The 139,681-nt window shown below is 40.5% G+C and overlaps 5 protein-coding genes across 8 annotated transcripts; 1 reads left to right on the top strand and 4 right to left on the bottom strand.

Moving 5' to 3' along the window:
- Positions 1 to 63,548: 63,548 nt before the first annotated feature.
- Positions 63,549 to 69,927, top strand: cilp (cartilage intermediate layer protein, nucleotide pyrophosphohydrolase). The gene is made up of 9 exons (XM_085343960.1): positions 63,549 to 63,646; positions 64,415 to 64,546; positions 65,522 to 65,575; positions 65,725 to 65,994; positions 66,138 to 66,320; positions 66,427 to 66,729; positions 66,848 to 66,956; positions 67,040 to 67,188; positions 67,288 to 69,927. The coding sequence occupies exons 2-9, from the start codon at positions 64,483 to 64,485 to the stop codon at positions 69,648 to 69,650; spliced, it is 3,495 nt and encodes a 1,164-aa protein (XP_085200086.1). The 5' UTR covers positions 63,549 to 63,646; positions 64,415 to 64,482; the 3' UTR covers positions 69,651 to 69,927.
- A 141-nt stretch (positions 69,928 to 70,068) lies between these two features.
- Positions 70,069 to 75,207, bottom strand: eif3jb (eukaryotic translation initiation factor 3, subunit Jb). The gene is made up of 8 exons (XM_085344084.1): positions 75,143 to 75,207; positions 74,907 to 74,995; positions 72,670 to 72,727; positions 72,476 to 72,576; positions 72,291 to 72,387; positions 71,615 to 71,785; positions 71,434 to 71,507; positions 70,069 to 71,248 (listed from the first exon to the last, which is right to left on the bottom strand). The coding sequence occupies exons 1-8, from the start codon at positions 75,153 to 75,155 to the stop codon at positions 71,120 to 71,122; spliced, it is 732 nt and encodes a 243-aa protein (XP_085200210.1). The 5' UTR covers positions 75,156 to 75,207; the 3' UTR covers positions 70,069 to 71,119.
- A 1,971-nt stretch (positions 75,208 to 77,178) lies between these two features.
- strc1 (stereocilin 1) lies at positions 77,179 to 112,330 on the bottom strand. The gene is made up of 29 exons (XM_085355316.1): positions 112,288 to 112,330; positions 110,021 to 110,707; positions 109,876 to 109,900; positions 108,147 to 109,476; positions 106,996 to 107,820; positions 105,357 to 105,425; positions 105,160 to 105,270; positions 104,876 to 105,030; positions 102,623 to 102,809; positions 101,790 to 101,905; positions 100,282 to 100,411; positions 100,001 to 100,183; positions 99,432 to 99,470; positions 99,135 to 99,329; positions 98,028 to 98,168; positions 97,514 to 97,575; positions 97,219 to 97,354; positions 97,031 to 97,119; positions 96,725 to 96,860; positions 95,601 to 95,797; positions 94,013 to 94,103; positions 93,543 to 93,714; positions 92,031 to 92,206; positions 91,728 to 91,883; positions 91,432 to 91,574; positions 91,182 to 91,330; positions 90,889 to 90,986; positions 90,256 to 90,406; positions 77,179 to 77,273 (listed from the first exon to the last, which is right to left on the bottom strand). The coding sequence occupies exons 1-29, from the start codon at positions 112,328 to 112,330 to the stop codon at positions 77,179 to 77,181; spliced, it is 6,087 nt and encodes a 2,028-aa protein (XP_085211442.1).
- A 4,874-nt stretch (positions 112,331 to 117,204) lies between these two features.
- ctdspl2b (CTD (carboxy-terminal domain, RNA polymerase II, polypeptide A) small phosphatase like 2b) lies at positions 117,205 to 126,513 on the bottom strand. Of its 2 annotated transcripts, none has more exons than XM_085355305.1 (13): positions 126,335 to 126,513; positions 122,634 to 122,821; positions 121,388 to 121,526; positions 121,148 to 121,297; positions 120,658 to 120,906; positions 120,438 to 120,534; positions 119,858 to 119,969; positions 119,681 to 119,767; positions 119,464 to 119,526; positions 119,290 to 119,369; positions 118,998 to 119,124; positions 117,999 to 118,094; positions 117,205 to 117,887 (listed from the first exon to the last, which is right to left on the bottom strand). In XM_085355305.1, the coding sequence occupies exons 2-13, from the start codon at positions 122,796 to 122,798 to the stop codon at positions 117,822 to 117,824; spliced, it is 1,431 nt and encodes a 476-aa protein (XP_085211431.1). In that variant the 5' UTR covers positions 122,799 to 122,821; positions 126,335 to 126,513; the 3' UTR covers positions 117,205 to 117,821. The 2 variants fall into 2 exon arrangements, with proteins under 2 accessions (XP_085211431.1, XP_085211423.1); XM_085355297.1 differs by lacking the exon at positions 126,335 to 126,513 and adding an exon at positions 125,566 to 125,679.
- Positions 126,514 to 126,803: 290 nt separating this feature from the next.
- Positions 126,804 to 139,040, bottom strand: golm2 (golgi membrane protein 2). Of its 3 annotated transcripts, none has more exons than XM_085355264.1 (10): positions 138,004 to 139,040; positions 135,208 to 135,262; positions 133,535 to 133,637; positions 132,333 to 132,423; positions 131,987 to 132,113; positions 131,685 to 131,768; positions 130,551 to 130,829; positions 130,074 to 130,211; positions 128,822 to 128,989; positions 126,804 to 127,744 (listed from the first exon to the last, which is right to left on the bottom strand). In XM_085355264.1, exons 1-10 carry the CDS (start codon positions 138,328 to 138,330, stop codon positions 127,665 to 127,667), a joined length of 1,452 nt encoding a protein of 483 aa, XP_085211390.1. In that variant the 5' UTR covers positions 138,331 to 139,040; the 3' UTR covers positions 126,804 to 127,664. The 3 variants fall into 3 exon arrangements, with proteins under 3 accessions (XP_085211390.1, XP_085211400.1, XP_085211410.1); XM_085355274.1 differs by having other exon boundaries at positions 128,903 to 128,989; XM_085355284.1 differs by lacking the exon at positions 128,822 to 128,989.
- Positions 139,041 to 139,681: the final 641 nt, after the last annotated feature.

Raw genomic sequence — 139,681 nt, 5'->3', positions numbered from 1 at the left:
CCCAGGTGGATTTTTCAACTGGTACGCCCCCCTTATAGATATCACCTTTATCTACAGGCATTGTTTCCTAAGGGACCAAATGTTTCCCCCAATATGTCAAAAGATCAATAAATTCACACGACTGTATAATATAAATACATAAAAAATTGCAATTGGCAAAATATGCTGGACAGACAGAGTCAATAGAAACAGACACAATAGGAGGGGGAACATTTTAGGACCTTTATGTTGAGCACTAATTATTTAAGCAGTTCAAGTTCATGCTTAATTTGTAGTGATTGTTACTTTTATTACTAGCACATCAATTTTTTTCGGTAGTGATTTACTTTATGTCTTCTCTAGACATAAATAAGTTTAACTGAATCAAAAGTGGGTGGCACGTACAACTCGACATCATGTACACACAAAAAAAAACACTTTCAGACCTCTTTGGTGCATCCAGGTATGGGATACTGTAAACAGTAAAATGCTGACACTAGCACTTTTTTTATGAAAATGAGCTTGTCATGTCTCTGCTGCCCTAAGTAACTAACATTAGTGTAAGATGAGTGCATTTAATATCAGCAAACACCTTTGATTGAATCCATGGTGTTGAATGCAAAATGCTTCCTGGTGCTACTCCTCAGGCAGCTTTGTGTTATCCATTCATCAGCCTTAATAGTAAGAAGCATATTAACAGCTTCATTTCTGACAGGTGGCAGGGCATGCAATGGTTTAAAGGTCACAGCATTTTTGAGTCCAGTGGAGCCAACTAATGCAAAATGACCTGTGTTCTACTTATGCATCATACATACAGTGTAGGAGTACTTTTGAAAAGCATGCACCGTCTGGTCCTCCACCACATCCAAACTGAGAGCTGTACGTGTCCCCACAAAAACAGTAACTCACCTGTCATTTTATTGTGTTATGCAAACCAGCATTAGAGTCAATCTCACTTTAGTGATCATCCTAGGTACTATGTTTTATGCCTTTTTAATTTGTTTGCATATGCGTATTTCTTTGCATTTCTCTGGTATCTATTTCCTGCATTTAATTGTACACTATGTTGTTGATATCATAACCAGCGCTGGGGGAAAAAAGAAATGGCAACTGTCAAAACAGTAGAACAAATGCTTGACCTAAATGTCTCCTCTGTGTATATTCACTAACTGCAGATTAGTTTCTCTCCGGGGCTCCTGCAGCTTTAATCAGTGTTTTCACCTCTGTGGAGAGAACTTTCACAAAGGACACAATGGGTATTTTTTTCCTCCTTACTTTGTTCCTCAGTCCCTTGGTGTCATTTAAGGTTAATGTCCTCTTGCAGGAAATTGTACACCACTGTGGATTTGACAGGCGTTAGTGTCATACGGACGTTTAACCTGATTCACCGTGGATGCGGTGCGGTGATCATCATGTTTACTTGATTAGACTTTGATAGGTCAGGTTGTCATATAGCTGTATAATATTAGAACCTGTGTGATTTATTGGGGTGCTTAAAGCTGTACTCACTGACTGACTGGTGCTGTAATCCATCAGCTGTGGGGAGCAGATGATTCCTTTGCTGATATGGTTAGTCAAACTGAGGCCTTTGTCTTACATATTCTGCAGTTTTGAGAAGTGTTTCATCACTAAACGCTGCTCTTGTCAATGAGACAGCCTCCTTTGTTCCTTGTTCAAGAATCCTGACCTTTGGTCAGGGAGGGCGTGTGCTCAGGGACTCTCTGATCCTGTGTTATATGCATCTCAGCCGGCCATACAGTTGGCCTACTGAACTTGAATTTCCTCAATTTCTGCTTTGTGCCCAGTTCAGACAGATTTGCTGCAAGGAATGCCATCGTTGTCTGTCATTAAAACTGGAATTGTTATGCTTTTACTGCTTTCTGTGATATGAATGGCTGTCGCAATGGTCATGACCAAAGATTCAAACAGTGGTTTCAAAATATCTGCAAGTAAGCCCAAAATCTCAGGCTCTGCTCTAATTTCTCAATTTCAGACAGATCGTTCTACTCTAAAAAGAAGAGAAAAAAAAGAGGGATATACCTGGTATGGTCACTTCAGGTACCATACCAGGTCTCTCCGGCTATGTTTAAACGTCGTGTTTGCAAAGGGCAGCCAATCAGAAGAAAGTTGGTAATTGAAGTTTGTACTACTTGTTTCAGACAAGATAAAATTAAGAGCTTCATCAAAGCCCAGCATAAGATAGGTAAGGTTTACTCTGAACTGTGAATCGTACAAAGCTATCCTCATCAAACATATTCAATTATAAATGAGCATAATAGGTCCACAGGTGTTGGCAGGATAATGGTTATTTAACTGTCATTTTGCCTTTGTTTGGCTCCTCTGATAGGAAAGGGAACATTTGTCATAAAACAGTTCATCCGCCTCTTAAGCGTACTGAGGGGTGATGAAAACAGGGAGGCACATTAGCATCATGTTACAATTTCGGCAGAAGAAATCATGTGACAACAGTAACATTCACAAGGACAATCTAGATTTTTATAAGAATATGCTGCTTTTCTTTACTTTGTATATTAAATGGATTAATTTGGGGGTTCGACTCTGGGTCAGGCAAGAAAAAACAAAAATACAAAAAACATTTTAAATAAGTTAACTGAGCTTTAGAAAAATTAGTAAAAGCACCATTATCTTAAATTTAGATGGACCAAATATTTGATCAAATTGACTAAGAAAGTGTTTAGAACAAAAAAAACCTGTCATTTCTTCATACTTATACCCTCAGGTTCTTAAAAATAAAACATCCTGGACTGGGAATGTGCAGGGTTTCTTTCACATATGGTGCCAATATGACTCCAACTCTTCATGCTCTTATAATACATTGACTAAACACAGGTAACCAGATCAAGTCAGGGGGGTAAGATAGGCTTAGTCTGGCTAGATTGGCACTGTATTGTTCTATGATGTCTGTTATGAGTGTTAGTGACTCTGTGGTTGATCTCAGTGACAAAGACGTTTAGCAGACCCGAAATATTAACTTTTTTCTTTTTCTAATTAAACTTTGCCCTTTTTTAAAAGTCCTTTACATTATGTGGTACTGATTGTTGTGGCACCAAATGACTATCTGAGCTGACTGTAAATTGATTACATTTCCAGTACATTTATCTCTATGGTGTTTTGCTCTGATACACTGATGACTGTATGTGTCAAATAATGCTGAGTTTCAGGATTTTCTGAGTGATTTATACTGTTGTCAAATGGTGGTTTATTGTAACTGTACTTTAATGTTTGATATCAGTATTATATTTTACACGCTCCTGTTGAGAAAGCAGATTGAATTCAGTATGTTTAAAAGTAGAAGGCAGAAAAAAACCCTACAGTGAGTCTGCATGAGAAACAAAAAGCTGATGTGTTTTTTTTAGCCCTAATTGAAAAGTTTTAGTTAATCCTTATTGGCAACACTGTGATATTTAGCCAAATCATGACAAAAAAATACAAAAAAAAATCTTGTATTCTCAATATGGTACTATTGATTGTCAGTCTGTTTTGCTGGTGTATATTGATGAAATAGGCTGAGTGACCTTTTTTTCTGTTGACAAATCTAAGTCTCTCTTGTCCTCGCTGATGCCTGATGATCACCTCATTCTCATCCTGTTCCCACCAGTCATCCTCACATGAGTGACTCAGGCTGAGGTCCTGCCAGTGCTGTCACAGTTAAAGTGAAAAAGGTGTCTTTGTTTTCCTTCACAAAGCATCTGCGGTTGAGGACAATGTGTGTTTTATATTGATGTTGTCAGCATGAGCTAAAGCCGCTCAGTCATCATTTAATCAGCTGCTTAAATGGAAAAAAGAGCTCCTGAGTAGGATCTACACTGCAGGTGTAAACCCCAGTGCCAAGCACTGTAGTGAGCAACAGCTTCGTACGAGAGATGCATTGCTAAATTTCCACATGCACAGCAACTTCAACTTGCAGCACTGCAGGCAAAACGAAATTTAGAAAGTTATGTCAATATGATGTTGACATACTAAACCATGTAGGCGTATGAATGTGTGACCTGTTCTTACCCAGAGTTTCTGGTTTCACCAAGAATTTTGTATAAAAGTAGAAAAAAATGCTGATGGGATTATTTTTAATCATTAAACCTCTTAAATGAACTATGTTTCCACGCCAAGGATTTAAACCTCCCACACCTTGTCACCACCTCCAGAGCTGAGAAGTGATTGCAGAGCTCGAGACTGCTCCATCGGTGAAGTTTAATTACTGGGTTTAAAGCCCACGAAACACATTTCCTTAGTACATTAAATATTCACGAATAAATAAGAAGCAAACAGTTCAGAAAAGAAACCTCCCTGATTATTCAGTTTTAATCTGCTTCATCCAAAAACATTCAATTTGCTGTCTGGTAAAAATGCATCTTCTTTTACATGCTGATATATTGTCAATATATTGCGTCAAACATTGACTTGGGGCTCACTGTAATCTCTAATCAGAGGAGGCATTACTTTTAAGCACATTTGGCTCATGATGCTTTTTTTAAATCAACATCTTTTAAGAAATGCATCATTATATAAATGTCTTATTATATTTTAATGTTGGTTCTAAAAGCAGTGTCTTTATGGTCCAAGTCTGAACTACGATAAAGGGCACCGTAGGAAAAATCTGCCCTGTAGATTTGTTTCTACTGGCTTTACATGCTGTATTAAAATGTGCAAAATTTCTGTTCTATTCTATAACCATTTATTCCCAGCAGGGTTCAAATGAGGTGCCAGAAGTTTAAAAAGAGCAACTATATGGTGTAGCCTGTGTTACTCAGATTTTGTTAAAGAAAAAAAAGTTGCAAAGGAATAAAGGAGCACAATATTTTACATTTAGCTCATGATCATGCATAATCATGTCTGTCTGTCCGTCTGTCTGCTGAGGTCACTGCCGATATCTGCTTCTCTCCCACAGTTTACTTCAGGTCAACACTAGATAGTTTTAAAAGTGTTCTCAGAGAGCTGTCATGGATCACTGCTGTATAAAAAGGTTTTGTTTCTATGCTCTCTCTAGAGACCATGTTGGTGCAACTATAAATTGTAATCTGCATACATATCCACATATAGTGTATATACTGTATGTGTGTATGTATATGCTTTAAAGGAAAAATAGACCATTTTTAGTGGTTTGTATTGTTTTAGGGTTCATTGTGCAACACTGATAGGAGAAAAAAAAACAATAACAGTGATAATAAACTAGCTCTAGTGATAATGAATCCAGAGTCTGTCTTTATTCTGTGTGTGTGTGTGTGTGAGTGTGCATGAGTGAGTGTGTGCACCTGGTGCAAAATAGTGTAATTTACAGCACAGTCGTGAGTTTGCTCGCTTGCTTCCTGCAGTCCGCTGAGATGCAGCAGATCAATCTGGTGCAGGCTGCTTCTCTCCCTCCCCACATCACCATCCTGTTCTCGTGTTCAGCACATTAACTCATGGCCTCCGTGGCCAGACAAAGAGTATTGAGCACCAGGCCCAGAGCTCCTGGTCAATGAAGGGTGGTGCCGGACTTCTAATCACTGTAAATCCCAGTGCATGACTGCAGACAAAGGAAGAGTCCAATATGAATCAACGTCCTCTCTCTTTCTCACTCTCTCTTTAATATGATTCCATTTTTTTTTTGTCTGCTTGTTTTTGCTGCTTTTTTTTTTCCTAGCATACCTGTTGGTAGTAATATTGTTATATATTGTACTCATGGATGCATCGTGAATTCAGCAACATAATAATAAATAAGTCCTGCAGAGCAACGTGGAAAGCTTACACGGGACGTTTATTATTAAATTCTAGAAGACTGATTATTCAATCTGAATTTCTGAGCAGTCAAAGGACATTTTATGCATTTTTGCATCCAATTCTCATTTTTTAAGTTTGCTCTTGACCTTGGTTCAATTACAGTTTTTGCCCGTTGCTTGAACACATTTGGCAAAACGTCGCTCATTGTGCCAAAACTCTAAACACAAGTAAACACGACACAACACTGGGAAATATACCATACACATCTGTGCCAAAATGAAACTCCACTCCCAAAACCTAAACTCTGCTGTCAAAACCTAACATTCCTCTGTCAAAATGTAACTCTGTTGACAAAATGAGACATACTTGCATCATATGCAAACACTTACAGATCAGGGGGAACACACTAGTCTTCTTTACATAAAACACTGCAGTCCTTGATTTCCATTGTGTATTCAGAAGGCACATTTACAGGAGACACATTTCCAAACAACCAAAAACGCAAATAGACCTACTCAATAGTGTACATCGCAGTACCATGAATTCAGATAAAGCAAAAAAAAAAAAAACCACAACACAATAATACTGCAATAGAAAAAACACTATACTGTAAACACAAAAAACCATGACAATTGTGCATAAGTGGGCTCATGGATCCCGCCGTCTGTTGGGGTCTGGCCACAGGACCTCATCAACATCGCAAGCAGTGTCCTCTCCCGCTGGGCACCGGGGAAAATATCCTCTTGCATGTCGAAACCATCCATGGATTGCTGTCACCTGAATGTCGCCGCAGGCCTGTTCCATTGCCTGCAGAAGAGGCATGCGGGCATGTGGTTGGCGGTCATATACACGTCATCTCCAAGCCTAAAAAAACCCTCAATAGGGTTTAAAAATGGTGAGTAAGGGGGCAAGTATACCACTTCAAATTGATTGTGGTTGGAGAACCAGGCCTGGACCAGAGCAGCCCGATGGAAACTGACATGATCCCATATCACCACAAACCTGGGCTGATCTGCTCTGTTCTGTACAACTATATCATGGAGAGCATCTAGAAATGTGAGTATGTGTTGGCTATTGTATGGACCTAGTATTGCATGATGGTGCAGAAGCCCTCGAAGGCATATGGCGGCACATAATGTGATGTTTCCCCCGCGCTGCCCTGGGACGTGCACAATTGCCCTTTGGCCAATTACATTACGACCCCGTCGTCTTGTTTTGCTCAGGTCGAATCCAGCTTCATCAATGAAAATGTATTCATGAGGCTGTGCAGCTCCATCCATGGCCGAGATTCTCTGAAAAAAAGGGGAACATGTCACTGTACTACAGTGCTACACATACGGCACCCTCACCCCATCACACAGGTACCTGTGTAGCTCTCAGAATAGATCCATGTGGTACTGATATGGTACATATTCAGCTGCTACTGGACTTCACCAATACTCTATTGTAAATGTAAGGGACAGTTACACGTACCCGTACATATTCAGCTCGAAGTCCTTTGACCCTGTCACTGTTCCTCTCGAATGGGACTCTGTAGAGCTGCTTCATGGTGATGCTGAGTTTACCCAAGATGCGTCTGATGGTGGTGATGCTCACATGGTTTATGTTGCTGAACACTCGCCTGTCTGCAAGTATTTTCCGTCGTAGCTGGTGGAGACGGATGGCATTGTCTGCCCTCACTAGGTCCACAACGGCAAGTTCCTGCTGTTGTGTGAACAGGCGTTGCCGTCCTCCCCCAGAAGGTCTTCGGGTCATTCTGGAGGAATACAACCACATATTGTCATCGGTTTGCTTATTTTTCTTACAGTACTTTACTGTATGTACTGTGTCATCCACTGTACAACACTGTACTTCAATATAAGGAATCAGCCACTTTGGCTGCAAAAGGAGCATTAGCACCCCGTACACTTGATATGGTAATGTGATATACTGTAGAACAGTGCTATGAAACCATCTGAGTAGAGCAGAAGGTATGGAGGTGAAGACATACCTGTTTTCTAGTCGGAATGTTCGTATTACAGATGCCACTGTGAAGCGGCTTAGATGTGGGTGGACTCTCTGCCCAGCTTCCCTCATAGTCAGGCCATGGTTGATGACATGGTCCACCAAAGTTGCTCTTATTTCATCAGAAATATGGGTCCGTGCATGGCCTCTTCGGCCTTCTCCTCCTCTTCCTCCTCCTCCTCTACCTCTTCCTCTTCCTCTTGCTCTCCCTCCATCCATGCTTGCAAAGTTCTTGAAATGGCTACGCTGAGGGCTTTTTGTAGTTGGCTAAATTGGTGTTCGGTTTTGCAAGTACGTGCCTTCAGGTGTGTATTTGAGTGGTTGCAATTATCCGATGCGTTTTGTATTTTGGATACATGTGTTTTCCGAATGGCACCCTGACATTTCATTTTGTGAGCGAAGTGTCTTATGTATGAAATAGAGTGTAGCATGCAGGACCATGTGTGTTGCATAAAGGGGTAGGTGTGTTGCATAAAGGAGTAGGAGTGTTGCATAATTGGTACTGGGGTGCAAAGCAGCGCTTTTGTTTAAGGTATGGGTACATGTGTTTGAGGTATGGTAACAAAAGCTTCACGTTGTGTTACTTTAGTCTGAGCATGGGTTTATAGTGTTCAAGCAACGGGCAAAAACTGTAATTCCTCAGCTATATTTGACCTATTGTGTTTACAGTCCTGCTGTCTTTTCTGTTTTTTGTTTTGTTTTGTTTTGTTTTGTTTTGGGTTTTTTTTTTGGGGGGGGGGGGGAGGGGGGGGGGGTGCTCACTTTTCAGTTTTACATTCCACTTAAGTCAACATAAAATGACCCTTTTATAACTGCCAAGGATTTCTATTTAGCTTTCCTGATCCCAGCAAATCATTTAAATAAATCACCTGAGATAATGAATAGGAGTGATGGTGAAATTCTCAGAAAATTAATCATTGCACATTCTGAGTCATTTGAAGACGGATGAATAGCTGTATAACTATTCAATCTACTTTTTACCATGGTTGCAGCACACAAACACAAGACACCCACGCAGGAACTTAAAAAGACAGCCACATTTCACTACTCTTTGTAATTCAATTCACCTCTATACCAGCCCTAACTATATGCTTACCAAAAAGGAAAGTTTTAAGCCTAATCTTTAAAGAAGAGAGGGTGTCTGTCTCTCAAATCCAAACTGGGAGCTGGTTGTACAGAAGAGAGGCCCGAAAGCTGAAGGTAAGTATTGGCATGATACAATACTATGAATTCTTACATTGCTTTATAGGTAAAATTTCAGCACTAAGGGCACCATATCTACCGGCAGTTAACCAAACCCCAGTTTCTGAATGCGCTATGGTTTTTCAAAAGTTTGAGCCTGTATCTTTTTCAACTCTGAAAGAAATAATTAATCATACGCTGCATGACATTCTTCCTTCCCACATTATTTAGGAAGCTCTGACTACTATTGGTCCCTCTATCTTACTTCTAATGAACTCTTCACAGTCATCAGGCTGTGTTCCGACTACCTTCAAACACGCAGCCGTACAACCTGTAATCAAGAAAAGCAATGCTGACCCCAACACCCCTTCAAACTACAGGCCAATCTCTAAACTTCCTTTCATGTCTAAAATTTTTAGAAAAAAATGGTTCACCAGCAACTTCAGTCCTTCTTAGAGACATGTGGTGTCAGTGACAAATTGGATTCAAACCCCGTCATAGTACCGAGACAGCCTTATTGAGTTTTTTAATTATCTCTGGGCACCCTGTGGCTCTAGTCTTATTAGATCAAACTTCTGCTTTCGATACGATAGACCATAATATTCTCCTAACAAGGCTAGAACATGTAGTTGGCCTTAAAGGTAATGTTTTTTCATGGTTTAAATCGTATCTATCAGACAGATCCTTCTCTGTCACCTTTGGGAAATACTCTTCCTCTTCTGCCCCTGTTAATTGTGGTGTGCCTCAGGGGTCCGTATTAAGCCTCACGCTGTTCTCCCTGTACATGCTGCCCTTGGGACTCATCTTTAAAAAACATAACATCTGCTATCACAAATTTGGATGCCTTGTCCCCACTCTCGCCTTTGTTCGAATGTCTGCAGGAGGTTAAAGACTGGCTATCCCAGAACTCGCTTATCTTAAATGAAAGCAAAACAGAAATTATCGTTTTTGATAGCCACGTTCCCCTGGGCCAGCTAACTGATACAATGGGACTTTGGCCAACCACCTTTCTCATTCTGCCAGAAACCTCGGAGTGCTCATCGATAGTTCTTTTAAATTAAACAAGAAAGTATCCACTGTGCTAAAAAACAGCTTTTATCAATTACACCAAATTTCCAAAGCTAAGCCTTATTTACCACATAAAGAATGCGAAAAATGTATCCATGCTTTCATCACTTCTAGATTGGACTATTGCAACTCTCTTTACCTGGGCCTCCAACTCTCCCTCCTTCAGCGCCTGCAATTAGTCCAAAATGCAGCAGCACGCCTCTTAACCAGAACTAGAATAAACTTTGAACTTGAACTAGAAGGCATGAGCACACCACCCCTGTCCTCGCCAACCTACACTGGTTTCCCATCAAATATCACATTGATTTCAAAATTCTAAATAACCTGGCCCCTAGCTACTTAACTGATCTCCTCTATCCGTACAACCCAAAGAGATCACTAAGATCCTCCAGCCAACTGCTCCTAATGCAACCAAGATTTCGTTTAAAAACCAGAGGTGACGGTGCATTTGCCTTTGCTGCTCCTAGACACTTGAATAATCTCCCAGTCGAAATCCGTACTTCGGAATCAGTTCAATCGTTCAAATCCTGTTTAAAAACACACTTGTTTAACTTAGCTTTTGTCGGCCTGCACTACACCATGTAAATTCAATTTTAAGTATAATTGTACTATTTGTTCTTTGTTCTGCCCGCTCTGCAGTTTTATTGTGAAGCACTTTGATGTACACTAGTCTTTTAAATGTGCCATATAAATAAACTTTGACTTGACTTGACTTGAAGTCTTTAAATACAAGGTCTAATTATTCAAGTATGTGAGGAGAAAATTTGATTCTGGATTTTAACAGGGAGCCAAGGAAGAGACACTAATATGGGACAGATATGTTCTTTCTTTTTAGTCCCTGTCAGCACTCTCGCTACAGCATTTTGGATCAAGTGAAGTCTTTGCAGGGAGTTTTTGATGTAATAACGAATTACAGGAATCCAGCCTAAAAGTAATGAACTAGTTTTTCAGCTTCATTCTGAGACTGGATGTTTCCTATTTTAAGGTTATTGCACAAATACAAAGAAGTAATCCTACATAGTCGTATATATCTGCTTAATACACACATTGAAGGACATATTCAAATAAAATGCGACTCCAAGATTCCCCACAGTGTTACTGGAGTTTGAAATGCCATCCAGACTAAGCACCTGGTTAAACACCATATTTCTAAGATTTTTAGGGACACATACAATAACCTCAGTTTTACAAATAGGAAATCAGAGGTCACCCAGGCCTTAATTCATGTTTGGCTGTTAAACCTGGAGATTCAAGCATTTCTTTTGTTTTATTGTATATCAACAATTTAACAATTTAAAGTGAGCATACAGTTACTGGATTTAATTTAAATCATTGTCTCTCTGCATACATGAGCTGCAGCATGTGTGGATGTGAATAGATTTTTAATAGCTGTGTGGAAGATTGCCATGTGAGAAAGAGAGGATGTTTTTAATCACAGTAGCGAGTTTCTTTTCTCCTTTTATAGAGAGATAACAGTAGAGTAGTTTTCCACAAGTAGCCTCTCTTTCTGTTTCTGTAATGTACACACACACACACACACACACACACACACACACGCACACACACACACACACACACAGTCCAGACTGGCCATGTAAAGCAGTGAAACTTTATCCGTGGCTGGACCACCTCAACTGGGCCCCGGCTGCTCCTGACCCCACTGCATTTAAAACGCGTTGAGAAAGAGGACCTCGGTTTCCCAGAGAGAGCTGGGTGGGGGCGCAGCTGTCTTCTGGCTACTCACACCGCACGCCTTTTAGCGACTCAAAGGGAGTAGTCGAGAGAGAGGGAGGCCAAAGGTCACACCAGCCAACTTTTACACCCGCCTACTTCTGATGTTACCAGGGTTTTTTTCTCCTGTTTTTCCCTCTTCTTTTTTTACTGTGTCCAGATTTCCCAGCCGTAACACACTTCCCAGGTGACATCCCTCCTCTCAAGTCACAAATAATCAAAACCATCTTGTCAGCTCCTGTTTCGTTTTAAAACGCTATCCTCCGTGTTTGTCACTCTGTGTGTGTGTGTGTGTGTGCGTGTGTGTGCGTGAGTGTGTGTATTTAACAGGCTCTCATTTTTTGTGTGTGTGCCCTTTAGTTAAATTGCTCCAATAAAAAATGAATGTTTCACACTCAAAGCGAAGCTAAGCATCACAATTAAACTTTATAGCAAAGACAATTAAATTATAACTATTTTACTTTTACTTTCATAACATTGTGTTTTCATATTAATGCATTATTAATGGATTCATTTCCAGAATAATACAAAACAATCTAAACAAAACAACAAAGGGAGACCACAGTTAATCATGAGTTCAATATAACCTGATCAAATTTCATCAGTGACAGTCTTTGGCTCTCGGAGGAGGCGGACGCACTTTTTCTCCTCTCCCTTATCTTCCCTGCTTATGTCCTTGTCTAGTCTTGTGGGGGGTTTTTTTGTATTTTCCCTGGAACACTCTCTCACAGTCTGTTCTCTAAAACCTAAAAGAGGAATTATGGATTGGATCAACTGGTCCCTAAATGCAATTGACACCCCTTTCTCAACGGGAAGTTTGGGCTTGGGTGAGCCTGAGTGCTGAAGATATCTACCTATTCGGAACCATGGTAACAGGGTTCTGGCTGATCGGAGCTGGCTTGGCCCTGACTTATCGAAGAATTAAGAAAGCGGAACCGGCTGTTCAAACCCCCACAAGGCTGCCCGCTGGGATTGGAGCGATGGGAGAGGCGTGAGTTTCTCAAAATGGGCCCATTGAGTCAGCACGGATAAGATCTTGGAGAGGCTACGGCTGCTGTGAATACTCAGAATAAGATCTCTGACTGCAGACTGGATACATCTCGGAAGGGCTAGCCTGGAATAACATCTCTGGGCACAAAATTGGATGACATCTCGGGGAGGCACACTGCCGTGAGTTCTCAGAAATTGGCTCCTTGAGCACAAGAAATGATAACATCACAGAACGAAAGTATGGCGAAGCTCACGGCTCTCCAACGGGAGATTGAGAGACCAGTGTTGGACTGTAGAACTGCTTTGAAATTCATATGAGCTGTTCGCACTAAAGTAAAAAATAACATCACTTATGCGGATACCCCTTCGGGGCCAGCTGATGGAGCTGAACAAAACACCCTGATAACGACTGTGTTGAGTCTGTTCCTTCCCATTCCATGCAAGGCCACCTGGGTTGGCTGGAAGACTGTTTACTTAGCCTGGCAGGGCGAAGGACACTGTCTCAGCTGAACTATGGACACGCACACACATACATATACTGATACTCACTGACGCGTCACCCTCCCTACCCCAGATCCAACGCCACCTCCAACGCTTACCTCCCCTCTGATGTGGACATCGGGTCAGTTGGAGGCGCAGTCGAAGATTGCAGCAGTCCCAGATCAGATGTACACACTGGAACACTTTCCCATGTTGCTTGTCTGTGTTTATTGTGCTATGGTGTGTTGATATCTGTGTATTCCTGTAGTATCCTTTTGTGTTACACATTTCAATGTTTTCTTCCTTGCTACCTAGCCTGACCTGTCTCCCCAATGTGATGTTTGTGTATTGTATGTACGGTCGGCAAGGTCTGTCACCTCGGTTGTGGGCAAAAGACCTGCAACTGACAAATAAAGGCTATCTCATCTCTCATCATCTCATCAGACTTTCAGGTACAGAGTAGTCAGAGTCGGCACTTTGAGCATTTTTTTTTTTTACCCGTATGTCACTAATGATCTAAAAATCCACTTTAATGTCAAACCTTTAGCTTTTAACCTCCTTATTGTGGCACAAGTCTGGTTATTTTTCATATTTATAGGCTTTTTTTCCAGTTTTCTTAACTTTTATAGTTATAGAGGTGATGGCGCTTACTTAAACTGTCATAGAGCAAGTTGAAGTGTACACCACGGCTACATTCACATACATGGGTATTTTTCCGCTTTTGTTTAGAAGAACATCTCGGTCAACACGAAAATGCATAAAACATTGTTTAATGCTATCATGAGCATGCTCAAACAACCGATGCTCATATACACCTTACTGTATAGAAATGTTGGCCAATCAGAAGCCTAATAGTCCAACCTCAAAAAAGAAGATAGAGGTTCGCACTGCTGATGTTGCAAGACAAAATCTCTGGTTTCCGCCCCCACATGCAAATGCAGAAACTGAGTTTAGGAAATACTTCACCTTGAAGGGAGTTTTTCAAAACCTCAATTTACAGTGACCAAAAATGCCACTTAGTTATAGTTATCAAGGAAAGGCAAATTGCAAAATACCTGTGTAGATGGCCTGATAAACTGGGATGGGAATGATAAGAATTTAGTGATTCCCATTACATTATCGTTATTCCTTATCGATTCCCTTATCTGTGGCACAAAGAGGGTTTAAAGCGATCGCCACGGTAATTCTACTTTTGAAACATACTTTTGAATATGTAGAAATGGAGGCTGCAGCCTGACTGCTTTTGTTACCTGTTGAAGTTCAGGGTCTGGCTGCTGGGCTGGATTCAACATTCACTCAGTTAACGTCACTGTGGGTTCTTGGCTTGCGCTATCATGCTGTCTGTACAGATGCTTGCAAAGAGCCAAAGTTGTGATAGCAGTGTAATGTAGCCGTTTCTGTCCTAGATACAAATTGTACTTTACCATCTCGCTGTCGTCCTTCGGTGCAATCAAAGTAAAAGTAATGTCCATATCCACGCTGCAGACAGTGCCACTGTTTTGGTTCTCCGGCACATGAACTGAAATCAGCAGATTGTAACGCAAGTTGAAGTGGAACCGATAAGAGTCATCGATAGGCAAGCAGACTAACAATTCCAATTGGGTGAAAAAATGCTAATGCAAAATAGGACACCCTCCCCACTTGGAAGTAGACGTAAAAGCAGAAAGCAGCCACTGTGATGTCACCAGTGTGAGGCCAATTTTTAAACATCAACACAGGTTTAAAGCACTTGTCTTTACTTTTCAGATACAAAATTCACATCCACTCTTTGAATACGGTCTATGTTTTAGACCATTTCAAAATGAAATATTTTAGTATGCATAAGTGGTACTTTTATGCCACCAGCAGTGTAAATGAGGGAAAGATTGTTAAGTGCTAAAACTGTGATAATAATGGAGATATTCATGTATGGAACATCTGCAGATAAATCGCCTGCTGTAAATGTTTGTGTGGGTGTGCTTCGGCAAAGGATTGTGTGCTTGAAAGAGAGGATATAATTTTTGCCACTTCTCCCCACGCTGTTGCCTGTGGCTCCGGTTTGAGATGGAGTGCCATGTGGTGGATGGTGAGTGATGGAGAATGTGGGCATTAACGTGCTGAGGCCACAGGAGACGTGGCACTGAAAGCATTAATGGAGTGACTGGTTCTGAGAGACGGTGGGCTGATGTGATTGCAATGTGTGCAGGGGGAATTGTTCTGCAGAGTGACCATGCAGACCTTACTCCTGACCTCATAACACATTGAGATGTGTTTGAGAAACAAATTTTGAGGCCTTTTCTTTTGGCAGTAAGTGTAGGGCTCACATACAGACGTAGGCACTCATCATCTAAGAAAGATTTTGCTTCATTTATCACTCAAACACACATCCATGCACACACTAAGGGCTTGAATGACTACTCACCGGTTAACGGGTACAGTGCACCCAAGCGCCCTCAAGAAAGGCAAAGGAGGGAGGTGGGTAAAGTGTGGGGGAGGGGAAGTGGCAGAGATATCACATCCCCTGTGTGCACAGTGGCAGTGAAGAGCAGGACAAAGAAAGGATGGAGGGTGGGACAAAGCAAGCAAGGGATGGAGGTGTGAGGTGGCTCTAAGAAAGAAGATTAAATGATTCTGGAGGTGGCAATAGGTGTGAGGATGCAAAGCCGTGAAGGGAAAAGAAGATGGCATATACCGCTTTAACATGCAAATCACAAAATGTGAATTTTGCAAGCTTTAGTTGCATCTAGTGGTGCACATAAATGTGTGGATTTGATATTTTAGCCACTATTCATTGCTCAGAGATTGCAGGCATAATATGAGTTTCTCCTGCCATCATTTGCAACATTAGAACACCCTGAATTGTCGATATTCCCTCGGGAATGTTTGATGCATTGAACACTTAGGGAAAGTGTAAAGAAATGCCCCAAAGAGGCTTGAGAGAGCCTTGAAGCACTTTTCAGTGTAACAGTCCCGAACAGCCTGTGTAGAGGCAGTTCCCATGAAAAACTGGTCAGTCTGCAGCAGCCTGTGGTTTATCCACCTTAACAGTAACACTGTTTCTATGAGCACATGCTGAGTACATTTTTAGTGAAATGTGAACAAGTGGAAAGAGTTCAGTGAATTTTTTTATGGCATTCATTGTCCTTTTCACCTACTGAAGCTGACATTTGTGGTTTTGTGTGAAATCTAAGACTGGCCACAAATCATCCCCACTACTAATGCGTTTAAACACTGGACATCCATCTAAAATATTTGTCAGACACACCTATTCTTAATGCAGCCATTTATACCAGTGGTGTAATTTCATTAGATGAAACTGGGGCATTTAGTTTTTGTTTTTTTTTTCAAACCAAGCCAAATTTTTCAGATCTGACCAATCAGACCACTGCATTTGGCAACGAGTGCGCTCGTAACTCAAATCACACACTGGTACTAAATACAAATACGATAAAAATAATTAAATACTAATTTACTTCAGACACACAGCTACAGTAGATGCTGTTTCAGGTCAACTGGCTCTCTAAAATGATTTCTTTGCCTGCTGAGACGTGGTCCGAACTCTGCTAACACAAATTCAAACTGCCTCACAGACATCCTGAAATACATACGAAAGCGGTTATGATACAGCTTCAACTCCTGGATCAAACCATGAAATTCACTCTGCAGCTGCCTTCTCATGAGAACTGGATCAACTCAGAATCTCCATTTCTTCCTTTTCTTGTTTATAATCATCAGGACCAGCTCATCATCCCTTCATCTACACTTTTTACAGTGTGTTTTTTGAGGATGAATTTTCAGCAAAAACGCTGAACGGTGTATGTTACACAACAAGTTCAGATCAGAAAATTTGAAATATCGTGTCATTTTTTCTGCAACCCATTCAGTTTGTAAAGGCCTGTAGTTATGTACTACACATTAGTCATTATTGCATGCAAATGCATGCATTTGTTTCACTGCTTGTGTTACTGTGTAAATGGACCTGAAGCGCACTGTCACATTGTAGGGTGGCTGTGCCTCAGGAGTTGGAGCAGGGTATCTACTAATCAGAAGATTGGTGGGTTGATCCCAGGCTGCTCCAATTTGAAACCTGGGGCAAGATACTGGCTGTTTCTCAATACCTGAGTATGTAAGTCTGTTCTTGAAAACTCTTGCACTTTCTTCCGAAATTAAAATTTTTTTAATGTCAGTTTTAATTCAGGATTATTGGTTAAAATAAGTATAGTGCATTTAATTTATCCCCAAATATACTCACGGCTCTACATTGACACACTAAAATTAAATGAAACAATCCAGGTATGAAGCTCATCTTTAATGTCAGTCAAACGAATTTGCTCAGGAACAAATTAAACCCTGAAATATACCAAATATTAACTGTTAGAAACCATTTAAGTGAATTATTTCTCGTGTTTAACTCCAGTGAGTGGCAAAAGCCAGTTGGTGTTTTGAAAACGATAGTGATCGTGAGCCTCGACCTCCCGGTCAGCTGACAGCTGGTGGGGCGAGCTGGCTGTTAGACCAGCGGGAACGGGCATCTCCGAAAACTTTGAAGACCTTTTGAAAATTGACTTGATCAACTGGGCAGATGTTTGAAGTTTACACATTCTCACCTAAAAACATCATAAAAGTTTATTTTGTGTCTTATTTCATTTATTGCATTTTTCACGTACTTGACTCGATGCATACATTATTTGGGTTGCAACTGATGACGTTACACAAGAACACGCAAGTATGCGTACTGAGAAATGGCCACTGAGTTGCTCCTGATGCGTTCATCAGACTGTTAGTGTCACACAGAGAGCACTTAGACGTAGAAAAAAGAACTTGTGCAAATCTGTGAGTGTGAATGGGAGTATGGCACATGTTGTATAAAGTGCTATGAGTGCTTAAGAAGAGTAGAATAGTGCTATATAAGAATCACTCCATACTTGATTTGAAGCTACCGTCCCACACACCAACACAGATCCCGATCCTAATGAGGGCAACATAAAATGTTTCTTTTAGGTTTTACAGATAAAACCTACAACCTGAAGCAAAGATGAAACTCAGTCCAAAGAAACTTTTAAAGCGATTCTACACTACAAGCCTGCAAACCTGACTGCTCATCACTGCCTTTGCTACCTATTCACCCCTGGAGGCAGTTTGCTCTTCACCATCACGCTTGTCGTTTCATGCAGCAACAGTGAAAGTAATGTCCACAACTCCTTTCCTAACCAGCTGTAGATCACTCCACCAATTCATTTCCCAGTTGCTGACATTTCCTGACATTAGTGAGTTATTGAATGTGTTGTTTTAACTTGATTACGGTAACATATTACTTTGGAAGTGTTACACCCCGCCCTGGCACTGAGACACTACCAAGATGGCTGTCGGCGAGGGATGACACTTGTGTTTCATCTCTCCACTCTCAGTTCTTCTCAGTCAGTCTCTTGCAGTGTTTTCATTTTCTGCTCTTCTACACGGTAACCTACTGACTCTCACCCAGCCTGTCTCTGTCCATCACCATCAGCCCTCTCCTGGTACCTAATGCATACATACCCACTGAAGATTTGCTTTGTTCCAGCACTTATATCTGACCTTCGAAGTGTGTTGTTTCACAGCAAAGGAAATGAAAAAAGGTACCTTTCAAAGATTTTGCAAATAGATTTTTTCAGCATTTATTTATGCTGTTTTCTGCCAAGGCTGGCTTCCTGTTTCGTTGCCACTGGCAGCAGAAACAACTAACACAGCATTACGTCCATATCAGTGATGGAAATATGGAAGAGTGGACCCCATCTGCATCATCTCCTGTGTTTCTCCCCTTTTTTCTCCCGTCCTTCTCCTATCTGTTTAATCACACAGAGCCATATGGATGCACAGTATGTTGTATTAATTAGACTCCAGGGCGTGGCCACACACTGGGGACATGAGGGACTCCAGCAGTTGCAAATCTGAGAGAAGGAATCATCATCCCAACATAAACTAGGAGAATTGCAACCTGGTTGAGTAGAGTGTGTCAGGTGCACCAAAATATTTCTCTAGTATCTCAAATACACAAATCAGAAAGAGCAACAGCTTTAGCATCCATCCATCCCCCCATCCAACCAACAGTAATATTAAACAAAGAGAATCACATCTTGTATTTTCAGCCACATGTTCTGATCTGCTTTTACGTACATGTACATTAAATACATCACTTACTTACATAAAACTATCCTAGACATTCGGTCTGTCTGGTCCAGAAATGCCAAGATTTCTTTTGTTTAGAATGAGAGTTGAACTTGTTGTACTGTGTCGATTATATAAGGCTGGCAGCCTGAGACTTGGAGGAGTTGAGGAGTGAACTCACCAGGGAACAAATAAGCAGTGGGTTGTTCAGTGTGTGTGTGTGTGTGTGTGTGTGCGTGGTGTGTGTGTGGAGGAGGAAAAAAATAGAATGGTTCACTCATTCCTCATTGAGCAACTAACAGTTTCTATGTGAGGATATGTAGAACGAAAGAAAGAAAGCAGTGTGTGGTTAGCTGCTGTTGTCTAAAGGCGCTGACCCTGCTCCTTGTGTGAAACGACCTTCTGTATTTGCAGAAGGTCTGTGTTTGAGTCTTGCTCATCGCTCCTACTAAGGGACCCCAGACCTGGGTGGGCATCAGGGCGAGTTGCTTGGCTGCTGAGGCGGCCTGCTTGAACTAAAGGTCCAAAGGGGGGGCCATTTGGGGAGCTGCTGAGGGTGAGGTCATCTCAAGGGGTTGTAGCGAAAGGGGCAGATGGGGGTCAGTGTTTGCCCAGCTGTCCTCTTGTTGTAAAGAAGGTTACTGGATAGAAACAGCTGGGTCAGAGGAGATGTTGGATGTCACGTGCCATTCGGGACTATTATTTATCTGAGGGCGATGTGCGTGTTTGTTTAGTCTTTGTTTTGCTTTTGAGTTGGGGCCATGGGTGGGGGCATTAGCATACTAATATCTTTAAGTATTAGTATAGGATCTTTAGTATCTTTAAGTACTGAGTTTATATCTATGGAATTAAAGATCAGCCATGTAAATATTCATTTTAAGTTCTTATAATTATTTTTTTAAAAAGATTTGTCATATAAAAAGATCATGTTTGTTGTATTTTTCATTTTTTTTCTTGGAATTGTTGGATTGTCAGGGAGAACATAGTGACCACAATAACTGCTGAGGACTGAAGCACAGCTGTGGTATACTTCCCTTAATTAAGGAGGACTGACTGTCTCTCTTACAGAAAAAACACAATGCAATCTCTGCCCGTATTAGACCTCAGACCTTCAGTCTGATGCGCTGATCAATAACCAGGACTAATTGGTCTGACATTTTAAGCTTAAATCAGATGATGTAGTAAACAAAGTTAAATGAGTTCACACTGGCATGTGTGGGGAGCTCATTTTTTGTTCACTTTCATGGTTAGAAAGACAGATTCTACGTTTAGAAAGCAACAGTTCAACTTTTAATAAATATTTATGCTTAGTAGTAAGAATATAAATAAAAACAATGAGAAAACAGATATAAATAGCTGCTGTTGTGCATCTGTCTGCTCCACTTGGTGCCGTGGTTGAGTTCTCTGTTTTACAAAGATGATAAAGAAAACTCAGCTGCTACTTTTTTTTTTTATCTGATTGAAGCAGTGATGAATCACTAATGAGTTGATTTATAATTTACACACCAGCCTGGGTTTACCCCAGATCATTATCATGCATGAAGATGCAGGAATATAGACTGCAGATTTAGTAGCAAGGTGCAGCCAGTCATTTTGTTTAGGTTATTTAATAAAAAAAAAAAGAATGCTATACAGTGGTCCCTCGCTAATTCGCGGGGTTTTTTTTCTGTACAATTTTGCATGCTTTTTTTTTTTTTTTACAGTGCACTGGTTCTGTGTCCTGATTGGCTGTAGACCATTGTCAATCAATCTAATGCCGTGTCTCCTGTACAGTACAGAATGCATTCAGCTTGTCAAATTTACATAAATCTTCTATCGCTAGCAGTGTGACTCTGAAGTGCTGTACTGTATGTTTGTAAGTTTTCTCCCCAACAAACACAACAATGTCGATGAAACGTTTTGCACCGTCAAAGCCAGCTGTGGTAGCATCCAAGAGGAAGATGCTAACCATCGCACAAAAAGTTGGATTTCTGGACATGCTGAAGTTACAGTATTTTTCGGATTATAAGGCGCATTAAGCGAAACAAAACAGTCTGATAAGTCAAACTTTGCTCAGATCATTCTTCTAGCCTCCTCTCTGTCCGATTGATTCATTAATGTTGAATTCTCTCGCAGCTGCTCTATTCATTCTATGATACTGGACTTGTTTGTTTGAACTTTGAGAGTTTAAACAAGAGAGAAAAGTGTGAAAATGTTCATGCCTGTCTGAGAAAAGTGCATAAAGTGTGTAGTGACGGGTTTTACAGCCTTAAAACATCTATAATAACTGTAAAAAATAAAGTTGGCTACCTCGTGGATTTCACCTATCGCAGGTTATTTTTAGAACATAACTCGATAAACGAGGGACCACTGTACTTATAAATATATATTAGGGTGTTACATCTTCCAGCTGTTTGGTGTATTCTTGTAAATTTGGAATTAATCCATTAAAAACACATAGGAGCAGACACAGATGTGTGGAAGCCACCATGTTCCTCCGCCATCTTGAAAACAGTGGCTGAGATGGACATCGCTGTTTCGCTTCATTGTGTTTTACGTATGTGGCTAGAGTACTTAGCAAAGCATCATAAGCAAAGAAGAGACTTTATAGGCGTCCGCATGCTGTTGAGGCGATTTTTAATTGTGTCTGCACCTTTGGAGTCAAGATCAAATGAAGGATGAAGGATCACACCTTTGTTTGAGCAGCGTTCCCTTCACAGGAGAACTGAAAACAAGAAGAGGCAACATGACGGCGTCGGGATAAAATGAGAGTAAATAACGGCACGGTTCCCAGATGGAAGGGATGATGCAGAAGTCACCTGCTCTCTGCTCAGCAGGTTATTTATGGAGCTAAATCAGGATCAAAAGTTTTATTCATTTGAAAAGTGATTTAAAACTGAAATTCTAACTTTTGATATTAAAAAAGGAATTTTTACTTGAAAATATTTTTTTTAATGCAAATATTTTTTTTACAGCTTAAATTTATTTTTCAGCTTCAAATCTCATTTTTTTAGGTTCAGACTTTTGACCCCGATTTTGCATGTGGTCATGTATCAAAGGATGAGACACGATTCAAATGGTAGAATTTCAGTTTCAAATCACTTTTTCAAATTAAGAAAACATTTAGCTCCATAGTAATTCAACCTAGCAGTGTAAATTTAATCTTCTTGTTTCGTTGCTGACAGTAATGGGAATAATTTTACACCTAGTTTTACACCAGATACATAAAATCTATGCAAATATTTTCTGCTGTAAAACTATTTTTCGGACTCTGTTATTCTTAATGCAGCCGTTTACAATGTCCATTTAATTCACTGGACAAATTTATTGTATTTATTTTTCAAACCAAGTTTGATTTTTGGATCAGAGTAAACAGATCTGACTTTATATGCTTTATATTGCACGGTAAAGCCCGTACAGTAACACAGAGAAAACCCCAACAATCAAACCACTTCCTTTAAGAAAGCACTTGGTGACAGTGGAAAGGAAACAGGAAGAAACCTCAGGCAGAACCAGGCTCAGCGAGGGGCAGCCTTTTGTTGTGACCATTTGAGAGTGATGGGATCCCTTTCCTGAAATATGTAAGACAGCATTTGTGATACAGCTTTAAATCCTGGATCATACCATTAAATTCTCCCTGCTGCTGCCTTCTCCTGAGAACCCAGAATTTCTTTTTCTTCTTTTTCTTGTCTAGAAGCATCAGGATCAGCTCGTCATCACTTCATGTTGACTTCACTTCTTTCACAGTTTGTTTTCTGAGGACGAATTCTGCAAAAATGCAACGCGTTTGGTGTTTGTACACAAGAACTTTGGATCCAAAAATGTTGAATTTCACGTTGTTTTTTCGCAACACATCTACTGACATCTATAACAGTGAGATTTTCCACACTGTACCTTTAAAGTTTCTGTCCATGCATTGTAGAGAGTTTAATAGTTGACACATTTAGCTGCAGTTAATGGATTCTTTGCTGTTTGTTGTATATTTTATTTTTAGTTACCAGTGGTAGAATAATCTTAACAAGCCAGGTGCTGCTTATCACTTATGCCTCGGCTTCCTCTGATGTTCGTCTCGCAAACATTTGCACTCACATCCTTATACGCTGAACTCCATTATTCACCTGGCCTCTCTGCTGCTCAGTAGTCCCACGAGAATTTATTTCCTCTGCCTTTCCAAATCCTTTGAAATGCGCATGTAACATGCAAATCCATAATCCGGTACAAAACAGACCCATTTAATAGATTTGTGAGATTTTCGAGCAAACGGGCGACATATACCATCAACAGCTTCAAACTTCCTTTTTATATATGCTTGTATAGTATCCACTATTGAACTGTGGAGCAGTGTCTGAACTCATTATTCTTTTTAATCCTCCTCCTTCAAGGTTCATTCATGAGAGAAACAGTAGGCAAACAACAATAACATTTCATGTATACAAGGTCTTTGATTAAAGCTTTAGGACAACAAATGTAATATGAAGCTGCTGAGCTTGTCTTATTGACAGCACAAACATATAAACACAAGGACTAGCCCGAGGGTCCACTTTAATCCTATGCTTCACCAAGACAGAATCACGTGCAATGACTGCATTGCTCTCATATTGCATCACTGCCCGCAGGAGTAAAGATGGTCATAATAATGGATGTATTGAAACACGGGACCCATTGCCAAGCTTTGTGTGATCAAGAGTGAGGTTAAGGTGGAGAGATGAGTGGATGAATGATCACAGGTGGAGGTCACTGTGGCTGCTGGTTTGTTTTTATCAAATCTGTGGGCTGGTGTGGAGGCAAGGTGAAGGTCAGGGTGGCTGCTGCTTCTATCCCAACCCCCCTCCGGCCACTAACACCACCTCCACGGTCCTCTGGCCAGTGTCCTTCTTTACCATCGACAGCTCACTCAATAACCATTACTCTCAGCTGGACAAGAAGTGGGTGGAGTCTGCAGGGCCATTAATCCCAGATCAATACTTGACCATAACATACCAGTGAGCTCACCTGAGGGATCTATTTGTTTAAAGAGTGGAAGACTCATTAATCACAGCAGTATAATCATATTAAGACAGGAGAATAAGATGAGATTCAGATGTACTTTATGATCATTTTCAAGCAAAACGTACCAAGACTAAAACTTCAGAATCGTTTTCTGGCTCAGTCTCACAGGAAAACATCGCATTTGACTCGATTTGTCTTGTTATTATAACCATCACAGAGACTGGGCTTTCCTTTGTTGTTTCAGCCTATAGACACTGCATGCTTGGTAATGTATGGATGGCAACACAATAAAGCTCAATAAGAAAGGTCTAAGAATGCAAAGCAAAGAAAAGCATTGCCACCTGATGGGCAGAGGGAGTAACTACAGCTTAAAGCTACCCATGCATGTACTCAAACCCTGATCAGTTTAAGTTCAAGTTTATGCACGCACACACACACACACACATAAATAAAATACTGTTACATAGTCGGTTTGACATGACAGTGGAACGAAGCAGTTCAGAGGTGCTTCAAATAAGCATCACCACATTCAGGAGGGTTTGATTTAATAGGCATTTGCTTTATTTAGCTGCAGCCGCATTCATTTGTTTCATTATAGGGCATCTAAATTCTTAACAAACTTACAGACTGACTATTTAAGCATTTAATAAGTAGAAAAAGTAGAATACTGTGTTTCCTGTGTGTATTATTATATAAGCTTTCACACTGCTTCACTCTTGGTGGGTGTACAGTTGTTGACCTAAAGGAACTAAAGGGGATGCAATGTCAAGTGTGAAGCTGTTTCGATAGGTAGTCATCATACTTATGGCTAGACGTTGCCTCCCCTGGGCGAAAACAACATGTTATCTGTGATGACATCATCAGTGGACCTGTGACAGTGTGCACAAGAGATCACAGACTCTGTGAATGCAGCACATTATAAACTCAAACCTATTACAGCTCAATGTCGAGTTGTTATGGATTATCATAACCATACTTACTAGTGTTGTAATAACCCTTCAATGACAAAATTATTTAATATTAAAAATTTTCCTTATAAACAGGATTTAGAGCTGGTAACATGTTAGATAAGCCACATGAATTTGCATTTTTCAGGTAAATTCATACGTTGATGTGGACGGTGAGTTAGTGGAGCTTGCAGCTGAAACTGACAGTGAGTGGTGAGAGTGATTTGAAGCAATAAATCTTTGGTCTGGAAAATTCAGTTCAACTCAGTTTTATTTATATAGCGCCAAATCACAACAACAGCCACCTCATGGGACTACAACAATAATACAAAGAAACACCAACAATGACATGACCCCTGTGAGCAAACGCTTGATGACAGCGGCTGCAAATTTCAGCTCACAAGTGACCAACAGTAATTCATTGTAAAGATATATAAACATAAGTTAAACTCCAAGACTGTTTCCACAATCAGAGAATTAGTTTGGAAATATTTATTGTTCCTTTTTGTGTTCGGGGTTTTTTTTGGTAGCATTTAACTGAAAAAATAAAGAAATTCTTCACACTGTCAAACATGTGATCATCTGGGTGCAGCGTGTATGTCAGAGTGTGTCTCCATTCATGTGCATGTTTTGCACCCCAGAGAACGGGAGCATCCAGGTCGTCGGTTCAGTGATTGACTGTCCTGCTGAGTATTGCTGACGAGGGTGCAGTTACTTTGCTATGTCAATACAAGCAGACCCGCATCTCTCTCTTTCTCTGAAGCACACACACACACGCATGCACAACGTGCCTCTGCAACAACCATAAACCCTTGCAGGGCAATCAGTCATCCAGTGCTGGATATTGCTATGTACAGTAAACCAAGTAGCAATAAGACTGTCAGGGAGATACAGTCTTTCTCTTGGCAGTGCATATGTCTTTGTCACATTTACTACCTTTCCAGCGTCGTCTTCTACATGTACTTTCTGGTTTCTCACCTGGGCTTTGAGGGGATCAGTTTGGACATACGTGTCCAGAAGCTCCTGCATCCAATCAATATCTGGGGATTTGTCAACACTCCCATGAGAAGTTGCCTGGCATCACCCTCCCCCCCAAACCCGCATACACATCTGCATCAGCTGACTTCACACTTGTGCCTGGCACGCCTCTTCAGAGCTACCTCATAAATCCATCGCACGCTGTTATCGATTCGGTGCAAATGCAGTTTAGAAAAGTACTGTAACATTACTTTGGTGTGGTGGTTTTCAGTGCTTTAATTAAAGTAACACAAAGAGATTTCAACTTGGGATTTACTGCCTTGCATTTGATATGTGTCTTTTTGTGAAATGAGCCAAGTGACAGAAAAAAATATGTTTTTAATTCATTTTGCTCATGAATTACTAGTAATAAATATTTTCAGCCTCGCAGGCTTCTCTTATTGATGAATGTCATCAATTATATAATGGTTTTTCATTTTTGTTCCCCATTTAGCAGCTTTATAGTTATTGAAATCATCTCTTTTCACTCAGCAGGGACTGAGTTATATGTTTTGCCAGATTGCCTGAGCTCATATCAGATGAAAAAAAATTGAATATTGTTTGCTTTCATAGCACGTAACCTTGTCTCTTAGAAATTATGTCACGCTCTCCTTCATTAACATGCTTTAATTATGTTTTCACAATAGCTTACAACAATATCCAGACAACCACAGAAATAAAAGAAGTATATTTTAGTTGTAGTATTTTGGACGGAAGACCCTGGATGACCCCAACTCACCCTGTAACGTCTTTTCTCACAAAGGGGTCACAGTGCGCCTCGAAACATAATTTATTAAGATTGCATTGAAACAGAATCTGAACTACTTAGACACAGATTTTAAAAAGACTAATTCAAAGTGAAGCTTGAGGCAGAGATGAGGAGCTCTAATAGACTGTATGAAATGTTTTCACGTAAGCAATTTTCAGACCGAAAAGTTTTCGGCTCTACTTGTGGGTAAATGCCCACTGGGGAGCCCCCTGGGAACTACATAGGATCTAAGTCTTTTTTCCTGTTTGCAGTTGCAGCACTAATCTGAACTCTCAAATGATGTAAAAGAAGGCCATTCATTAGTAATACAGCATCAGCTTCTTCCCGCAGCCCATTATTTCCTTGTAATCCTGTTTAAGCCTCTTCATTTTCACACACAACTTGCTTTACTGTATGGTGGATGCCTTACACACAGCCCAGAGGAACTGGTGGAAAGACTTTTATAGTTTGCAAGTTAATGAATGTTATGCATTGTGTGCAAGATACTGAGCAAAACTGTTGACCCGCCCCTCATTTCTCTGGATTTTTTTTTCAAAGGAGCCAGACTTTTTTGTAGCCATCTTGAGTAACAGTTCTCTAAGGCTTTTACAAAACAGTCTTTCAAAGTACTTTTTTTTTCAGGAGAAGGTTTCTTGGTTTCTAAGGCTACTTAACAGTGACCTTTGAAATATTATGTAAATAACATAAAAGGTGCCTAACTCAAGGGATGAACCAGTGTTGTGTTGTGACACTTAAGCAAACAACCAATTTAAACTGTATCCTTAGACATGGAGACAAAATAACACAAACTTCAACAAAAACATATCATATGTTCTCATGTTTTTAGTTGAATTTGTGAAAATCACCAGGAAGGTGATTCCCAAAAAGCCAAAACCTTGGTTTATCTTGGCATGGTGTGCCATGTGTGTCGAGACCAAAAGTAGAATTCGTAGTCTGAAAAACTATCTATAGGAGATAAACAGTATCTGAAAGTCATATCGTAAAAAATATTTAAAAAAATAATCCACCAAAGACCTGACCCTTAAGCTGATCCATCTGCTGTTCACTCAAGCCTCATCAGAAATGGTGGAAGGTAGGAAATAGGGAGAAATGGTTGCCAGATAATACAAGAACTGGACTCAAAATCAGTGGCAACAGCTCTTATGAAGTGATGAATTCAAATTTGACAGTTTTGATTTAAATTTTGGCAGCACGGTGGCACGGTGGTTAGCACTGTTGCCGCACAGCAAGAAGGTCCTGAGTTCACTTCCACCATCAGGCCGGGGTCTTTCTGTGTTCTCCCCGTGTTTGCGTGGGTTCCCTCCGGCTTCCTCCCACCATCCAAAGACATGTAGTTAGTGGGGATAGGTTAACTGGTTAAACCAAATTGCCCATAGGTGTGAACGCAGGAGTGAATGCGAGCGCGAATGGTTGTCTGTCCCTGTGTGTTAGCCCTGCGATAGACTGGCAACCTGTCCAGGGTGTACCCCGCCTCTCGCCCTATGACAGCTGGGATAGGCTCCCTGCGACCCTGAAAAGGATAAGCGGAAGCGAATGGATGGATGATTCAAATTGTCGTCAATATGAGGGGACGGAGAGAGGTACAACAGTATCTGAAGCCATCTGTAAAACGTGGTGGAGGCTCTGTCATGGCTTGGAGCTGTGTTGTGTTGGGGATCTTGTTGAAATTCATGAAATTATGAACATAGAAAACTACCATTTGATTTTAAACCACCATGCAATAATATATAGAAAGCAAAGGCTTAATTTCAGCATGGCAATGATCCCAGACACACTACCAATGCAGTGAAAGCATACTTGGATTGATAAACACAGAGTGGATCACTAGAAAATGAAGAAAAAAAAATTGTAATACCAAATATTCACTTTCAAGCTTGTTATAAATGTGCAAAAATTTGTTTTTGTGGCTATACATTTATGGCTGTGCATGTTTCAATAAATCCCTGCAACTATTTGGCATTTTCAAGACTTTTGTAGAGTATGTTACAGTATATGTGCATTTTGCTAAAAGGCCATGAGAATATTTTAGGCAAGAATCAGTAGCAAATCTATAAATGGTTTAGCAATCTACTCTTATTTCACATTTAAATATATGTACGTGTTTGTATTATCAGTAGCTGAAGCTTAATAGCAACCATGAGGCCAAAATGTCAATATTTTAACAAAGTAAAACTGTCTCTCATGGAGAAAGAGATAAATAAAATGTGGAAGGATATATATGTTTTAATCCGTTAGCCTTTGCCCCGTCTCCGCCCTAGTTAGCACTCACTGTGGGGCACATTAAGGTCAGCATATGTGTCACAATAACAAGCAGCCTTTTCCACACACACACATTTGCCTCCTCTTTCTGTCACTCAGTTCTGTTTAACATCACAGTCACACAAGATGCCTCCTCAGTTCTTCTGTTGGCACTGAAAAATTCATCCGTAATGACTAAATGATTCGCGGCATAAACAAATATTTATGCGAGAACGCAATTAAGTATGCATGCGTGCTGTTTATAGGGTTGATATGTGCATTGAAAAAAGTAGATGTCAATAATGAGCAAATCAATACACTGAACTGTACCAAGGTAAAGCTTTTGTGAGTTTCCTCACATCACTTTCAATCAGACTGAAGCCTCACCTTTATTCAATTATTGTAACTATCTCCAATAATTTACATACATACACAAACACAAGGCAAATCTTGAATAATTCATTATGCATCACACTGGCAGCCAGTTCATATGGAGATGGGAAGGAAGCAAAAAAGGAATTCAAAGGTAGCCAAATCTACTTGTTAATTCTCAGCGTGAATCGCAGATGCTTTTGCAACAAAGAACAAAGAGCAGAAGTTCACAAATTCACATTCAAATTCCCTGAGATTTCTATGAATATATAGTGAGTGACTGAAGCCATCTGAACACAAAAAACAGGACTTCAAACAGTATATGGATACTGCAATTACCTTAAATGCTCTTTTTTCCCTTTGCCTCATCTCTCGTGCTCATTTTCATTTTCATTAAATGCAGTCAATGAAAATACAAAGTAAATTCTGATGGAAGCAAGCATGCAGTGTGCAGTAGCATATGGCTTTTAGAGCCACTACAGAAATGGGTTTGCTCTCCGTTGTTTTAAATCACATCTCTCCTCCTCAGGGCTGAGCACAGTTAGACACTAAACAGCCCACCAGCCTTCCAGCTCTAATATGAGAATATGTTGATGTTTGACACCCCTGTTGTGTTTTTCACATTTGCATTTCAATAGCTGGTGAGCCACATGTAGTTTTGGTAGCGATAATGCCTGTCAAGCACATGGCAATAACACTGAACGGGGGATTCTTCTTCTTCTTGTTTTTTTCCACCCAGGTTGTTAAAAGAGTCGTTTGACTACCAGAGAAGATTCTGCAGCTGGAGACACATTCGTGGATTGCCTGCTGCTGCTCAGTATGTATGAGGATTCATAATTATAAAGTCATCAATTTGTCACTAATGCTTCACGGTCGGCTTGAACAATGACATGAATATGCCCTGGGAACAAAACAAGCATGTGTGTGCTTTGAAGAGAATTCCCCTGTTTTCTTTCAGGTGCTCTTTTGTTTCATTCCTGCATCCTAAATCTCCATCTTTGACAGCGAGGCATACATTCTCCTGGAAATTATGTTTATGCACAGCTAATTTGTCTTGCCTGATAGGAAACACAAGCGAAGCATAAATGTGATTGCTGTACTGTTGGAAATGGAAATGTTTTGCTACCTTTTTTAAATGCTTATTTTTATAGTTTTCCAAACATTTCAACAATGTGACAAAGATCTGCAAGGCACTGCTAGGGTCTGAGTAAATTTCATGATCAGAGGAGGTATACAACAAAACGAAAAACAAACATAAAAATGCAGTTCCTCAAATGGCCACTTGAGGCTGTTACCAACGTGAGTCAATCCTGCTTTGTTCCCATGTTAAAATGACTAAATTTACGACAAAATAAGATATGTTTACATCCTTCTTAGGCTTAAAACGAGCAAGGGACGGATTTAACTGACCTGTTTGCTCACTTATGACTGACAAGTCATCAGTCAGTAAGCATTGCCTGGAATTTCCTTCTTTCTAAAAAAAGAGTATTACTGAAATTATTAAATTAACTTATAGGTGCAGTTGTTTGTTTGTTTGAGATTTAATAGCAAAAAGAATATTATACTCATAAATATACACTGATTACTGTGTAATTATGTCTTCAGACAATATGATGCACTCTCATACACTTGAGGAAACCACCACATTGATCTGCCATCTTGAATACAGTGATGGAGCCCAGCCACATACTGTACGTAGTACACCAATAAGTCTGTGTCCAAACAGTGTACTGTTGTTTGCATGTACTTAGCATTAATTAGCATATTGAAAAAAATGACATCAATATCCATAAACAGAGGGTGAGTGAATGAATAATCTGGAAAAGCCCATAAAGTTGTTAAGAGATGTGACAATAATACAATATACAATTTTGTCATATAATCATAGTAAGGTGGTCAGGCCACCAGCTGTAGCAGCGATAGTGAAGTATAAACACAACACAGATACAGATGGCGCCGGTGAGGTCGGCTGCCGTCACGACTGCTCCGACCACTTTTTCTTTGTCTTTGTTTTTTAAGTTAGTTTTCAGCGTTTCTAAATCGGCAAAATCATCACCATTGGGTACATTAGGTATGACAGTGACACTCTTGTTTCTATTGGTATACAATGTACTCACAATTCGAAGTTTTTAACTCCGGATCCGAGCTGGCCGAGTGAGATCTCGAGGGAGAACAAAGGGAAGCGGCGGCGGTCTAGAGGGAAGCGAGCCGGCGTCAGGAACAGGCTGAGAGCTCGTGCACACCGCACACCTCTGCCTAGCATCCTGCTCGCCAACGTCCAGTCACTGGAGAACAAGCTTGACGACCTCAGGGCCAGGATAAAGTTCCAGAGAGACATTCGGGACTGCAATCTCCTCTGCTTCACCGAGACATGGCTGAACCCAGCGGTGCCGGACCACGCCATCCAGCCGGCCGAGTTCTTCTCAGTTCACCGCATGGACAGGACACGGGACTCGGGGAAGTCAAGGGGAGGCGGCGTGTGTTTAATGGTGAACAACAACTGGTGCAACAGTGCGAACGTTGTTCCTCTCACACGCTCCTGCACACCAAATCTGGAACTACTGTCCATCATGTGTCGTCCTTTTTATCTACCTCGGGAATTTACATCGGTCATTGTAAGTGCCGTTTATATTCCACCACAAGCGGACACGGTCACCGCCTTATGCGAGCTGCATGAGGCACTCACACAGCACCAGACACAACACCGGGACGCTGCGCTTATTGTGACGGGGGACTTTAATAGCGCCAACCTCAAACGCGTAGCGCCGAACTTTTATCAACACATCACCTGCCCCACCAGGGGTGAAAGGACACTGGACCACTGCTACACTATGGTCAAGGACGGCTACAAGGCACAATCCCGCCCCCCGTTTGGCAAATCTGATCACGCCGCCATCTTCCTCATGCCAAAATACAAACAAAGGCTAAAACAGGAAGTTCCGGTTCAGAGGAAGGTCGCGCGCTGGACGGATCAATCGGTGGCCACGTTACAGGACGCACTCGATGACGCAGACTGGGGCATGTTCAGAAACAGCTCCGACGATGACGTCAATGTGTTTACGGAAGCGGTTGTGGGATTCATCGGGAAACTAGCGGATGATACCGTGGAGACAAAGACTATCACAACGTTTCCCAACCAGAAGCCGTGGGTGGATAAAACCATCCGCAACGCTCTGAGATCCCGCACCGCTGCCTACAACACGGGACTCATGACGGGGGACATGGACCCGTACAAAGCCGCGTCATATAACGTGCGGAGGGCGGTGAAAGAGGCGAAGCAGCGCTACGGGAGGAAACTAGAGTCACAACTCCAACAGAGTGACTCTAGGAGCCTGTGGCGGGGACTAAGGACAATAACGGACTATAAAGCACCAACAACCGGTATGACGAACGCGGCCGTGACTCTGGCAGACGAGCTGAACACTTTCTATGCTCGCTTCGAGGCTGCAGCTAAGGTCTCCAACAATGCTAGTGTTAGCGGCGCTAACGGCTGCAGACAGGAAGATACTGCCAGCACCGGAAACGTGCTCGTCATCTCCGAGCATGAAGTAAGGAGAGCCTTCAAGAGAGTGAACACCAGGAAAGCAGCAGGACCAGACGGCATCCCAGGTCGTATCCTAAGAGACTGCGCATACCAGCTAGCTCCTGTGTTCACTGAGATATTCAACATCTCTTTATCTCAGTCGGTGATCCCCACATGCTTCAAAGAGTCCATCATTGTTCCTGTCCCGAAGAAACCCCACCCTGCTTCTCTCAATGACTATCGCCCTGTAGCCCTCACCTCAGTAGTGATGAAGTGCTTTGAACGCCTGGTCAGAGACTTCATCATTTCTTCACTACCAGACACACTGGACCCACTACAGTTCGCTTACCGTCCAAATCGTTCCACAGACGATGCCATCTCTCATCTCCTCCACACATCACTCACTCACTTGGACACTAGAAGGGGGAATTATGTTAAAATGCTCTTCATAGACTACAGCTCTGCATTTAACACCATAATTCCCTCCACACTCACCACCAAGCTGGAGCATCTGGGACTCAGCTCATCTATGTGTCAGTGGATCTCCAACTTCCTAACTGGCAGACCACAGGCAGTAAGGATGGGCGGACATGTCTCAGCCTCCACCACTCTCAGCACTGGAGCCCCCCAGGGGTGTGTTCTGAGCCCCCTGCTGTACTCTTTGTACACATATGACTGTGTGGCCACTACCAGCTCCACCACCATCATCAAGTTTGCTGACGACACCGTCGTGGTGGGCCTGATCTCTGATAACAACGAGACGGCCTACCTGAAGGAGATTAGGAATCTGGAGAACTGGTGCCAGAGGAACAACCTCCTTCTAAACGTCAGTAAGACAAAGGAGCTGATAGTGGACTTCAGCACTAAGCAGGAGAGGAACTACCAGACCCCCGTCATCAACGAGTGCCCAGTGGAGAGAGTGGACAGCTTCAAATACCTCGGAGTTCACATCACGCAGGACCTGTCATGGTCCTGTCACATCAACACCGTGGTGAAAAAGGCCCGACAGCGTCTCTACCACCTCAGACGCTTGAGAGACTTCCAACTGCCCTCCAAGGTGCTCAGGAACTTTTACTCGTGCACCATAGAGAGCATCCTGGCGGGAAACATCTTAACCTGGTTCGGGAACAGCACCATGCAGGACAGACGAGCTCTACAGAGGGTTGTGCGGTCAGCTGAGCGCACCATCCGCTCCGAGCTCCCTGACCTGCACTCAATCTACAGCAGGCGGTGCTGGACCAAGGCCAGGAAGATCGTGAAGGACCTCAGCCATCCCAACAACAGACTGTTCTCTCTGTTGAGGTCAGGAAAGCGATTCCGCTCCCTGAAGACCAACACAGAGAGACTGAGGAGGAGCTTCTTCCCGCAGGCGATACGGTCTCTCAATCACACCACCACACAGTACTGACCCACACATATGGTTCTTACACACACACTGGACTTTCTGGACTTTGGTTTTGCACAACACTGGTCACTATATTCTTCATTTCCGGTTAATACTTGTACAGCTGCTGTTATTGTGTATATATTTATTTATATTTAGATTTCTTCATACATTCTTATATAGTTCTATATTGTGTATTGTGTATTTTGTTGTACAGTTATTTTATTTTCAACTTTAATTTATATATTTATCTTTATCTTATTCTTCCCAGTTAAATTTACCCTTCATTCTAATTTGTGTTGTACAGTTATTTCATTTTTAACCTTAATTTATATTTTATTCCTTCCTAGTTAAATTTACCCTTTTTAATTTTTCATATTTATTTCCTTTCTTATTCATAGCCTTTTCCTTTTTTGTTTTCTTTAGGTCACGAGCAGTTGTCCAAGCATTTCACTACATATCGTACTGTGTATGACTGTGTACGTGACAAATAAAAATTTGAATTTGAATTTTAAAGCTTCTTGTTGGAGCGGGATTAAAATAGCTATTCCCTTGTTACCATTAGATACTATGCAAAACTTACTGCCTGGGGAGTTGGGTTCATACTCAGCACAAACACACAAGAACAATAGATTTTCTTTTCCTCCACCACCCAAAGAATAAATAAGCATGCTTTCCACAGTTTTGAACTTAAAAAAAAACAAAACAGTAAGATGAAAATATGGCTGTTGCAAACTACACGACAAAAAAAAAAAAAAAATCACAGGAAAATGTTTTCATCAGAGCAAAGCCTCAAGTCAGTTAAACTTGGATATTGATCCGATCAGTTGAGCAGAGGGGTTTGTTAATCAGGTTCACCTTCTTTTTGAAAATGAAATTGACAGCAGGTGCACTAGAGGGGCAACATCCACCTGGGTTTTACAGGTGGAGGTCACTTAAATTTTTTCCCTCCTATATTCTTTTGTGACTGTTTTTTCATTAGTTTCACATTTGGCTGTGGTCAGTGTCACTGCTACTAATGCGAAGCACAGTATCAAGAGGATGAAGGAGATTCCAGGAGACCAGCAGTTACATTAGGAGAGCTAGATGCTGGAAACATACAGCATAAAGGGTGGCTTGAGGGCCTCTAGTGAGCCCTGTGCTCACTGCCCAGCACATTGGAGTCAGACTGGAATTTGCCATTGAATACCAGAATTGACAAGTTTACCACTGGTGCCCTGTGCCAGGTGTTAGGCCCCAAGTTGCACCTGAGACTCTTCAGGAGTTAAGCGTTGCTCTGGTCCAGATCTGCGAGATCCCCCCACGAAACCATCCATAGTCTTCCCAATGTTGACAGGCTTGTATACTCGCACGTGGTGGCCATACAAACTACTGAATACCACTTTGAGTTGCTGCAGTGAAATTTCAGCAAATCTTATTTGATTTTCCCTCTGTAAGTTGGTCATTTTCATTTCCATCAAACAATGTACCATCCTTTTGCTCCTAACACACATTAAATATTGGTATAGATTTCAAGCATGATTTTTTTGTCCCCCATTGAGATTTTATGTCTTTCTAAGTTTTTTTGTGAGCAGTATATGAGTACATGAATGCAGGTTGCAGGAAACAGGGATCCCATACAAGGCGTACGCAGACAGAAAGTGGCAGTTATTTGTACATTCTCACAAGGTCAAAAATAAGTGTTTGTCAAGGCTCAAGATGTGAATAAAGCAACAGTCAAGCACACTTTGTTGTAAGAGCAGGGAGGCGTAGCAGTCACATTATTATTGTCTGTGGATGATGTGCTCAAGGTCATCTCCAGACTTAGCAACAGATCTGTTCTACTGCGTTCTCCCTTTCCATCTTTCCCAACTCAGAGTGATGCCATTCGGTCTGCCGCGTCCCTGCCGGCGGACTAGCTGTCACCCTCTGACTTCCACGAAATGGGCAAGTCACCGCCTATGAACCGGACACCACTTGGATCAATTCACCTTCTGCCCTTCATCTGAACCACTTAGACACCAATCAAAGAAGGGGAGGAGCCCCATCATCAAGCACTGTACACAATCTGGTATATTTATGAGGCGCTCAGCTCACCAAGTGCTATTATTGAATAAAAGTACTGCAGAATGTAATTTGACTTCTCAATATAGGAAACACAAATATCGCAGCCCCTCTTTAATGAGGTGTCAATAATAGTCTTTAATGAATGCGCCACCATTGGCGCACTGAGACCAATTATGCTTTAACTGTCACAACTAGAGATGGACCGATCCGATATTACGTATCGGTATCGGTCCGATACTGACCTAAATTACTGGATCGGATATCGGAGAAAAATAAAAAATGTAATCCGATCCATTAAATATCACGAAAGCACCTCACAAAACTTGCAACACGCCGTAACTCACCTCAGAACGTTAGCACGTCGGAGCAGTATGCATCACGTGATAGAGCGGCTGTGGCATGCGGGACCTGTCGGTGGTCTGGATAGCATGTGGAGCTTCGCTAGCAACCCGGCATTTCATCTCCGACAAAGTTATCCCCGAGAGAAGTAAAGCAAGTGTGTAAGTCCATCTCTGAATGTTTGTAAAGCATTCCTGCGTTAAGCTTAACAAGCGACTGCCTCTCCTGCTGCTACTTCAATCATGAAACTGCTTAATGATCAGCTGATCGGCTTTTCTGTCGCGAGTCCGTATCTCTGGTTTGTTTTTGGCCCACTTTGCACCAGAAAGAGGAAACCAGCGGCTGAACAACAGCAGCACGTTTAAGCTTGATCAGCTGTTGTTAGAATTTATTTATTATTACTTTCTACTCGAGGATCTTTTTCTACGCAGCTGACGGCTGTAACTGTGCAGGGGCGGATCTAGCAAAGTTTAGCCAGGGGGGCCGATAGGGCATTAACAGGGAAAAGGGGGCACAAAGACATACTTTTCTTTCTTATTCTCATTTAAAATGTCGAGCTTTTAATAAATAATTATCCGAATCTTTCACCCAAAGTTTTAATTTGATGTAAAATGAATAGAAGTCAATTACTGTATATAGTAACTATTAAGTCTAATATATATACCCTAGTAAGCTATAGTACTTTTTCCTTTGAGAAGGTACCATCTGTGCAGTCTGCAATTTTGTTGAAGAAAGATGTTGAATCTATTTAATATTTCTTGAAAAATAATTGATTGTGCATTTTTTTTTCACACTGCATCAAATTAAGGTTGATTACGTTGATTAAGCATCATGAGGTGGAGCGTGAGGGGTGGTTCCCTATTTTTTATTTATTTTTGTTGTTGCTGGGAGTTGGAACCCTATTAGTTAGGTTGCTTAATATTTATGCTAAGTACTCTTTAAAATACCAGAATAGGGAGGATGGTGTAGGTTTAAGTTTATTAGATTGATCAGTATTGCTGAACTATGAAATATTTTTTTTTTTGCATATAGGTATAACAGAATAGCTTTAGTGTAGTTGTTGTTTTAAACTTGAGTATGAACTTATACAAAATGCAGCAAGATATTTTAAAAAAAAACAGTTTTGTTGATTAAAAAACACTATATCGGATTCATATCGGTATCGGCAGATATCCAAATTTATGATATCGGTATCGGACATAAAAAAGTGGTATCGTGCCATCTCTAGTCACAACCAATCAGTCAGTCATTATTTTTCAGTCGCATCAAATTTGCTGTTACTCTCGCAGGATCTCAATAAAAATGGCTATCAGTGTCATTTTACAGTCTCATCCATTTTCCAGTAAAATCTTTTAATCAATAAAACTGATAAAACTCATAGTGTGCTTTTATTTAATAGTCCCCACTGCATATGTACAGTGAAAAAAGAAATCATTAGTCTAGATGGTGTCTTCAAGGCCAGCAAAGGTTACTCTATTAGTCCCAAAGGTAATAAAGGTGGATCTTACAAACTCTGGCCTCTGAAAATTGGAAATCTATCATGATTAATTGATCAGGATGGTCCAGGGAATATAGTAGAAACGCTGCCATAAAATCATTTGCAAAGGACAAGAATTGAGCAACTAATTTTGGCTCCTCGTCAGCTGAGTAGTGAAACCTGCTGAAAATCAATTAGAAAAATTAAAAGCCAAAAAAACAGAGGCAAAGATTTATCTCGCTTTTAATTTGCATAACTGTCTATAATGACAGGTTGGCTGGGACGCTCTTTAAGTAATCATGGTACTTGACTGCTTGACACATGCACCTGTGATGACTGACTGATTCATCCACCAACACAGCTGGAGGGAATACTTAATGTGCTTCATGAAAGGTGGACCCATCTGAGGTGCCCTGCTGATGGATGGACAGATGGTCCAGCTAATGGGGGCAAAAGGATTAGGAAAGGAAAGGAATTGAAAGGAAAGGAACAATTTGCTGACCTTATAGGCCGTGTTTGCATACAAATACACAAAATTTACAGTAAATAAAATGTCTTAACTGCAGTTCCAACGAGAAAAAACTGTAGATCGGTGGCAATCAGATAATATTAAAGCAAACAGACATAATCAACAGATTCACTGCTGTTCTACTTACAGCTGACAACCAATTTAATAAGGAAAAACTGCAAACGTTGACACCCACTGCCTGACAGTCAAAAGACCATTGCCAGGTGAATATAATAAGAAGAGACATTTACATTATGCAAGGCAATTTTATCTGTAGCCCATTTCATTACTGGAACCTTAATGTGTCGTACATTAAAATGCACTCAGCCCTGTGTACAGAGGCACAGGAACACGATTATATATTATAAGACTGAGAAAACAGAAAGCACTTAAGGTGTCACCGTTTGAAGCCTTGTGTTGTGTTCCCTGTTTTGTTTTCCCCTGCCTCTTTGTGCCTCCCTTTTACACCCCACTCACTCACCAGATGTCCTCGAACTTTCTGTTGTCAGTTATCCGTCCGCCACACCCATCTCACCTGTCCTCGGCTCCCCATGTTATTTATCCCTCTCTTGACAGACTGTTAAACTCTGTCTGCCGTCTCAGTTTCGTCTTTACTAATTTTCTGCCAATCACAATGCTTATCCGCCAACCATCCACCCTGCAGGCTTGATTTTGCTTTTGTAAACAAACCACTCACACCGCCTGCCAATCCCACTCTGTTACCACAAACTGTGAGTATCACAGATCACCCACAACAGATGGAAACACAAACACCTATATCAGTATCGCTAATTACTGGTAACTGGTGTTGCTGTTAGAAGTGGGTTTTTGGATCAGCACAGAACCCTTTCTGGTGTCGAGCATTTCCCACAAATATAGGTTAGGCTGAAGCTTGAAATGTGGGTTTGCAGTGAGAACCAGAGAACCAACTAGATCAACAGTGAAGAGACTGCTTTCAGTGTACTAAACCAGTGAAAATAGAAACGCACAAAAAGAAGTGTGTTTCCTGATGGTCCAAATAGTCTTTCATTGGACTGGTGCTGCAGAGGGCATGATTTTGCAACAGGGAGATGCTTTTATGCACAGAAATAGCATTAACAGGTACCTCTGTTAGCTAGCTGGGGATTCTTTACTAGAATGTTTCCAAACTCCATTCAGTTCAATTCAATTCAGTTTGAATTATATAGTGCTAAATCACAAGTTGCTTCAAGTTGCTTTATATTGCAAGGTAAAGACCCTCCACAGAGTCAGACGCTTAGCTGCTATCTTATTAACATTATGTACGATTAACTTTTTGAACTTTGAAGGATCTTTGTAAGGTTACATCTGAAAAGGCCTGCAAACTGAACCTCTTTTTGGAACATGATGGCTTGACCCTGTACCTGACGTCAAGGCTTCCAATCAGAAGTCTCCCTGAGCGATATGAAGACTTGCAAGGGCCTCTTTTATTATGCAATTTCGGTTGAGACCTCGCAGTTATATTTCAGAATAAAAGGGAAAGAGATGATCACTTTATCAGGTAAAAATACAGCAGTGAGATTTTTCATTTAGATTAAAGTTTGAAAAAACAGTTGAGGTTACAAAAACAATCTGAGAATAAGCCGAATAAAGCTTTAAAAATAATAAATGTTGTATATCAATATTTTTTACAATAAAATTTATTCTGTATATGTGACATGAAATGTACATGAACAAAAACATTACAGTAATCTGTGACTGCAAAATGTGAGAGCAGAATAACATCAGTGTCTGCCATGAAGCATTAGAGAAGTATTGATGTGACTCTAAATAAGCCCATGGGCTAAAGCCGACAGAAAGTCCAATCCAGCCAACTTTGCAAAGTGTAATTACTGCAGGGAGGAAGGCCACAATACAGCAATTTTAAACTGAAGGCATGCCTCGGGCTGCTGGATGGCTGACCATTTTCGAATTCTGAATGAGGAGACCCCTATTAACTACTTCCCCCTTTTACTCATGGTTCTAATTATATCACCAAGCATACAACACAACAATTAATATTCTACAACTAACTTTCTTTAATTATGGGCTGGACTGAGTGGTCTCTCCACTTGAGAACAAATTGGGCTGTATGCGGTCCATGAGCTAAAATGAGTTTGACATCCCCACTCTAAGCAACAATTAATGGGCCCATTGAGGCATTAATGAGGCAGTAACTCTAGTTTTTCTTTACAGAAACAGCTTTTTCCTCTTTCTGAACAGTGATCTGAAAGCTTTTGACTTCTAATGAATGCTGTTTGTTAAAAAAGGAGCCAAAGGGTAACAGCAGTGTGAGGAGGTGAACACAGGAAAGAAGAAGCATCTGTAAAAGAGCTGAAGTGAGGACAGGATGGAGGCCAGAGGAGTGACAGTGAGTGAGAGTTAGACGGTGTCCATTGTCCACACTGAGCCCGATGTCCACGCCTGCATTCAGGCCAAACCTGTGGCCGCAGGGCACTCAATCAGTCCCAGTAGTGCCTGGCCGATCCACGGGCACAAGGACAAAACGAAAAGCTTTGAAAGTAATCTCCAAGATAATAGACTTCTGCTCCATCCAGAAGTGAATCAATGCTGTGCTGAAGTGGGCAGGCCAAAAGAGAGACATTTTCCTTCTTCATCTGCTAGAGATGAGGCCACTTTCAACTTAACCTCATTTATTATCAAGACCAGCACACGGCAGTCCAGAGGACTTCAATCTCTGTCTCTGTGATGTTACTGCCAGTCTGCACTTCATCCTTTTTCTTTACTCCACACTGCTTCTCTCTGTCACACAGCAAAGATAGATGGGAACAGTATGAAAGAGGGTCACCCACTCCCTCATGTGAGTTCATTATCTTACACAGGGAGGGAGGAAAAGACACAGAGAGGTGTTCACTGGGGATCCCGTACACAGTGGGGAATTTCTCAGAGCTCTAAAGAGGGGCAGGAGGGATGCTGGTCTAAAAAAATGCAGGTCAAGAGTGTCAGACACAAAACACAACATGGCATTCATTGCGCATAGACATCTCCACAATGCCAGAGAGGAAAGAGAAGTGTACTTTATTGTACCAGCAACTGTTCCAATGTTATGGAAATGCATGATTAAAAAGGTGAATTGTAGGTTTTGTGTCACTCGTGGTGGCGCTTTGTTATCCTTCCTGACATTCACTTAAACTAAGCAGGAACAAAGCTGATCTTTCTCTCAGTGTGTGTGTGTGTAACTGCTAGGAAATAGTGTGTCGGGGAATGCGTGCGGACCACAGTTTGTCCCCTATCGGTGTGCCACCAATTGTCAGACTGGAAGCTGCTCATTCAAATCAGCAACAAAAGGCTCTTTCCCAAATGTTCCCTCTCTGCAGATACACTGCTTTCCTCTTGAATGAAGCAAAGCCAGTAGTGCAGAGACAAAGCATGGATAAACGAGGGAGCACAAAAAAGGATTTATCAACTCATGTAAGCAGAACTATCTCAAGAGGTGTTAAGAAAGAGTGAGATCCAGAGAGGGGTAGGGGGTGTATGGGAAGAAAGACCACGACTGTAAGGAGAGAGGGGAAATGTTCCCATAGCTGCTGTCATTATTCTTCTCACCCGGGCGGTTATTATGGTTTGGAGAGGAGTTCTGGCTGCGTCCCGTGTGGTCGCTGCTACAGTGTGACTCAGTCCAGATGGCCTCTTCTCTTTCCCTTCTGTGTGTGCAGCACACTACTGGGACAGTAACAGACGTGCACAGCGCAGCTAACGGCCCACAGGGAGGATAGAAAGACAGTCAAGAGAGGTTTCACACCAACAAACAGAAACTGACACATTTACAGATGACTGACGACTGAACAAATAAGAGGAGAAACATGACTATTGCCGATCTGTTCGCGGACGACAAGAGCGAATGACCTGAGGACAAAAATGATGTGAGTCACGCTATGGTCTTCAAACTCACCAGACGTCAACCTAACTTAAAACCTGCAGAGATTTTTAGACAAATATGCTAAACCACACAAAAAAGTTTTTCACATTCAGACATTTCACCTATATCAAGGACGACTGACTTCACATGAATTCACTTTTATACATTTGTTTTATGTCTTCTCTCAGTGAGAACAAATCCAGAAGTCCACTGGATCTGTTGCCTCTATGTCGTTTACGCAGTGTTTTATCTAAACTAAGTGCCCGTAACAACAAATAATCACCGTATCACCTCGTGTTTTTGGGACCGCATTATCACTTTTCCCACGTTTCCTCTCTACATCTTGCCTTCACCAACTAGTCAGATCACAGTTTACATCTATATTTGTCCACAACAGCAACTGTCTGCTATAAAAGAACACTGTAGCTTCAGTAGTAACAAAACTGTAACATCTACACAACCATAACAGATACAATAAACACAATTCCCTTAAATTTAGGTCCCGGGGGTATGATGTAAGAGCACATGTAGCCAAACCCAACACATCACAATATGTACTGAAGTATTTCAATGAATTTAAAAGATGAGCACCAAAGTGTAGCATTAACCGTTCAGTATCTGATCAAATGTCAAATATACCCACAATTTCCCCTTCTGTTCATGTGTATGGCCAAAAACATTATGGCCATACAGGTGCTTTGAGAGGTCACAGTGACCTTTGACTTCTGACAGCCCAGTGATTATAAGTCTGTCATTGTTTTTGTCAAATTCCATCAAATAGTCCAAAGGACATAGCATTCCCGAGAATGATAGCTAGGTCAAAGGCCAAAGCAAAGGTGCGAGACTTTTGGTTTATGGTTTAAAAAGTTATTGTCAATGATATGTAACAGAGGCAGGGAAGGTTCATGCTAAAAGTTGCATGGTTTATGTGAAGCACACATATTAGTAAAATAAAGAAGCAATAAAGAACTGCAGCCAATTCTATGGTTGTCAAAAAATCAGTACTCGGATTATAATTAACACTAAAATCACTATTGGATTAGATACTCGTTTGCGAGATTTGACGTCATACAGAAGCTGATGTTCACAAACCTGAGCAACACTTTGAGGCATTTCATGAGTTTAGTAAAGCTCCTGGAGTGTTGTTAATGATAACCAGAGCTACACACATGCTAACGAGCCATTTAACTGGTATTCCATAGCCACACTAGCATCATTAGTGTAGGGGCTATGGCAAAAAATAAAACTAACAATGCTGGAGCTACACAGCAAACTGCACCAGTCCTGCCTGTCTGTACTGTTAATAGACAGTGTTAAATTAACAGGCTAGGACAATTACTTGTGTCTGGACAGAAAACATTGCAGCCTACCTTAATAACTTTATTTGATTATAAATGAAAATTACCAGAACAGCCAAACCTCAGATAACTTAAAAAGGGAAAATTAAAAAATGTAGCTTATATACACCTTACCATTATTCTAAAGTAGGTTTGTTTTTTCTCCACATGGCATAAGACAAATTTAATTTAATTGCATTGGCACTGTTGTTATTATTTGTATTGTTCCAATCTTTATTTTTTTAATGAAACAAATAATTCCTCTTAATTTCGGATCATTTTTTCCCCCTGTGGCATTGAAAATGAAAATGAGTATTTTCCTGGGTATTAGCATCAAGCTTGCAATTCTAGTACTGTGACAACCCTCAGCCATTACTGCATAGCTGTATAAACTGTTGCAAACACTAGAACATTAGCTCAAAAGCAACATCCGTTCCACCTATGGCACTTAAAATCAATAGGCATTTAATTTTAAATGTTTAAAATGTGGCATCAATATGTTGTTAAAGAGCATTCAGAGGCATGGTGTTTATGCCTTACGGGATTAGGACTCTGGCCAAAATAACATCTCTGATGGACAGAGTCTCCCACCCCATGCATGTAAATGTTGCTGAACTGCAGAGCTCCTTCAGTGACAGACTGCTGCATCCTAGATAAATGGTAAAAGGCCTGTATTTATATAGCGCTTTACTAGTCCCTAAGGACCCCAAAGCGCTTTACATATCCAGTCATCCACCCATTCACACACTGGTGATGGCAGTTACATTGTAGCCACAGCCACCCTGGGGCGCACTAACAGAGGCGAGGCTGCCGGACACTGGCGCCACCGGGCCCTCTGACCACCACCAGTAGGCAACGGGTGAAGTGTCTCGCCCAAGGACACAACGACCGAGACTGTCCAAGCCGGGGCTCGAACCGGCAACCTTCTGATTACAAGGCGAACACCCAACTCTTGAGGCACGATCGCCCCAAGCTGCATGAAGGAGCGTTTCCGCAGGACCTTCCTCCCTGCAGCTGTCAGACTGTACAATAAAAAACTGCTCCCAACAAACATAGATGTTTACATCTGCGCTGTAACTGCAATAATTTAATCAACCGAGCCGCACTACAACCTGGTTTGCCTCTTATCTGTAGTTATTTTTATTTAATTTAATAACTGTACAGTACTCTGTTTATAGTAACCATTGTCCATATGTAAATATGTAAGAAAAATTGTGTATTTTCTGTTCTGTGTCCTGTGTACTGTTTGTTTGTATATGTGTCTTTCTGGCTGCTGTTACAAGTAAATTTCCCCTTGTGGGACAATTAAGGATTATTCTATTCTATTCTATTAATTTCTGTAGAATCAATGGAAAGTGGAGCCAAGTGTAATTTGTTGCCTTAAAAAATGAAACAAACCCAAATGATCAAACATGTCTGGATGTGCGACAATTAAGGGCTAATTATACCGGTTACCACCCGCAGCTCCTTCATTAGCTGATTTGTCTGCACTGTGGTTAACACCCAAATCTCGCCGTTGCTCGAATCATCAAACTAACACACGGAGCTTCATCATAACAGTCCCTTATCGACTGGCCTAGAGCTGCTGTCTGCCACCTGCTCCCTTTCTCACAGCTCCGCCAGTGTACCCATCTGTGTAACCACCTTGCCCCTGCCGCAGACCAACCTGTGAGTCCCAGCTCATCTATTATCACTGACAGACAAGCACCACACTTCAGTTCAACACCTGTAACAAGTTCTCAACAACATATGGGTCCTCAGTTCCTCTGACAGCCTCGTGCTCTGACGTCACCTTTAAAGTCAAGCTTTACCATGTGAGTATGCAGTACTCCCCATTCTACCACTACTGTGTGTATATGAGCTGATCATGGTAAGACATTAACAGTTAAAGCTATGTGAGCCTTAGTAAATGGATCTGTAGTACTCATATTTTTCTACAGCCTTTAAACGGATTTCCCTGCTAAGCTCCTTCCTGTCTTCAGTCTCTACCGGTGTTGACTGCTGCCACATGTCATCTTTTATCTGCAGCTTCCACAGCAGTGACAGTCCGTTAGCAGCTTAGCAACACTGTGTCTGATATTAAAGCAGCTTTGATCAGTGTTTTTATCACAGCAGTATATCAAAGGCAACATGAAGACTCTGTGAAACAGGGTGCAGGTAGTTATAAATATATAGAAAATTATCAAATGCCTCTACAACAGTCAGCTGTGTTCAGTGAAAAACCTCTGATCAGTAAAGTATCTGTTTGTCTTTTTGTCTATCTCCAGCTTTTTTTTTTATCTAATGTATATATAATGTTTGAAGATGGCATTTTATATTTTGTCTAGGCAAACTAGCTTAGGCTGTAAAATACTTCAGTGAATGATATTCGTCTATGCTACATGAGTCATGGTAAAACAAAAGTACACCCTTTGTGAATTCTGAGGTTTTGCATATCAAGATCTAGTTTTTACCAAGTTCTAAATTTAGGTAAATCCAACCTGAGATGAATTACAATGAGATATTACACACTGTTGTTATTTATTTAACAGAAACTGACCCAAAATGCAGAAGCAGCGTATGGAAAAATTAGGAACATTATTTCATTTTGGCCTACGCTACAAAACTACTTTACAAGAATGCTTCAGTTCATTTGCAGGTATTAGTTTATGCAAGTCCCCACCACAGCATTTCAGTCAGGTTAAGTTCTGGACCTTCATTCTTTTCTTGTCTTTTTTCAGTCATTCTGTCATAGATTTGCTATAACAAACCCAAATCATCCCAACCACCATGTTTGACAGTTGGTATGAGGTGTTTGTGCTGATAGTCACCAAACGTTTTGGCTGAAAATCTCCACTTTGGTGTCGTCTTTCCAAAGCACAGACCTGTAGAGTCTGAGCTGTAGCTCTTTTTTGCAGTTTGCATGGTCCGACCTTGGGGTGAATTTGTTAGGATGTACACTCCTTGCGCTCCTTGAATGTTTTTCAATAATGAATAATTATTTCCAATGAATCTGTCTCACTGCAGAGTGATGGATTTCACATTGTTTGGAAATGTTTGTTTAACCCTTCCCAGATCAAAAGGCAGCAACAATTTCTTCTGTAAGATCATTGCTGATGTTTTTCCTCCGTGGCATAGAGAATCTTCCAGATGAGCAAACTCACAAAACTTATTGGTGATCAACAAATGAAGTGCAATAATTCTTATGGAAGCAGAAAACCTTCACTTAGTTTTTCATTCACTGTTTCTGCATTTCTGCAGTTCATCTGAGGTTGTGTTTACCAAATTTTAACCCCCACCTGTCTGACATAAATTCTCACTTCTTAGTGTACAGACAACCTTTTAATCTATATTGCATTGCTTTCTTGTCTGAACAGATGTAAGAAAACCTTTACTGAACCCACATAACATGTTGGCTTGTGTTCTGCACAATTTTGCTGCTGTTTTCTTGATTCTGTGCTGTTAAAAAATAAATCCTGTAACTTCATGCCATCCAGCTAAAACAGAAGATTATAAAGAAAAACAAATCTGCTGCATAAGCTTTAATTGGGTAATTTAGAAAAAGGAGATCAGAGATTTAGCTTCCCAGCTGGGAGGGGAATTGCCCATTACCCAGTGATTTTCTCGAGCATGACTATTACTTATGCTATGTAAAGGCTCAATGCTACCATGCCCAGTTAATTACATCCATTACTCAGGATTGGGTGGCAACTTCACACCTGGGGAAACACACACACAGAAGAACACGCTGTCACGTTCCTACTCACCTGAACACACACATAATCTAGATGTGTTTAGACTAAAAGCTGTGGCTGCTCTGGGTTGTTTCTCATTTTCCAGAGCTTAAAGCCCATTTTAGAAAAGGAAGATTGATTCCACGAGCTCACAGAGAAACACCGTCTTGTTGAAATTTTAAAGAAGCGCCTACTTCTTTCTCAGAAAACATTCTTATTGATAGGTTATGCCAGTTTTGACCTTTAAAGCCATCTGCGCTAACCTTTAAAAGCCATCATGTTTAATGTGAATCATAACAGAACAGCTGGCTGGCCGTGTGCATTCACTCACCACAACCTTTTGTTTTCACCACAGCTCCATATTCGGGGTCTGCTGGGAGTGAATTTTCTCGGAGTGATGGATCTCATGCTGAATTTGTCATATGTCATATCCTGTAGTATTGCTGTGATAGTGCGAGTCTTCTGGTGAAAATCAGCTGCCAAATAGTGGCACCTGCTGGGAGAAGAAAGCGTGTACACTGACAGTTCTGAATGACCTTGGTCGAAACAATATTTAGATCAGGATTCCTTCCTTCTTACCATTTTTATCACATTTACCACAAGTTAAAGATATATTTACCACCTAATATGATCCCCTTTTAATTTTTATGCAAACTTAAAGTAAATCAACCTCACAGATGCTGTAGCCAAACTGATAATTTAGAAATCCATAAATATAGACTTATTTAGTTAAACAACTTTAATGTATTACAAAAACAAACAATCAAACAAAAATCAATAGACTGAGCTCCTGACATGCTAAGTTATACTCACAGGCTACTTCTTTTGGGATGCCTTGCTAGCACTGGGTTGGATGCACTTTTACCTTTGGAACTAACAGTACATTCATTCTTCATGGCACAGATTTAACACGGTAAAATTATGATAGCATCACATGGATGCTGCAGATTCGTTGGTTGAACATCTATGATGTGACTCTCCCATCCCAACAACAACACCCCAAACACGCTGTATAGGATTGAGATTTAGTGACTACGGAGGTTATTTGAGAACAGTGAACTCACTGTCATGACCAAGAAACCAGTTTGGTGATTTGAGCTTTGTGACGTGGTCTGTTAGCCTGCTTGAAGCAGAACATGGATAAACGGATGAGCATAGTCAACAATACTCAGATGGGCTGTGGCATTCACAATGCTTAATTCGTGTCAAGATTCAAAAACTGAGCCACAAATATATCCTCAACTAAAACAGCCTCAGCTGGTGATGCAAGGCAGATTGGATCCATGCTGTAACCTATGTGCTTTAAGGGTTGACGTGCTGTGTGTTCAGAGATGCTCTTCTGCTTACTTCGATTCTAACAATCTAGCAATTCTTCTCTGACCTCTAACATCAACAGAAAACTGCCACTCACTGGTTATTTTCTCTTTTTCAGACTATTCTCTGTAAGGCCTACAGGCTGTGTGGGAAAATCCCAGTAGATCAGCAGCTTCTGAGACACAGGGATGCCTTTCTGGGACTAACAACCATGCTGGGTTCAGTCACTTAAATCGCCTTTTTTCTGATGTTCAGCTTGAACCTAAGCAGGTTGTCTTGACTAAAGTCTGCATGCCTAAATGCTTGGAGTTGCTGCCATGTGATTGGCTGATTGAGCAGTTGAATACATGAGTGTAGAAATTGATTATGCTCTCTAATTTCAAAAGCAATAATTCCCACCTTTCAGGTTGCTAAATTCCTCGGTGAAGAAAGGTCAACACCAGTGTTCACTCTCTTGTTATCACAGAGTAAATGAGCATCAATAATGTCTCATTAGTTCTTGATTTCTTCTCAGAGGTTTTTGGCAGGCGGTGATAAAAACCAACACTAGAGAGCAGCACTGTGATATATGACCTTGAAGAAAACCTTCAGACAGTATGGCATCCAGATTATATTTGGACAAAAATTGTGGGGAAAAGAGAAAACCAGGAAAGATCTGGCTTTCCAAGGAAAAGAAGCTTCCTGAAGACAAGCACTTACGGTGACCTTGGCTAATTCGTTTTGTTAGTGGACCAAGACATACCGTCTGAGGTTGTTGATGTCAGGTAAAGGGTTTAATTTAAGAGAGGCTGATTTAAATTTAGGTTTACATAGGGTAAGTCGCTGCAACATGAATGTAAGTAAATGAAATGCCCTCTGCAGTGATGGGAACACAATCACATCTGTCTTGGAGCAGTTTAGGCTTGATGTCTTTCCCAGCATGAAGGTTTCCTGTTTGCAGATTATAAATGGCTCTAAAGGGAAACTTTATTTATTTTTTATTTATTTTTGCTCTGTTTGGCTCCAGACAAACATGTCTTTAACTTTATGACTTATGAAAGTTCAAATTATAAACAAGAAGACATGGATGGATGAGTCTCTACTGTAAGTGTATTTCACATGAACATCAACCCTCACTGCTGTCTGACAGCCATCTAAACATTAGGGACTTTGACTGAAGATTGCTTTAAAAATTAAAAACACTATAATTTGAATCGATTTCAATTTTGAATCGTTTCAATTTAAAGTAAACATAGCTGACTGAGAACAAAGTTGTATTTCATACCTTAAGGAATGAATGAACACTTAGAAATTGTATTTGTATGAATAAATGAATAAGTGGAGTTGAAAAGACTAAAAAAATTAAAATCATGTGTTTGAGTTTTGGGTCAATGATGAGATCCTAGGAGGGAAGGAGGGAAGTGAGTGATGAAAATTACTACAGCTCATTGCATTAGATGTCAAACACCTGCAGATGACAGAATAATTACACTATCAAGTTTAGGTTTAAGCACTTGTGGGCTTTATGAACATCTGGCAAATGTTTACATATTTCTTCCCTAAACTCAAAGACATGGCATATAAACTTTATTCATGTCACACTTTGTTAGAACAGTTCCTGTCTGAATAAACACACACACACACACACACACTCCCGATTAAGTAGCTAAGATTAGAAACAGATGTTGATTCAAAGAAGACATAACAATAGACTGTATCTCTACAGCCTGATGTTTTAGCTTGATCATCAGGACCACAGTATGGATAATCCTTCATGTATAGTCACGCAGACCAGCGTGCCAATATTATAGCCTACAATTTTCCAAAGTACCTTAATTCAAGGCCGGTTTCACACAGTAATCATGAGCCAAATAATCATGTGACATAGCTGTTTTATCAGAACAAAATATGCCCTGACTTCCACAAATGAAAGCCAGGCGCTTGACTTAAACATTGCCAGGACTGGACATCTCAAGCTTAGGTTTGAGAACTCCAGCACCCGAGACTGAGCTCCTGTTTGTATTGTGAGCGTGAATATTAAACACAGCCTAACGGTAGATATCAGTTTTCCGCTGTGACTGTGGCTGGTTTGATAAGTCAGATGAAGGAAGGAACTGAAGGAGCTCCTAGACGGTGATGTCATACGTTTTAGAAAAAACATCAGCACCAGAAGGCGACTGGACAGACTTGTTCCCACTGATGTCGCTGAGAGCTCTGTGTGGCACTGGCAGCTTATTTTCTTGCAAACAAGTTTTAATTTCGTGGCTATATAATAATGATCTTCCACAATGATTAACATTTACCTTCACATTTGCATATACTAATTTACTTTTAATATATTATTACTTCTCATCACCCTTCAGTGAGTTCCAGTATTTACAGAATGAACTAAAGCTACAATTATTGGCTCTTCCCTTTATCATCAGCTGTTTGATAAGTGAGTAATTTTCAACACTGCTTGCTTGTCGGTTAACCTTCCAGTCAGTTTATGAAATAAATCAGTAAATCCAGCCACCTGAACCTTAATATCAGTTGTGATTTTTCTACAATTACTTTGGTACATTTCATAAAAAAAGTAAAATTTTACCATCATACTATGAAAACTGTGCGTCGCAGCCTCTTGAAGTGCATAATGTTGTTATTTTTCCAACATTTTTCACCACTCATAACAGGACATTTTCAGGGCTGACAACACATACTTAAAGTGTGTTAAAACTTAAACCAACTCAAGTGTCACAATCTAAAGCTCAAATCCCCCTTTGTTAAAATTATTTTTTCTATGACCAACGTTGTGCATCATTAAGTCTAATGCTGATGACATAAAATGAAAGTAACAATCATTTATACCCTGGATGTTTTATCTCTTTTCTGCTAATAATTTAGAGAAAATTTGTTGTCTTTAAGTTTTAAATTTAAAAAATGTTTTATGCCACGTGTTGTATTTTGTCACGGTTCCACTCCTGGAACTCCACTCCACGCCTCATAGCCTGTTCTCCACACCTGTTGACTGTTCAGCTGGCTTTATTTAAGACCGGTGTTCTGTAGTTTATGCACCTTTCTGCTGTCACACAATAATTCCAGCATAAATTTAAATAAGTAGGACGGTTTGCCCCTTAATTTTGCCCGTTAGAGTATGCTTCTAGCTCAGGGGTGTCCAACTCCAGAAACAACGGGTAGGATGCTATCTTCTGCTGACCCTATACCTCTAGGGCCATTCACTCACCTTGTGCAGTTTCTCGCCTACCTTTTTCATCGCTGGTCACTACACCACTCAGATTACCTGCTGCACCTGCCTTCCCTCCTGCCATCATCTCTGGTTTGGAACTCTGGACTCTCTGGATCACAGCCAAACGATTATTCACCGGAAACCCGTCGGCAGTCTTCTCCCCCACGCTTCCTCCGACCTGCTCTCAAAGCTTCTGACCCCAGCACCTCGTATCCTGATCCCTTTCCTGCGCTGTGCCTTAGTTATCACCACTTGTATCACGTACAGCTACATCTCGTAGTTTCAAGTTTTGTGTATTATTTATAAACATTCTCCTTTTTGGGAAAGTCACTAAACCCCCGTCTGTGTCTGAAGTTTGAGTCCAGCCTGTGTGACACTATCACCACGTGGTATAGGTGAAGATTTCCTTTACTGTGGGGAAAAAATATATATAGCAATTTAAAAAGCATCAAATTACTTTTACAGCCAAATTACTTTTATACAGTCATTAAATGTAACTAAAACAGTTTTCCCAATAATAAAATTATGCATGGATTCTTTAGATATGTTAGATGTGTTTATTGTACAAAAAGAGCACCAGCTGATTCTGAGAACTTTTCTCATATTTGACTCCAAGAGAAACAGATTCAGAGGTTGGCAGTCATTGGCAGTGATTAATGAAGTGGTCCACCAACCTGCTCCAGAGCTAAATGTATGTGTGAGTTGACTGTTTTTATAAAGGTTGTCACACCATATTTGAACCATGTAGTTCAAATACATGGTCCTTATTTGTGCTTATGGTGTTTCGACTTCCAAGACATTTTTGCTGTTTGAGTAGTGTTGGTACATGGACATAAAATGAGGCACCACTGAATTTTAGCTCTGAATGAAGTACCATGACCAGGAAAGTTTTTCCCCATCTTCTGTTGTTCTTGGCCGGAAGGTGAACAAACTTTTTTTTCTCTCCCTGCAACAGTTTTCCACATCATGCAACACTAAAGTCCTGTCCAGTACAGTTATTGTTTGCAAGATGATAAACTGTGACTCCTGCACTCTTAAGCTGTTGTTTGTTTGGGGAAACTTGTCTTAAAATCCCTGAGGGAATTTACATTAACCCAAAACAACCGCTTGTCATGATTTTGTGCTTTTTACATATCAGAAAGGGATTGTAAAAGAACAAAGTTTTTTAAGTAAAGTTTAAAGGGCTAAATTTGCCTTTTCATGAGCTAATGATAAGTTTCATTGTCAGTGTTAGAATTAAATCTTAACCGACACATAATTCAATTCAATTCATTTTTTATAGCTCCAAATCACAACAACATTACATAACGGTGTGTTTGTTATGTTATAAAGTCAAGATTCTACAATGATACAAAGAAAACCCCACAATGGAAAAAAAACCCTGTGAGCAAGCACTTTAGTGACAGTGGGAAGAAAAAACTGCATTTCCTGTCTCTTCACGTCTTACAGACAGACTATACCCAAGTGTATCAAAAAGATGTATCCGTGATGATAGACAGCAATTCACAAAGAAAACTGGTTAGAAAATAAAGATCCAAAGTGTAGTTATGTTTAAAGTTTTCACATTGTGAGTCAGGTTTCACAGGGACCATTTTCTACCTCTTCTTCTTTCTTTTTTTGCCTGGATGGGATCCTAAAAGTGAGTCATGTGACTGGGGAATAGCCTCTTGTCCAAGTGTGGTCTGGTTTTGTACCATTTCCTTTTTTCTGTGAAATTGAATGAAGCCAGATTTTGAATTACTTTAACCTCCTGAAAACTCGTGATCTTATGTGATTCACACAGCTGTGTGAGTTTCCTGTCTTTCACTCTTGTTGGGAGAAAAAAAGCACGAATAAATGAGGAACCTTCATATAAATGTCTTTCTTCATGGACAGGAGCAAAGTTTATAATCCTCTTCTATTGATAATAAGTTGTATAAATACACCACCTGGCCAAAAGTACTGGGTCACTGACACATTACATCTACAGGAGATGCCTGTCTATAGAGACCTATGCCATGAAGCTCTGAGCTGATGTTAATGCCAGTGGAGGTTTAGAGCTCTGCAATCATTGAGTGTCGGTGACTTTTACACCTCTGTTACTTTGTGTTCCTCAATGCTTCAGCTTTGCAATAATAACACTTGATCATAGACTATCTAGAAGCGAAGGAATTCAGTTCAGTTCAGTCAGCTATTTAAAACGAGACATTCTTTCACAAATCTTTATCAAGTCAGACTACAAGGCTGGTCACATTACTTTATACAGCTGAGGCCATAAGACTGAAAACACCTAAATTCACAGGCTAAGAAGTGTAACCCAATATTTTTGTCCATATAGTGTGTCAAACATCTGCAACAGCACTCTTTGTAGGATACTCCAAGTAATAAAATACAATATGAACACTTCAAGAAGAGCAACATAAAACGTGGAAGAGCTGAACAAATGTCTGCGTGGATATGTGGCATCTTAGAGGCTTCTGAAGCCAGCGGTGTCATGTTGGACTGACCAGGATTCAGTTTCTCAAATGTTAAAGATTCTCCTAACATCTTCTTCCATCTCATAATCTTTCCCAAAGACTGACTCACCTTCCTGTTTATTTTACTGACCAAATTCTGTGGCAGACTCTTTCAATATCTACTAGTATTTTATCTATACTGCAATGTCAGACTGCATCACACCGTTGTTCCAATAAAAAGCCACGACATTTACACTTTTCTTACAGTTTTATTTTTTATTTATGGCCTACGATGTTGGTGAGTCCTTCTTTTGATTTTAAATGTCTATTACCAAACCAGACCAGAGCGCTAAGACAGAAATTACAACAATGTGCAATTTTCAGTCTAGATAGTTTTTGAAAAGAGTAGCATTGGTTTGGAGATAAAAAATAAATAAATAAAAAAAAACTAAGATGCTATTAAATACAACAAGAACTACAATAAGATGAAGACAAAAAAAAGTGTAGTTTTGTTTTATTTTGTTTTCTCCTGCTAAGCCAGATATCCCCATCTCCTCAGACCTTTAGCACTGAGGATCCCCAGGGGTCTCCAAACTCTGGTTGAAGAGGTAAATGGATGACCTTGTTGAGCACATATCATCTGTCTTCCAAGTCAGTGGCCACATGTTTCTAATCTACCCCTTATTTCTGCATGTCTTCATGCTTTAAGTGAGCTAGAGCCAGAAAACATGAAGTCGATGCTTGAACATTTACTTGTGTTCTCTATAACGTGGCAGGGAGAAAACCATATGTCCTCTCCCTTTGCTTGTTTCCAGGTTAAAATGTCTTTACAGTCATTTAAGAGGAAATGCGTTTGCGCTTTGGTCATGTGCAGTAATGGATTGGTCCTAACATCTCGCAGATGTTCGCTCTCCACTTCAGTGACTGGGTGTCATTAAGCTAAGAACATCGGCGATATGTTAGACAAACAGTGTTTACATTCTTGTACAAATGCCAAGTTAGTTGTTTGTAATATAAACATGCTTTCTCCATTTAAAACACTGATGTAAGTGTGTCATTAGTGAGGGTAAAGAGTAGCATGAAGCAGATTTCATAAACATGCACAGTATCAGGTTTCTAATATTAGCACCTTTCAACTTGTCTGACATATTTATTAGATATATCGATTAGATATATTTTTCTTGGATAACTTTGTTTTTTTTAAAATGATGAACATTGCTGTATGATTTATTGTAACATGTCATCATTTTGCGTGTAAATTAAAGCTGCATAATGCTTATAAATTATCTGGTAACTGGCCTGGTGACCTGAATGCTCAATGACCTCAGTGTTGCATTTTATGTCCCAGAACACCAGTATGGCTCCAGAGAGCACCATGTGGCCCTTATATGTTTATTTCTGGCTTTAAATGTAGCTGCAGCTTGTTGTTGAAAACAGGAACTGAAGAAAATAGGAAGCTAACTCTTTACCCCTCAGGCTGATTATAAGTTAGCATGCTAGTTTGTAGTTTTTACTTATGACCCTCTCTTCCTTCAGATATGCCGTTTAAAGATCACCTTGCTAAACTAACAATTAAATGTACCGTACTTAACAAACCGCTACCTAATGTGAGGTTTATGTCTCAGTTGCCATAAATTTATAGGGTTCAGACATACATGTCTTTTTTTTTTTTTTTGAAATTGTATTTTTTATGCTAAAATATAACTATTGTTGTTATCCATAAATTTTCAAATGTACCGTTTTGCAGGAAAAGGCAGAAATTATTGCTATTTAATGGCATTCATGAATAGAAGAATTCGTTTCAGTGACTGGATGTGATGCTTGATTCATTTCTGACTTCTCAGTGTGAATCCACATGTTGGAACCAGATCCGGGTATAACAATGTGGACCCAGTTTGAAACAAGTGTTTCCCAGATTTCTAAATATTTGTGTTTTCTTGTTTTTATGACAGGTGGTCTAATTAACTTGTTAACACATTTACAGAACAGCATGAAAGCTTCCCGGTTCAATCACAGAAAGAGACACAAATCCCTTTGGGTTTCCATCATGAAAGGTTATGAAAGGCATCTGGCATGAAAACTGCCAGATCAAACATACAGAGCTACCTACTGTGGTGAGTCAGGGCCAGCGTGGTGGTGCAGTGGTGAGAACAGCAAAAAGGTCCTGGGTTCAAATCCACTCCCAGCTGGGGCCCTTCTGTGTGGAGTAACATGTTTTCCCTGTGCCTGTGTGGGTTCTCTCGTGGTGCTTTGGCTTTCACCCACAATCCAAAGAGAACGATAGGTTAATTGGTGGTTCTAATTTGCCAGAGGTATGAATGTGAGTGGTTGTCTGTCTCTCTGTGTTAGCCCTGAAATAGGCAGGTGACTCATGCAGGGTGTCTCCTGCCTCTCACCCGATCACACCTCGGATAGTGTCCAGCTCCTGACTCCCCTGAATTGGATAAGCAGAAAAGAATGGATGGATGAATATATATCTTGCTATTAACAACAATCAGTAGTTACAGCCTTATAATATAATACAATAAGTATCAAAATATTAACTAAATATTCTTAAATGTCCTTATTTTCTCAGTAACTCATTACACACACTGTGATCCATGATAATCAATAGGTTTTCAGTGTTCAGTGCTGTAAAACAGCATTTTACCTTTAGTCACAACGTTTTAAAAAATTTGCAAAAAAACTGTTTAATTGATCTCTGATGATAGTTTCTATTTTTCTTGCTTCAAGGAGAAAAAAACAATCCTTCTTCGATAAAACAGCCTGAATTAATGTAATCATAAGATGTGAAGGAGAGGTCTGCCAGCCTTCAGTCTGTTCGTGCTGCTGACTTCCTTTGTGGTTTATTTACTCATACTTAAATAAGCACCTCTTTCACGGCACATTTTCAATAACATTTCCACTGCTGAGACTAACACAGCCAATTTTATTTTATTGCTTTCCTGACCGTGAGTTATGTGGGCCAATCCAACAGTAATACATTACAACTAAACCTATTGTGTGTGGTAGGCTACATTCTGCAACTTACGACTTACTGTGATCCAGGCCACACCGTTTTAGTGCAGATGTTGTAAGTTTGACACAATCATTAAAGGAAGATGACACACCAGAGCTGTTGTCACAGAGGTACGTGTGAGAAAACAAATGCGGACATAAAACGGTCTTTAACTTCCAAGATCACTAGTAGAATATCTGTGTGTTGTCCAGTTGAACCAGTGTGAGAATAATGCAGTTAATAGGTAAATGCATGGAAGCTGCACATTCTGCTCAGGCAGCAGTATTTCCAGATGTATTAATGCATCTGTTGTGTCTTACAGATAAAGAAGCTGCAGCTTGAAACAATAAAACTAGAGTTCACGTGTCATTATGGCTTAAGAAAACACAAAGTCTTCTGTGATGATGTAATATGATTGTATTTCTATAAACAGCAATAAAATCACACATCATTTCTGTCGCTTGCTCACTTCAGTTTCTTTAGCTGCCACAGTTTATCTCTCACTTTTGGACTGTTTTTTGAGCCAAAGAATGTGTTTGATGGCACACACACTGTAAATTATATCATTTTAATTAAGAGATAATTGCCAGATTATGCGATAATCTAAACAAGTCAGTTTTCCACCATATTTCCTCCCATTCTTATCTTACAATATAGTCTTCATGTATCCGTGTGCTGTAGTTGCACCTTCTGTCCGAATTCTGTTTGCAGCTGCTCTGCAAGAGATGAGAGACAAACTCCACAATCACCATGCAAAGTGTTGTTTAACTTTCGTAAAGCAAGATCTGTGCATTCTGTGTGAATAACTGTATTCCAAGGGCAAACAGGCATGTGAGTATTGTTTCAGGACTTTCCTTTAATCCGCAGAGCGGTGAGTAATTTAGTGTACTGAAACAGAAGAGACTTGTATGTCTTGTAGACAGACTGTACGTTACGAAAGCAGACAGGACAGCAAGGAAACAGAGGTTAAGCAGAGAGCACTGGGGGGAGGGGGTGGCTACTGGTCCCTTTAATGACTCTACCAGTGAAAATATGCAGAGCAGCTTCTGCTTCTGTCATTAGGGGCCCGGCATCACACAGAGGGAGAGAGAGCCCACTCTACTTCCTTCTGGGGGAAAAAGTGGTTGAAACTCAAGAAAATCAAGATTTTAAAACCTTTAGAAGATACATTTGACTTTGGAGAAAGCTCAGCATCATCAGAGAGCACAAAAACTACATCTCTGATGAAAACCAATAATTCCTGATAGAATGATTTAGGGGTTTCTCACAAAAGATGGTTTTGTGTTTTGGGATTAGATTAAAATAACTGATGCCTTCATTCATCATTTACTGAATATAGCACCAGGTTTAAAGCCCAGAGTAACTAAAGTTTCAGCGTTGATGGAGAAGGAAGGTCTTCAGTCTTTATATTCCATCACAGGTCAAGGATTCAAAATGATGTGTGGATGTTAATGCTGTGCCATTATTAACCAATCACATCACCTAGATTATTTTTTATCTTATCTTGCTTCTGAAATTTAACCAATTCTTTAGTGAATAAATTAGAGTGTGGCTGAAGAAGGAAACAATAGGAAAATCTGTGCATTGTGTAGAACGATATAAACTATTTTATTGATCTGTAATTGATGCATCAGTGTGGGCTTCACTTTGATAATAATTGCATTTACCTCTTCCTATACAAATGCTACATTTTACTTCACCTGGTTATTTTCCACCACTAGTGGAATTTTCCAGACATAAACTTTATTTAACCCAACACTGGGGAAATTCGCTTGTTACAGCAGCACAGGAGACAGGAGGAATTAGAGATGCATTAGAAAACAATAAAAAAGGGACGGGGGCAGACTGGTAATAATAATAATAATAAATAATCAATTTTTTTAAAAGCCAAATGTTCAGATGGTTAATATATTCAGTAAATAACACCAAGGTTTTCCTTTTTATATGTACATAAAGTGCAGTAGGAATTATAATAATATATATACATATTAATATTATTTTCATGTCCTGATGATGCCTGATCATCAAATTGTTAGTAATGTTAAATTTTACACTTAAATTTTGCAGGTGAATCAGCATCTAAATTGAAGACTTTAAACTGAAACTTATCTGACCTGTGAGCGCTTTGGGGTTCTATAGCTCCAGTTGCAGCGCAAATTTGTTGCGATCACGTATTTTGACTGTAGAGGAAGGAGTTTAGTGTTGTTCTCTCTATATTTCTGGCTTTACAACCCTATCTCCTGAGACTTCAGTCCTGTAATTGATGGTGTGTCAGTTCAGGATGTTCTAAGGTTGTATAACAATGGTGTAGAGCTGCCAGTAAGAACCTACATATTTATTATCAGGAAAGAATGCAACCCGCCTCCCACCATTTGGATGATTGGCATGTATCCCACGGGGGCTAAAACAGTCTATTAACCACAAACAATGCAGGAATTTATGCTGCTGTAGTATCCACTGCTACACTAATACCTCTGGTATCAAATGTCAAATGCTTTGACTGCTTACCATTTGGGATTTATTTATCTTATGTGTAAAAATGCAATTTAAAATTAATCCAGTGACTATAGTTGTCTGATGTGAAGGTATCCATTTCATATATATACTTATATATGAAATGGATATAGTTAAGTAAAGTGCTTCAATCTGTTTTCCATCACAGACCAAAGACAAACGATGAGTCACCAATAAAAGACCAAAATTAAACCAATGATGATCACAGAATAAAAGTGCAGTTTTTTCAGTCATGTGAAAAAGAAAGTTGTCACAGTCAAGTACAGCCTGTGATTCAGTAGCTTATAGAATCAAATTTAGCAGCATTAACTTGAGATAATAGTTTTCCGTATGACTTTTCTATACCACTGTTATAGATTTGATGCTTGCTTTACTTGTGATCCTTGTCCTGTTACGTAACCCCAGTTTGGTTTATTTTTTGGACAGATGACCTTATATTTGACTCTAGAATACTCTGATATACGGAGGAGTCCACAGTGGACTCAATGACTACAAGGTGCCCGTGTCCTGTGGTTGCAAAACGAACCCAAATCATCTCCCCTCCATCACCATGCTTGATGAGGCGATGAGGTGATTGTGCTGATGTGCTGTAATGTTTTGTTATCCCTAAACATGTGGTTCCAGAAGTCTTGTGGGTTCTTCAGATCCAACTTTGCAAACACATGCTGTCCTACCATGTTGCTTTTTTAAGAGGCTTTCTCACAGCAAAACTTTTTTAAGAGTGTGTTTTAGCTTCAGTGTAGAGTCTGAGATGTAGCTCCTGGCTTTCTTTGCAGTTTCTCTGAACATTGCACAGTCTGACCTGGGGGTGATTTTTCTGGGATGCTGATCCTGGGAAGAGTGTGCCTTTGTGGTAACCCACAGCTGAATCCTCCAGACCAACCACTAAAACTTTTGCTTTTGTAGAGGTGCTCAGACTTGCTGATGAAAGTGCATTTGGGTAGCAGCTGCTACATACTCTCTTAATTCCTAACAAAAGGTTTTTCTCACAGTATTGCACAAACTTTCGTTTTCACATGACTTTAAATAATTACTAAAACGACTGGCGGATAAAACAAATTTCCATTTGTTTGCTAAATGTAAACTGTAACAGATATTTAATGGCCTGTTGATGGGAGATCTTGCCAGAGGCTGAGTTAATGCCATCCTGATGGTAAACAACCGTCTGCCTTGGCACAGTGCAGCTTGAATAAAGTGTGATGAGGATCAGCCTCATCCTCACTTCATAAAAACAACCTGTCTCATTTGATGTAATTCCACAAACTCTGCCCAACAAGATGTTTCTGTTGCCTGGAAACCTGACTTTGTGTGTTTGCTTATTCAGTCACTTTTCCTCCCATGAAGTCATTACTCGCCTCTTCTGTCCTTTCATTTATAAAGACACAAAGTTCATTTGTCATAAAGTGCCATAAAGTTGTCTTCACTAAAAACCTCTTTAGTGAAAGTGGTGGCTGGTGTCTAAGTTTCTGGCGAATATGTGATTGATATTTATTACGCTTAACCAGAGTATAAATTTGTTTTAGTGAAAAGTATTGCAAATACAGCCTCGTTACATCAATTTCAGATTTTCACGCTCACTCGACCGTGTCGATGAATACGCTATTTTTCCATGAGTGCCTTTTCTACACGTAAACAAAGGCAGAGCATTGCTTTGGCCCTTTATCTGCCTCCAAACTTGACCACACTGACGCTTATTTTCTCTCCCCAAACCAAAGCACCTCTGCAAAGGAAAGTCAGTAATTGGTGGAAACTAAACATGAAGCTTCAAGGTTGTTGAACCTGATTGTGTTGGGTTTTTCACCTCCGGAGAACCCTGTGCTCACAGACATGCGACTGTATGTGTTTTATGTAATAAGCAGTTGACCAAACTTTGCCACTGGCATTTGTCCTTTTACCTGGCCTGAGGCCTGTGGTGCAGGACCCGGTTAAATTCTTCCGCTGCAGGTTGTTCTTTGCCTTGTAATTGACAAAAAGACGTCAGCTAATAAATGTTCTGTGGAAAAACAACAGATACTGACAATTTTACAGGATTTCTAACAGACATGACAGACTTTGCTCCTCTAGCTCGCTCTGTGACTCTGTGCCTCTTTGTCTGGTTTAACATCACTGAGGGGAAAAAAAAACACTTGCGTAAATCTATGTTTTTAATAACATAGATTTACGCAGCAGAGATGAGCTGGAGATAACAATTCAGCGTTATCTCTAGCTCATCTCTGCAGAGCTTTTTTGTTGTTTCAACCTGCAGCTGTTTTCTCTTTTGTCTGGAAAAGCTCTAAATACCAAACACCAGACAAAGGTAGCAGCTATCTGGTGAACATAGTGGAGCATTTAGCAGTTAAAGAGCTAGACTTGTCCCTCAGGACTTTGTAGAGACCAAAATCGGGCCCCCAGACTGTACTTTCACTAGGTCAGGAAATAAATGAATGGTAAAATGTTGCTGCTTCCTGGGTACGTGTGTCTATAAGCAGCTGTTTGGTTGCTGAGTCATAAGACGTTTTTTAAAAAATGTGCATTTCTAAATGTTATTATTATCATCTTGTACAAAATAACCAAATCTTCAGTTAGTAGTACGCAATCCATACAGACAAGTAATCCAAGCCTGCATTTGACAGCACCTGTTTAGGTTTCATTTGGTTTCCTCTGCCACCAAAAACTTTCGGGCATAATTCTCCTCTCACTGTGTCCTTGATCTAGCAGCTGGTCCAGGGGCACTGCACAGAGGTTGCTCACTGATTACACAACAAAATGGAGATAAATGCACATGCAAACAATTAATTCGCTCAAATCTGCTTCACATCTGAGAGTAAAAAGAAAGAAAAAAGTATAACTGAAGATTTTGTCTTCTTCGAATGGTCAAAATCTGAATTTCTAATTGCTACAAATGCTTTTTTTTTATTTCTTGTGCCTATCACAAGATTATAAAGTTGATGTGGAATATCTGAATCCCCAGCTCTTCCAGCTTAAGAAGGAAGCATGCAGACTGAGAGCAGAGCAGAGGACAAATGCCCAGATTGACCCTGACAGCACTGATCTTGGGCACGGGGATCGATTTTATTAACACCAGCATGTGTTGGTCAGAACCTCTGAATTTCCCATCTTATATATGTAAGACTATATAATAGCTGTTGTGCGTCATGGCTTTTATAAGAAATGTGATGAATTATAAAGATATTAGTGCAAAGATACTGTGGCACGCTGCCACAGAGGGAGGGGAGGGGGTGTTGGCTGAGGCAAAGAGGGAAGAGGTATAAAGGAGACATGAAGGAGTGTGTTGAACCAGAGGAGGGAAGAACTGAAGAGGAGGAAAGAAATGTGAAACAGAAGTATAACGGGAGAGAAAAGAAGGACATTCTAAGAGAGAAACAAAAACTAAGCTCAGAACAGAGAAAGGTAAGTAAAAATCAGTTTACTGGGCTACACAAATTCATGTGTCACAAGTCTGTTACTAACTGCTGAGACTACACAGAGATGTGGCAACACTACATCAAAGTGAGCAGCTGTACTTATGGCCGATGTTGGTTGATTATGTTACAGAAAGTGGAGGGTTTATTCAAATTCCAGAGCTTGGAATTTAACTAGTGCCATTTGTGACTGGAATCAGGTGTCTTACCTGTAGCCTTATTCCGGGTTAGTCTTGCTGATACGAGTTTTACTATTAGTCTTTTTTTCTTCATTTCCTTCAACCCATCCATCTCAAGCCTAACTAACGTGTTGTTTCATTAACACTTTCTCTGTTCTTTCATCTTACAAGCAAAGGTGACAAATTAGTCTGCAGTGTACAATTTTTAAAGTGTGCTAATCTGAACCTTCTGTGTGGAGATTTGGACGGTGAGGCCAGTGTTTCAACAGTGGATGCACAAATGTTTGAGTGTTCCCCTGACAAATACTGATGACTAACACAGATGTGTAATCTGAGGGGGAAGGGGGGCTCTGTCCAGCCATGTTTGGGGGGGGGGGTGTTTCATCCCAAAAGCTAAAAAGATCAAATGTATAATAGTGAATATACTTAAGGACAAATTTTCAATCTAAACATGAACTATTATTTTATTACTTTTGGCAGCTAATGCAATAAGTCAGTTTGAGTGTCAATACATATTTTAAAATTTGGATGGTTTTATCAAACGCTGCTAACATGAAACACTTTTTTCTCCACTGAAGTTCCTTGTGAGAAGCACACATACCAGGGGTGAAAGTTCAAGTGTCAAACGTGGCAGAAGAGTGTGAAAATGTCGCTGAGGTGTCTGTTCATTTTCTTGGGAATCACTGCAGCCACTGTTGTTACAGCTCAAGGTGGGTCTCTCACAAAAAGCTCCTTTTGTCATCATTTGAGTAAAAAGATGATTAAAGAAAAGTTACAAAGCATCACAGCCAGCACGCATTCGCGCATCGTAATGCCGTGTAAAGAGTATAGAGTGCAGTGATTTGCAAACCATTTGATTAGCATGATTGATGACAATGTATCAAATCGTAAATGTTTTTCAAAGTTTTGTGCGGGAAAAAAACATTGATGAAAGCGAAATGCTTGTTAAAAGGATGTGACTGCCAAGTTCAGTAATGCTAAAAACATGTGGTGTGTAGTTTAAACTGCAACTGGTCAGTGATTGGGTACTAAAAAAAAAAAAAAAAACTAGAGGCAGAGTCTTTCACAACTAAAGATGGGGGGCCGGAAGGCTTGACAACTCTGTGAAAGACTGCATGTTCAGAATAACGTTTCTCAACATAAAATTACAAAGAATTTGGGTGTTTCATCTGGAGTCTGTAAGAACATTGACAGAATGTGGAGAAATCTCTGGCCAAAACCACTGCTCAAATGTCTGTGATGTTTAGTATTTCAACAGGCACTGTACTAAACGCAAAACTGATTCCGCAGTAAAAATCACTGCATGGTCTCTTACTCTGGCACCAACATCCACACTCAAACTCACTTAAATAATCTTTCTTTCCCATTCTTATGGGCTGTTTAATAAAGTTTTAAATTTTTTAAATACATTTTAATTCAGTTAATAATTAAGTTTTAACTTAAACTTCAGTTTTCCACTTAAGTGGAAATGAAACATTACATGTATAAAGGCAAATTGACACTACTGAGCCCTGCTCTCAAAAACTGACATAGATGTAACTCTATGTCTGTAAAGCTAGATTTAATGCATAAAAGCTCAAGTTTTTCAAATATGTTTAGCGCCATCTTCTGTCAATATGGAACATTACATCGCCATGACAAACGTGACATGAGCTAATCAAATGTTTGTGATATGTCCTTTGCAGGATCATGGAGACAAAGTGGCAAAGAGTCTAGTTCTGCTGTCTACCAAACAGAAGGTAACTTTTGTTTCTTAAAAATCCAATAAATTTTCTGACTGATATAAAGTGTTCTTTCTATCGTCTTAAGTTTTATGAGATATGTTGAACACTGTAACAATGAGGTGCTATTAGGACCATATTTATTTCCGCACTCTCTTTGCACATAGATAACTATCAGTGGTCGACATGGTTCAATGTTGATCATCCTGGAGGCCGTGGAGATTATGAACAGCTGGATGCCATTCGTTTCTATTACCGTACCCGTGTATGCGAAACTCCAAAGGCAATCGAAGCCAGAACCACTGAATGGATCCCCGCGCGTGAAACTGGGGAGACGGTCCATGCAGACCCGACTGTGGGCTTCTGGTGCCTGAATGAAGAGCAAGGTCCCCAGCTCAACTGCTCCAACTATGCAGTCCGTTTCCTATGTCCAAAAGGTTTGGCCATGAACATTTTTTTTCTGTTTGCCTCTGTGCAGTAAAAAAGATCTATTTTTTTTTTGTTTGTTAAAGTTTTTTTTTTCATAATCTAAGTAAAATTACTTTTCAGAGTACTTCTATTTTTTTTTTCTTTCCCCCAGCACATAACAGTATTAACATTCAGGGAACCTGGGGACCATGGTCAGACTGGAGCCCATGTCCTGCCCTCTGTGGCCAAGTGGGGGTGCAACTTCGCCATCGAAATTGTCAATCTGACTCGCTGCTGTGCAGTGGGCCAAAATTAGATGGGAAAGCATGTAATGGACCTGAGTGCCCAAAGACAGGTGAAAAAAAGGCTTAATTAGGCTACACAGATAATAACATAGCACATATATGCAATTACAAATTTGTTACTAATAAACTTTTTCTTGTTTTTATGTTACTCCTTAGCTTGTTCCCTGCAGTGTGTGATGGGGCAAGCAAACTCTGACTGTGAATGCATGTGTGAAGAACACACAATGTTGGGTTCTGTACGCAGCGCTGGTGGTCTCGTCGCCAAAGGGGCCGCCATCCTTCGCTCTGGCAAATTCCTTACCCTTACAGACCACAATGGACATTTCCGCATACCCAATATCTGCCCTGATGGCAACACAACCCTGACTGTCAGGCTCAAGGGCCATGCCCCCCTTGATGTTGTTGTGCCCAAGAGCAGTGAGCGTACCTCTGTCCTCAGCGTCCAGCTAAAAAGAGCCGGTAGATGTCTATAGAATTACTTGTGGATCCAAATATGAAAGAATAATTCTGACCTGCATATTTACTAAAGTACAATCTGTTTAACATGTAGAGGTAATATTTTATTTCTGTTTTTTAGAGAAACTTCATGTGTTGAGCAATCCTGAAAGCAAGGTCAGGAGGGCAGGACAAAGTGCTGCCTTCTGCTGCAAAGTTGCAGGAACGCCACAGCCGGATGCATACCAATGGTAGGACTAATTATATTGGAATTTTAGATAGTAGACATGTTGAACTCCTATTGAATTATTTCATTTGTTTTGTCAACCAACAGGTTTCACAATAACACTCTCATGGAGAAGGAGTCAGAAAGCACCTTGGTCATAAGAGATCTGCATCCAGAGCAGTCTGGAGAATACTACTGCAGAGCAAGTGGTCCAACTGGAGCCATTAAGACTAAAACAGCTACTCTCAGGATCTTAGGTGCAGTATTAATTAAGTGAAAACACGTGCTGAATACACAGAAGTGAGAATTTTAGTATACGCAAACTAAATCATTTTAATTTCTTCATCTAAACACAGGCAGAGATGAGCATTCATGCAACCCTAAACCTGAATCCCACCTCATCCGCCTTCCACACGACTGCTTCCAAAACAGTACCAACTCATTCTACTACGATGTGGGCAAGTGTCCCCCAAGTAGATGTGCTGAACAGCTCGACAATGGTATCAGGTGCAAAGACAAAGTGGCTTATTGCTGCGGTGTGGCAAAAATGGAGGAAAGACAGCTAACATGTCAGGGCTACCAACTGCCCACCATGGTGGTGACCAAGTGTGGCTGCCAGAAATGTGTGGACACTAAGGCCATTGTGCATGGTAGGGCCATTGCTGCAGACAATGGAGAACCAATGCGGTTTGGTCATATTTTTATGAATGGAGTCAGAATTAGTCGTACAGGCTACAAAGGAACCTTCTCTATCCAAATCCCCCAAGATACAGAGAGGCTAGTATTAACCTTCATGGACAACATGCAGAAATTTGTCAACACCACAAAAGTGCTTCCATTTAACACCAAAGGTGGGGCTGTTTACCATGAGATAAAACTTCTCAGAAAAAAAGCCCCTGTGACAATCAGCTCCACAGAAACCAATACTCTTGAGCTTGGGGAGGTAGAGAGCCAGGAGCCAATGGTTCAAATCCAGATTCCTCCCTATTCCTTCTACAAGGAAAATGGCGAAGTCTTCACGGGTAACGTCAGTGCTAGTGTAACATTTCTCGACCCCAGAGACATCTCCACAGCTGCCGCAGCTCAAAGTGATCTAAATTTTATCGGAGATGAAGGTGATACCATGCCACTGAGGACCTATGGCATGTTTTCAGTTGACTTTAGAGGTGAAGAAAACAACGAGCCACTGAATGCAGGTGAAGTAAAAGTTTCACTGGACTCTGCTCAGGTTCAGATGTCAGAGCACCTCAACACCATGAAGCTGTGGTCACTGAACCCTGAAACTGGTCTGTGGGAGGAGGAGGGGAGTCTGCAGGTGGAGAAGAAGAAAAGAGGCAAAAGGGAGGAGAGAACATTTTTGATTGGTAACATGGAGATCAGAGAAAGGCGACTGTTTAACTTGGATGTCCCAGAGAACCGTAGGTGTTATGTGAAAGTTCGGGCTTTCCGCAGTGAACGGTTCATGCCCAGCGAGCAGGTGGAAGGAGTTGTGATCAGTCTCATAAATATGGAGCCCAAAGCTGGCTACTCCACCAATCCCCGTGCCTGGGGCCGATTTGATAGTGTGGTCACTGGTCCCAATGGAGCTTGTCTTCCTGCTTTCTGCGATGAACAGAAAGCTGACGCCTATACCGCCTATATCATGGCCAACCTCGGTGGAGAGGAACTGGAGGCTGTCCCGTCTGCTCCCAAATTCAATCCCAACCTCATTGGAGTGCCTCAGCCTTACCTTGGTAAACTAAACTACATGCGATCTGACCACGAGGACCCCAGAGTGAAGAAGACAGCATTCAGCATCAATGTAGCAAAACCAAGCCCCAACACAGCCGAGGAAGGTAACGGACCAGTGTACCCATTTGAGAACTTGAAAGAATGTGAGGAGGCCCCATTTAGTGCAGCACACTTCCGGTTCTCAAGAGTCGAAGGAGATCGCTACGATTACAACACAGTGCCCTTTAATGAAGATGACCCCATGAGCTGGACGGAGGATTACCTAAGTTGGTGGCCCAAGCCTATGGAATACCGGGCCTGCTACATCAAGGTCAAAATCAACAGCCCGCATGAGATCAATGTGCGGTCCCACAACATGGGCGGTACCCATCCCAAGACCGTAGGCCAGTTGTACGGCCTTCGAGACACTCGCAGCATTCGCGACATGGACCAGACATCTGTTTCAGCAGTGTGTCTGGAATTCAAGTGCAGTGGGATGCTGTACGATCAGGAACGTGTAGATCGTACACTGGTGAAGGTGATCCCACAAGGAAGCTGCAAGAGAGATCATGTCAACTCAATGCTTCAGGAGTATTTAGTCAACCACCTGCCCCTAGCTGTCAACAATGACACCAATGAGTTCACCATGCTGGCGCCTCTTGACCCTCTGGGCCATAACTACGGAATTTATACGGTGACAGACCAGGATCCCCGCACAGCCAAAGAAATTGCACTTGGCCGCTGCTTTGACGGTACTTCTGACGGCACATCTCGGGTCATGAAAACCAATGAGGGCATAGCGCTAACGTTTACCTGCGGAGACCGTGAGGTTACACGCCAGAACGTCTTTCAAACAATGCAGCGCTCTCAAGGTCAGACAGTAGGAACAAACATCGTGAGAGGGGAAAGCAGGCAGAACCGGCGCCGGCAGAGGGCAAACGCACCACGCAGCAGTCGTAGACGTAGCACCAGAAACCCTGAGGGAAAACGTACAAAAGCCAGAAACTAGACAAGAGGAGACCTAGGAACATCATGAAGACCAGACGATGACTTGCTAAAATGAAACCAGATGGTGTTAACATGTTTTTGTTTATACATCCATAAATATCCCCCACCCCCACTTGAAGAGTAACTAAACTGTTATGCTAATTTCTTGCATCTTCATCTCAAGGAATATGTAATGTTTCTTCCTCTCACTTTACATTACTGTGGCAAATATTTACTTGAAAATGTAAATAGAGTATTTATTACACAAGTATTATCATCTTTCCAACTGTACTATAAACAAGGACAAAAACAATATTTTTTTGACCAGTGATTTATTAAATTAGATGCTTATAAAACACTGCAGATGCTGTATCTTCCACATTGTATGTATCCAATTATCCATGTAACATTTAAACTGGTCAACTGCTTAAAAAGAAAAAGAAAAAAAAAAAAAAAAAAGACAGGAGAAAAACTCTCCTTTCAGCCAACTGTAGCCCATATGAAGACATGGTGGGGTGAAGCCCATAAGCCCCCGCTCCTCATCACACTTGATACAAGCCTGCAGAAGCAACAATTAGGAGACCAGTTGTAGCAAGTTAATCCACTTGCCTGATCCATACTTTTTTTGCATTAGTAGAAATCAATTAGTAATTTTCTGTCATGCACAAAAAACAAAACAAACAAACAAACAAAAAAAAAAAAAAAACTAAGTACTGTTTGCTCCATATTTTCAAGGATATTCCAGAGATATCAAGAGAATGGCTGTGAGGTTTTAAAGTCACATTTATTATACTTCTCTATCCCTTTTATCTTACAGTGAATGTTGTGTGCTCTCTGCAAGCTTACAACTACTACGTTCATATTGCGTCAGTCTCCCACAATGCAACCTTTCCAGAAATAAAGATGAATAATGGACTGAATAATTGTCTGCATTTGGCAACTGAAGTTATAGATACTATATACACTTGCCTGTAAGAAAATCATCCACAGGTAAGTGAGACCTATAATATATACATGACATTCTGTTTAAAGGATTTGCATAGAACCATGTGTTTCTATGTCACTAGACTTATAACTGCAATACTGTATCTGACATTTTGACAGGAGCAACATTTAATTTAAAAAGAAACAAAAAAAAACAAAACAAAAAACAAGCCCTGCAAAACTCAGATAACAGCAGTTATGGTAGTATTCTCCGTTGTAGCTGGGTCGAGCAACAGATTCCGCGTGATTTGTTTGTGAGTTGAGGCTGAATGAGAGAGAAAAGGCAATTCCATTTGCATGGAAGGAGAAAAGAAGAAGAAGAAAAAAAAAAACCGTGAGTGGCGAGACTGGATGCTCCCTGGTATAGTCCCTCTGGTCACTGAAGCAAAATGAAGGGGGCAAGACACAGTTCAGATTTTCCAGGATGGCACTGGACAGCATGAGAAGGTACAGCTGCATTTCTGACAGTCGGGAGAAGGGGAAAGGGCAGTAGTGATGAAGCCAGTGTCACATGAAGTCCTCATAGTCTTGGGCGTAGCCTCCATCAAACGCTGCATAGTCAAGGTCATCTTTGAGCTGTGCTTTCAAACCACCTCCAGCTATGATCCCCTTCTTCTTCTTTTTTCCTTTGTTTTGCTGTAGAAGGCAAATAAAAGCGACTTAAACTAAATACATATATATTTGAAAACGACTATATAACTACAAACTTTTGCCAGAGTTTACTTTTTATGATTGGACATCGAGTAAGTATTGGGTGAGTAGCACCCCCTGCTGAATAGAAACTTAATTAACTTAATAAATGCAAGCATGCAGTCACTTACTTTTTCTTGTTTCTGTTTTTCACTAAGTAGGACTGACAGGGAATTACTGATTTTCTTCAAGTCATCTACTTCCACTGTAAGAGGAAGAAAAATAAGTAGTTATTGGACAAGCCCAGTGCATTTTTAATTTAAGACAAGTGTAATAAAAAATGTTCAGTAAAAGCAGGAAAAAAAGACTTACATGAAATACAAAGTTCCCGAAACAATGACTCCAAGAAACTTGAATAATGCACAGATTTTTCAAACTGGGTTATCTTTTCTTTTAGCATTTTTTCAAACTCTGTGAAGTCTTCTTTGGAAGATGGACACATGGCATCAATTCCAGTGACACTGTTTGAAGTGCTGCCAACACCTGAAAAATATTTAAAGGTCACCATTACATACATTAATCACAACAAGATGAACAATATCAGGTCTCAAAAATCCCATATCTGTAGTATATACTTTTGTTAGACATGCGGCAGTTTAAAAAACACAGAGTCTACAGCATCAGGACCACAAAACACAAATATTTTCCTCAAATCACAGCTTTCCCAAAGCATGTGTAAAGATCTTACTTAAAGCTTCAGCTTTTAGAGTCCACTCTAAACATTTTACAGATAATAGAATGGTGCATTGTTCCTTTGGAGGTGAGGTATAGTATGTGGCATCTACAGCAGGATTACTGGGACATCTGTGTAAAATGTAAAACCCAAACAAGTATTTAAGCCTTTTAAGTCTTAGTTAAATGTTAACTACAAGCAACAGCGACTAATGTATTGCAAACTAAATGTATTGCATCAGTTATACAACCTGATTTTGTGGAAGACCTCATATTCTTGATAAAAAAAAAGTTTCTACACCTGATCCGGTCTTACCAAAAGCATCTTTTGCTAGCTCCAAGTCTGCGTCTTCCTGTAATTTCTTCACTCTTAATTTTTCTGCCAGCTGTTCTTCAGGAGTGAGCTCGTCTTCCTGTAAATAAAAATGTAAGAGTTAAGATATTATTAGAGATAAACGAGCATAGAGTCAGAAGGTTTACAGATGAGAAAGTGGGACTTACTTCTTGCTGTTCCACTGCCTCCTGTTGTTTCTTCTTCATCATCCGGTTTTCTTTCTCTTTTATCTTTTCACTAAGCTTTTTCTTTTCAGAAACCTTTGGTTCTGCAAATTAAAATAATGACATAAGAAACATAAAATCATTCAGTAATCAAGTATAATCCATTAGTGAAAGGCAAGCGGTACTGGAGTACAAACCTGGTTTCTTCACATCTGTTTTTTTCTCTTCATCTTCTTCATCATCGTCCCAGTTGTCCTGTGAACACAGAACGTAATGTGTGTAATTGTTGCCTTTTTATTAATATCTATGCTAGAAGTTATAAATATATAGCCAAAGATGTACAATATAACCAAAAATAAACAAAACAAAAAAACAAACAATAACAATTTTTTTCTGAGCAACATCTTAACACCTACAGAGTTAGACAACTTTACGAATGTAAGTTAGTTCAAAGGCTGCAATCAGTCAGAATTTTTATTTTAAAATAACAAAAAATCTAAACTTTTTAAAACTAAAATGATCAGTTATCGACATGCAACAGCTGCCACTTCATTTTCTGAAGATGAATAACTTTTGTTCTACCTCTTGTTCAAATTATTCTAGTCCTGATTACACTGGTGCAGATGTATATAAGCTGGATCGATCAATGTTACTGATCCAACAAGGGTAATAACTGTGTTACAGTACCAGGATAAAGAATAAAAATAGTACAGTCTACAGTCAACTTAAAGTACCACATGCACACAGTGAGTGCTTAATACTGTGTGATAATGCAGAACTTGTATATATTAAACAGTGGTTAAGAATCAAAAAAATATAACAACATTAAAGCTTAAGATTCTGTAATTCCTGACAATGAGTTACGAGTTATGACATCAGTGTTAATTTATTAATTTTATCCTTTTTGGCTGCTACCTCAAAGCACACTGTGCGCTGTCGATCTTACGTGCTGCACAATAATGTATAATATTTAGTATTTACTGTTATATTCACATAGATCATTGTGATGATGTCGTTTATTATATTGCTCTCTTTTTCTTTACTTGTTTTCTCTTTTTTCTTTCTCAACAGGTGATCCAGGTGATTGATATATGCATTTGTCTGTTTGTTTTGTTGGTTTTTGCCCCTTATCACCATCCCTCTTCCCCGCCCGTTCCCCTATAAATTATTAATTTATAGGTGATGACTCTTCAGACATCACTTGGGTTGTGATCCTGTAGATTGCTGTCTTATATTAAGATCCACCTTAAGTGTCACTACAAATAAATGTAATCCTATCCAAGAAGACACTAATTTCTAACTGAAATATCCAATACTTTAAACTGTGAATTACTACACAATAAACATTTGACAACCGGCCTGTTGCATTTCCAGCAGGTTATGAACAACAACAACAACAGCAGCAGCAGGATGAAAGTCGCCTGGGAATAAATGTAATTATCTTGAGTAAAAATTAACTTTGTGCTATTGTCTTATTTCCACAAAAATCTTAACCCTTCTTCCTAAACAATGACCATTTTGTACTACAGTGGACATAAAACCACCAGGCTCTTCAGTCTGGACGCCATATGCGACAGAAAACGGGAGAACTGAAGAGGCCTCTGCCAGCACTTTCCACAGGATCAATTATCTGAGGCTTCTGGACAGAGACCGTGTAGCAGCCACCTGTATTACGGTATCAGCTGAACAGCGGCTTCCTACTGCCTGCTGTAAAGTCGGAAAGTTCCAGGCCTAGTTCTTGGCTGAGTTGAGTCATCAACCCAATGGATGATTTCATCTGAATGGGGCTAAAGTTGGTTAGCACGCTAACGCCGCCTCATACTCAACGTGACTCAAGCTGTGGGTTTGCCAGAGTAGACATAATTATGCTAATCTCCAATAATCGTTTAATGTAACTAAATCTGTGTAATAATGGGATGGACCTGTATATTAGGAACACATGACCAAATCACTCAATACTGAGGTTACCCAACATTAAAGCTTATTTACAGACGCAACAATACACGAGAGCTAGCAGACTAGCTAGCTCAAGTGGCCCGTCCGGTGAGAGATTTGCTTCAAGCACCGCTATCAAAATTCATGACACCAAGAGAAGTAGAAAACACTACTAACGTCCAAAATTTGATTAAACCCATAAGTATGAACTGGCACGCCATTATTCAGTTTGTTAACAATACGTTTGAATGACTGAAACTCGAATACCAGCATACCGTTAGCTGAGCTAGAGTTTCCAGAGGCTGCCTGTTGGAGCCACATGAGTTAGCATAAAGCTAACAGGGGTTCGGAGGTTCGGACTGACAGGCGACGAGAAACCACGACGAAGCGTGGCATTACATCCTATCGCTTTCTCGGTCAGCTAACAGCTCGCAAACAACCGGTGGCCGATTTTAAAAAGCGGCTCAGACTGTACCGAGTGTTCGTCACGATATTGTACCTTAACATCTTCATCTTCGTCCTCGCCTTCCCATTTGTCCAGCGCTGCCGCCTTTTTAATCGGTTCCTCCGGCTCGAAGTTGTCAGCGTCTGTAAAAACAACAACATGAGAGTCGTTAGGTCAGTCCACATCTGACACCCGGAGTTAACAATGAGAGGTGTATTAGGCCCTTAAAACACCGAGTGCGACAAGTAAATGTTGTACAAATAGCCATCCTTCCCAACTTAGTTTCTCACCCCAGTCCGCCATGTTGGCTGTGTTGCTTGTGTTTGACAGGCTCGCTGTACAGTCAGTGCAGCAGCCCGTTGGCCACGTTCAGAAACAGCTCCCACCTTCTGGGCGGCACTCCGGCCTTATCTAATGTCCACGGAGCACTTTCAGCACAACGACCCCGATATAACTAATCTCATCACGCCTTTATTTATTTCAATTGTAAACATGAGACGCTACAAGCTAGCTGAAGCCAAGTTCCACACATTTTTAAGTCGAGCATTGTAAAATAAATGTGTTAAAAGTACATTTTACATAATTCTTACATAAAGAGTCAAAACCTATTCTTAATCTCTTTTGGATACATTTGGATACACTACATATTATTTTAATCGAAGAAAAATAATTAATAATAAGCCTTAATTTTAACTGAATCTCATAAGGGAGTATAATAAAGTATATACATTAAAAATAGTTTTTAATCATTCTTGTGGAGAAAGCGCAGTGCCTCAGATGTATGATATTGATGGGAATTGAAATGGAAATGGTGATCAATAATTCCTCAGTGATATATTAAAATAAATAATATTTTTGAAGGAGCAAGGTTGAGCTGGAAAGGATGTGCAGCAGGTTAGGGTGATTGAGATAGAGATGGAAATGTAGTAATGAATAAAGTTTGCTGAGAAAGTGGAAAGGCTACTTTGAGGAGCTCATGAATGACGAAAATGAGAGAAAGTTGAGGATAGATGGAGGACAGTGAATGAGGAAGTGCAGAGGATTAGTAAAGAGGAAGCAAGGAAAACTATAAATAGGATGAAGAGTGAAAAGGCAGTTGGTCCAGATGACATAACTGTGGAGGAGACATCCAGGAGAGGGGGCAGTGGACCAGATTAGAGTGTGAGAGGATGCCTAGGGGATGGAGAAGAATTGTACTAGCACCCATTTTTAAAAATAAGAGTGATGTACGACCCCTAAATGAAGCAACTGAAAGAAGATTAATAATCCAATTACCTATTGCAAAAAATCTAGTTTCATACACTCTTTCTGTTTCATCATCAGTGATCATGATTTTGACTTCATTCCTTATTTGTCTGTTACTAAATATGATAAGCTTTGTTTTGATCTGATTTATTGCTAATTTCAACTGTATTCAGAAGCTATTCCAAACTTTTTCTACGGTATAAACAGTTTAGAGCCCTCCTTGTTGAACCTCACAATGAAACCGGAGTTATTATTTATTTGCACACAGTGGTATCTATCAATGTGGTAGCTATTTAACCAATGTGCCATCCCGTTGATACCGTTATCTCCGGTTTTATCTTTAGTAATCTGTCATCTCTAGTGTCAAATGCTTTTTGAATGGTGAACAGAACTGTGGGTAAGACTCAGCTCTGTTAACAAGCAATAAAGCAATAAAAAGAGTCAATCAGAGGTAGATTGGTTCAGTTTATTGATCATTTAGATTCATTTTAATCACACCACCAATTGTGCACAACAGTACAAAACTCACAGCAACAACAGATCAAAGTTGATCAATACTAATACAATCAGGCCCTACTAAGTATTGTTTTGTAATCAAGATAACTCAAAATAGACAGATATATAGAAAGTGTTATCACTATTACTCACATAAACCTATAGTTCCCCAAAAATAAATAACTTTGTACAACAGATTTCTCTCATAATAACTGCACAACAATTATATTCTAACCTTTATCATTTTTAAGTATTATTTCTAGGTATGGCATCCCTGAGAAGGATATATATGGGACAGTGTTTAGATAGGTTTGTACAAAAATAAATAAATAGTCTAGGATCTGTGGGTATTAGATAGACTTGCTGATTAAAACAAACAGCTCCTACTCTCTCAAACTGTTAACTTTGTTCTTTCAGTGCTAAATGTTGATGGTAAAGTAATAGTTATGCAAGATCAATTACAGTGTTGGTAAAAAGAGTACGGAAAGCTTTAAATGCTGTTTATTTCAAAGAAATACAGCATTGCGCAGAAAGACAATCATCATGTGGATGAGGGGGTCTCCTGATTCGGCTGGGGTGAACGAGGTCATGTGTCAGGGCAGAGCAGGACGGTCAGCAGCATCAGCAGTCCCAATAAGAGACACAGGGGGCTGTGGCTCAACGCCAACCCCAGTGACCTCCCTACAGGAAATCAGCAAAAGCATTACAAATGTAGAGCTATGCAAAAATATAGTTCAGGCAGATTATCTGACTTAGAATATCATTAACAAAAAAAATAATCACAGTGAAAAATGACAATCACATCACTGTAGGCACTCTCTTCACACCTAGAGTATCCATGCATAGCATATCCAGCAAGGCATAATGTTCATAATCTCAGTTAGAAAAGAAAGCACACTGGAAACATCTAGAAGTACAATGAGAACAAAGTGCTGAAACCAGCAAGCAAACAACAGCAGCTATTGTCAGCCTTGATTATGGGAGTCAAATTACAGTAATAATTTATACACTCACAGGTCACTTTATTAGGTATAGCTTGCTAGTACTGGTTTGGTCCCCTTTTGCCTTCAGAACTGCCTTAATTCTTAATTCCTCACAGATTTTGGTCTATACTGACGTGATAGCATCACACAGTTGATGCAGATTTGTTAGCTGCACATCCATAACGCGACTCTCCAGTTTTACCACATCTCACTGGTGTTCTACTGGATTGAGAGCTGGTGAACTCCTCCTACTGGAAACTGCCATCAGAAGATTGTACACTGTGGTCATAATGGGATGGATGTAATGAGCAACAGTACTCAGTCAGACTGTGGTGTTTAAATGATGCTCACATGGTACTAAGCGGCTCAAAGTGTGTGGAAAAAATGGGCAACAGGAGCAGAAAACAACTCTTGTCAGCTAGGAACAGAAAACCGACGCTAAATTTCACACTGGGTCATCCAAAATTGGACAAACAGATTGGAGGGTCACAATTTGGCTTAAAAAGCATGGAAACACAAAAACGATTGTTGGTTCACTGTGTTCAAAGTTCAGGCTGCTGGTGGTGGTGTAATGGTGTGATAGATATATTTCCGTAGCACACTTTGGGCAGGTTAGTACCAGCTAAGCATTGTTTTAACAACACACGCCTACCTGAGTATTGTTGTTGATGTGTCATGTTCATCCCATTATGACCACAGTGTAATGCACTATGTCACAAAGCTGAAATCATCTCAAACTGGTTTCTTGAGCATGACAATGAGCTCACTGCACTAAGAAACCCTCCACAGACACTAGATCTCAATCCAATTGAGCACCATAGCTGGACCGGCCATCGGGCATACCGGGCATTTGCCCGGTGGGCCGCTGGCGATTTTTTGGATTTTTTTAGGAAGGGTATATATAATGAAAGGTGTTGGATTGGCCAATTGGTCATGATCGACTCTGGGCTGGACCAATTACAGCCGAGGAGGCCGGATGCACCCTCTCCCTTGTTTAGCGATCACGTGATTTTCGCGCATTGCATGCCGGGAACTCGTGGCAAAACAATCCAAGTACCGCATCAAATGCAAGCATTTGCAGCACCGCAAAACGTTCATTCTCCGGTTCCAATGCCTTCTTGTTTTTTCTTTGACGCACAAAAAGGAATGTACAAAAACAAAAGGAGAACAATGCCGGTCCGTACAAAGACAGACTCGACGAAAGGACAAAGAAAAGATACGAGGAAAAAATCAAAGGAGTGAAAGGGTTAGACCCTTACGAGCACACAGAGTGGACAAAAGACGTTAGCGTGCTGCCCAACTTTCACCACGCTCATATTTATAATTATACGGTTCTTGGAATGAGTGCATACACTCATGAAGTTTAGTAACTTCAGGTCACTGCAACAAGCCCAGGTACAGTTTACCGACGGATGGGTACAGGACCTTGAAATGCACCGTGTAGAACGAAAGACCATCGTACGAACAAAGGTAAGTTTACCAGTCTCACAAATCGTCTCATAGATACACATTCGTTAACCGTTTATTAGCATAACCTTTGAGCTCAACGGTAATTAATTAGTAGTGGAAATAATTTCTGTTAGCATTACAGAAATGTAGCAGTGACAATAATATTGTATGCTGTAATCGCACTGGACAATTAGTGATACAAAACAACTGTTTTATCCTGTGAATAAAAGTATATATTTTTGTCAATGTACCATGGTAATAACAGAAGCGAAACGCAATATTGTGTCAGGACAATTCACTATTTATGCACAATAAACACAATAAACAAAGGAGCATAGCGCAACAATTTCTGTTCAGCGCCAGACTTGCTTGTAACCTATATCACCAATTATGTTAAGAAAAATGACGTATTAACTACTACAAAACTCTGACCTTTGTGGGAATGCTTGGAGCAGACTAACATGTGAGCTGGAGTGTTGTGAGACGTTATTATTTGGTATATCCAGACCATCCACCGCGGTAAAGTGAGCCGTCATTTGTGAGCCGCGGTCAAGCCAGCTGCCTCCTATCCGCCGCATAAATTTCCTTGCGCTTTTACACCAGTCTTTACGGTAGCGCCTTTTCGCTTTATGTGCCGATTGAAAGACTATACCCGCGCGCGCACAAATTACAATGTAGCAGCCCGATACAGTCAATACAATTATGGAAATGTCAGAAATTCATTAAAAATCATCCTGAGTAGTTGAGGTCCAACTTTCAACACATCCCCCCTCTGGGACACCTACTGTACCTGTGTGCCAGGTTTCACCCAGATTTACTGTAGAATTCCTCAGAAATTAAAGGGTACTTGTATTCAATGCAATACAGCCAATACACTATAATTATGTCAATTTTCAAAAATTCATTAAAAATCATCCTGAGTAGTTGATGTCCAACTTTCAACAGATTCCTTCTCTGGGACACCTACTGTACCTGTGTGCCAAGTTTCATCCAGATTTACTGTAGAATTCCTCAGAAATTAAAGGGTACTTGTATTCAATGCAATACAGCCAATACACTATAATTATGTCAATTTTCAAAAATTCATTAAAAATCATCCTGAGTAGTTGATGTCCAACTTTCAACACATCCCCCCTCTGGGACACCTACTGTACCTGTGTGCCAAGTTTCATCCAGATTTACTGTAGAATTCCTCAGAAATTAATGGAGACATTTATTCAATCTAATACAGTCAGTACAATAGAATTATGTCATTTTTCAAAAATTCATTAAAAATCATCCTGAGTAGTTGATGTCCAACTTTCAACAGATTCCTTCTCTGGGACACCTACTGTACCTGTGTGCCAGGTTTCAGCCAGATTTACTGTAGAATTCCTCAGAAATTAAAGGGTACTTGTATTCAATGCAATACAGCCAATACACTATAATTATGTCAATTTTCAAAAATTCATTAAAAATCATCCTGAGTAGTTGATGTCCAACTTTCAACACATCCCCCCTCTGGGACACCTACTGTACCTGTGTGCCAAGTTTCAGCCAGATTCACTGTAAAATTACTCAGAAATTAATGGACATTTATATGCAATTCAATACAGCCAATACACTACAATTATGGAAATTTCAGAAATTCATTAAAAATCATCCTGAGTAGTTGAGGTTCAACTTTCAACACATCCCTCCTCCGGGAAACCTGCTGTACGTCTGGGCCAAGTTTCAGCCAGATTTACTGTAATATTCTTCAGAAATTGCAGGGAACTTATGTTCAGTGCAAGAAAGGCTGAAAGACGACCACCACTGAACAAGACACACAAGCTGAAATGTCAAGACTGGGCCAAGAAATATCTCAAGACTGGTTTTTCTAAGGTTTTATGGACTGATGAAATGAGAGTGAGTCTTGATGGGCCAGATGGATGGGCCCGTGGCTGGATTGGTAAAGGGCAGATAGCTCCAGTCTGACTCAGACGCCAGCAAGGTGGAGGTGGAGTACTGGTTTGGGCTGGTATCATTAAAGATGAGCTTGTGGGGCCTTTTCGGGTTGAGGATGGAGTCAAGCTCAACTCCCAGTCCTACTGCCAGTTTCTCGAAGACACCTTCTTCAAGCAGTGGTACAGGAAGAAGTCTGCATCCTTCAAGAAAAACATGATTTTCATGCAGGACAATGCTCCATCACACGCGTCCAAGTACTCCACAGCGTGGCTGGCAAGAAAGGGTATAAAAGAAGAAAAACTAATGACATGGCCTCCTTGTTCACCTGATCTGAACCCCATTGAGAACCTGTGGTCCATCATCAAATGTGAGATTTACAAGGAGGGAAAACAGTACACCTCTCTGAACAGTGTCTGGGAGGCTGTGGTTGCTGCTGCACGCAATGTTGATGGTGAACAGATCAAAACACTGACAGAATCCATGGATGGCAGGCTTTTGAGTGTCCTTGCAAAGAAAGGTGGCTATATTGGTCACTGATTTGTTGTTGTTGTTTTTTTTGAATGTCGGCGAGGATTCCGCACGGCACTCCCCTCCATTCACCTCGCGAATCTCCGCTCTCTTCCAAACAAAGTCGACGAATTACTGCTCTTAAACCGGACTAACAAGGACTTTGCACGCTCTGCTGCCCTCTGCTTCACTGAAACCTGGCTCAGTGAGCGAGTCCCAGATGCTGTCTTAAATCTGCCGGGCTTCCAACTTCACCGGGCGGACCGCGAAACAGAGCTCTCAGGGAAAACAAAGGGTGGTGGAGTCTGCTTCTACATTAATGAAGGTTGGTGTACTGATGTCACAGTGTTACAGAAACACTGCAGCCCACACTTGGAAAGTTTTCTCATCAACTGTAAACCTTTTTATTCACCGCGGGAGTTTTCTTCCTTCATGCTGGTCGGAGTTTACATCCCTCCACAGGCCAACGCGAACAACGCACTGTGCGAGCTGGCTGACCAGATTACTACCCTGGAGAGGAAATTCCCGGATTCCTTTACAATTATTCTTGGGGATTTTAACAGAGCAAACCTAAACTACGAACTCCCTAAATACAGACAGCATATAGACTGCCCCACCAGGGACAACATCATACTGGATCACTGCTACACCACTCTAAAAGATGCCTATCGCTCTGTGCCTCGGGTAGCTTTGGGACATTCTGATCACTGCATGGTCCATCTTATTCCAGTTTATAGGCAAAAACTCAAACGTGCCAAGCCTGTAGTCAAAACTGTGAAAAAGTGGACTAACGCAGCAAAGCAGGAACTGCAGGACTGTTTTGACTCCACTGATTGGACTGTTTTTGAAGCTGCATCTGAGAACCTAGATGAGCTCACGGACACTGTGACATCATACATCAGTTTCTGTGAAGAGGTGTGTGTGCCAACAAAGACCTTTTGCACATACAACAACAATAAACCATGGTTCACTCCTAAACTCCAACATCTTCGCAAGGCCAAGGAGGACGCCTACAGAAGTGGTGACAGGGTCCTGTACAAGCAAGCCAGGAACACACTGACCAAGGAGATCAAAGCAGCTAAAAGGATCTACTCCCAGAAGCTGGAAGAACGGCTCTCAGCCAACGACCCTGCATCAGTGTGGAGGGGCCTGCAGGAAATCACCAGCTACAGATGCCCCCCACCCACTATTGAAGCAAACAAAGACCTGGCCAACGAGTTAAACACTTTCTATTGCAGGTTTGAGACGGACAGACTCCCACGCCCCACCCTCCCCTCCCCAGGGACATTGCTTCAGACATTGACCCCCAACACACCTTCCACCTCTCCCCCCTTCACCCTGCCCCTCCCCAATCAAGACTCAACGACCACCCCCACCCTCCCCAATCCAGACTCAACGACCACCACCACCCTCTCCATCCCAGACTCAACGACCTCCACCACACCTCTCACCCCCCTTTCCTCCTCCCTGAAACTAAGAATACACACTCAGGATGTGAGCCGACTATTCCAGAAACAGAAGCCCAGGAAAGCCCCCGGACCAGATGGCGTCTCACCCTCCTGCCTCAAAACCTGTGCTGAACAGCTGGCTCCCATCTTTACTCGCATCTTCAACAGATCCCTGGAGCTGTGTGAAGTTCCCTCCTGCTTCAAACGCTCCACCATCATCCCTGTTCCCAAGAAACCCACCATCACAGGACTGGATGACTACAGACCTGTCGCCTTGACGTCTGTGGTCATGAAATCCTTCGAACGACTGGTGTTAGCCCATCTGAAAGACATTACAGGCCACCAGCTGGACCCTCTGCAGTTTGCCTACCGGGCAAACAGGTCAGTGGATGATGCAGTGAACATGGGGCTGCATTACATCCTGCAACACCTTGACCGCCCGGGAACTTATGCCAGGGTCCTGTTTGTGGACTTTAGTTCGGCTTTTAACACCATTGTGCCTGAACTTCTTTCCTCCAAACTCTCCCAGCTCCCAGCTCTCACAGCTACCTGTCAGTGGATCACCAGCTTCCTGACAGACAGAAAGCAACAAGTGAGGCTGGGGGAGATCACCTCTGAAACCCGGTCCCTCAGTATTGGTGCCCCTCAAGGATGTGTCCTCTCACCACTACTGTTCTCCCTCTACACTAACGACTGCACCTCCAATAACTCTGCTGTCAAACTCCTAAAGTTTGCAGATGACACCACTGTCATTGGCCTCATTCAAGATGGTGATGAGTCTGCATACTGGCAGGAAGTTGAGCGGCTGGTACTCTGGTGCAGTCAGCACAATCTGGAGCTGAACACTCTTAAGACTGTAGAGATGACAGTGGACTTCAGGAGACATCCCTCAACTCTGCTCCCCCTCACCATATCAGACAGCCCTGTGTCGACTGTGAAGATCTTCAAGTTCCTGGGTACAACCATCTCCCAGGACCTGAAGTGGGAGACCAACATCAACTCCATCCTCAAAAAGACCCAGCAGAGGATGTACTTCCTGAGACAACTGGGGAAGTACAGTCTTCCACAGGAGCTGCTGATCCAGTTCTACACTGCGGTCATTGAGTCTGTCCTGTGCTCCTCCATCACAGTCTGGTATGGAGCAGCCACTAAACAGGACAGGAGCAGACTGCAGCGGACTGTACGGGCAGCAGAAAGGATCATCAGCGCCCCCCTGCCCTCCATCCAGGATCTGTACCTCTCAAGAACCAGGAAACGGGCAGGGAAAATCATCGCAGACCCCTCACACCCTGCACACAGACTTTTTGATCTGCTGCCCTCTGGCAGACGGTACAGAAGCCTGCAGACCAGGACCACCCGACACAGGAACAGTTTCTTTCCCCTCGCCATCTCCCTTCTTAACAGTTGACCTGTCACACTGCTCCCACTGCCAGACTGCAACTGCACCTTATGTACATTTTGTAGTATTCATTCCACCTCATTCATTTCTGTATTTTATGTATATAAGTTTAGATTCGTTATTTATAGTTGGTTTACATAGCTTTGTGTATGTATGTGTAATGTGTATATATAGACACTTGTGTGTGTGTGTGTGTGTGTGTGTGTGTGTGTGTGTGTGTGTGTGTGTGTGTGTGTGTGTGTGTGAGATTTACATTGCTGTGCTTGAGAGCCACCATCTACCAGAACCAAATTCCCTGTATGTGTCTGCACATATACTTGGCCAATAAACACGATTCTGATTCTGATTCTGATTCTGAGATGTATATTTGTGAAAGTGGAGATGTTATATTGGTTTCACTGGTAAAAAATAAATAATTGAAATGGGTATATATTTGTTTTTTGTTAAGTTGCCTAATAATTATGCACAGTAATAGTCACCTGCACACACAGATATCCCCCTAAAATAACTAAAACTAAAAACAAACTAAAAACTACTTCCAAAAACATTCAGCTTTGATATTAATGAGTTTTTTGGGTTCATTGAGAACATGGTTGTTGTTCAATAATAAAATTATTCCTCAAAAATACAACTTGCCTAATAATTCTGCACTCCCTGTAGGTCTGTTGACAGAGCTCTGTACAGGTCTGCTCGAGCTGACCTGAAAAGGGGTCCCACCTGTCCAGCAACAACACATGGCATGGAATAATAGACATCATAAACCACAGAGGCAGAACTGTGAAAACAGAAAACCTGAGTGTGCAGCTAGCAGAGGACATAAACAGCTTCTTTGCCCGCTTTGAAACACCACAACAGCAGCATTCATCTGCCTCAGCCCTGCTCCCATCCTCATCCTCACCTGGTTCCTGCACCGCTCCATTCACTGTAACGGAGCACGATGTCAGATGAGTGTTCCTAGCAGTGAACCCCAGGAAGGCGTCCAGACGGAATAAGTGGTAAAGTGCTAAGACCATGTGCCCACCAGCTCACCCTCATCTCCACCAGAATCTTCAACCTCTCACTGGATGAAGCAGCCATCCCATCCTGTCTAAAATCAGCCACAATCATCCCAGTACCAAAGAAGTCTCCCATCACCAGCCTGAACTATTATTGCCCTGTGGCCCTCACACCGGTAATCATGAAATGCTTTGAGAGACTAGTCCTTCAGCACACCAAGGATTACCTCCCCCCAGAATTCGACACCCACCAGTTTGCATACCGTGCAAACAGATTCACAGAAGATGCCATCACCCTCCACTCGGTGCTGAGTCACCTAGAACAGCGGCAGAGCTACGCCAGAATGCTCTTTGTGGACTACAGCTCACCCTTCCACCACTCGCCCATTGAGAGCCTACTAACTTACTGCATCACAGTATGGTACAGAAGCTGCACTAAGGTGGAATAGAGCCACCCTCCCAGCATGTTTGCAATGAGTAGGAGATGCTCTGTATCTCACTGTACAACTGTATAGTGACAAAGGTATTGGGTTCTTTTCTAAAAATTGCTATAAACAGAGGAACCCAAACTGATGAAAAGTGGCGAATATTTTTTTTCAAATGACTATTTTTAGTGGATTTTTGATATAGAAGCAGAATGACAGAATGTTAAAAGAAGTTACTTTTAGTCATTCTAAGCTGGGCATTGCGTTCTCTGGCTGTTCAAAGCCATGGAACTTTAGACTTTCCAAGCAAATAATGATGGCCATACTGATGTTCTTTTCAGTACATTTTACTTTATGTTCATTTTCATTTTTATGATGTTTCTATTTTTACATAATTCCTCCCACATAGCAAAATTGGTATGGCCTGGATCTGTCCCACACAATGTGCTTACACATGGCCTGCGTACCGCAAAGAATGACGGCCCTATGGTGGCCCAGATCTGGTTTACCAGAGGTGGCCCACACATGAGCCAGCACAAGGCCAGTTGCAGACACACTGCTGGCCCTGTGCTGGCCCAGAACAGTTTCAGCTCTGGCCCCAGATGTCAGCCTAATGTGTACCTTAGCCATGTAAGCCATGTAATAACAACATGTGCTGGAACATAATAGTGCAAAAGTAACATGACGAAACTCTGTTCAGACAGTGAATGGACTGATTCTTATACAGCACTTTTTTACTCACCCATATTACTCAAAGTGCTCTATACAACATGTCACATTCACCCAATCAGGCCAAATGTGGCATGCCATCACATAAACAGTGCCATCTTACCATGCCAGAAGTCAGCCAGCAGTGCCGGCTTGACACCAGATCCAGGCAAGACCCGTCTGCTATGTGGGATGACTTGTTCTTTTGGCATTTTAGTTGTGGATTATGTTTGGACTGTGTCTCTTGCCCTTTCAGTATTGTTTCCTTGTGCTTCTAAGTGTCCCTTTGTTTCTTTTTAGGTTATGTAGTATGGGTTAGAGATATTTTGTATGTTGTTTTTGTTTAATAAATCCGCCTTTTGGATTATTCCCTGATGTGCCTGAGTTCTGTTATTTAGTGTCACTTTGAAAGGACACACATCCAGCATTGACATATAATTGTTCTTTCAATTTTTGATAAAGATTACAGTGAATTGAGATGTAACTTGGCCCAGAGGTACAGTAGGACGCCCAGAGTAAGAAAGTGTTGAAAGTTGGACCTCAACTATTATGGATGATTTTTAATGAATTTTTGAAATTTCCATAATTGTAGTGTATTGGCTGTATTGAATTGCATATAAATGTCCTTTAATTTCTGAGGAATTTTACAGTGAATCTGGATGAAACTTGGCACACAGGTACAGTAGGTGTCCCTGAGGAGGAATGTGTTGAAAGTTGGACATCAACTACTCAGGATGATTTTTAATGAATTTTTGAAAATTGACACAATTGTAGTGTATTGGCTGTATTAGATTGAATAAATGTTTCCATTAATTTCTGAGGAATTCTACAGTAAATCTGGCTGAAACTTGGCACACAGGTACAGTAGGTGTCCCAGAGGGGGGATGTGTTGAAAGTTGGACATCAACTACTCAGGATGATTTTTAATGAATTTTTGAAAATTGACATAATTCTATTGTATTGACTGTATTGAATTGAATAAAGTACCCTTTAATTTCTGAGGAATTCTACAGTAAATCTGGCTGAAACTTGGCACACAGGTACAGTAGGTGTCCTAGAGGAGGGATGTGTTGAAAGTTGGACATCAACTACTCAGGATGATTTTTAAGGAATTTTTGAAAATTGACACAATTGTAGTGCATTGGCTGTATTAGATTGAATAAATGTTTCCATTAATTTCTGAGGAATTCTACAGTAAATCTGGATGAAACTTGGCACACAGGTACAGTAGGTGTCCCAGAGGGGGGATGTGTTGAAAGTTGGACATCAACTACTCAGGATGATTTTTAATGAATTTTTGAAAATTGACATAATTAAATTGTATTGGCTGACTGCATTGGATACAAGTACCCTTTTATTTCTGAGGAATTCTACAGTAAATCTGGCTGAAACTTGGCACACAGGTACAGTAGGTGTCCCAGAGGGGGGATGTGTTGAAAGTTGGACATCAACTACTCAGGATGATTTTTAATTAATTTCTGAAAATTGACACATTTGTAGTGCATTGGCTGTATTAGATTGAATAAATGTCTCCATTAATTTCTGAGGAATTCTACAGTAAATCTGGATGAAACTTGGCACACAGGTACAGTAGGTGTCCCAGAGGGAGGATGTGTTGAAAGTTGGACATCAACTACTCAGGATGATTTTTAATGAATTTTTGAAAATTGACACAATTGTAGTGCATTGGCTGTATTAGATTGAATAAATGTCTCCATTAATTTCTGAGGAAATCTACAGTAAATCTGGATGAAACTTGGCACACAGGTACAGTAGGTGTCCCAGAGGGGGGATGTGTTGAAAGTTGGACATCAACTACTCAGGATGATTTTTCATGAATTTTTGAAAATTGACACATTTGTAGTGCATTGGCTGTATTAGATTGAATAAATGTTTCCATTAATTTCTGAGGAATTCTACAGTAAATCTGGATGAAACTTGGCACACAGGTACAGTAGGTGTCCTAGAGGAGGGATGTGTTGAAAGTTGGACATCAACTACTCAGGATGATTTTTAATGAATTTTTGAAAATTGACATAATTCTATTGTATTGACTGTATTGAATTGAATATAAGTTTCCTTTAATTTCTGAGGAATTCTACAGTAAATCTGGATGAAAATTGGCACACAGGTACAGTAGGTGTCCCAGAGAAGGAATCTGTTGAAAGTTGGACATCAACTACTCAGGATGATTTTTAATGAATTTTTGAAAATTGACATAATTCTATTGTACTGACTGTATTAGATTGAATAAATGTTTCCATTAATTTCTGAGGAATTCTACAGTAAATCTGGATGAAACTTGGCACACAGGTACAGTAGGTGTCCCAGAGGGGGGATGTGTTGAAAGTTGGACATCAACTACTCAGGATGATTTTTAATGAATTTTTGAAAATTGACATAATTAAATTGTATTGGCTGACTGCATTGGATACAAGTACCCTTTTATTTCTGAGGAATTCTACAGTAAATCTGGCTGAAACTTGGCACACAGGTACAGTAGGTGTCCCAGAGGGGGGATGTGTTGAAAGTTGGACATCAACTACTCAGGATGATTTTTAATTAATTTCTGAAAATTGACACATTTGTAGTGCATTGGCTGTATTAGATTGAATAAATGTCTCCATTAATTTCTGAGGAATTCTACAGTAAATCTGGATGAAACTTGGCACACAGGTACAGTAGGTGTCCTAGAGGAGGGATGTGTTGAAAGTTGGACCTCAACTATTCAGGATGACTTTTAATGAATTTTTGAAATAAACATAATTGTAGTGCATTGACTGTATTGCACTGAATATGAGTTTACTGTGATTTCTGAGTAATATTACAGTAAATCTGGGTAAAAACTGGCCCAGAGGTAAAGTAGGTGTCCGAGAAGAGGATTGTGTTGAAAGCTTGGCATCAACTTTTAAGAATGATTTTTAATGAATTTTTGAATATGCAACCAGACTGTCACGATGGCTGTATTGAGCTGTTCCATTGTAATTTGTGTGCGCGCGTGCGTGTGACTGTTCACGCGCGTGCGTGTGTGCGCGAGTCTAGGCTTTCAATCAGGATATAAAGCGAAAAGGCGCTACCGTAAAGACTGGTGTAAAAGCGCAAGGAAATTTATGCGGCGGATAGGAGGCGGCTGGCTTGACCGCGGCTCACAAATGACGGCTCACTTTACCGCAGTGACCATCCGTCGGCTCTTACTTCGGAAACATGGCTTAAAAAATTTCTCTTCAACGACTTAATCCGATAAAAAAAAAAACGATCTCTTTACCCGTCGGCCTCCCGTGGCTGTCATGCGACCGGCTATTGCAGTTAATAATACAACAGCTTCTTGCCATTTTTTGGGTTTCTTTTTATCGCTGTGTAACTGAGTTCAATTGAAAGCCTGCGTGCGCCAGTACCTCTTGCCACAAGTTCCCAGAATCCTTTGCGGTTTTACCCCTGAATGACGTCACATTTTCAATCTTTATCCTGGTGGGCCGGTCTCTAGTCAAAATGCCCGGGCCGATTTTTTGTCCCAGTCCAGCCTTGTTGAGCACCTTTGGGATGTCGTGGAACAAGAGATTGTGCAGTCTGCAGATCTGGAGCAACTGTATGATGCTATCATGTCAATATGGAGCAAAATCTCAGAGGAATTAAGAAGTAAGGCAGTTCTGAAGGCAAAAGTGGATCCAACCTGATAATAGCAAGATGTACCTAAACTAGCATAAAACTTTGGTAAGAGTTTTGATAAGGGCGATTATATTTTCATCAGGTAAAGCGATTAATGCATAAAGAAGACAAATCAAGTTTAATGGTTATCAGTGGACAGCAGTGATTCAGGTTTTACCTCTGAAGTCTACAAGCTTATCGTCCCAGGGTGTTAGCACCATAGCTAGAGCTGTTTTCTGGAGGTCTGACAGAACAGAGCGCTGGTTATCAGTTACTGCAACAGCCTGCTCGTAGGAGAACATGGCGATCTTTTCCTGGGAGAATACCACCTTTTGAAAACAAAACACACAGCGGGGGGATAGAGATAAAGATAAATTAAAGACATGATAAAGATTTGTCAAGATGGACGCAAAAACAGGAATACATTTTTTTTATTGTAAAAAAACAAATGTTACTAAAAAATTATGTACTTTTTACACATATGTAGTTTAGCTCACCTTGATATTACAATAATCGGCCCTGACCAGTGAAACTAATCTTTCTGCCAGTGAAAAGAAGGTTTACTACCCGTTTAATCTCTGACATGATATACTGTGGTGTAGTATAGATTGCTGTGGGAGAGTTTGTCATTAGCAGGAATTGCTGTAAAAGTTATTAAAACACATTTAAAAGTCAAAAATAGTATTTCCTCCTTCACATTTTCTAAAGCCATCCAGTTGGCCGGATCGGAGTCTTTGTTGGTTCATTTCTGGCCCCCGTGCTTTATGTTTAACACCCAAGATATGGTTGGTTTAATTAAATCTTGACTCACAGCAAACTTTTTTGGTGCCATCATTGAGATAGCCAAAGGTGCGATTCCCTCAATTTGCTCTTTTACCAGCGCTGACATGGCCATGTCTGGGATACCCACTGAAAAACAAGCAAAGTGTTCCAGTGAAACAGAGCAAAGGGTGCTAGAAACAATGAATCAAAAGCTTTTACAGCAAAGCATAGAGGAAAACAAAATGTCTTTGATTTAAATCTCTCACCACACATTAAGGCAGATGTAGGACTATGCATAGTACAACTAAAATTCATGTGGAAAAGACAATGAATAGACAATACCTGCCAGGACTCCGATCTCAATGAACACATCGGTGCCCCAGGAACTCATGAGTCCAAAAACGAGGCTGTGGGTTAGCAGTTCAACAAGAGCTTGCAGCTGCTCCTCTGAGCAAGACAGCCTCAGCCGACCCAGCCTGAGAACCGCCTTACTGCAGCCATCGGAGGGAGACAGAGTACAAAGTAAATTCAAGTGTCAAGCTGGGCTTGAAAAAATACGCTTCATTTAAGCATTTTCCGATATTGTGCGCACCTGAGCTCTATAGGATTGAAAGACCTCAGCTCTGTGGCTTTAGCGCCACACACAATGTATCCCATTGCCACCAGAGTGCTGGAGTCAAGCTGGCTCGGATTCTGCTTGGTGGAGTTTAACACGGTGGAAAACAGTGTGGCCAGCTAGGACGACAACAAGTTATAAACCAGTCTAATACAGCACAATAATGCCACAGCTGGTATTATTCTTATCAGACGAAATAAAAACTGCCCAAAACACAAAGCAATTTTGATGTAACATGTAAATATTTGAACTGCAGTGGCTAAAATACTTACCTGTCTGCTATTCCAGTCACTGACTGTGCCCAGAGCGGCGATGCTTCTCCGCTCAGTCAGTCGAATGGCATTCAGCTCGTCTAATGATAGCTGTGTCGCTATTACACCGAGCTGAGAAATCACAGCCTGGGAGAAGGATGAGACTGGGCCATATATCTTCATATATTCACGTTAATACCGAGAGGCCCGGAGCAAAGACAGAGCAGAAACACAGTGTTAAGACCTGTAAACTTTGGCCATCATCAAATGAAACACATGTAAGAGGTTTTTGTTGGACTGATTCAGATTAACAATCAGTCTGACCTGCTTGACTTTCCTGAGCACTTCAGTGCGTTGGTAGGATGCAAGAAACGGGTCGTGACCCATCAGCTCCAGACAGTTGGAGAAGGCAGATGAAGGCATGCTAGTCAAACTGCTGGAGAGCCAAACGGAGGGGGCTGTTGTATGCAGAATCTCACAAGTAGGAACCACTGGAGTCACTGGCCAGCAACACACACAAACATATGATCAGGAGATTATCTATGAAAATGGGTCAGCAATGTAATATAACCATGGCTTAGTTTGAAGTTGTCAAGTTTTTTTGTTTACTGAAAAGTATTAGCCAAAGTCTTTCTGAAAAATTTAATTCAAGAAGCTAATTTTCACTGTTAGAAGATCAGCAAGTTCTCCTGCTACAAAAGTCAACTTGCAAAGAAATTCATACGCACAAATGTATTACGCTTTCAGCTGTACCAAAAGACAATAATGCAAACAATGTTTAGAAGGATAACAATTCCATCCAAAACAATGGTTGGGTTAATAACTTGGTTTTTTTTTTGGACCACTGTTTCAGTTCATTTTCCAGTCTTTACTTAGAGGCGATAAAACGTTTTTTTTCATCAAGCCTGGTCACGTGATTGGATAATAAATAAAAAATAAACATTATCATTCTGTATTTCCAATTCACTCACTAACTTAACTACGTTATTCATACTAAATAGAGAGCATCACAAAGCTATATTAACTACCCCACTGCCTATTTTTCATTCAATATGCTGTTTGCCTACCAATAATCCTCCCCCCCCGCCTCCCCTCTATATGACTGCATAACAGAGTATATAGACTTTATATAGCATAAAAAGTTGAAAGAAAAGGTGGATGATTTTTTCCTAATTTCCTACTTTAATTAAACAAGGCTAACTTTCATATATTCTATATTAATTATGTGGGAAGTGAACTATTGAGAAAGTGTTTGTTTGATTATTTTTTTTGGTTAAACTGATTATTATTAATTATGGCTTTTAGCCCATGAAAATTAGAAATGCCAGCTCAATGAAAGAAGGATTTACGATACTGAAATTTCTAAATTTCTCTTTCTCTAGACTTCAGGACCTTGATTTCCAAAAAAAATGCAACATTCACTGTAATCAATCCAGTTTTTCCTTCTTTAGCCGCATACATTTTACAGTGGATGTCCCCTCACTGTTTGGCAACTTGACTGTTGATCGTGAAACACCTTTGCACATAATTAAAATGTCTTTTTTTTACTTGAAGTTATTAAAATTGAAAGTGCTCTTTGCAGAACTAAAAAATCTTCGCCGGCTGTTTCACCTTTTTTCAAGAGTATATGCTAACATAAGCTAACTAAACTAGTCTGCTTTCTGTAGACTGATATGAACCTCTTCCTCCCTAGAGCCCTTGCATGGGTCCATGTCATGTCTTGTGACACTTCAAAGGCAGCAGAGAATGCTACATTCACTGAAGAAATTCTTAATCCCACCAAATTTGATGAAAACCATACAAGGTTATTGTAAGAGAAACCAAAGTAAGGCTTACATGACTGAGAATTTAGTTTAAGGAAGCCCAGGAAAAACTGCAGAACAAACTGCTGCCTTTCAAAAATGGTCTTCCTCTCAGTCTCATCTGAACACAGCATCCCGATGTCCCCACGTTCCCACTGATGGTGGCTCATGAACAGCTTCTCTATTCGCTCCACAGTCATCAATGCCTGCGGGCACACAGACACAGACAGCAACACGCACATTTGAATGGGTTACAGGAAGACAGCAACCTCATCACCTGATCTTGACACCTTTTGGAGATGTGACACCCGAGAGATTTCTTTACAGGCTCTGACTTAACATGTCATTGGATCAAGTTCTGACACAAAGCTCCACTGTGGACTTCTGGACACTCAGCGAATGTGTTGCACTTTGAAAAAAGTAATAATAATATGGGGAACTATTCAGGCTCTGGGTTCAGATATTAAGTATTAAATACTGAAAGAAGTGCAGCAATAAACTTACCAGGGAAATCTGCTGCAGTTTGTCTTGAGGCAGGAAGAAGAGAAAGCGGTCCACCTGACTGAGTGTTGTCTGGTCCCAGTTCTCCACTGGGCTATGAGGGGGAGACAAGATCATGCTATCATTGTTCCTTTTATCTCAGGTTGTGTGCAAAGCCTCTATCAGTGGAAAGTTTAGAAAATAAATTTCATATAACTTCATTTTCATTTTAAAACCTATAAAAACTGTAAAAGAAACATCCTTACAAGGCCAACTTCTAAAAACTGCTGCGTTGGACTTTGTTGATTAATTCATGCCTCTGTGAACTAAATATTCTATGGATACATTCACATTCTTGAAATTCTCACCCATTTAGTATATATGTGATGCAGTTGACGTGGAAAAACATAATAAATACAGTGCAAGAAAAAGTAAGTGAACTACAGTTTTTTAAAATTCATTCCTAAAATGGTCACATCTAACTTACACTTATGAACAAATAGTCTAGTTCAATGATTAACACAGACCTCATTGCATTCTTCCTTTTCACAATGAATATATAATTTCTACTGTAACAATGTAGCTTGGAAAAATGATGTGAACTCTAAACTTATGATCACAACAAAGGTTGACATGCCAAAAAAAACACCCAGACCAACTGTGGAGTGATGAAACTACAGTTAGATTGTTTGGGAATATTAATATTATATTAGTTATCCAATTTAATACAACGTTAATAATACAAATCTATATAAAAAGAGCAGTGCATATCAACATAAGTGAAGGGAATCGGCTCATCATCACTGAGCTATAAATAAATGATCAAATTTATCAGTGCTTTAACATCATGGGGGCTTTCAGCTGAAGCTTAGCGTAGGCTGGGTAAGTGACTTTACAGGGAATGCAAAGATATTTAGTCATCTTAATCCTACACCTCAACTGCTAATGATGCTGTAGAAATGCCAGAAATTAATTAATTATATACCTTAATGTCAGTTTTCAGCAGTTGAGCTCAGTCGCCACACAAAATATTATAATTATTTTTGTGATTAATTCAATTTAATGTATTCTTGTTTATATAACACCAAATGAAAACAGTCAATTCAAGGTGTTTTGTATTGTAAGATCAATTATAAGGAAAATAACACAGAGAAAACTCTGACAATCAGAGGACTCCTTAAGAAGTGAGGTGACAGTGGGAAGGAAAAACTCCCTTTTAACAGGAAGAAACTTCCGGCAGAACCAGGCTCAGGAAAGGGGAAGCCATCTGCTGCGGCTGGTTGGGACTGATAGGAAACAAGCGGGCCAAAAGACAAAATGTGGATTAGCATATATGTGTTTCTAAACTTGTGACCTAAAGAGGAGCTGCCCACAGAAAGGGTTCTTAAATACTGTTTCTTGTCATTATTTCTCATTTAACCTAAGGACCAATTTAACCTTTCTATGTAACATGTTATCATTTCAGATCTTTATGTTAATTTTATTTATTTATTTATTTTACAGCTCACACAGCTGCTCAGTCTTGCTGTTTTCCTGAGAATCACTTGTTGAATAAATGTTGAATAACACTGTATCTCCTTTCAGCAGACAGTTCGGTTTGTGGTAATGTTACCCAAAGGCAGCAGGCTCTTGGAGAATACGAGCCACGATTTCCATCTTGGTGCTGCTGTAGCAGAGCCCATGGAGGAAATCCAGATTTTGAATGAAGAACCTGCGGTCCACCTGAATAAAAACCTCATCTACCACAAACGGTGCCATGATGTCAAGCAAACGGAACTCCTCCTCCGTGAACACGCCTGTATACATGCCCTGGAAATAAAGCACAAAAAAATATATAAATAAAAAATAGGATATTTCAAGAGACATGGGAAACAAGAAAAGCGTACTAACTAAAAGCTGGCAGAGAAAAACTATTTATTAACTCTTTGGTAAATCCTGATTATCTCAATTCTAACATTTCATCTATGCTCATGGTAAAAAGAAAGTACACACTCTGCAAGTCTGCAAAATGCAATTCTAAGGTTTTACTTATTAGGACATGGTTAAAAGTTAACTAGCTTTTAACCATGTCTTACAACCTGAGATTACACAACACATGACATATTACACCATGTCATTATTTATTTAACAAAAACTCAGAAGCAGTGTATACTCTTTAATAAAAACCTTTTTGCTTGCATACATTCAAAATTCAACATGCTAGTGGATTTAATAACTGTTGGCACCTTTTATGGCAGAAGTAACGTTAAACAAACTGATACCTGCAGATCAGACTTTAAAAAGTGTCATACACTCTTGAGATCCTTCAACAGTATCTGTATGGGGGTGAGGTGTGGACTCCAAACTAATCTGATCTACTGAACTTGATCTCACAGACGTCCACACTGAAATGAACCTATAAGAAACACTGATGAGCCTTTTTTTGATGTGTGTTATCTTAGCAAGGTGCTCATTTTTGTGGTGAGTGCCGAGTACTGTGCAGTTCTTATGTTCCTAACTGATGATGGATGAATATTTAAACTTCCACCTTACTTTTCCGCTGTTTGTAAATGTTTGACAGTTGCTAATTTTAACGGTGTTTTTGGTCTTAGCTAAAACTTGGAAGAAGCTCAGATTATATTTTAAGACAAACACAAGAATAAATCCAGATAACTGTTATCATTTTTGTCTTCTTTTGGTAGCTTCTTTTCCATTGAACCTCAGAAAAGGGCCACTGGGAAATCAGGCTCTACTTACCAACCTCTGCGCCATTTTATCAACCAGCAGCAGCTGCTTTGTTCGGGACAGCAGGAGAAAGTGATGCGGTCCTGCTATAATCATCCTCCTGAGACTGTTCATCATATCTGTGGAAAACCTTTTTATGGCACTCACCCTGCAAGACACAAACACACAAGACCAAAACAATCCAAAGTTTTGTTTCAGGGCAAAGAGTACACAAGGGTCTCCTGCATTGCACACATACTCATTTTTCACTAAAGGCATGCAAATCTTATGGATATTAAAGTTTTTCTGCAGTAACTATAATGCCAGCTTTGGACTTACGGCATTGAAAGTGCAATTTCAACTCCAAGATCTTCAAGCAGTTCAAAGAAGAACTCAAACTGATAGAGCACCTCGATTATACAGTTTTTCTGTCCAGAACAACAGACACATAATAGAAGTCACACATTAATGATCCTTGAATTAACGTAAATATCTTAAATGTCAGGAATTAATTGATGTGTAATTACCAGTGAGGTGTGAAGAAGACCAGGCTGCTGCCTGAGCAAGGCCAGGATGCTTCTCGCTGAAGAAGGTGACCGATTTGCCTGAAAACGATCTCTTAAGACAGCACAGCTCACACCCTGCCCCAGCGTTCCCAGACTCCTAGAGTCAATAGATGCACAATAGTTAATTTATAAAGCTGCAAAATTGCTGGAAAATAAGAGCATCAACCATCAAAGGGGTTCATATATTTTGAAAACAGACAAGAAAATAATTGCTATGATTGCATGTTCATCTGTCTGTCAGATTAAGTGTACTTACAAGAAATGTTGTTTGATCAGATTTGGATTAGTATCAAGAACCTCTCTGAAAATTCCTCTAGCCTGGGGAAGAAAGTGGAAAAGTGTTGGCGTTGTAGTGGTAGCGTGCAGGTTTGCATGATCGGTTGCATTCAGAGGCTGATCCATTCACAGTGTCGCTGATGATGCCATTCTTCACTACAGGCATTTAGCAGCTAATCGAGATAGCGTCATGCACACCTCACAACAGAGAGGAAGCATATCCAATAAGAGGAAGCATGAAGAGATCAAAACACAACAGAGAACTCCCTGCTTCACTGTGAGAAGCTTTTACGTATTCATATACCGGAAGTGTTGGTACAGCGCATAAAGATGTAAACTTCCTACCCTTTTCTTCCTCTTCCTTTCCCCGTTTTGAATTCCTAATAATGTTTCACTCATAAACTTTCTTTTATATTTATTCAAGCCGAGCTGTTTACCACTCTGCGGTAATGCAAAGCAGGCGCTAATGTCACAGATGTGCGCTGTTGTGATACCTGCTGCGTGTTCCAGGGTTTTGTAGATGTATTGGAGAGGCTGTTCACAAGTAGACGTTTCCTTGGAAGAACACTGATTAGTGGTGTGCAGCCGAGCAAAGGAGCTACATCGTTCAACCAGGTGACCACCTCTGGGAAGCCCTAAACACAGTAAAGATAACACAAAGCGTTGCAGCAGGTGCTCGACACAGATGCATTCTTCTTCTTTCAGCTGCTCTCTTTAGGAGGTGCCACTGCCTCCATCTCACCCCATCCCTAGCATTCTCCTCTGTCACACCAGCGTTCTCCACGTCTCCCTCCACTACCATGAATCTTCTCTGTGTTCTTCCCTTTTTCCTCCTGCCTGACATCTTTTGGCCAGTATATCCACTTTCCCTCCTCTGCACGTGTCCAAACCATCTCAGCCTTGCCTCTCTAACTTTTTGTCCAACATGCTTAACCTGAGCTGTCCCTCATATGTACTTATTTCTAATCTTGTCCATTCTGGTCACTACCAATGAAGATCTAAGCATCTTCAACTCTGCCATCTTTATCTCAGCCTCCTGTGTTTTTATTTATTAGTACAGCTATAGACAAACCGTACATCAGCAGTTCTCACTGCCATCTTGTAAACCTTCCCTTTCACGCTTGCTGCTTCCTTCTGTCACAAATAACCCCTCAATACTTATCTCCACCAGCTCCACCCTGGCTGCACTCACCTCGCTTGTGCACTGTCCAGGTATTTAAACTCATCTACCTTCACCTTCACGCAGCTTTGCTTTTACACATGTATTCTGTCTTACTAACTTTCGTTCCTCTTTTCTCCAGTGGATACCTCTCCAGACTCTCTTCCTCCTGCTCCCTACTCTCACGATAGATCACAATGTAATCTGCAAACATCACAGTTTCCAGACCTCATCTGTCAAGCTGTCCATCACCCTCATGTAAACCCACATTTTGAACCCCTTGATTTGAGCCCAAAGATCCCTGTTTCTTCAAATTAAACTGTGGCATTTAGTGTGTGTGTGTGTGTGTGTGTGTGTGTGTGTGTGTGTGTGTGTGTGTGTGTGTGTGTGTGTGTGTGTGTGTGTGTGTGTGTGTGTGTGTGTGTGTGTGTGTGTGTTTTACCCATAGTTTGGTGGCTATAGCATTGGCTTGTGGAGGGAGGAGGAGGCCTTTTCTGTCAAGCAGACAGAGACCTTGTGTGTGCTGCGAAATAGCAACAAGGGTTGAGAGCAGTTTATCAGATGTAAGCATCAGCAAGGTCTCTGTCTTCACTCCTACAATGAGAGAGCCGAGCTCCCCCAGCCGGTCTGGGATAAACTGGGCAGCCGGGAGAGAGATGATGATGATGTAAGTGTAAGGCCCAAAAATACAGAGACAATAACTGAACTCACTTCACTGTGATGAGTTTCCAAAACTTACTCCATTGACTGAAGACAGCTTGTCTACTATTACAGCTGCCTGAAACATTAAAAACAAAACAAGTAATCATTCAAACACCTCGTCAACATGTTGGTTAAATTCACCGTTTCCTAAAATATGAAAGTCTTGTGGGGTTTAGTAACACTTGTTCACACAACCGTTTCGGTCGAAATGGCACAAACTATGTGTAGCTTTGAAGATGTTACTTCTCTGCAAGACTCCTTAAAGACATATGAAACCAACAGCTGTGAGGCTGAGGAAAACGCAAAAGGCCTCAGTTCAGATGAGAGCAGAGGATGAAGTAAAGCTTAGGTCTGTTCTTCATGAGGCCTGTCACCAGTGCTGAGACAGGCTGCCAGGCTGTCAGCTGTTCCTAAGATATAAAACTCCCACCAGCTGCTACGCAATCCAACCATCTACTGCCAACACATGATTGTACACTCACTGAAACCGGGCCTTGGAAAGAAAAGAGTCAATTTGCTAGTAAGAAAGGAAATTACACCAATTACAGATGATGACTGTGGTTACCAGCTTCTGGTATAGATTTCAGGTTTAATTTACTCCTCTACCTGTGCAGGACTGAATGGAATAGAGTTCAGGGTGGGGAGGACAGAAAGCAGCTGAGACGTGGAGAGACCCTGCAGGAAAGTCACGCCCAGCGAGGGCAGGAGGAGCGCGATCTCTGCCAGGCGCTCAGCAGGGACTGCAGACGGGACCTGCAGCTCGGTGGTGTTCAGTAAAATATTGAAAACCTGCCAACAAAGTTAAGACAAACAAAAAGAGCAATTATTACATGAAAGTATACATTTAAAAAAACAGTGAAGGAACTGCACATGAGTTCTGTTCCTACCAGGTCACTTGGCAAACGGAGTCCTTTACGTGTGCAGCTCATAATACTCTCGCGGATCACACTGAAAGCCTCGGTGCCTTTATAAACATAGAGATCATCTGGGTCTGCCAGGCATGCGATACTACCCAGCCTGAAATCACAAAGCAATGTTTCAACAACACACTCACAGGAAACACCTGCCAAAATATTACATGTATTTAATTTTAAGAAAGAAAGAAAGATCTTAGTTTTTTAATTGGTTTGATTGATTATTTTAAAGGTTTTTGTGTCATTTTTAAAGGTTTCTATAACCTAAAGAAATCAAGGCATTTCTAACTAATCAGTACACATGCTGTCAAATAATTAAAAAAAAAAAACTTTACAACAAACCTTGAAATTTTAATATTGTGTGTAGGTGATACTTTTTTTAAATAAAGCAAATTTAGTTATGAGGATTGGAAGTCAAGCAAGTAGATTGTATATATGACAAACTATTAAGTTATATTAATAAAATAAAAGGTTCAAATGCACCTAAAAAAGACCATCCAGCAACATTACATCAAAACTAAGGCTACGTTCACACTGCAGGTCTTAATGCTCAATTCCGATTTTTTGATCAAATCCGATTTTTTTGTCTGCTCGTTCACACTACAAATAAAATGCGACAGCAAACGCTCTCTAGTGTGAACGCTCAAAGCGGCCCGCATGCGCAAAAGAAGATGTCACACACAACGCGCTCTGTTTAGACCCAGAGCAACAGTATTGTTTGACTGATGGCCCTTAATATGCAGACTTCGGACTTCGTTTCCCAATTTTTGCTTTAAGTTATTTTGTTATTTACATAATAATGTAAATAACCTAATAATGATCCTTATTGCCGTTTAAGAGAGGAGCGGTGCTTCAAAGGATAGCTGTAGATTTCTGTCAGAATCTGCAGATTATACAGTACAAATAAAATGTTTACGTTGTCTTCCCAACAGTTTCACTGACATCTACACTGGATGGCCAGGAAGCGTTCGCGATGTCTTCTCGGGCGCTTCTCTGGCGCTGATAATTGGCTTCAGTCTTGTGTCGGTGACGTAAAAGGCGGATTTAATGCGACTTGACCGTTCAAACAGCAGTCGCTTTCTAAAACATCGGATATGTATCGGATTCAGTACCACATACGAAAGTGACCCAGATCGGATTTGAAAATATCGGATTTGCGCCGTTCACACTGTCATAGCATGATCGGATATGGGTCGCATAGGGTCAAAAAATCGGATTTGATGCGCTTTCGCCTGCAGTGTGAACGTAGCCTAATTACTGTTGTCCCAGAACTTCTTCAGCGATTTCACTTGGATGAGATAAAGAAATGTTTCCCTTGCTGAAAATGCTGCATACAGCTGAAACTTTTGGGGGATTTATTTCTATTCCTGGATTCTTAAGCATGCATCAACACATTGTGTTCTGTCAGGTTTTATCTATGATTACAAAAAGAAAACATGGATGGAAAATGTTGGAAATGCCTTCCTATAGTCATTCCAAACCTGGAAAAGTCCTGAGCTGTTAGGTTCCTGTAGGTGCTGATGAGGTTGCGTGCTACAAATTCCTGCTTTAGTGGAGTGAGGGTGTTTCTCTGCAACACATCCAGCCCATCAAGCAGCTGCCGATGAAAGCATTACAAAAGTGACATATCACAATTAAGTATTAAAAATGGGCCAATACATTTTGCAATATAGTGACAAGGAAAGAAAAAAACAGTACAGTGTAAAATTTGAGGATAAAAAGACTGCATGCTGTGCACTTTAAACAAGGATTAGCTGAAAGACAAACATGTATGTTTCCCCTTTGCCCATGCTTTTTTAATTCAGACTAAATGGAAGGTAATATTTGTTTATATGTTGTATTTATTAGCAGTGCAAACCATCCAAGGTAAATTATAGTAAAACCTTTGGAAAGGTATATGTTTCTTTACTTCCTTGCCTCTATAGCATAACACATTTGTGCACATCTAATGCTAAAAAGTTAACAAACTCAAAACTTTTAAGAAAGTCACACAAAACATAAAGTGTAAAATGTCAATTTGTGGGGGAGTTTTCTCATTTTGTTTTGTAAAGTTTTAAACAGTTCCTTTTATTTTTTCTTACTTCAGTATTGAAATATCAGTAGCCATGCTCATTCCTAATTCATGTTTTCCCAATATTACTTATTGAACACTGGCCCCTAGAATAAAACCCACAGTAGTGACAGAGACAGATGAGTCTGTGCTTTCTTTTGACCAGCGTGTGACAAGTGGCTGTGTTCTGCCCTGGGGCCGATCCAACTAGCTGCTTGCTTCTCAAGTTTCCCTGCCAGGTGTCAGAGCTCAGAGGGCCGTTACCTGAGCAGCTGAGAGGTGTTGGAAGTTCTGGAAGGGCAGGTAGGCGATCAGGTTTCCTGTGTCCTTGATGAGCGACTGTTGACCTCTGGTGATGCTGGAGGGGGACAATGCTTTGCTGTACCACAATCCAAAGGCCTGCTGCTGGTCCGGGGTCATGCTCTTTAAGATTTCATTAATTTTGTCCCGACTGGAGCAAAAACATTAAAATAATATGGTTTGTTTGAACTTTCTGCTGAAAAGTTAAAAAATAATAATAATAAACTTATTTATATGTGACCTTCTTTGAATTACTGCATATAGTATAGTACTGGCAGGCATCATTAAATTTAGCTTGACTTAGAATAAATATTAAAATTCTTACAAAGGTACAAAAAGGCCTGAACAAGCCTAAAGCTCATTAACAGTCTATCAGAGACTTCAAATCTCTTAAGTTTAAGTCATATAAAAATCAAAGTATAATAGCAGCCTAATGATTAAATTCATTCTAAAACCATTTCCCCTTTTTTTCCAGTCTCATTATTATATATTAGGTTAAATATCCATGGCCAACAGGTACATATTTAAGATGCAAATTTCTTACAGCAAGAAAATGATTTTCCAAAGTGAGAAACTGGAAAACAACTGCAACAAAGAAAACAAGCGTTATCTGGATTAAGATAACTCTGAGAACCAGCTTGCATTACATTATTTACAATGTATAATGGATGCTCTGGACTCTGCATGGCAACGCATCATTTCACTTCTGACTTCATTCAGATCCCAGAGGCATTTTCTCAGGGAAGAAAAATATATTGAAATGAATCTCAGTGAATGTTCAGCAATGAGCAAAGTAAAATGATACAAAGCATGACCCATTTTCCATCTCTTTGAGTAAAAGCACCTCATCCTAACCTGAAAATGAGAATGGATGCTTTTAAATTTCACACCTATTATGCTATCTTTCTTTTTTTTTATTATTGACTCAGGAGCCACTTTAATAGCCTCACATGTTCAGCTGCTTCTTCATGTAAATGGACAGCTCAGCACATTTAGGCATGTAAGCCTGGTCAGAATGACCAGCTGAAGTTCAAACCCAGCATTAGAAGGAGGGAAAAAGACGATTTATGTGACTCTAAATGAAGCATAGCAGCAAAGGAGTCCCTCTAAAGTTGCCTACAAACAGGAAACTGAGGCCGCAATTTACATGGGCTCTCCAAAATTAGACAATAGAAGATAGGACTGATAAGTCTTAAGTTCTGCTGAGATGGTAAGGTCACCATGGTGGTGGTGGTGTAATGGTGCGAGGAACATTTTGTCAGCACACTTTGGCCGCAATCCAGTAAAACGCCTTTCATGTGTGGTAAAACAGGAGAGTCACATCATGGATGTATATAAGTGTTTTGTAAGCATGTACTGCAATTTCTTCTATGGCTCCAAGTCACTTGCACAATAGATTGTCCGGACATCGCGCCGAACAAAGCTTCCAACCCCCAATTAATTGACCGAGCTCCAACTCTTTAATAAGCACAGATATGCATTGTGTATAAAATAGTCATAACTGCACCTGAAATACAAGGTCAACATAATAACTGTATGCATAACATCTTAAGGCCTTCTTAAAGCTATCTGTTACATTGTTAAAGCCTCGTCTTAGCCTGCTGCTCAAAATAACTTTCACTTCTGCAAAACTCTCCAAGCCTGTTTCCTGTCCTGTTACTTTTAGCCTTTCTGAAAGACACACTGTTTAAACCTCTAAACGCAATATAAACTCCAGATTATATTATTAATGCAATGGTAATGATGACAATTATTTAACAATAGCAGTAAAATAATTTCCCTGCTCCACAGCAGCCAAACATAATCTGCAGCCAATGTAATCTGCAGGAACTATGTGACATTATCATATTAATAAGGACTAAAATCTCTGCGGGAGGTTTCCAGCACATTGTTGAATCTATGGCGTCGTTCTAAAGGAGGTCCAATCAAGACCTGCAAATTTGTACCTGATAAAATGGCCGTCTGTGGACATACTATTGTAAGGGTTCAACATAGCCACAGTTAGAGTCAAAACTCATAGTTTTGGTTTAAAATTATGTGCAGCAAAATATGTCCTACTTCCAAGATAATCACAAGAACAAAATGAAAAATGTTAGCCTTTCAGGAACCAGAGACACCGTTTTAATCCCTCACACGGGACATGTGGTAAGTTCCGAAAATAATAATGCTTAGATGCATGAGTAGTGGGCTCATTAGTAAAGAAGCTCCATCACTTACACATTGATGCTGTTCTGCCAGGGAGGCAAAGCTTGGATGTCAGCTGGGCTGGCTTTAGTCAGCATTGGAGCGAGCTCAGGGAAAAGAGTAACATCTTTTACCAGGTGAGTCTGCAGTATCTCTGACACCATGGTGGACAGGTACTCATTGGGCAACTAGCAAACGGAAGAAAACAATGTCAGCGAGAAAACTGTGCCTCAAAGAGATACAACAGATGAACTGACAACTAAGACTTCTGGGAAGGGAAATTAAAAGGCGGATGTGGTGGTGGTGGTCTTATTCACCTGCAGTGTGTCTTTGACACTGGCGTAGTACTGAAGGATGAGTCTGATGGTATGATTGTGAGCTTCTTTGAGCACTGGCCTCAGGCTGCTCGGCGATAAATTGAAGTACGCCTGCACATGTGGAAAGAATGCGAGCAATAAACACATACTGGAAATTGTGGCAATTCGCATTAGTATTATTATACAACATATCTTACCTTAATGAGAAGCATTTCGTCAGTGTTCTGCAGGTTTCTTCCCGTCTGCAGCAGTCTGCTTAGCACCGTCTACAGAAGGGAAATATGCAGTTATAATAGCACCTTATAGAAGGAGCATCAGACACATATAATACAATTGTCCCCTTTGACACATTATTGTAAGTGTCAAATCAGTTGTGAGCCAGGAGAGATTAACACCCAGAGGAAGAGACTCATCATCTGGATATCAGTGACAGAAGTGTAACTGGACACCAGCTGTAGGCCGGCTGTACACTGAAGGTCAAATGACGCTAATGGTAAGTGATATGATGAATAATTAGATGAATGATAAAGCCAATGAACGGAACTACACAGAAACAGATTGAGTCTTTCTGAATAAAAGATGAGGTGAATCTCTACTCACACTACGCTCTGATTAACCTGCAGAGTAAATTTCCGAGAAAGGTGCTAAAATATACTCGATCAGCTCTCATTGACTAACAGACTCTCGCTGAGCCTCGAAGCAAAACAGAGCACAGCAAATTATCTCAAACCACCAAAAACTCTACATAGATAACAGATCAATGTAATAATGACAATTCAATAATATGACAATAAAAATAGTTGCAGAAATCAACATAGTACAGGATTAGCACTGGGCTTTGCCACACCTCATTTTTTATGAGGTTTTTTTTATAGGGATTTTTTTTCTATCAAAGTGTGTTTTTATGTGTTTGGGATCATTGTTACTGTTAGATAACAGTAGATACTAAATATTACATGTTATTGTGCAGTACACAAGATCGACAGCGCACAATGTGCTTTGAGGTATCAGCCAAGAAAGGTGTCGTTTGTGTCTGTGAACATCCGTGTGTACACCTGTGTGGATCAGCATGCTTGTATTCCAAAGGTTTCTCCATGTGACGATCTGCTAGGGAGTGTGGGGAGCCATAGCCCCGTCCCCTAGGGCATGAAGCAGGTATGGAGGAGATCCAGGCCCCAGACATCCAGAGGCCCCAGAGTACGAGGACCCAAGGAGGACCACCACAGGGGCAACCGTGCCACCCTCCTGGGAAGAGCTGAGTAGAGCCCCAAACGAGAGGTCACCCAGCAGCCACGGAGCAGAGGCCAGAGGGGGTTGCAGTGACGTGCCCGCAGGCTCTGCCAGCAGCCAGCTGTGCCAGAGAGGACCAAGCCTCAGGCCCAGAGGCCTGAGGGCACCCCACCCCCGGAAGGGGCCCAGCTGGGCCACAGGCACCAGGCCCCGCCAATCAGCCACCAGGAGTGAGCCAGTACATACATGAGCACCCAGCCCCAGACACCAAGAACCACCAACACACCAACGTTTTAAGTATATTTTTAAAGGTGACCTTATTTGACCTCAAAGAAGACGTCAAAGGTCCAAAGGCCCACATGTTGTCAGTACAACATTTGTGGAGGTAATACACAGTAGTTCTTGTTCTTGTGGAGCTGCTTTTACCAGCTTCACAAAAAACAGAAAAATCGTATATATCACCAACTGTAATACATTAACATGAGCAAAATGCAAAGAAGGTTTTTTGAGCATTTCTAAACCTTTGGTCTGTCTACTTGTTCCACTACTGAGTATCTACTACTACACTACTCATAATCCACACGAGTGCATGAAAGAACCACTTACCCCAAAACACTGTAGCAAGACTCTCTTGTTGTCAGAGTTGTCCTCCAACTTGAAATAGTTGATCACAGATTTTAGCACACTTGGTCGTATTGTCTCAGTGACATGCCACTGGGTGATCTGAACCTCCTCCAGGGATAACAGGACAACCACAGTGGTGCTGACTGCTTGCTCCAATGCTCTAGCCACAGGTGGAGTCAGCAGATCCACCATCTTGGACCGCACACTGTCCACCCAACAGCGCACTACTGTCTGCAGGACCATATTCTGAGTGGCACACGGCTGACAGGCTGAAGCGAAGATGGTAGGGCAGCTCCAGTTGAACTCCTTCACCAGATTTCTTGCTAGGCAAAAATTAGGGTCCGTAGTGGTGCTAGTGTTGTTGTTGCTATTGTTGTTGGTGGTGGTGGCATTGGTATAGGTGGTGTAGGTGGTACACATCCTGTTCACCCACTGGCTCCACGGCTCACGGGACAGAAACAGGAGAAGACCGTCATTAGGGCAAATGGATAAGAAAAAATTGGTCTGATCATTCTCCCAGCATAGAGCCAGGAGTGCAGCATCTGGTGGAGATGTGATCCAGCTGGAGTATTGACACTGTTTAGTCACGCCTTCCACACTTTTATTAGGAGATGTCCCTGGGTCTTTTGAGTAGTTGGCACAGTGCTGTATTAGCCAGGTGTTGTCCTGATTGGCCAACAGGTTTTGTAGGACTGTATTATTGGCACAGACTCTGGAGGTAAAGTTAAGTTGGTCCATCTCAGCACAGAGAGCCACCTCAGTCATGTCCACAATGATGGGACGCGTCCAGTCAGAGTACTTGCACACCTACAGGACCATTTATGGTGAACACAACATGAGAATAAAAAGTCAACAGTTAGAAAATGGCTTTACTGTTGTATATGCAATTAATGCTGTTATCTTTAGTTTATTTTTTTTTCTGTAAAGATACAAAATGCACTAGTGGATAAGAATATATAGGTTCAGATTTCAGAACAGAAATGTTCAGACTTTGGGATATAATGGGATGATTTTGTTTATAAGAGACTCATGCAGGCTTATTTTACTACATAAGGCTTAAAATAACAGTTCTTTCTTTTTTGTGCTTGTTAATTAGATTTTATATGTTCATTCTTGCCAGGTAAAACACCCACCTGAGGTGGTACGGTTATTTCCTCCATGTCTGTGCAGACTGATGTAAGCCATTTGTTCAGAGGATTTTGCAGCAGCTTTTCCAACACAGACTGCTTGCAGCAGACACTCTTCTGAAAAGCACTCTGATCATTCTGCCAACAAAGTCCGATCACAGAATCGTCCACCTGTCGTTCTCCCCACGTATTGTAGTCACACCACATTCCAATGTTGAAGGCCTCTGTAGGCTCGGGGTGTGGAAAGCTAAGAGAGGTGCGGCAGTGTTCCTCAAGCCAGGTATTTTGTGTGCTAAGAAGAAGGTTATCCAAAAATGTTGCATTAGAGCAAACCTTTTTAGTGAAACCGCTCTGGTCGAAGAGGATGCACATTGTCAAAAGATCATTGGTAATTTCCACCTCATGCCACTCAGAGTAGTGACAAAAATCTAACTGCGTATCCAAGCCAGGGATTGGCAGTGGAGGAGGTACGTTTGTGCAGTTAGGCATGAACTGAAAATGTTCAGGGTTAGACATTACAAACATAAAGAAGCCAGTGTTCTCACAGATGAGGTTGGTCAGTCTGACACTGTCGAGGCTCATGCAGAACGCCAGCAGGGAGGTATCCACCATGTTTGTGAACTTGTTAAGCCACTGGCCATACTGGCAGAACTCACTGACCATGTAGTCTGCAGAGGAGTTAGCGCAGTATCCGTACAACCAGCTGTTCATCTTTTCAGATAGCAGCTTCCGCATCAATACAGCATCGCTACAGACCTGCTTCACAAACTCCACACGTTCATTGTCACTGCACAGTGACACAAGGACAGGGTCCACATTATTTTGCAACCAGTCGTTATAGTTGCACGCAAGTTGTCTGAGGTTGGAGGCTTCCCTGGCAACTCGACGAGGTTTAGTGAGAGGGGTGGCGGCAGGGGCCGGCCTTGCGTTGTCAAAACTGCAGTCAGATGACCTGCTAACAAGTGGAGAAGCCAGTGTTTGAATAACATAACACATGTTGCTCCACACATTCTTCATTTGGTTGGAGCTGAGGGAGCTTAGAGCCTCGCAAAACGTGACCACATGCGTGGAAGACTCTACTCCTGAATTTGAGAGGATCTCAGCACACATTGTGTCGTTGATGGTGGCCAGATTGTAGCTATCACACAGGGTGTCGTAATAATTCATAGTGCTGTTTTCAGCATATGAAATGCTGCGTTGGGAGGGAGCACTGGGAGGAGTCTGGCATTCAGGTCCTGGATGCATAAATGCTGACTGATCTTGAGGGAGGAAGATGTCCAGGAGGATATCGATCAGTGATGTACTCAAAGACCAGCTCACATTGTTCTTAATTCCCCTGAACAAAACAGGAAGTTAATTATTATTGTACATTTTATACATCAAATATAATATAAAAAAATCATTGGTGTTATTCGTTCCACCTGTTAGTGGTCATAATGTTGTGCCTGACTGGTATGGTAAAGTCATGGTAAAAAGATCTAGTGCGGCTTTACTAGTTTAGTGTCTACATCCATCTTGTGGACAATTTTAACTGAGGTATAAAACACTTACATAATGTGTCCAGCCGGCACTTTCAAAGGATTAATATACGACTCACAGCAGTAATTCTTCCTGCTTTATCAGCAACCTTGTTTTGTAAAGAAGGAAAAGCATTGCCCTGTGGTGCTGATGTAGTTAAAAAGCTCCACAGGGCAGCTTAAAGATGAAGTTTATGCAAATTTTACTAATGACTCACCACATAATGAGCTGCTGGAGGTCTCCTAGAGAACACACAGGAAATCTAATTAGCATAAAACTGTAGAAGAATTCATAATAATAATTTCTGGAATACAAAAAAATTACATAATATAACAATAGAAGTATTTTTTTAAATGCTTTACCTTGTTGACAGGTCTCCTTTTCATCTAAAACTGGGACTTTTATTCCAAACTGTAAAGCTATTCTGGTGTAGTCCATTGGTACTTGGATAAATAATGCCACAAACCTTAAGGTGTATGTTACTGTTGCATCTATGAGTCCACCTAACACATTTATTAAGTTTTTAGAGAGAGAGAGACTCGACAGTATATTTATAAATGTTTCTTGGAAACCACTTAACGCTGCTGAATCCCCCATCCTGAGGTAGGTCCTGAAGAAGCTGCCTGACTCTTCATCAGTGGTCAGTGAAGAGCATGTCTGCGACCTCAGAGCTGTCAAAAAAGTCAGCAGTGGTTTCGCTAACTCCAGAGACACCGTCTTTGTCAGCTCTGCCTCCAGTCCACAGTCCTGTCTCCCGGACAGAATGCAAATTGTTATTTTGGGAAGATCATCTAAGAAGTTTTCTCTCAGCAGTGGCTGAAAAATATTGTACAAGTTCATCAGGGCACCATAATATGTGTTTAAGTCAAAACCGGCTCTGGCGGTAGAGGAGCTGAAGCTGCGTGTATCTCCATTAGATAGAGAGTGGATTTGATCAATAACTTTTTGGATATCTTCTTCTAACTTGGTGCCCTCACCAGGAGTCTGGTTTGTGGTTCTTTGCATTAATTTGGGTTGCAAACTCGTTTGCTCGACATCACATATGATTCCTGTTGATGCTAAACAGAAAGAAAGACAGAAAGAAAGAGGGTCATTGTGTTATTTTTATACTATGTATTCAGCAAGCTCTTACTCTAACTGAAGTCTGAAGCCTCTTTTAGTAAGTAAGTAAAGTTTATTTGTTAAGCGCTTTTCATAGACAGCCAATCACAAAGCGCTGTACACAAAAGGCTAAAAAGAAACAGAAGGTTAGGTAACAAAATAGACAATTTAAAACAAAAAACAACAACAACAAAAAAGTTACAACTGTTGTCAAACGTTCACTGGCATGAATGTCATGGTACTTTGGGGGCTTTAAATCGTTTATTTGAACTGTTTTTTTCAGGGTGGAATGGCTGTACAGCATACATCTTTAGTGACTTGAAGAAACGAGTTTGGTGCACAAGCTTGAAGTTATTTGGAATTTTCCCAAAGTCACACAGGGTTAAAATTACACAATGCATACATATATAGGCTCAAATGTATACATACAGCCCCACTAATATTTGGTTGAATGTTCTTTAACAAATTTCACCTTGACCAGATGTTTTTGGCAGGCATGAACAAGCTGGTGGCATCAGTCTGGCTGTGTATTTGACCACTCTTTTTGGCAGAATTGGAAGAGTCCATTTAAAGTGGTTGGTTTCCTGACACCAACCTGGCTTTAGCATAGTCCACAATTTTTTAACAGGGCTAAGGTCAGAGGTTTGTGTTTGAAAGCCTTACTTTTATTCCTCTCGTCACTGTGGCCAAACAGCTCAGTATTTGTCATGGACATTAGGCCGTTTCCAGTTCGTGGCTGGCTTGAGCTGTGGTGGTTCCTGAACATCCTAACTATTTTTTTCTCATCTGAAGGTGACAGTTCAGGTCTTCTTTCAGATTTTTGCAAAGCGGAGACACACCTTAAGAACTTTTTATGTACAGTTATTTCAACTGATGATCGTGGAATCTGCAGTTGTTTAGAAATGGCTCCTTGGACTTTGGCCACCCCAGTGAGTGCTATCAGACAAATCCTTTTTATGTTGGCAAAGAGAAACTATCACCTCAATTCAATCATGATCAGTGACGAGATCTTAATACACCTTGGTCTTATCAAGTTATAAGACACCATAGAGCCTTCAGCATCACGTATTAAAAGTGAGTGTATGTATTTGAACCTGTATGCAGCCTTCTGACCTTGTGTGGAAAAGAGAAAAACCAAAATGAATCCAAACTTATGCAACCAATACTTGGTTTTTTTTGTAAAGATGTATGCTGTACAATTATTCCACCCTGGAAAAAGAGCGGCTCAACAAAATCATTAAAAGCCGTGACATCCATGCCCATATCATACAAAATGACGGCGTTGCTTAGTACGAAACAAATATTGATTTTTTTTTATGATTGAGAACCAACAATCAAGTTTACTATTCACACGATATATGATACTTGCGATGGAAAAGTCAAGACTTTCTATTAGCTAATAATGCTAAATTAACAGATTATTTTTAATTCAATTTGTGTTTTATTTATCATGTAATACTACATTAGAGGAACATTTTACTTTATTTTTTAAAATTAAGACTGGCTAAAAACTGTATTTTGTACTCACCAAATAAGATGCACACAATGCAAATAGCTGGTGCTGACCACATTGTAAATGTCCTGAAATGTAAGCAGGAAACCCCCTCAGAAAAGTTTTTGTTAAATCCTTTTTGTTGTAGAGAAAGTTTTTAGCTTTGCTGAGAGAACAGGCCAGAGAACAATCTTCATAACTGCTAACACTATAATGCCTGTCTCTGCTGAAGAAGTATTAAACCTCCTTAGGATTTTATCTTCGATCCTTCTTCGGTGCCGCTGTGCTCAAACAAGCTGCCGACTCTTCACTTCAGTGTCAGCCTGCAACTCTACACCTGGTCTGAAAGCACCGTAATTAAGGACACTGGTAAAGGGGAAAAAGGAGGTGTGAAATGAGGGCTGTGAAACGCAGAAGGGATTTAAGTAATGGGCACAGCCAAAATGTTGCATTATTAATCGAGTGTGTTGATTAAGTCCTCCATTTGAAACTGGACTCCTGTCAGGAAGAGACAGAAGACACCAGACTGACTGCTGGAAGATTTATATGACATCTGCTACCAACAACTCCCATACCCGACCTGATCCAGCCTCTAAAAAGAGTAAAATTAGAACATCTTTGAATCTAAGATACCATAAAATGATAATTCTTATCAACATACTATTTCCCCAAATATATGCAAGAAAAATGATGCGTATGATTTAGATGAGTATGTCTCACTTGCTAAAATTGATCTTTTGTTCCTTGTTTCACCTCTTGTTTGACTGCAGCTCCATTTGTATGTTGAGGAGAAAGTGCTTACAAAAACACGCATGGTCAAACAGAGAGCAGAGAGAAACCTACATAGATCCTAGGCAAGTGAGAGGTTCTCACATAAAAAAAATGAAATCAAACCAGTGCAAATACAGCAAATAATAGGAATTAAATATTCTCCCAACATCTTTCACTTCTTAGAAATGACTTGTTCATCTTGTTTGTACAGGTGATTATAATAAAAGCAAGTGTTTACCCCCGTCCTAATTTCTTAGCATACTTGTCATACTTCAGTGTTTCAGACCATAAAACAAAGATAATGAACTTTTTAAATAATGATGTAATTTATTAAAGGGAAAAAGTTATCCAAACCTACCTAAAAAGTTGTCCCCCTTTGTTGAATTATGAATCCGCTTGTATTAACCACAGGTTTTCTTGGGGCGGTTTGGAGTTCAATTTTACCAGCCACAGGCAGACCACCTGTTTGGTCAGAAACATTTGCTGACTAGAAGATGTCTGTCAAATTGAAAAAGGCTAAATGATCTCAAAAAGGAACACTTCACACCATGATCTAAAGAAACTGCTGAGAAGACTGACATCCATCAGCCTGGAAAGCCATTTCTAAGGCTTTGGGACTCCAGCAAATACAGTGAGTGCCGTTATCCACAAATAAGGAAAACTTCAACAGCGGTGAACTTTCCCAGGATGGGCCAGGCGACCAAAATTGATCCAAGAGGCTCATCCAGGAGGTCACAAAGGAACCAGAACAACTTCTAAAGAACTGCAGGCCTCACTTGCCTAAGTTAAAATCTAAGTTCATAATTCAACAATAAGAAATATATGTGTAGGAGAATTCCAAGGATAAAACCACTGCTGATCAAAAAGAACGCAAAGGCTCGTCTCACACTTACCAGGAGACGAGATGATTATCCACAAGACTTTAAGGAAGTAGCAAAATATTCTGTTAACTGACAAAAGTTTAACTTTTTTTTGGAAGGTTTGAGTCCTTTTATATCTGGATCAAAACAGCATTTCATAAAAAATATTATACCAACAATCAGACAGTGGTGGGAGTGTGATGGTCTAGGCTGCTTCAGAAAGGGGACGACTTGATGGAATCAGGAATTCTGCTCTCTACCAGAAAACCCTGAATGAGAGTCAGTTTTTCAGTTCAAGCGTTCTTGGAGTGTGCAGCAAGATAATGATCTGACACATACGACCAGGTCAACCCCAAAATGGCTCTGGAAAAACAAAAAGGTCTTGGATTGGCCTAGTCCAAGTACAGAGTTAAATCTGATTGAGATGCTTTGGCATGACCTTAAACAGGCCGTTCAATTACTTTTTAAAAAACATAGGACTAGGTAGCTTTGGATGGCTTTTTTTCCCTTAAACATTTTATATTAACTCAGGTCATCTTTGTCTAATATAAAAGAACAATTGATGATCTGAAACATGACAAATGTGAAAGTACAGAAGGGAGCAATTAATTTTTCACAAAGCTGTAAATGTTAATGAACTTTAGGTTATAAATACCTTTGTACCATTCAAAAGCAAGTTTTTGTAATTTGAAGATGGATTTAAAAAAAAAAAAAAAAGTGTGATTTTGACTTAAGTGCAGCCTTTGAGCTTTAAGCAAAAATATTGGATTAACTTTATTAGACGCAACACAAAACACTGAGTGAACATAATGCTGATCAAACTCTGTTGAGATAAATAGTACGAAGCACTAAATCCAACATTTGTAGGCTCTAATACTTTGTGCCATCATTCCCGTGGAATTGACGATATCAGACTTCTACCTTTGTCCTCCCAGAATTTAAAGAACATCTTTCAGCATCATCTGAACTGTAGAGGAAATAAAACAAAAAAGGGCATTCAAGATGTTTTTAACCGTTTTAAAACTTTGTTTCAGAAATGAACTGTATATACACTTTACAATAGCATACAGCCTGACAGATAACAAAGATCTCCTAAAACATTTTAAATACATCTTCAGCACAAATAGCAATTCTTGCAAGTAAAATGGCTTAATGTATACTGAAAATTAAACCAAAACAATAAGAAAAAAAAAAGGCATCGACACGACTGATCTTTTTGGCAGAAAAAGTGCCATGATTTAAATTTAATTCAGGACTTTCCCACAAAAGCAAGCTGTACTCTTTACATGCTAAGCTTAACAGTTCAGTGACATAGCGCTAAACTAAACATACAGATATTTGTAAGAAACAAAAAAAAGAAAACACAAAACTCCATCTGATGTAAAGTTAAATCTTCATTAATACATTTAAAAGTAGATATGACATGCCTTTAGAAATCAAAAATACAAAAGCTTTTTTCCTTACTTTAAGGATTTTTTTTTTTTTTTTTTTTTTTTTTTTACATGAAGCTGCATGTATTGTACAACACTCAGTGTACAATAAACTGGTAATGCACATAAAAATGAGTTGGATGAAATGTATCCAATGCCTCCTGTTGACCCTTCAGAATAAAAGCCATGACTGACGATTTTACATAATCGCACAGCCCAGTGACGAGATTGAGCGCATCGCACCACACAGAGTGAGGCTTGCATAACAGAAGATGGTCAGGATGGTGAGAGATCACTGGGTGGATGGGGAGCTGGGCTACCACGGTGGGATCTCGAGACCGGTCCCCTATTCCAAGCACATTACTTTTGACTCTGAATGGGGACCGAAAACAGCGTGGAATCATAGAAAGACACTTGAGCCTTCAGCCCACGTACACGTTACATTCATAGTCTGTGTACATGTGTACTCATTACGTTGTGTCTGAGCAAACACCGTTGTGGCTTTTAACAATGTAACTTGAATACAAGCTGATTTTTAAGTTCTGGAGAGCAATTTACTTGCGGCAAGAAAGGCAAAAACAAACAAAAAACAACCGTGAGCAGCAGGGATTGTTTGGGAAGAGTAGGATTCAACCTAGCCAATTTCCACATGGGGGCACGACTCAAATGGCATCACAGTACACAATATATATACTGCACACTATCGGCAAGGAAAAAGAAGAAGAAAATAAATTGTCAAAGGGTGGATATCTCCATGTTTCAGCATCAGCAAAGCTTGGAGGTTTGATTGTCTCTTTCCAGTGAAGTATTTTATGGGTTGGAGCATGGGAGAAAAGCCACGGGGAGGAACTTGTATTGTATGGCACTATACAGGCAACACACACGCACGCACACACGCTGTAACATAAAATGCACTTAAGATTCCAACAAAATCTAAAGAAAACGTTGCCACACCGTCACAGGCTTGTATTAGCGACGGGCATCCGAGTTTCCGTGACCTCCCAAGTTTAGGCTTGTACAGTGGCCAAAACACGGACAACACTTCACCCTACTGTGCGTCTCATCATCAATAAATTATGCTGGGGAAAAAAACCAAACAAATAAAAAACAAACCAAAAACACATTCATTTAGTTACCATTCTTAAACAATCCTTTTAACGGCTAAAAACAAAGAACAAACGCTTAAAAATACTACGAAAAACATGTGAAACAGGCAGAGGGGCAGACGGTGAAGCTGACAGTAACAGTATGCTGCTGGTGCCAGGTATAGCTGGTACACGGTCTGGCCATTGACTTCTGCCACAGGTAGACTTTATGACACACTGGCAGAGGTGCGCTACATTAGTCATAATGCTACTGATATAGCCATCAAGTTACACGTGACAATTAAAAGAAACCGATCGAGGTTTTAGCGAGAATACTTGCTCAGGAGCCGGAGACAATACTGATTACACACGAATGACGAACTGCTATTAAAACGAGGAGTTAACGGTGACACATCACTTTGAGAATGAATGCCCTTAAATCATTACAATGTGTCAGATTTACAGGTCAAAAGATCCTTAACATTTAAATCAAAGAGCCATGTTGTGTCCACGTGTGAAGCCAACACATTCATTTAAACCTCAGAATGAGAACAAGCTATAAAGTCCTGGATTTATTCCATTTTATTTGACTATGCAGCGGACTGTCATTTACAGGTTCTCCTATATGGGGAAATGGTTAACAATGAAACTTACATGACCCTTTTAAAATCTCGTATCTTACAAACAGAAATGAAATTTTTCTTTTAAACCCCATCTTTAAAAACAAAAAACAAAACACCAGTTTTACCAGAAAGCGCAAAAAAAAAAAAAAAAAAAAACTGCAACCAACAACAGAAAGTTGACGAAGCTACAGAGGAATGCATATGACTTTCAAGGCTACAGTTTTTAGGCTTGCCCATACACCGAATCAGTGAGTGTGTGTGGCTAGGAGTAAACATACACACATGCACAGATTGATTTACAGGCCAGTCACTCCTGTTAAAAATGGTCTGTAGCCACAGAGTGTCGTATCGTCAGTACTGACAGCGTGAGCACCAGAGGGTTGGACTGCGGTCGGGCAAGGTGGAGTTCCTCTTTACCAGGTGGTGTTTTCATATCCACTAAACCAGCACCAAGACTTCAGAATTTAGTGTGGAGCTGATATCTGGCTCCACAGCTTAAAAAGTGTCGACGACCTGGGCTTGTCCATAGTGTGTAATTTCATCTATGCGCTTACGATTTTTAGAAAATCTCACCCAGATCTTTTAAAAAGGTTTTCTTTTGAAGTTCTCTTTTTTTTTCTTGTTAAAGCAATGGTGAATTTAAAAACAAAACCAAAAAAAAAAAAGGCTAATTTTTTTTTTTTTTTTTTTTTTTAAGTAATGGCAATGTTGTAGTTTGTAATCCAAAGAGAGGCTTTTTACACGCACGTGTTGTTCTCAGTCTTTTCATGTTGTCCCCATTTCGAGAGTTTGTGGTTGGCTTCAATCGGGGGGTAAAAGGTCGTGAAGCCGGAACCGTTCCCGAACGTGCGGCCGCACATCCTCATTCTGCAAGTCGAAGGGGTGGGGGGTTAGATTAAGTTTACTCACATGGTCAAGTTACTCTTATTGCTGATGTAGTTGATCCTACAAGAGTAAATGAAAGACAGGACAGCTTACCATCTCAACCAACTTCTCAAGGAAGGGCACCAGCTTCAAAAGCTCATTGTCATTCTTGTCCATGAACCAGCTCTCTATGGGAATCCCATTGGACAACTGCAGAGACCAAAGAAAAAAAAAATCTATTTAATTAAACTGTGACCAAAGAAGAAAAGATCTGCTGTTCTGCTGTGTTTGAAGTAGCTGAAGATCTTAAGTGGGGTGGGTGGTGCTTTCTCCCTATAACAGATGTGCACCAATCTGAATGACCAGAATAGGCAGGATTAGAAACAAGTAGAGCTCAGGTTGAGCTGTTTGGAGACAAAGAGAGAAGCAAACCTGAGACGGTTTGGATATATGATTAGGGGGAAAGCAGATATACTGGATAAAAGATGTTGAATATGGAGCTGACACACAGGAGGAAAAGAGGAACCACAGAGAAGATTCATGGATGTAGTGAAGAAGGACATGCACACGGTTGGCGCTGACAAGAAGATGCTAAGGATACCACTAGCTGCAGGATGATCAGCTGTGTTTATCCCAAAACAGAGCAGTCAAAAGTGGTAGCTGTAACAGTTCACTGTCTAATCTAGTAATGTCACTTCACCCTTCTATCCTCTGCTTGGGGAGTTACTATCTATACTATCTATCTATATAGCTTCTGTTCCTGAATTCTGGCATTAAAGCTGATCTAAAAAGGGGCATTGGAGGAACATTATGTGCCCTTTTTGATACAAACTGTCAATTTCACTGTATTAGACACGTTTCAAGTGATGTACCAAAAAAAGACATTGACATTTAGTGTTGAGCCATATTTGAAATTTTGTTCAACTATCACTTGTGTTCAAGTGGATTTTTGTGCTAAATATTCAGGAATAAATCCCAGTAATATCCAATTCATAGTAGAGGGACAAACGAATGAAAACCCAAAACATTTTTTCATTATTCTACTCATTGTCAGAATCTCTGATGCTTGCTGATAACCAGGCAACACCTGCATATCAGGTGTTGGTGTCTCACCTGATATGCAAAGGCTTGTGGTGAATTGTCAATAATGATGGTCTTTGAGAGATCTCTTCCCAAAATGTTGAGATCCTTGATGTAGTTTCCCTGGACACAGACACAATGCTCACGAAACAACCTGTGCCTGCAGTCACAGTGGGCGAAGAAAGGAGGGGGGGGGTGACAAAGTTAGCAAAATTAGTAAACAGTTAAACATCTGCTTTATGAGCTCTACTCTTGATTTGCTCTGCATAAAATTTGCTTTAAAGTTTCTTGTGCACCAATAACCAGCTAATAAAGCTCAACATACCTCACAAGCTGCTTTTTAGGATCCAAGATGTTGAGCAGTTTGTCTGCATACACCTTTTTAGAGGCTGTAAAGAGGATGATCTAGAAAAGAGAACAAAGAGTTCAAAACTCAACTTTAAATCCTCATCTTCAAGCATTTAGAAATAATTAAGAGAAAGAACCAGCTTGTAATTACCTCATATATTTGAGACATGCGTTCCAGAAACTCTCTAAAGAATGGCCTCAGGCGCACATACACCTGCACAGGACAGTTTAATGGTCAGTGATCATTTCGAATGAAAATATGATCCCATAAGAAAAATTTGTCCTTTGAGGCTTTTTAGAGACATGAATATGGCCCCCTCTAGTGGCAACGTGAAGAAAGGAAAAAAAAATAATAAAACAAGACATACCTGATAAATGACATCCTGAAAGAGGACAGGGAAGGTAAGTGCTGCGTCCTCCAGCTCATTTAAACTGCAGTGCACCAGAGTTTCATCCTAATCGACACACAGAAAAATGTCTTGAGTCTTTGGAGGCCTTTAAAGATTTCCAGAGAGATTCATTAATTTGAAAAAAGTGTTGCTGACCAGGTCTAGGACCAGAGAGAACTCAGGTGTGCTGCGCGTCTTCAGGGGAAGGGCTGGCTTACGAGTGAGCTGCTCCTCTGTCAGTGGAGGGACGTGCTTAATGAAGAAGTACCTACACACCAAAACAGACTCATCAGTAAATGCCACAACATTCACAGTAAGTTGGAAACCATTAAAAAAAGGGTTTAACTTAAAACTCGAGTCTGCTTAGATTCAATAGCCAAAATGTTTTACTTATCGCATTTTTAATGACTACCATTGGAGTCTGCAGACAATAAAATTAAAAGCCTTGTGTGACTGACCATGCTCCTAATTGTGTTTTTTCCTAAAAATAGGACAGTAAGACTATATAAGTGAGGTACTTCTGTACATAAGGGTGTCAGGTTGGTGGTCTGAGTGTCATGTCTCTTCACTTTGATTCTACTTAGTTCAAAGGTCTTTCAACAATATAAAAAAAGAAACATTAGCCTTTATCCCCAATTTGTCTGCCTGTCCACATGCTTGATTAAGCTGAAATAATCACTGTAGTGTTTTTGTTGTGGAAACGGTTCAGTGAAGTGTAGCAAGCCTTTAAACTTACGGGTCAAACACTTCCCAGTCTTCCTCGTAGGATGCCTCTGGTGGTACTGTAGCTGGAAGGGTGTCCACATGTGCCATATCTGGACTGGTGCCTGGAGCTTGGAGCGCAACAACAGTATTTTAAAAATATTAGAATCAAGACCATAAATCAGCATCACAAGAAGAGCAATCAGTTGCCACCATCTTCATTGTTACTATGTTTTCTCAGCTGTGGTATCTACCTGTGAGAGGGGGGAGGTCAGCATCCGTATCCAGCTCTCCTTCTTCGGTTGTGGGAGAAGCCTCGAGGATGTGTGGCGGTCGCAGAGGTGGGAGCTGTGAGACGCTCGAGTAGTAGTTGGTGGTGACGCACAGTTCCTGCGTGGATGTAGCAGTGCTGGTGGGCGTCTCCACAGCTTGCTCAATGTCCAGCTGCTTGACTATCTCCTCAGCTTCTAATGCTTGGTCTGGAGAGTCCGAGCCGGAAGAGGCTGAAAAAAAGAAAAAAAAAAAATGGAAAGAAGAAAAATTTAAGATGGTGCCATTCTGAACTAACTAAGAAATGCATCTTCATCCTAACTTGCAGTCCAAAACAACTGGAAGAGGGGCTGATTATTGTCAAAGAGCAGCTTATGTTAGATTGTTTGACTTTAAAGTTAGTAATAAAAAGATAAAACGTGGTTTCTGTTTACAATTGAAAGCACAACCCCAACTACTTTGGACTCCACTTACCATTCTTAGCTGGTGAGAAGAAGTTGAAAACGGGGGAGAAGATGGTCCCGAGAAGGGTCGTTCTGGGAGGGCTGGTGGTCACCTCAACGGCTGTCGTCTCCTCCAGACTACCATTGGGCTTCTCTTTACTCCTGTCGTGATTGGTTGCCTCTGCAGAGGAGGAGAGGGGACACGTTCAACAGTGTTAGCAGAGAAAACAGAACTAAATAATAACTAATCTTGTTTATGTGAGTTACTCACGTCCATTGACGGATCCTCTCCTGCCAACTCTGCTTATATTCCTCCTGGGTGTGTTGGGGTCTGTGGGTGTAGAGGTGATCAGGTTGTTGTCCACATCACAGTGGAGGCGTGTCTTCTTTGCTGGGGTTTCCTCCTGAACCTGACAAGACAACACACCATTACAGGAGTTGTGTAAGTTATGAGTGCAACTGTAATTAAATAAAAGGCAAACAGATTTATCTCTGTTCAGTTGAGACCTCTAAACATTTCCCAACCATGAGAGAGAAGGGAAAAATCTTTTGTTGATGGTTCAGAATGACCGTTCTAGATTAGACCATCAGACACATCTACTATATAGACTGACTAACCGGTCCATTAGACCAGTTATTCTCGCCCTTGTAAACTGCCCTGCACGCCAAAAGTGATGCCACATCTGCTGCTGCAAGTCACGTTCTGGCACCCATTACCAGCTACAGTCTGTCATTTTTGTTATCTGGTGGTGCCATTTAAGCATATTTAATAATGTCACTGAAGCATAAGGTGATTCAAACGCCCAACTTTTACTGAATGTGGATCCACCGTTTACATGCACAGTAACCCTGACACATGAACAACAAAGAAAAAGCTAAATGATATTGCTTTTGTTTTCCCCCCATATCTCTCAAATGCAAACTCTCATTATGCTTCCACTGAACCTACAAAAATATCTGCATGACACAGTGTATTGTCATAAAGGTCAGAATCTAAATTAAGCTCCCCCCCCACTAAGGAGTTAAAAACATATTTATAGAGACAGGGCAAAAACAAAACAACAAAAAGAAAACACCTTTTGGGACTTCATAGGAAACTGCAGGGAGAAACCTAGAATGTATAGTGTGATTATCAAAATGGCCATATGTCTTTTCATAGGACAAACGTCTCTAAGCAGAGTTGACTTTTCCACTTGTTACCACCTCCTGTCCTTGCACACCAACTCTGTGAGCCAGAAGCTAAAATTAGACCAGAGCCCGAGTTCTCAGACAAGCTGCTGCATTCCACCAGACATTTCCTGGGAAACATGACACTCTCCACCAAGAAACACTGTGTTAAACTTAGAGACATTGATAGCGCATTGGTTTTTAAAGCAGTGTTTAACATACGTGCCCAAAAAAATTTCATCTCTTTAACAGCAAAAAAAAAAAAAGACAGCAGGAGAATAACTTCTCTGCCTACAAATTTTTATTTTTACTGCTCACAGACTGGGTGATGCGAGCTTGGAAGAGGTTACCTTTACAGCATTTCCTCTGATGAACTTCTTGATGGTGGAGAACAATCCTCTCCCAGTAGTAGGAGTGTCCTCTTCTACTTCTGAATGCCTCCGCTTGGTTCGGGATGGGCGGCTTGCCAGAGTGGGGTTCGGTTGCTGAGACGCCTTACGCATTCTCAGCCTCATTGTTTTAGCAGTCACATGTAAGGCTGTTTCAGAAAAAGGAAACAAAAAAAGAGCAAATACAGGAAGAGACAGAGGAAATCATTATGGCTGTACAGTAGAGACAACAGATTTAAGCAAACGTTCAGTTGGTAATGAGTACAAACAAGTTGTTCTAGCAGTCTCGAATGCATTAACTTTTAAAATGGGTGAGTCAACGGGTTGCATCTGTGTGCAGAGGAGTAACACTGGTGAATTTTCTACCAACATCTGGATGCATTCAAGATCCCGTTTCACTTACATCAGTGGATCCGGCAACAACAGCTGGCTTTACTTTCATTTGTACCACTAATGGAAAAAAAAAGTTACCCAGGATCTTACTGTACATATACTCAAACACTCCCACTCGAGTGTGCTTGTAAGATTAATGTTAAAGGCGAGCCCGTGTTAGACATAAGCTGAATAACTATACGTAAATATAAACAAAACAAAATCTGAGGGAACTACAGATATTTCGTTGAGTGATTTAGCACTGTCCTCGCCAACCTTTGCAGAAAACTTAAAAACAATTCACAGTGAACAAAAACTGTCAAGCATGCCTGGCCTTTGTGGTTACGCAACTAAAAATGTGTCCAGACATATCCAGCAGCAGTCCACACACACACACCTTCTCATTGGATACAGTACACATCTCACATACTGTAAATGTACTTCCCTACATCTGCTTCACATTTACACAGGGGCGTATCCATGAACATGCCACAAGTGTGCACGCTGTTGCCCAATCCCACATACAGGGGAGTGAAAAAAAAAAAAAAAAAAAAAAACTTAAAAAAATAAACATCACCAGGAGCGTGCATGCTGACGGTGTGCCTGAAGGCTGCGGCTGCTCCAAGTATCAAATAACTTAGCAAGTGAAGACAGTGTCATTACTTCACTGTAACTGTACTCGTAAGGGAAGGATGCAGTCTATGATTTATTATACATAGGTTTCCTTAAGAAAATAGTTTAAAAAAAAGTTTCTCATTTGAGGGGGCTGTTGGGGAAAAAAAATTAAATAAAAATGTAAATAAGGCCATGAGGAGAGATTTTGTAATAAACCTGCCAATTTAATCCAGTTTTAGAACATTTTAAACTGTATGTGTATGCTTTTGAGAGTTAAAAAGAAGATTATTTTAGTCTACTTGTGCACTTTAATTCTCCTGAAAGATCCTGTTTTACTTTATAGAACACCGTATTTCCATCATCTTGGCACAAACACTTACACTGTACTAAAATAAGATCACAAAATAAAAGCTTCTTTATTAAACAATTTCAGGTTTCCCTTCTCAGTGAGTTTTATGATTTCACAAAAGTATACAAGAAAAAATGTCTAGGATTAAAATGCGTCTACCTGCTACCTTTATTCAGCTAGCTTTTTTTTTGTTGAAATATTGTTATCAAATCTTGTATTTAGCTTTTTTAAACCATACAAGTTTCTTTGTTATACTCATTTTTCTTAAACTTTTAAACGCTCCAAAATAACTGACATTGTAGATAATCCACCACAGCACTCCTTACACAGCCCTTAATATATAAAATATCAATTATGTTAGCACATACTACTTGTTAAATCTTAGAAAACAATAACTAAAACTTTACTTTTGATACTATTCTGCCCACTGGTTTAATGTATTCTTGTTTCCTCTACATTACAGTGGAAACACTCAAAATAATGGTGAAGCTCACACTGGTTTTTGTTTAAGTGATCGATATGCCATTATAGCCTGCAGTATCAAATATTATTGATTCCAATATCCCAGCGGTTACCTTTAATCTTTGCAGACTGTCACTACTTGTTTTTGTTATGGTAATGTGTTTAGCAAAGAACGACAACTTCTGACACCGCTGTTCTCCTAATTACAAAGTGTTATGAGTAGAAATGTCATCTTTACGCGTTCACTTTGCATAGGGGTTTTTCTAGAAATGAAGGAACACAGTTATGTCCATTACTTTGTGTAGTCATGCCTTTCTTTCTTGTGCATTTCACGGGAATGTGCGCAGCATACCGGACTTTCGAGTTGCTGCTAAATAAAGAATCATTTAAGTGCTTGTTTTAATTGCTGTACGATCAAACCCCACTAAAGCTCAAGACTGCAACAGCAAAGCTACTAAAGGTCTACCTTTCAAGCACAGCATGCACTAAATGTTTGCTTCACCAAGGAAATCAGCCACTGACCGAGAATCATGCACACAGCAAGAGAGCGGGAAATAGGAACATGCATGCAGCTGAGATTGTATGAGCAAGCTAGCCGCTAGCCCTGAAAACACACCGGAAAAACGAGTGAGGCCCTTCGCACAACCCGTCCGCTCTGCAAAATTTACCCCGAGGCTAGGGTTGGCTAAGTTGCTTAACGAACAGATGAATCATACAACATAACCGGCAAAAACCACTAACATTTAGACGTATTTCACACTATTTCCACTTCACTTAGCGACAAGAAAACAGGCGTTTGAAAATGTTTGATCAGTTATGAACCGACCATACCCAGCTAAATGAGCAGCTAAAGCTAATCAACTGAACCAAGTACAAGAGGTCAAATTATGCTTCGTTCATCGTAATAAAACCAAACCAAAAAAAACAAACAAACTTGACTACACAATCCTGCTTTAACGCAATTTGATATCATACTGACAGGCTTTGCGTCAGCCTGAAAGTAACGTTGCATTGTTTATGCGACCTGGCACTCTGGTCGCTAAAAGTAACGTTAGCATATTCAACGAACCAAACCCCCCAAACAGGCTAACTTACCGTCTGCAAGCCAGTGCGACATCGTGCCTTCAGCGGAATGACGTTAAAAATGAACAAGACGACTTAATAAAAAGCATAGGTCATCCAAGCTGGCGTAAAGTTTGGTGGAGGGGTTCACTCGAACGGCGTTACTGTCTTCATGTTTGTCAGCGGAAACTCGGAATCGTCAATCAAAACAGCCAACAGTAGCGCTATTTTATCTGCTAATCCCATCACCGCTACATTTAACCAACAATGCAGCTGATGCACCGGTCTGCTGGGGTACACGGACACGTCTAACTGAGCGCCCTTTGAATTCTATTAAACGGAAAGCACGGTGGTAAAGAGCCACCCTGGCGGAACTCAGCTGAGGAATGCCAAATTGGATGCTAGGTTCAAAGGATGCTAGCAGGATTTACCTGGCGACAATCTGCATTGTTACATCTGTTACCTTATTTGGGTAAGAGTAGGTACATTCTATATTACTGTTGAACTAGTAACAATGTAGTCAATTTAGTAATAACACAGAGTAGATCAAATGTAACTAAACGTGATATCAGGTTGTTCAGGAATTAGCCAGGTCCATGGTAGGCCATGTTTAGCCGTCCTTAGCTATATAACCTAGCTTAGCACCGCTGGGTTAACTAACCGAGCCTTCTTAAAAACCAGCTTCTGGCAAATAGATGTGCACAGGACAGGGGAAAAATAACTATCTTGTCGTTAGCCACTATTACATAAATGAGGAGTAAATAAGTCAAATGAACGGGGTAGGTTAGCGTGAGCGACTTACTTTACAGTGATCCGCAGTGGCTGGAGATGACTCAAGGCTGATTAACCATCACAGAGGCACTGGTTTGTTTTTGTGATCGGTTCCGAGTTTTTCCTTCTATAGCTACTCACGGACTGTCTTCAAAATGACACACCGTTGTGTTACCAGGCGCCATTTCCCGCCTCTGCTCAGTCTCTCCGAGGCAGATACCCGTATGGGACACAGACACACCCCCTTACCTCTCAAAAACACCAGCCAGTCTGCAATGATCACTGCCGCGAACCGTTTCTTCTGCCAGCGATCATAAAGGTAAAGGACTGCTCGTCGACAAAGCAACAACCAAAATAAACAAATAAATAAAACAAATAAACACAAAACCCCACTGGATATGATGCACTACAGATACCCAGGCAAAACACGACTATTTTGAGAAGGATGACAACCTATGCATCTGCATTGACTCTAAAGTACCGTCACAAATGACATGAAGCATCACCTTTAATAAAATAAAATTACATTCATGTGCCTTTCCATGAGAAATCAATTTTCCTGGTTGCACAAACAGAACTAATTTTATGTTCACAGAAACCTCATTCATGGAAGCATTTGTACAGTATGTCAGCTCCACATGTGCTTGGTTAATCACACTGTAGGACACCAACATTGTTCTAAGTATTGCTTAAGCATGAGTATTTTGCTCAATTTGATTAATAAAAAGTTTCAAATGCATGCAATGGCATCATTTAAGAAAAAAGAAAAGCACTTTTTAGTCTGTCAAAGTAAGAAACGGATTCAACAGGCCATGAGTAGAGTCCTTGGCATTTGTAATGCATTCCCACTCTTGTAAACAAACAAACAGAAAAGTTTTCCATATAAGAGTCCCACGATTATGTTAGAAAGGCAGAATGCCAAATTAGTCTCTGATAAACATCTCAGATGAAGAGTTTGTACCAAGCAACAGCAAAGTGAGAAGAAGAAGAGTAGCTAAACCAAAACATGGTCTGTCCTTGAAGTTCAGATGTGGGTCATTAGGGCCGGCATGAGCCGGTGCAGTTATCAAATACTCAACAGTCAAAGTACAGTATATTATCTCTACTGTCATAACTTAAAGCCATTAGCAAATTAACAGCAGCTTGGGGAAATGCCTTGTGTGTTTTTTTCCATAGTATGTTACATTATTTAGAATTACTTCATTAGCTGCAATGTCTGTTCTTCAAAATAGTCCATGACGTTGAGATTGCAACCTATAAAAGTTCTTAGACATACTGATGTTTTTTTGTCAAGAGAAATCTCACTTGTGGAGATGGGTCTGAATGTGTTTTTTATGAGATACGATTGTATGAGTTTCCATTCAAAGAATGTCGTTGGCTTGATGTCTTTTTTTCCCATAATCCACAGCCCGATCTCCCTGCATATCTCGATCGTCATCATCTAGAGGGAAAAAAAGAAGAAGAGAGAAACACAAATATTAGAGAATGCACAATTAAATAGATGCAAAATTTACTACGTGTTCTGAATAATCTCTGGTATATGAGGATGACACCATAATGTAACATCGTAGTGCTGACTTTAAGCTTTAAAGGATGTTGATGTCAACCTTCTGTGAATTGTGTAATATCCAGAGCCCTCTCTGATTCCCTTCAGCAACACTGATTTATGTACAAGAAATATATCAACAGATTGTTCATTTTAGAAGAAACTCAACCCACATCATTCTAGGATATTAGCTTTCCTGTTGGTAACTTTAAATAGCAAGTGTATATATATAAGAGACTTCATGTTATGGCATATGTATCTGATAAATGTAAGACAAATGAAAAAACAGCCAATCACAGAACTGTCAGATCAGAAATAAAATTATTTTTTCCTTTGATAGATTCAAACAAAACACAATTTCCCTAAAAATACTATTGTAGTTTCGGTATGAAATAGTGCAATTTCATTTAAAATCCAAAGGGCAATCAAAACAAAGAGAGAGAAAAACAAACAATAAAACAAACAAACAAACAAAACATGGACATGCATTTCAATATTTCAAGGAGAACACAGACACATTCAGGAACACAGTGAGCTATATATATATCTACTGGGCTAGATGTAGGTCAGATGTTTGGTGGGCACAGACAGGTGGTTTAGCTAAAACGAAACATAGGCAGGACAGAAAACACTAGATGACCACTCAATTACTCTCACAGAACCGCAAGTTCCTGGGTCAAGTTCTCCCTCTACATAAGATAAGAGGGTATTAAGACTGTTATAGGGCTGAGTAAAAATATGCAATTCTCCTGAATTGCACACAAAGCAGTTCTGCTTTGATCCTCAGGTATTTTTGCCACATTTCTTTTTTTTTTAAAAATATCTGTATTTACGATGACGTAAAGACCAAACTCAGGGTTGCTGTGAGCTACTTAATGTAGCAGGTTGGCAGGACAGGGGTGGAGGGAGGGAGCAAGGAGGAATGGTGGATAAACATCTGGACAAACAGTCCAATCCCCCGGCCTGGCTCACCTTGAACGTCTTCCTCCCCACCATCACCATCCTCTTCCTCATTGTAGGCCAGCTCGGCCTGCTTGTCAGCCTCATACTCACCCACGTTCCCATCATCCCCATTGTAATCCGCCAGCTTAGAGCCGTGTTGCGGATCTACTGGGGACTCGTTCTCATCAAAGAATCGGCCTGCAGGAGGCAGAGAAGGGCCTCATCAGGACGGAAGGGAAGCGAAGGCAGTTGTAGGAAGATAGGGAGGGGAAATACTGCATCATGTATGCATGAAGGAAAAAGTAGTTGCATTAAGAGAATGACAAAAGATGAGAAAGATGAGGTAAATACATGGTGCCTTCTGAAGAGAAAAAAAAAAAAAAAAAAAAGCCAATCGTGGTCTTGGATGCAGTATTATAAATTAAGAGTTTGCCTACCACAAGATTCACAGCATGTGGTGGCGGTAGTGTGGTCCAATGTGGCTTCAAATAAGAGGCCTCTTTGGAGAGATCTGAAAACTAACTCGAAAACTAACTCGAAAATGAGTTTTTACTGCTGCAGTTTCTTTCACACCAGCATATAAGACTGCTTATGTTCCTGTCTAGACCCTCACAGATTTCGAACCGGGATGGGAATTGGGATGAGCTGTGCAGTCTGTAAGCTGATAATGTAAACAGAGATGACAGCAAAAACAAATCACCTAAAGGGTGTTAACTTCTACACTAAATTGAAATTTAGAAGGAGGATCAGAGCAGAAGAAAAACAAAATGAAAACTTAGTGGGTTTTTTAAGCAGCAGGGCTGCAGATGATGAGATGGAAGTGTAAAAGAGAGAAAAGAACTGAACATTTTAAAAAAGAGAGAGAAGGAGGAAGAAAGCGCAGTAGAGCAGAACAGAAGTGAGGTAACAGGAAAGGAAAATTGAGGAGCCAAGTGTGTCATTTGTCTCCCTCCCCCTGCAAGAGACCCTTCTGTGACAGCCCTAACCATGTTCAGATAGGACTTATATACTTAGAAGTCCCATCTTTCATGAAAATGTGTTATGTTTAGGAGGATGCACTGACTTAGAAACTGGAAAAACTGTACACATGACACCACAGTAAGTTATATTTTAATCCCTGCCTTATTAGATATTCAGAAAAGTATAAACAGAACTAACTTACCATAAATGCTATAATTGTACTTGAGTGGAATCAATCAATGAGTTAAAGAAAAGAAAATAATCACTACCCTCATTGCCAATAGCAGGGTTCACTTTTTCAGAGTTTATTAGAGGAACTCACTTTGGCGGTGGTGTACTGGTTCTGCTGGAACTTGGTCTTTGGCGTGGTGAGGCTGGATGGGATTGGGCACCTGGGCAGGGTTGGGGGGCAAAGGAATCCTCTTCAAGTGTTCACCTTCAACTCTGACATCACTGGGAACTGATTATTAGAAAAACAAAACAAATACTTCAAACGTCAGGCGCAGTTGTTCCCAGTACTGCTTTCTCAAAGCTATATTTGCCTTCTTTAAGGGAGCACTCAAACTTTTGAAAGAGGTTACACATCACTTGAAAAACTCATTACAAATGGAGGAACTGTAAACAAATAATGTAACAGGATAACAGTTCTCTCCCCTTTCAGTCTAGATGTGGCAAAAGACAAACCACCCAAAAGCTAAAAATCTATAATAAGCTGTAGTCACATTATTATCCCATGCCTAAAGGCTCAAAATAAACATTGTTAAAATTAATAGCAGTTACATGGATGTGGTTACTGCACCTCGAAGTTGCCTTTGCTGTTCTCCCAGCTCATCTGCCTTGATACCCACTTTGTTGTCTTCTTCAAATACTATTGATTTGTCTCCCTGTTTGTTGATGCCTGGAGGTGCAATCACTACGGCTCGGCCATCCAGTCTGTCCTGCTGGAGTCCGGGCTGGTCCAGCAACATGCCCTGGCCTCCGGGACCATCAGCTCCCCCGACTCCAGGTCCAGCACCGGCTCCCACGGCCACATCCGGGGCTTCGTCGTGTTTCTGGGTAATGGCTGGTTTCTTCAAGCCTGTAGGCCAAAGACAATGTGAGAAAGGTCAGTGACCTACTTGCCACAAGGATTTTGTTTTTAAAAAAAAAAAAAAAAAAGGGTAGGGTTACAATCAGTGACAGAAGGGAGAAGGATTTCCTCACTTTATATGCACTATTCAGGTAAGTAAGCTATGTGGGTCAGTTATTGTTCTCTAGTTACAGATTCAGTTTCACTGTATTTCACTAAAAAGCAACCTTGAGGGGTTGAAAAATGAAACCCAAGTTGAAAACCCAAAGAACTATCCATCCATTTTCTTCCACTTGTCCAATTTAGAGTTGGGAGTTTCACTGCAGCCCATCCCAGCTGCCATAGGGCAAAAGGAAGGGTAACCTGGACATCCACACAGACAAGGGGAGAACATACAAACTTCACACAGAAAGGCTCCGGACAGCTAATGGATTCAAACCCATCAGGCAATGTTTATAACCATCACACCACCATGCTGCCCACAAAAGAACCATAATTCCTCAAAGCGGCACCTGAGGCTGACTCCAGAAGTGACTCATTCCCTTTAGACTCTCATGTTAAAATGGCCAAACAGCAGAGTCAACAAGTTTAAAGGCAGGTAAAAAAAAAAAGAAAGAAAAAAGAAAAGCAGATTCAGTCTGTATAGCAAATTTCTTCCTTCATGGAAACTGTGATGAGGTGAATTTAAATCTAACTAACATGTTTACTTATATTAAGGCCTAATCTAATGCTGATTATGGTCTGTCAATACCTATACTGGCCGATTAAAAAGTCCAAATGTTTTTGTCATTACACAGCTACAGAATTCTTTCAAATCAATAATTTGCTGAGCTTGATCTCTGAAAGTTTACATTCATTACTTACCAAACTGCACATCGTCGATTTTTCCCACCTCACTGTCTTCAATACCAGGCATGCCAGCATCACTGCCGGGCTTACCCATCTCTTCTGTAACACAGCACAGGGAATGGGAGTGAAGCGCTAGCATATTAACAGGATTAACAACCAGACAGCGTGAGGTAACTACTATTTACATTAAAATATTAAAAGATCCATGTGAGCAATTATTATTGATGATTTTCTCCTAAAAGTCAACATCTTCATTTAACGTGTAGAAAGCAACATAAAGTAAATGATAGCAGCGTTGCTCAACTTAATCACTCTACCTTTCAGATCGGAGTGTCTGTCATGCCGGTGAGTGGCCACTGTATGGCGCTCTCCAGCCGTCTCCACACCAGGCTCTGTATCTGCATGTCTACCCCCCACTACATTCTTGTGACCATCCACTGCACTCTGAAAAGGAAAGCAGATTACAGAAAAGACAAAGCTGTTTAATGAACAGGAAAGCTTAGAGAACAGAAACACAGGACAATTCATTTCTATTTTAAATACATCTGTGTTAAAGATCCAAAAGTAGTGAATAAATGCAATGTGCAAACAAAACTTTTCATCATTTACTAAAGAAACACAAGAATAGCTCTTATCCTTTTTGTTAAGATTAATCAGACTAACCTGTCTTAGCTTTAGTGTTTCTTCCTCCAGAGTCTTTTTTGCTTCTTCATACTCGTCTTTCAGTTGTGCAATCTGGCGTCCACACTGTAAACTAATTAACATGTATTCATTCAGTTTCATCTGCACAATAAGGAATTTTTTCAATTTTATACATAAAGAAACTATAAAACAAAATCAAATCAACAGTTGCTTTTCTCTATTTTACACTGCCCTACACTCCTGATAATAAACCTTTGCAGACAAATAATGTGTTTATTCCACTATTGTATGTGTAACTTCTAGAAGCAAAATATAGCAAATATAGCATTTCACTCCATTCATGATACCTGCATGATAGGCATGTAGCCAGTTACTTGAAAGCTGTACAATCCCTCTATAATTTCCTGAGATTTCTTGCAGACAGCGCCATTTTTGCAAAAATTATAGCACAAAGGGATAAGATATCTTTTGTCCAGTAAGTTGACCATTATCCCTTTTTTTTTTTTTTTTTAATTAAACTCACTTTGTCTACTGGATAACTGTGTTTGGCCAAATGGAGTGTTGCCTCTAGGTAATTTCAGTGAATCCTTGTGAGCTGGACGGACACACTGTACAAGCTCGCTTTTGTGGATGTGAGAATTTGACGATTCATGTTAGCAAACACTACACTGTTTTGCTTGGTCTTGATGCGTCAATTAAGCAAACACACAAAAAACACACCTCAAACTGCAGCACAAGTTAGTCGCACTGCTTTGCCATGCAGACGCAATTTTACAGCACTTGTTGAATTTGTTCTTGGTTAACATCACTTGCCCTAAATCCAAAGTACTTCCAAACAGTGGGTAATAATCTGCTTCGAAGAGCAACCACTTCACTTCCTGCTGTGCCACACTTTTGATTTCTGCTCTGATGGTCTTATCTGTACCACATAAGTACGGTCAAATAGAATGAGGAAACTTCATGCTGTGCGGTGCAGGGGAAAGCTGTGATTGGCACATGCTGGGCACATCATCAGGCAGTGATTTACGAAGTGCCTGATTAGATTTTTTTCTGTGCGTTCTGTTGGTGTAGCATGCATTTTCAATATCGTTTAATTATCTTCATTTAATTGTGGAAAACCAAAATTGTGATAGACTAATTGTGCAGCCTTAATCTCTGAGAGCTCACAGTTCCTCGAATATGGGTATATCTAAGACTCAGGCACATGTAAAGAACTAACATACCTTTCATATTCCAGTTTTCTTTCCAAGTTAGTGTTATTTTTCTTCACTTCTCTTAGCTGCTCTTCCTGCTTCATGAACTCTTGCTTGAGCTCCCTTAGCTGCTCTGTTTGTAATAACAGACACACAAAAACAAACATTTTGAAGAGGTTTATTGAAAGACTTGTACTGCTATATGAAATTGCTTTGTATGTTACATATTCTGTGTTAAAGGAATTGCCAGAGTGCCCTCTGTTGGCCAACACAGGCTGAAGTCTATGGGCTCAAAATGTGGTCATAAATATTTTGTACTTGTAAAAAAGATTTGTATGTGTAAAAAAGATTTGTGTGTGCGTAAAAAAGATTTGTATGTGCGTAAAAAAGATTTGTGTGTGCGTAAAAAAGATTTGTGTGTGCGTAAAAAAGATTTGTGTGTGCGTAAAAAAGATTTGTGTGTGCGTAAAAAAGATTTGTATGTGTAAAAAGAATTTCTGTGTGCGTAAAAAAGATTTGTATGTGTAAAAAAGATTTGTGTGTGGACTTAGAAAAAAAAACCCTGCAAGTTACAAGTACGGATTTTTGACCCTATTTTTCTTCCCTTCATCTGATTGGTCAATGTCATGTCAATCACAAATGTAACAATCCAATCAGAGAACAGATGGGTTTGGCTGTCGGAGGGGCGCTGTTTTGAACTGCAGGTCCTTGAAGGGTGATACCGTTTGAAGCTGGAGGATCGCTATATAAATATCCGATAGCAGCTAGGTCCCCTAACTTTCAGTAGCTGTTGAAAGGATAAAGTTGTGGTATATCAGTGGTTAGAAATAACATTATTACTTTAGGATTAGTTTAACACAAAGTCAGGGCTGACCCAGGACCATTGCTGTGAGTCACAGTGCGCAGCATAAAAGTCCTTTCACATCGGATGCAGGATACGCTGCTAATGCTAACTGCTAACTAAAAGCAAAGGATCCAGAATTTGTTACGCTGGCTGCTGGGCTCTGTGGGTTTTTGCAGCAGCTCTACCTGTACTAGATGCACCTGCTCCTTGTCTTTTCTATCTCTGACTTTATGTCCTCTACAAGAGTTTGTTTTTTTTGCTAGTTCTTCAAATGTTCAATAAAAACATGTATGCTAATTCATAACGAAGAAAGCTTTGTAATGAAGACTGTCATTTCCAAAACACTGCCCGCCCCCACCCCGCGGTCCGCAGCGCTGTTGAAAAGGCTGTGGAAGTCCCTGTATTAAACACGTAGACCTGTGACACAAAAATCACCAAACTCGGACGACCACAGACTGTTTTCCTTCGTGGTGATGAAGGAAAACGCTGGGTTGGCATGTAAAAGGGCATTTATTCCCTTCAAAGACCTGCAGTTCAAAAAAAGCGCCCCTCGACAGCCAAACCCATCTGTTCTCTGATTGGATTGTTACATTTGTGATTGACATGACATTGACCAATCAGATGAAGGGAAGAAAAATGGGGTCAAAAATCCGTACTTGTAACTTGCAGGGTTTTTTTTTTCTAAGTCCACACACAAATCTTTTTTACACATACAAATCTTTTTTTACGCACACACAAATCTTTTTTTACGCACACACAAATCTTTTTTACACATACAAATCTTTTTTTACGCACACACAAATCTTTTTTACAAGTACAAAATATTTATGACCACATTTTGAGCCCATAGAAGTCTTACCTTTAAGCCTTTGAATTTCTGTCATTTGGGCTGTGACATCATCCTGCAGCTTCATCTGCAACATTAAAAGAAAGAAAAAAAAAACATGTATTAGTTATGGTAAAGATAAAACCAGTTTAGGTTCCTGCATTATCAGACAGCTGCACGAATGAAAAGAGGGGAACAGGTTAATCCTGTTATGCTTCATAGTGAAAACTGGTTGCAGTCAGTACAACCCTTTTCTTTATTCCAGTACTCTGAGTCATGCGATACTGATCCAACGCCTGTTCTGTGATCTCAATCTACAAAATGTTTCAGGATTTATTTCACAGAAAAGAAAAAAGCACCAGCACACAAACTGAAAGCTCATTTATTGCTAGTTTATGAGTTTTTTTGGTTTTGGCTTTTTTTATTTACACTTTGCCACCAGGTAAACCATAATAAAATCCAATACAGCTACGCAATAAACATTAATGATGTGAAACTTAAAAGTCTCTCTATTACCCTGAAGCTTCTGGCTGCGCTTTATTTTGTGTTCTAGTAAAATAAATGGCATGCAAAAACTCATGAAGAGCAGTAAAATACCAAACAAGAAAGTTAAGCAGGGGGAAGGAAGGAAACTTGAGGCTTTGGACATCACAGTGACACCCAAAAGCTACATTTTTTCTGTCCCACTAGATTACAAATATGGATTTCAAAGCATGAAATGTAAAAACAGCAGCTATAGTTAAGTTGAAGTTATACTTCTATAAATACAACTGAGGTGGCAGCAAGGTTTTCCAAAGCATTTTTATGGATATACTTTATCTGCCTTTCTACCAAAAACTTGTCATTGTTAGGCATTCGAGCTCTTGAAACAGTTGGGCAGACTGACTGAGCCAGAAGGAGGTCAATAAGACTGGACAGGAAATACAGCATTAATGTCAACTGCTCTAAGACTAAGGCTTGTTAGACGCTCATAAGTGGGTAATGGCCTCCCTGTGCCGCCGGGCTCTTTAGAACAACATGGTCACACTAAATGAAGAAGTATAAGGCTCCATAATTCATTCTTGCACCTAACTTAAAAACTATAGACTCTACTGTTTGAAAGCCACTTATCAGACTTATCTGTCACTTTCTTTGTGGTACACACTTCTCACAATGTGAGGCAGACTGTTGAAACAAGGTTGGTCTGTTGACAGAAGAAAGGAGGAGAACAACCACTCTTTAATGGCTACCTTTATCCTGAATAAGGAAACACAGAGCCGGATCTTGGAATTTAGTCAAGAAATAAGGGAGCTTAGACAATGTGTTCATGTGTTCAGCCAGTGTGTTCATGTATAGCCCTTTATAAGTATCATATAAGTATTATGATGCAGGTCAATTACATTTTACCAGTAACCTGACTCCAAACGTTGGGAGAAAGTTTTGTGTGTTGTGGCTAAGGACAGCTCATCAATAAATGTTGAGCAAAGCAAGGCAATGTTACCCACAACCTTACCCAACCTGATAATCCTGCAGATTTAGTTGTAACTATGCAATAAATGTGTTGCTTTATTGTATAAGGTTGCATGAAGTTAAAACGATTAGTTGAAAATCATGAATGCTGCATTTGTTTTATTGCTGTCTGTGGTCAAACCAGAGAGCGACAATCCACACTGGATAAACATAAGCTAAACAATTTTAAGCTTTTGCTTTTGAAAAACATCAAACCGAGCCAGACTGGATGCAAATTACACACCCAGGGCGGCTGGACTCGGAACAAAAGTTCAGAAGGTGCTGGGACATAAAAGCCAGTGAAATACTGGCTGGGTAACTGTGCAGGACAAGAAGTGGGAATGTCCATGTGGCGCGCTTTGATGTGCCTTTCACAGTGAATACATAAATGCCCCCACAGACGTGTAATAATGTGCTGATAGAATGAAAGAGCAAATCAGCAACAGAAACAACATCATAAAGTTGAATTCAATTTGCTTTCTTTTGTGAATGTAATTTCCCCTGTTATGCACCGGAAGATAGTTGGCAGCAATGTAGTGAAATCTAACAATTAACAGTGCAAACCAAAATAATCGAGCAAAATTAATTGTTTCTAGATGAATGAAACACTGCTCTGTCTAGCACAAGCACCTCTGAAGTTGGACCAACAGCACACACCACATCACCAGTGTATGCTCCAAAGCCTGCATCACATAATACATCTCAAATAACAAAATAATTGAAAATCACCTACAAAACCACAGTTTAAGAGGCCTATAAACACCCTTTTGATTCAGGAAGCTGTCAGCTGTTAATTTCTAGCAAGATATTCTTGGTGGAGAAATATTCAGGTGAAAGCAATCGAGAAAGATGAAACTATGTGGCTCATACTCAAGACAGCCTGCCTCACCTCTCTTAAGTACATAAGATATTTGCACTTTCTGATATAAAGTGCTGAGATTACAGCACAACAATGAGATAAGGTGGTGAAATTAGACATGGTGATATGACTGAGGCTAAATATTGTCCTTTCCTACTTGTATTACAAGTAATACTTGTCCATACACCCCCAATTTGGTGTAATGAAGAACCTTCTTGTCATTCCTGTTTGCTTTTCCTGAGAACATGACACCCACCTCTAGATTAAAAAAAATGAGTGAGTCAGTCTTGCCCCCAAACACACATAATTATTACAGTGACACTCGGTCAAAGACGAATAAGCTTGGTTCTGTATAGATGCTGTGCCGTACCCAGGAAATGTTTTATCTGCTCTAATACCTTGCGTGACCTGCAATGTTAAATTTCAGTAAAAACGACACTTAACTCGATCAAACCAAGACAAAGGCAAAAAGAGAAATGTACCTTTTCATCTGTGCACTTTTTAATGAGAGCATCCTTGGCCTGGAGCTTGCTCTCCAGGACGCTGTAGTCCCCATCCTTCTGGTCGATCTGTTTCCTGTGCGTGTCCACCTGCACCATCAGCTCCGAGTTCCGCTTCTCCAGCCGGCTCCGCGCCGCGTCCGTGCGCTTCACCTGCGTCTGCACCTCCGCCAGCTCATCCAGCAAGCGGCCGTGCTTGTTGGACACTGTCCAGTAGTTGAAAGACAGCACGACGATGATCACCATCAAGAAGATGAAGATGAAGGACGGGAGGCGACCTCCCCGTCGGTTTGCGCCAAACCCAACCATTTCCCAAACAAAGTCTAACGATATTTCAGGTTGTTACTGCAACCCAACGAGCTCAGTGAAGACTATTCTCCCGGTGTGAAACACATCCGTCTACGTGACATGCCGTGTATATGCGGCAAGCGCTCGGAAGTCCAGACGTTTAACAGACAGTCATGAACGCTAAAGGACCTTCACATTTCTAGTGATCTTTGCTCTCCTTCCTCCTTCCGCTCACTAGGCATCTTCACTGCAATCCGTCCAATGTTAGTAAGTGAAATACGCCCGCAGGGACGTGGCCTAGCTCAGCTGGCAGACGAGACGTGGACACGACGGCGCCGTGGCACTGAGGAATGCTATAAACCATATAAGCTAGCTGTACAACGTTAGCCTTTAGCTAATTATTTTGTGTCCCTCTGGTAAATCGAGCAGTACCGGACGCACAGACGTCTGGAACTCCACTAATCCCTAAAATCGCCGTCAAACAGGACTACTGCTGATCCTGAATTCTGACCCCGACGTTACGTTAGCTCGTATTAACTGCTAGCTAGCAACCGTAGACGCGAAAACACCAGCGGCTGCTGTCAGAGAAACACATTGTCTTTAATTGCGAAGGACTGGTTTGAATCTCGTAATACAGCCAATTAAACCTTAAAAAACCCACTGTGAATACTGGGTTTCTGTTATACACTGTCCACGATTCACTGCCTTCCACACATCACGTCTGCGCTGCATGAAGTTGCAATCAGCCACTTTAATTTCCGCTCGCTGCCAGCGGACGTGCGCGTTTCAAAATAAAAGTCTACATTGGTATTTAAATTTCTTTCATAACTCTTAGCACATCTGAACGCTATAGACTTTAGTTTATACTTTATATATTTGTGTTTTACATTATCTGTTAAACCATTGTCTACATGACAAAAGCGATTAAACCTGCCTTAAAACACTAAACAGGGACATACGTTATGACCGGAAGCAGGGCGGTCTTGAAGAGTGATTGATCTGGCTTTAGTACACAGAAGACTGCGATATTTCCTTTTTGCGCAATAAAAGTAAATAAAAAATGTAATCTCCATAAACTGATGAAAATTATTGAAATTTCTACATTTCTATTACTCAACAACTCAAAAGTCCAGGTGTACCATGCTAATTATTCACCAAGTAAATACAAAATTGACTGTGTGACTTCAATTGTCATGATTCGGCCGTGTGGCAGGCAGGATGAGGACCCAAATTGCAAACTCACAGACACGGGGGATAAACTCAAAATGCAGCTTTATTGCTGACAGGTGATAAACAATAACGATGATACAAAAGCAATGCAAAACTACACTAAACTGGGAAAAGCTAAAGTAACATATACCGGAAGACACGG

Source organism: Diplotaxodon limnothrissa, linkage group LG1, assembly GCF_057381915.1.
Source record: "Diplotaxodon limnothrissa isolate DT_005_m linkage group LG1, D_limnothrissa_male_GT1.1, whole genome shotgun sequence".
NCBI classification, from domain to species: domain Eukaryota; kingdom Metazoa; phylum Chordata; class Actinopteri; order Cichliformes; family Cichlidae; genus Diplotaxodon; species Diplotaxodon limnothrissa.
The sequence above is the reverse complement of the archived record's forward strand: the minus strand, read 5'-3'. Positions and strand labels throughout refer to the sequence as shown.

What these genes read in the sequence shown, in the direction of transcription:
- cilp (XM_085343960.1), top strand. Translation starts at nt 64,483, where the DNA reads ATGTCGCTGAGGTGTCTGTTCATTTTCTTGGGAATCACTGCAGCCACT. An exon ending in CAGCCGGATGCATACCAATG is followed by an intron (nt 66,957 to 67,039) that starts GTAGGACTAATT and finishes GTCAACCAACAG; the next exon opens with GTTTCACAATAACACTCTCA. An exon ending in AGCTACTCTCAGGATCTTAG is followed by an intron (nt 67,189 to 67,287) that starts GTGCAGTATTAA and finishes ATCTAAACACAG; the next exon opens with GCAGAGATGAGCATTCATGC.
- strc1 (XM_085355316.1), bottom strand. Translation starts at nt 112,330, where the DNA reads ATGTGGTCAGCACCAGCTATTTGCATTGTGTGCATCTTATTTG. An exon ending in AAAGGAGACCTGTCAACAAG is followed by an intron (nt 109,901 to 110,020) that starts GTAAAGCATTTA and finishes TGTGTTCTCTAG; the next exon opens with GAGACCTCCAGCAGCTCATT. An exon ending in TAAACTAAATTCTCAGTCAT is followed by an intron (nt 92,207 to 93,542) that starts GTAAGCCTTACT and finishes GTTGCTGGCCAG; the next exon opens with TGACTCCAGTGGTTCCTACT.
- ctdspl2b (XM_085355297.1), bottom strand. Translation starts at nt 125,587, where the DNA reads ATGTCGCACTGGCTTGCAGACG. An exon ending in CTTCTCACCAGCTAAGAATG is followed by an intron (nt 120,907 to 121,147) that starts GTAAGTGGAGTC and finishes TCTTTTTTTCAG; the next exon opens with CCTCTTCCGGCTCGGACTCT. An exon ending in GCATGTCTCAAATATATGAG is followed by an intron (nt 119,370 to 119,463) that starts GTAATTACAAGC and finishes TCTCTTTTCTAG; the next exon opens with ATCATCCTCTTTACAGCCTC.
- golm2 (XM_085355264.1), bottom strand. Translation starts at nt 138,330, where the DNA reads ATGGTTGGGTTTGGCGCAAACCGACGGGGAGGTCGCCTCCCGTCCTTC. An exon ending in CAGACACTCCGATCTGAAAG is followed by an intron (nt 131,769 to 131,986) that starts GTAGAGTGATTA and finishes GCTGTGTTACAG; the next exon opens with AAGAGATGGGTAAGCCCGGC. An exon ending in ACCAGTACACCACCGCCAAA is followed by an intron (nt 128,990 to 130,073) that starts GTGAGTTCCTCT and finishes TGCCTCCTGCAG; the next exon opens with GCCGATTCTTTGATGAGAAC.
- eif3jb (XM_085344084.1), bottom strand. An exon ending in ACGAAGATGAAGATGTTAAG is followed by an intron (nt 72,728 to 74,906) that starts GTACAATATCGT and finishes CTGTGTTCACAG; the next exon opens with GACAACTGGGACGATGATGA. An exon ending in GCTAGCAAAAGATGCTTTTG is followed by an intron (nt 71,786 to 72,290) that starts GTAAGACCGGAT and finishes AATATTTTTCAG; the next exon opens with GTGTTGGCAGCACTTCAAAC.